This window comes from Leucopleurus acutus (assembly GCF_964270905.1).
Source record: "Leucopleurus acutus genome assembly, chromosome: 1".
NCBI classification, from domain to species: Eukaryota; Metazoa; Chordata; class Mammalia; order Artiodactyla; family Delphinidae; genus Leucopleurus; species Leucopleurus acutus.
This window is the reverse complement of record NC_139142.1, coordinates 472,366-607,171: the sequence shown is the minus strand read 5'-3', so window position 1 is coordinate 607,171 and position 134,806 is coordinate 472,366. Positions and strand designations below refer to the sequence as shown.

General features: G+C 61.7%; 4 protein-coding genes and 1 long non-coding RNA gene across 8 annotated transcripts; 3 read left to right on the top strand and 2 right to left on the bottom strand.

Moving 5' to 3' along the window:
* Nucleotides 1–38,969: 38,969 nt before the first annotated feature.
* On the bottom strand, nt 38,970–42,265 carry LOC309957582. Of its 4 annotated transcripts, XR_014325978.1 has the most exons (4): nt 42,050–42,160; nt 41,409–41,480; nt 40,766–40,939; nt 38,970–39,313 (listed from the first exon to the last, which is right to left on the bottom strand). It is a non-coding gene; the product is annotated as an uncharacterized lncRNA (long non-coding RNA). The 4 variants fall into 4 exon arrangements; XR_014325977.1 differs by lacking the exons at nt 41,409–41,480; nt 42,050–42,160 and adding an exon at nt 42,179–42,265; XR_014325979.1 differs by lacking the exon at nt 41,409–41,480.
* A 561-nt stretch (nt 42,266–42,826) lies between these two features.
* CEP170B (centrosomal protein 170B) lies at nt 42,827–67,105 on the top strand. The gene is made up of 19 exons (XM_082832871.1): nt 42,827–42,865; nt 45,787–45,918; nt 52,767–52,856; nt 54,238–54,316; nt 55,082–55,140; nt 56,186–56,324; nt 56,990–57,094; nt 57,242–57,724; nt 57,967–58,691; nt 58,773–58,949; nt 59,374–59,464; nt 59,616–61,334; nt 62,576–62,819; nt 65,185–65,344; nt 65,578–65,721; nt 65,836–65,924; nt 66,371–66,464; nt 66,597–66,648; nt 66,800–67,105. The coding sequence occupies exons 2-19, from the start codon at nt 45,814–45,816 to the stop codon at nt 67,021–67,023; spliced, it is 4,779 nt and encodes a 1,592-aa protein (XP_082688997.1). The 5' UTR covers nt 42,827–42,865; nt 45,787–45,813; the 3' UTR covers nt 67,024–67,105.
* Nucleotides 67,106–75,553: 8,448 nt separating this feature from the next.
* PLD4 (phospholipase D family member 4) lies at nt 75,554–82,947 on the top strand (the record flags this gene model as incomplete). Its single annotated transcript, XM_082863996.1, is given in 11 exon segments — nt 75,554–75,650; nt 75,653–75,726; nt 78,109–78,305; nt 78,997–79,180; nt 79,350–79,470; nt 79,909–80,036; nt 80,888–81,088; nt 81,756–81,895; nt 82,060–82,225; nt 82,300–82,396; nt 82,745–82,947. Coding segments are annotated over 11 exon segments (1,608 nt in total).
* A 6,270-nt stretch (nt 82,948–89,217) lies between these two features.
* AHNAK2 (AHNAK nucleoprotein 2) lies at nt 89,218–119,893 on the bottom strand (the record flags this gene model as incomplete). Its single annotated transcript, XM_082836696.1, has 8 exons — nt 89,218–89,270; nt 89,612–101,546; nt 101,675–101,859; nt 102,285–102,435; nt 103,383–103,466; nt 104,231–104,329; nt 104,453–104,511; nt 119,839–119,893. The coding sequence occupies 8 exons, from the start codon at nt 119,891–119,893 to the stop codon at nt 89,218–89,220; spliced, it is 12,621 nt and encodes a 4,206-aa protein (XP_082692822.1).
* A 6,970-nt stretch (nt 119,894–126,863) lies between these two features.
* CLBA1 (clathrin binding box of aftiphilin containing 1) lies at nt 126,864–132,414 on the top strand (the record flags this gene model as incomplete). The annotated part of the gene is given in 6 exon segments (XM_082855943.1): nt 126,864–126,902; nt 126,904–127,398; nt 128,545–128,690; nt 130,042–130,171; nt 131,168–131,272; nt 132,215–132,414. Coding segments are annotated over 6 exon segments (1,080 nt in total). The 3' UTR covers nt 132,380–132,414.
* Between the last annotated feature and the right edge of the window lie 2,392 nt (nt 132,415–134,806).

Genomic DNA, 134,806 nt, shown 5'->3' with positions numbered 1-134,806 from the left:
GAGGTCAGAGTTCAAGTTTAAGTGATCTTCTCGGCCCCTGACAACACTTGATGTCGTATTTATTTGTTTGCCTGGTCTGGAGTGAGAAGACCATTGGCCTTTGCAGCAGGTGGACAGGCGGGGACCGTCTCCCTGCAAGCCCTCGGCTCTCCTGGTGTGTGGGCAACTGGCCTGCAGACCAGAGAGAGAGCTGGGGGAAGGGGACCTCCGCTTCTGACTGTCCTGCCCCCCCCACCTCTGGAAGGGCTGGTGGGACCTCACGCTTGGCGTGATGTGCTTCATGATCGGATTTCCGTGTGTGTGTGTGTGTGTGTGTGTGTGTGAGTGTGAGTCTGCCTGTGTGGGCACCTGTGTCCAGCAAAGGCGGGGCCTGAGCCGGACCAGCAGCCGCGCACCCACCCCAGCAGGCAGCGGGGAGGTGAGCGTCGGGCCTGGTTTTCCCCAAGGAGTTTCCACCGGGGAAGAAATTTATTTTCCTGGGGCAGGAAGCCTGCCCTGAGTTATCAACACTGGATTCATTGTCTTTTGCAAACAGTTACTGTGAAGTTAACGTACAGAGAAGTGGTCAGTTTTACATTTAGTAGCTGCCGCGGTTCAGATAAAATAGACGTACACACACACACAAGTATATTTAAGACGCTAATCGTGTGCCATCGTGTAGCACAGACGTGTGTAAATGCACTTCGGGTGGAGCCTGCCGTGTGGGGTCCTCCTGGGCGGCCCAGCCTCCCGCCCCTCGGTCACTGCTGTCCTGCCCCTGGGGGGTGGCTCTGGGTGCCCAGAGGACAGTTGTTGATGCTTAGCGTTCCGCGGGAGGTTTTGTGTGCACATGCCCGCCTGCTGTGAAGGTCTGGAAATCAGTGCTGTCTTCCCATGTTCTCATCATCGTCTCAGTGACAGTGGTAATAAAGCCCACCCCAGGTGGAGATGGCCGTGATTATTCCTGGGGACAGGAGTGCGTGTGGGAATTGGGGGCACTGCCGGTCTTGCGGGGGACCCAGGTGGGGGTGGTGGGCAGTCTGGGCGCCCCGTCCCAGATGCTACCTGCTGTGTCTCATGGGTGGAGTGGACTGGGGCAGGGCGTGGACAGGTGACAGACACTCTTTCCCCAGATTTGTACCCCGTTAACCCTGAATTGGGGGAGGGGAGTCCCGGGGAGCAGGGTGCGGCTTGGGACCTGGTGAGAGGCCTCGTGGCTTCTCGCTTGGGGTGACTTCTGAGCACCCGCGGGCCCTGGGACTCAGATCTGAGGCTTCCAGTCCTGTGGTTCTGGGTCTTCCTGTCCCCCTGCATTCAGAGGCAGCCCCAGCTCCCCTGCCCTCTCCCACCCCCCTCCCCTCCCCAAGCCCACCCTGTGCCCTCTCCCCTCCCTCCACACCTCATTTGTACCTCTACCTCCCTCTGGGCGGGATGGGTCCTCACGAGAGGTGGGCAGGCCTGGGAGGGGGCTGTGTGCTTGCTGCCCCCCATCCCCACCCCGTGGAGCCCAGCTTGATGTCGAGAGGGCCGGGGGGTCAGGCTGGCTGGGTGGCTGGGCGGGCCTGGCCCCTTGGTGGTTCCAGGATCCCCGAGCCAGCCCAGCTGGTGCCCGGGCTGATGGGCAGGTGTGTGCGGGTGTTCCAGGGCCCCCCACCCCCCACCCCGCGGCTTCATGGAGGGGCGTGAAGTTGGTGCTTCCCTGAGCCTCCTGGGAGCCGTGCCTCCCTCACCAGGCCCGGGACAGATGGCAGATGGCCTTACGTGTGTCCCAGGCCTAGTCCTGGCCAAACACCCTCCAGGAAGAGCTGAGACAGACCCCAAGGGCAGGGCGGGGGGACCTTGCTTGCCTAGAGGTCCCCAGAAGTTGCCCCGAGCTGAGCTGGTGCCAGAAGGGCTGCTGGTTCTTGGGCCAAGCTTCGAGGCCTCCCCAGTCCTGACCCCAAGTGCCAGGCCTTGCTTCTGGGAGGCTGTACCTGGCACCTTCCCTCCCTGGCCCAGCCTGGCTCCTAGGAGTCTCCCTCCTGGACCTAAGCCACTGTCCTGCCGGGAGGCCCTGTTATGTTCCCAGTTGGGCCCATGACTCAGCCCAGGCCTTCTCAGAGCCCCGTACCAGCCGAGCAGGGGAAGAGGGCAGTCAAAAGGTGCCTGGGCGCAGAGCTGACTAGGGAGGGGCTTCCGGGACCCCTCCGGCCGGCAGCTCTGCCCAGCCGCGTTCGCACTCTGCGCACTGACACGCCCACCCCCGAAGCTGTCGCCCCGCTCCTGGGGTGGGGGGAGGGCATCCAGCCTGGCCCCTGGGAGGCTCGTGGAGGGGCCCGCTGGCCCGCAGTCCCGAAGCCAGGCCCTCTTTGCACAAACTTCGGGAACACCGGCGGTGCTGGACGCGGCCCCCGGTACGGAGGAGCCCACGGAGAGTGCAGAGGGTCGGACTCCGGGGCAAGAGGGGCTCCCCAAGTCCCCCTGGCAGGGTGAGCGCTCAGGACGCTCCAGGTGGACGCGGAGATGGGTGCTCCAGGCCGAGGGCCGCCGCTGCAGGGGCGTCGGAGCGAGGGGTCGTGTGCGAGCGGACGCAGGGCTGTGACGGCCAGGGCGCTCCGGGGAAGCCACCGGCTTTGAGGCAGGGAGAGGCCAGGGCAGCTCGGGCCAGCCTCAGGCCTCCCTCCCCAGTTTCCTCCGTCCCGCGCAGGGGGCTCAGCCAGCTGCCCGCTCCCCCCACACCTGGTCTCGCCCCTCCCTGGGTTCATCCCCGCTGCTGAGGGAGGTTCATCCTCAGACAGCCGAGGACAGACGCACAGGCTTCGGACACGGCTCCAGCCCTGCTTCCCAGCTTCTGCTGGGCCCCTGGCACTCCTCTTCCCACCTCAGCCGCGTGGTTCCTTTCTCAACGCCCGACCCTGCATGGCCATTGTCATTGTCAGGGTCACTATACCTCCCCTCCCGCTCCTCCCCTACGTCCACCGTCACCTCCACCACTGCCTTTGTGGCGGGTCCCCACGGAAACTGACCCCTCATCTAGGCCAGTTTCCAAGCTGAGGGCCCGGTGCTCGATATCTGCAAGCCGAGAAGTGGCGGAGACGGTGACGTCCTCCCAGTGGCGCTGCGGCATCTGCGCCCCGCTTCCTGCGCCCTCAAGTTCCAGGACCTTCTCAGTCGCCTCCCCCTCCCCCCCACCCCCCCACCCCCCTCTCAGAAAGGAAGATGTCTGTGCCTTCCCCACCCGACGCAGGCCACCTGGCCTCCCAGCACCAGCACGGAGAGAAGCCCTCCTCGGTCCCTGTCCCCGGGTCCCTTCCTCTCCCCCCCTCCGTGTCCTCACTTGTAGAACAGGCACCGAGGCGTGGCAGACAGCTGCTGAGGGGAGCCTGGGGCACCGTCCGATGGGCACACGGGCAACGTTGCTGCTGACAATGCCACCCAGGGCAGAGGGTGGAGGGCTTGGCCACAGCGCCCCACGGAGCAGGCAAGCCAGTCCCTGGAGTGCTGGCCAGGCTGGGTCGTCGTAGTGTGATGGGAGGGCAGTTGGAGGAGCGTCGCCATTGGGCCCCAGGCCTCCTGGGCCACCCCGCATGCTCCCCCCGCAGCTGTCCCTGCCCGGCCCCCGGAGGGCTCTGGAGGCGGGGGCAACGTGGACCGAGGAGTCCAGGACAGCTGGCAGGAGGGCGGGGGCCGGGCAGGGGCCGTTCAGAGAGGAAACCGGCTGGGCTGACAGTGTCCAGGCCCCCTGACCCCGGCTCCGGCCAGGCTAGCGGGTAGCCCCGCAGAGAAGTCAGTGACCTGAGGGATCTCGTGAAATCCGGGGGCAGGGCCTCGCCTCCCTGAGTTGGACCCAGATGGGTTTGTTTTCACCAATTTGAACAGAAATCTGTGTAAAGAGAAACCTGTTCCCTTGCCTCCTTGAGCAGACAGCTGAGGCCTTGAAAGTTAGGTTCTGGACCCAACTCCATTCTGTGTGGGGTGTGTGTGTGTGTGTGTGTGTGTGTGTGTGTGTGTGTGTGTTGGGGGTGTGTGTGTGGGGTGTGTGTGTGTGTGTGTGTGTGTGTGTGTGTGTGTGTTGGGGGGGTGTGTGGGGGGGGTGTGTGTGTGTGTGTGTGTGTGTTGGGGGGGGTGTTCGCACTCCTCCAGCAAGCAATTCTCTAACACCGGCTGGGCGTCCTGCAATTCAACTCCATTCCGACACTATCTATCCAGGTAACGCTCGGACCCCACAGCTAAGGGTTCAGCCCTACCAGACCGCCCACCCACCTGAGACACCAGCTCGTCACCTGTGCTTCTAACCCTCGGGCTATAGAGCAGAGGTTCCCACGACCCCTCGCTGGGTTTGATTAATTTGCTAGGGCGGCTCCAGAACTCAAGAAAAGCTTACTCACTAGATCACCGGCTTATTATAAAATATAACTCAGGGAGAGCCAGACGGAAGAGGCGCCGGGACGAGGTGTGGGGAAAGGTGTGAGCCTCCAGGCTCCCCCTGAATGAGCCACTCTCCCCTGTTCTCCACGGGCTCACCAGCCAGGAAGCCCTTCTGGGGTATCGTGGAGGCTGCATGTGTGGGCATGATTGATGAAAACATTGGCTATCGATTTTTTTTTTATATTTATTTATTTGGTTGCACCAGGTCTTAGTTGCAGCTCGCAGGCTCCTTAGTTGTGGCATGCATTTGGGATCTAGTTCCCTGACCAGAGGTCTCACCCGAGCCCGCCCCCTGCGTTGGGAGCGTAGAGTCTTACCCACTGCGCCACCAGGGAAGTCCCTGGCCATTGACCGTTGATTCCACCTCCAGCCCCTCTCCCCTCCCCAGAGGTCAGGGATGGGGGGTGGGGTGGGTGGGACTGACAGCTCCACCCCTGTCATCACGTGGCTGGTTCTCCTGGCAACCAGTCCCCACCCTCAGGTGCTTCCAAAGTCACCTCATTCACACAACAGAAGACACCTTGGCGACTCTCTTCACTTAGGAAATGCCGAGGGTTTGAGGGGCTCTGTGCCAGAAACAGGGACGAAGACCAAATATGTATTTCTTTTTTTTTTTCTGGCTGCGCTCGCTGCGTGGCTTGGGGGGTCTTAGTTCCCCAACCAGGGATTGAACCCGGGCCCTCGGCAGTGAAAGTGCAGAGTCCTAACAACTGGACAGCCAGGGAATTCCCTGTATTTCTTATTATAAATCATAATATCACAGCTTGTCATTGGTTTCTTCACTGGTGGTGCTAGTTTGCTAGGGCTGCTGTCACACAGCACCACAGGCAGGGGCTTAGACAACAGGCATCACTGTCTGATACCCTGGAGGCTGGAATCCCAGATCCTGGAGGTGCAGGGCTGGCTTCTCCCGAGGCCTGGCTCCGTGCCGTGTAGACGCCGTCTTCTCCGTGTCCTCACATGGTCGTCCCTCTGTGCGTGTCTCTGACCTCATCTCTTCCTCTTATAAGGTCGTGAGTCAGACTGGATTAGGGCCCACCCTAGTGACCCCAGTTTAACTTGATTACCTTTGTAAAGCCCCCATCTCCAAATGCAGTTACGTTCTGAGGTCCCGGGGGTCAGGGCTTCTACATGTGAAGTTGGGGGACAAAGTCCAACCCGCACCTTGGTGTTTCAGGAGGGCATGGAGGCCGGAGGACCCTGGCCTAGGAGCCGGGAGGCCCAGATCCCAGCCTGGCTCTGCCCAGATCCAGACGAGTCACTGCAGTTTTTTGTCAGTGACATTTGTTGATGTTTCCATTTTTGCCCTCCAACCCATGGGCTGTGGGCCGCCCGGCACTCAGAGCCACAGCTCTGGGGACATCGCGCTCCTCAAGAGCCTGCAGGCCCGACACCAGTCTGCCCACACCCCCTCCAGGGGCCGCCATCGCCCCCGTTCCATCGCAGGGCAGACTCCTCCTCCCCAGGGCGGCCCCTTGCCCGGTCCCACCTGAGCACCCCGCGCAGACTCTGCTTTCCTTCAGGGGGCACGGACAAGCCTTTTCTCCCATCGGCCCCCACCAGCCGGGCCAGGAAGGGAAGCACATGTGTCCCCATCGCCCTTCACAAGACCCCAGCCCTCTGGAGGCTCGTGCCATCCTTGCCCCTCTGGGACCTCTGCCTGTCTCCCCTCCGCCATCTCCCTCTCCAGTTGCCAAGGCCTCTGAGATTCAACCCTGTGCAGGCAACGCAGTGCCTTCCCTGCCCTGGGCTCCCAGGCCTATTCCATCGCCCCCCAGGCCCCTCCTGGCTCTGTCACCGCCAGCAACAGCATCTGCTCTGGGATCTGAACCTCAGACTCCCTTGCTCCCCGCTGAGCTGATCAAGCTTCTCAGTAATAACTCTTCGGCCTCATGGTTGTGAACCCCCTGACCTTGCCATCTTCTCACCACGTCTCCCGCCCTGCCCCCCTCTTTACTCACTCCCCCTGCCCAGACCTTGAGTCACTGGCCCTCTTTTTCTGTCAGACTCCTGGGCAAAACCAGAACCTGGACGGCTGTAAACATTCCCTTCGCTGTGGAGTCCAGGGAAAAGGCAGGCCTGATGGCTCTGCCTGACCTCCTTCATAACGGTATCGTAACAGAGAGACATGCAGATGAATCTCACAGCGTCTGCGATGCTGGCGGACCACGGCTGGACTGCCGCCCACCCACACAGACGACAGTCAGAAATGCTGGACAGAAATATATGTTTTAAATAACACCTTGAAGGCACTGGAGAGCGAGTGAAGCAGGCAGAAACTGGACAGGAGCCCATCCTTGAAAAACAGAAGCTGCAACCAGCCAGACGTGTGCGTTTGTAGCCGCAGGGTCTAGACACGTCCCAAGGGAAGTTACACACATAAATGGCTGAGAGGCACGTGGAAGAGTGTGAAATAAAACCACAGCGAGCCGTCACCACACGTCCATCCCGAAACTCAACGACCGACACCACCAAGCATGGGTGGGGGACTTGGAGCCTCCGGAATGCTCCCACACTGCGTGCAAAAGGGATCGCGTTTCTCACCAAGGTCAGCTCTGCTCCGGGGCGCAGCCCAGGAGAACTGACACCCGTGAGCACAAAGGGACCCGACTCCAATGTTCACAGTGGCTTTTCCCTATTACCTGGAAACGAGAAACAGCCCAAATGTCTGTGAATGTGATGGCAGCACACTCACACCACGGCATAGAACGGACCCGAAGGGGACCAGCGAGTAAGGCACAACGTGGGTGAACGTCACCGTTCGGAGGGGAGAAGGCGGCCGGCCACGCACACTGACGGCAGGAAGCTTGAGGGCAGGAACAGCTGTCCAAGGGGGTCTGGGCGGAGGGGAAGGACGGACTGGGCAGGATGTAAGCAACCTTCTGGGGTGACGGACACTTCTAGAGCTTATTGGGGGTGTGCTGTGCAGGTGTAGCGTTTGTCAAGAGATACAATTAAGCTTTGTGCATTTCAACGCATGTACTGTCAAGACTAAAACAGTTGCAGGAGGACAAGAGCAGGTGAAGGTCTAGACACAACTAGAATGGCAGAAAGAGGGTGGTCGCTGAAACTGGTTGACGGGTACAGGGAGTTTATTGTACTTAAAAGACACTTGTGTATTTGAAACTTTCCGTAATACGTTTATTTTCAAATTTTTAAATTTATTTTATTTTTGGCTGCCTTGGGTCTTCGTTGCTGTGTGCGAGCTTTCTCTAGTTGCGGTGAGCGGGGGCTACTCTTCCTTGTGGTGCACGGGCTTCTCATTGCGGTGGCTTCTCTTGTGGAGCACGGGCTCTAGGTGTGCAGGCTTCAGTAGTTGCAGCATGCGGGCTCAGTAGTTGTGGCTCGCGGGCTCTAGAGCGCAGGCTCAGTAGTTGTGGCGCACAGGCTTAGCTGCTCCGTGGCATGTGGTATCTTCCCGGACCAGGGCTTGAAACCGTGTCCCCTGCATTGGCAGGCGGATTCTTAACCACTGCGCCACCAGGGGAGTCCCCCGTAATACATGTTCAGAGTAAAAAAAAATACACAGATACATTTTGCATCCGCCTGCCGAAGATAACAGCCTGGTACCACCCTTTCTTGGGGAGGCTGTGGGCATGACAGGCAGGGTGCAGGCTGGCACGTGTCTGATGTGGAGGGCGACTTGACAACTACTGTCCACGTCACAATGGCAATGAATGCTTGGACCCAGAAGTTCTAGGAAGCTGTCCTACAGACAGGCTCACATATGTGCCGACGACTTATGTATAAGAGTATTTATCCGAGCGCTGTTCAATGTAGCAAAACGCTGGAAACGCTTACATGTCCCGGGGCAGGGGACTTCTTGTGTGTATTCTCCATTGTTTCTTTTGTAAATACAGGCAAATATTCTTTGTCGCCCCCAAAGGTGGCGTACTATGTATGCTGTTCTGCACGTTGCTTTTGTTTTCTTTTCTCACTTAAAAAAGGACCATAGAGACCTTCCCGGGTCAGCACACAAAAATTTCCTTGACCCTTTTATTTGTCAGTGGCTGCTCGGTGCCCCCTGGTGGGGCTGTACTATTGTATTATTTGGTCGCCTAGAGATGGACACCTGGGTGGTCTCCATGCTTTCGGTGTCACAGCAGTGCTTCGGCGGCTCATAACCTTGACCGTGCACCCTTCTGCACAGGGGGTATTCGGAGTACACTCCCAGTAGGTGAAAGCACCTATGGTCCCATCAGGGGCCAAACTGCCTCCGTGGAGGTCGCACCTACCTTCACCCCCTGCACCTGCTTCCCTACCACCTTGCCAGCCCAGTGTGGTCTCAAACTTTGGGATTTAAAAATATCTGACAGGTGAAAAGCAGCCTCTTGGACTCGTTTTATTTGCGTGTCTCTTGTTACGTGTGAGGTTCCCTGCTTTCCTGTGCTCAGCCCTCTGCCCACGTTCCCACAGGCATTTCTACCCCAAGGCTAAGGAATTCACCCGGTCCTTTCTAGCATTTCTACGGTTTCCCTTCTTTTACATTTATATCTTTGATCAATATTTTCGTTTTAACGGGTACATGCTCAAGCTGAGGGTCTAACTTTCTCACTCTTCACACGAGCAACACTTTACTGCAGTGTCCACCTTCCCCTTCGCTGACTGGAGAGCGGCCCCGCCACAAATCCCCACGCGCGTCCAGGTCTGGCCCCTCCCGCTGCTCTCCCACCCCACAGTCCCCGCAGCCGAGCTCCAGGGCTGGACTGAATGGGCCTCATCACGTGTTCTGATATCTGGCGGGGCGAGCGGCTCCAATCTCTCTTTTTTTCTGTTTTTTTGGGGGAGGGGGCTATTTTTGCCTGTTCATTTCCCACTGAACTCTCAAGTCAGCTCATCTAGTTCAGGGAGAAGAGCTGCTGTTTATTCTGTAATCCTCTCCAAGCAGCTTCTCTCCCAACACACCACCGAAACTCCAGGTCACCAGGTCAGAGGCCCTGCTGTCATTGTGCCCTGTACCAATTTCTCAGCAGCACGTGGCTCAGCTGACCACCCCCCTCAAACCCTCCTCCACAGCATCTCCCAGTTTTCTCTCTACCTCCCTGGCTGCTCTCCACCCCGTCCCCTCTCTGTACGTGCTGGCTCTCCTCAGCAGCCCTCCTAGGCACCACCCCTGGCCCCGCCACGGTTAGTGCCCCCTCCCTAGGGAATCTCATCCTTTCCCATCCTGCGGGAGGCCATGTCTTGCTGGGGCCTCCTAAACTGACGCTGCCTGTCACGAGCTCCCCTCTGAGCCCAGTCACGTATGCAACACCCACACAACTCCTGAGTGCCTTCCAGGAACACAAAGTGAAACCTGTACTTCCCCCCACAAACCCACTCTTCACCCGGCTGCCCCCATTCGGTAAATGAGGGCATCAGCGAGCCTGCTGTTCAGGCTGAGAGCCTGGATGTCACCCCTGGGTACCTCCTCCGCCTCACTCCCCCCGGCCCAGGCGAGTTCTGAAGCCTGTCCGCAGAACAGAGGTCCAATCTCTCTCCTCCACTGCCAACACCCTACTCCAAGCACAAACATCCGCCACACACTCCCCCCCGTGGCTTAGAATCCCCCGCTGGTTCCTCACCGCACTGGCAAAGACATTCTATCTCCTTCCTCCCCGAGTGACCAAGCCCCTGCCCTCCCTCTGACCTCATTTCCCAGCATCGTCCGGAGCCTTTCCTCTCTGAGGCCTGGCGTCACAGCCCAGGCCCAGGTCCTAAGCGTGCTGGGTGCTTTCCTGCCACGCTGGGTTTTTTTCTGGCGGGGATGGCTGTCCTAGCAGCGGCTCACGGGTGGCCGGGGTGGGGGCTGGGGTCCGCGGTCTGGGATCCAGGGTCCGAGGACTGGGATTCGGGACCGGGGGTCTGGGGTCCAGGGTCTGGGATCCGGGGTCCGGGGGCTGGGGCTCGAGGGCCCGCGGACCCCGCTCCTTCTCGCCCCCCAGGTCCCACGTTACCCGCTGCCTCCTCACTATTACGAACGACCTGCCTGTCCTCTGGTGCCACCTGCGGAGGTTCGAGAGGGGACAACTCGCCACGCCCCCCTCCCCGAGTTGACCCTGCAGCCAGACGGGTGGCGACGAAAGGCGGGCGGCTGGAGAAGCCGCCCTGACAAGTCCAAATGAGAACAGCAGGGAGCAGCCGGGGCGGGCGGGGCGGGCAGTGGGCCTGGCGGGCCCCGGGAAGCAGCGATCGGGCGCCCCCGCCCGCAGCTCGCCCGGAAGTGACAGGCGCAGGCCGCGCATGCTCGCTCCCTCCCCCGGCGCGCTCGCGCGTCACGTGGGACGGCGCGCGAGTCGCACCGGGAAGTTCCCCCGGAAACGCGAGCCGCTGGGCGGCGGGTTCCGGCCGGCGGCAGTGGGCGGTGGGTAACGTGTTGTTCATGGCCCGTCCACGGCGCTGTGCGCTGCGGTGTGTGGTCTGAGCGCCACCGTCCGCTGGGCTCCCGCCGTGCCCGGCACGTCCTGCAAGCTAAGTGTGGGCGGCTGCAGGAGTGAAGGCTCAGTCGTTCGCTGACCGACTGACCGGGTGGTGGCCGGCCTTGTCCGGCCTGTCCATCAGTGTCCGGCACGGTCACTTCATGTTGGAGGCGTGAATAAGGGGCATGGTAGATGGGTCATCCCTACGCACGCTGCGGCCATCCCGTGGGACAGCAGGACAGCAAGGGACAGGCCAATGCCTGTCCTGGGTGACTGGAGGAGAGACCGAAAGCCTACCCACGGATGGGATCTGCTGAGTCTAGGGCTTTGTTCAGGCCTCGCACCCCCTGTTGAGCCCTCCTGCTTCCCGTGTGCAGCTCCAACCCTACAGATGAATAGCGACCGTGTGGTCCTGCTGGTCCTTGCTCAGCCCTGGGGCACAGGGGCAGGGCAGCTCTGTTCTGACTCTCAGCAAGGCAGTCTGCATTTCTTACTTCCAAGTCCAAGTCTCCAAATGGGAACCCTTCCACGGCCTGACTGGGCCCGGCTTTGGGGAGACATCTTGGTTTTGTCCCCAGCTGGGCTCACCGAGAGCTCACCAGGGCGGTTGGGTGATGGAACCAGCTTGCAGGAAGCTGCGGTGGAGCGTGGATTTCTCTCCAGGAGGCAAAAGAATGTTAGAGGCCGCAATGGGATGGAGGGGAATTCTGACCCATCTCCAAAGCCTGAGATAAGTGAGCTCTAGGAGAAGAACCCCCACTACTTTAGACGGCTATAGTGCAAGTGGTATCCCCATTGGAGAGCTTGGTTTTGTACAAATCTAGGAATTCTTCAAAACTTTCCATTTCCCTAATCTTACCTCTGACAGTAAACAACTTGCTACAGAGGACATCCCTGGCATGAACTCCTACTCCATGCCCACTTCTAACTTCCGGTTGGTTTCTATGCCTCCTGTCTCCTCCAAGTCTCTCAAGTAAATTTAAGCAGATGTCCCTCATTTCCTTAAAACCATTGTTAACTCTAGGTGGATGGATGGATGGTTGGCTATGTTAACCAAAAACAAAATAGCCAGTTATCTTTACCAGAAAAACAAATTTATTCTGGAGCAGTAAAGAATTGAAATTCAGGACTTGCGACTATGGCAAACCACACGAAAGTCTGGCAAGGCAAAGGAGAGGACACTCTTTTCTAGAGAAGGGGAAGTTGAGATGGGCTGTTAGAAAAAAAAAAAAGTCTGTTGGAGGAAACTGGGAGATCAGAGTATGGTGGGTTTTCATTGGCCAGATTGTGGCTGTCTCTCATTGGCTGAGCTGTTGCCAGGCAAGGAGAAAAATCTTCCTTCCTCTGCTAGTGGTAAAGCAGTGTCACTTCCTGCTGGGGATGAAGGTACCGCTCTTCCTGTCCGAATCTGTGTTGATGTGGTACATGTATTGAGTAGTACCTGTGTGTGAGCTCCTCTTTCTGGCCTCCTGATTCCATTTGAGTGAGGCTTCCCATTATTAATTTTCACAGATACATGGATGGATCGTGGGATGAATGGGTGGCTAGTATATCAGTTAGAAGCACTTTTAACTTCAAGTAGCAGAGATTATGACAAGTGCAGTGGTTTGAACCAATAGGGGTTTATTTTTCTCCCATAACAAGAATCCTGGAGACAGGAAAGTCTGCGTTAGTTCAGCAGCCCAGTCATGTCAGACCAGCATCTCTGCAATCATACCAGGCTTCCTTTGTGCTCACAGAGGGTTGCCACAACTCCAGACACCGCATCCATGTCCCAGGCTGGACAAAGAGGGGAAAGGATAGTGAAAGGGATGTCTATCTCTTTTATCATGGAAACAAAATTCCGCTTCCGGCGGTGACATCTCACCGGCCAGAACTGTGTCCCATGACCAGCGCTACTGCAGGACAGCTGGGGGAGGGGGCACTAAGCTTTTCCGGTGTCTATAGTGGAAGAGAGAAGGGGAGAAGAGCGTGGAGTTATGACTGTGGCGGACGTCTGGCATTGCGACCGCCCAGCATATTTTGAATATCCTCTCTGCAGTTTGGTAGTTCCCACATCGTGAATTCTTTCTCTCCCACTTAGAATCCAGAAGGATTTCGTTGGTCAGTCTTCCCTCACCACTAGGGGCAGATGTCTGACTTGACCTGGGAGAGGGCGGCTGCACCAGGACCCCAGTGGGCTGCTGGGGCGACCGTTTTGCTGGACTGGTCCCAGCAAAGGCAGCTTATTTCTGGGGCGGGGGGTGGTGTCAGCTTCTTGCTGCTGCCGACACAGCAGCTCTGGGTGTGGTGGAGGCAGCAGAGCCTGAACCCAGACCAGTCCTGGCAGGGGTTTTGGGTACTGTTCCTGGAAGCTTAGCTAGATCCTCGAGCCCTCTCACAGCCCCTTATAAATCCGTATCTGCTTAAACAAGCTAGAGTGAATTCCTCTATCCACAACTGTTATGGGGTGGATTGTGTCTCCCCAGACGCTACGCTGAAGTCCCAACCCCCGGTACCTGCGAATGGGACCTTATTTGGAAATAGGGCCTTTACAGATGTAGTCAAGTTACGAAGACGTTACTAGGGTGGGCCTCAATCCGATATGCTGGTGTCCTTATAAGATGAGGGAAATTTGGACACAGACCCCAGGGGAGAAGGCCATGTGACGGCAGAGGCAGACGTGGAGGGGCTGCGGCTTCGAGCCCTGGAAGGCCAGGCTGACAGCGGCCCCAGCAGCTGCAGGAGGCGGGGAGGACGCTCCCCTAGAGCCTTCAGAGGGAGCACGGCGCTGCCCACACCTTGACGTTGGACTTCTGGCCTTCAGCAGAGAGAATAAACTGCTGTTAAGCCCCCGATTTGTGGTGCCTTGTTACAGCAGCCCCAGGACACGCATACAGCAGGTGAGGACCCCAGCCCATCGTCCGAGCAACAGTGACCGGGTGAGTGGAGCGGGGGCCGCGGATGGACGTGTAACCAGGTATGAGTGGTGGCGTCTGCTGTTAGCGGTGAGGCCCCCACACCCTGAGGAGAGCTGGAGCAGCTGACCCAGACTCCCCTCCCTGCGCTTTCAAAACAAGTTCTGCTGAGAGCTGCCACCCAGGGCCGCCGGCCTCCTGCCACGTGCCCCCACCCCTGACCTGTCCTGCCTGAGCCCGGAGAAGACGGGGTAGGGGGGGAGCCGCACAGCGTCCAGGCAGAGGCAGCGCCCCTGCTTCCCATCAGCCCTGGAGCAAGGCGAGGGCCTGGCGAGGGCTCCACGGTCCAAAGTGCCCGCACGACAGACGGGCATCTCGCTCCAGCGGTGGAGTCCTCCGGCACCCACCCCGTCGGAGCAGAGCCAGCCGCAGGGGCTGGGTTTACCCTCCCTGAAGGCGGGCCGCACTCCGGGACACAGTGCCCACTCCCCGGAGTATTTCTGAGAGCGAGAGGCCCCTTAGAGCAGAGGGCACCCAACGGGTGGGAGGTGGGCCTGGCCACGGGAGGCCCCGGGGGCCGCAGAAAACAGCTCACTCTGCAGGTTCAGATGCAGAGGTGGCAGTCCGGGTGCGGTTCATAGGGGTGCAGGGCGGGGTGGGGGGCCCCTCTGTGGAGGGGCCGGAGAAGCTGGGCTGCTGTGCTCTGAGGGCAGTGGGCTTCCAGCCTCAGGGGCCTCACCCCCACCAGCCCTTCCACGGCTTTGGGAGGGACCCCAGAAATGCATTCTCATTGTCACATGTTTTTGAAAATTTGTAAAAGCTGTATAAAAAATGAATCTAAGTATATATGAAAGATATATATGTGTGTGTGTGTACGTATAGATATATACATTATATATTATGTATATCTATATGCGCTTGGGCTGCCAAAACAAAGTACCACAGACTAGGTGGTTTAAACAACAGAAATCCGTTGTCTCCCTGTTCCAGAGGCTGCAAGGCTGAGCTCAAGGGGTCAGCAGCACGGCGTCTCCTGAGGCCTCTCTCCATGGCGTGCAGACGGCCGTCTCCTCCCTGGGTCCTCACGTGGTCATCCCTCTGTGTGTGTCTGTGTCCTCACCTCCTCCTCCTATAAGGACACCAGTCTTGGGACTTTTCTGGCCATCCAGTCGTTAGGACTCCGCGTTTTCACTGCTGAGGGCCCGGGTTCCATCCCTGGTTGGGAAACTAAGACCCCACAAGGCACGCGGTGTGGCCAAAAGAAAAAAAATAAAGGAGACCAGTCAGACTGGAGTAGGGCCCCCCTTCGTGACCCCACTTTAACTTGATTACCTGTGTAAAGACCCTATCTCCACATGCAGTCACATTCAGAGGTGCTCAGAGTTCGGGCTCCAGCAATGAATGTTTTAAATCTGGGGGACACACAATTCAGCCCATAGCTATGACTGGATCTTTATATATATATTAAAAAGACTTTTTTTCTTAAAGAAGAGCTCAGAAACGTGTGCTCGTCAGGCCCAGTCCCACTGGCCACACCCGCAGGAATCCAGCGGCCAGGGAGCCAGGCGGGCAGCGGGTGGCACGCGGCGGTCAGGGGGCGGGCGGGAGGGACAGAGCCCCAGCAAGGCCCAGCCCTGTGTGGCCATTCCCGCCCCTTGCCGGGCTGAAGTCCCCCCACCAAGCAGGAGGAAGCGAAGTCACCAGGCAAGGCCAGCGAGGCCACGCGCGCAACTGAACCCTCAGCTGAGCGCTGGCCTCCACTGCCGGCTCCTTGGGAAGTGGGGGGAGAGGGCGTCAAAAGAAACAGCAGATTAACCGTAAAGCCTGCGTCCCGCCAGGCTCGGCCCTAAGGTTTGCTGAGTGCAGGACCAGGCACAGATGGGAGGTCCCACCGTGTGTGCGCTCGCCTTGTCCCAACCTGCACCTAGAAGTGTGAGGTCAGGCTGTCGGCGGGCTGGTTCCTTCGGAGGCTGCGTGGGAAGCTGTCCCGGTCGTCCTCTGAGCTTCTGGCGGTCGTGGCGTCTTTGGTTTTCCTTGACTCGTGGAAGCACCACCCTGGTCTCTGCCGCAGTCCTCACGTGGCTCCTCCCTGTGCGTGTCTTGATCTGATGTCCCCTTTTGTGAGGACACAGTCACGTGGGATGAGGGCCGCCTGCTCTAGTACGACGTTGTCTTAACCCACCTCGTCTGCAGGGACCCTATTCCCAAGCAAGGCAACATGCTGAGGTGCCGGGGTCAGCACGGCAGCCTATGAACTGGGGGCACGATTCTCCCCATCGCAGCCTCTTTCCTCTCCGCCAGGTGCCACATGCTTCTCTCTCGCTGCCAGCACTTAGCCGGCTGGGGTTTTCACCAGATGGTGGGACCCGAACCCTCGTTCACGAAGCTCCGGGTCCTCAGTGGTTCTCTCCGGGTCCCACAGTTTTTACGGCCCTTTACCACCACCCGGGAGGCTGTCATGTGGCCCCCGAGGCCCTGGGTCCCTGACACGGGGCTCTGTCCCACCCCACGTCTCCCTGGCAATGAGGACTGACCCCCTGGCTGGCACACTAGCCCCTTCACCAGCCGCTGGTCCCACAGCAGGAGGACGCCAGCGGCCCCGGGCAGTCTCTGCTCCACGTGCAGGAACAGTCCACGTTCCCTGGACGACTGGGGACCGGGACCCCCAGTCCTGTGGATCCCGCGTGGCCGGGACGGAAGGAGAAGATCCTCTGCTAGATTATTAGACGTCACAGTGAGAGGTCGTGCTGCCTCTACCCCGTGGTTCCCAGACACGTCATGCGTTGGTCCCTGTTGTGAGACTGTACCCCGTCCTGCTGGACGCATCTCAGCATCACTGGGGCCCCAGGAGGCCAGGCCACCTGTGTCGGGTGAGGGGCGTGGGACAAGCCCAGAGAAGTTCGTGGACACGAGGCCACTGCCACATGTCCTTGCTCTGAAATGAATCCCTTGATTAGAAGTACCGTTTGTAGAATGCAAGTGTCAGTCCATTCGGGCTGTAACAAGGTGCTAGCGACTGCGTGGCTTACAGAGAACAGGAACTGATGTCTCGCGGTTCAAGGCTGGAAGTCCCACATCAAGGTGCTGGCAGGGGACAACCTGCCTCCTGGTTCACGACTTCCTGTTGTGTCTTCTTGCTGTCTTGCTGTGCCCTCAAGTGGTGGGCGGAGCCGGGGGCCCTGCGGGAGCTCTCTTATGAGGGCACTAATCCCACTCCTGGGGGCTCCGCCCTCCAGACCTAATCACCTCTCTAATGCATCACCTTGGGGGTGAGATTTCAACATCTGGATGTGGGGGGCACAGGTGTTCAGTCCTCCTCACCAGGATAGCAAGTGAGGCATCCTGCAAATCCGCGATGGCAGCACTCGGGGGAGCTGTCCAGGGGGGAACACACAATCCTGGGACACGACCAGCCCCGACCCCTCCCCCTGCTTCCAGGAAGCTAGGCGGCCCCTGGGGATGGAGCCACGTCAGTGGCTCAGACCCTCTCTCTGCTGCTGAGACGGGCACCTGGCAGTGAGGGCCGCTGGAGGGGCATGGCGGGGCATGGCGGGGGCCGGCCGGATGTGGGGGCTGTGGCCACCGTGCCTGCCGCCCTGAGCCCGCTGTGCGAGGGGGACGAGGTGACCGGCACCGCAGAAGGGGCCATTCTGTTGACCTGATCTTCGAGCGTCTCCGGGGCAGGGGATGCTCCTGGGGGCGTTTCCACAGAACACGGGTGGCGTCAGGCTCTGCCCATTTCACGTGGTCCCTTAGAACACCTCTCGCCGACCCTCCGCGCCGCCTGCCACCCCACTCGTGAACCCCACCTCGTGAACCAGGGCAGTCGTGCCCCAGGCTGTCCTTGTGACCTGTCTGGTAATGGCTTCACCACTGTCCTCCAGGGCCTCCCTGGGGGCTGCAGCGCTGTGAGGACAGCTGCCCGCTCAGACCCCATGCCAGTTCGTTCCCATCTTCTCTCTTCTGTTAACCCGTCAGTTGGGCACCGCGTGAGGCCACAAACACACCCTGAGGGCGGAGGCTGAGCAGCGGCCTCAGCGTCTCAGGACGCGCAGCCGTCTCGGGATGCGCAGCCGTCTCGGGAGGCGCAGCGTCTCGGGAGGCGCAGCCGTCTCGGGAGGTGCAGCGTCTCAGGAGGTACAGCGTCTCGGGAGGTGCAGCGTCTCGGGAGGCACAGCCGTATCAGGCAAACACTCTTGCCTTCTGGATCTGGGGGGCCTGGGCTCACGTCCACTGTCTTCAGTTAAGGATGGGCACGCTGCGAGGCATGCTCAATTTTCCATTTGTGTGGAGGGACGGTCAGCGAGGGCAGCGCGGCAGTCACCCCAGGGCCCGCGGTCTCATCTCCCAGGCCCAGCAGCTCACCAGGAGCCTCTCCCACGGAGAGCTATGAGCTGAAGGGAGCACGACCTCGCTCCAGACATCTCGGGGTCTTCCCTGTGATTCTCCTGTTAGAGCCGCCAGAGGTTCCCCACAGAGCTCCACCTTCTGTGGGCCCCTCAGCAGCACTAACCCCAAAGGAGTCGTAAGCCCCAGATGGCAGGACAGCCTGGACCATGCCTGGCCCCACGCGAGAGCTCTTTCCCGCTCTGAGCCCCACCCAAACCTGGAAGCCCACGTGTCACTCAGTAAACACGTTGGGGAAACATATCCAAACAGGGTACGTGCTGCCTCCCAAATCCAAAATGACTCACCACGGGACTTCCCAGGCCGTCCAGTGGTTAGGACTCCGCGCTTCCTCTGCAGGGGCACGGGTTCCATCCCTGGTCGGAGAACTAAGATCCTGAAGCCGCCAGGCGCGCTGGCCAAGCACGGCGCCCCGTTTTTCGAGGTGAGTGGCACAAATGATAGCTACTCATCTTTCACTTTGCAGGGAGGGCTGGCCACCACGCTCCAGATCACCAGACCCTGGAAACATCACCACCTGTACTTCCACGAGGCTCACCTCCCACCCTCTGACACACGTCTTCCCAAGGCATCTGGTGTGCTTACCGCTTCCTAATACTGGATCCAGTTAGGGTTATACAGTCAGTGCAGGGGCACAGGGCAAGGTATCAATTGTGGCACGTCAGTGTGACCCAGTTCCCCGGGAGCCACGCCGGGACAGGTGCGGGGGGTGGGGGGACGGTGCCATGAGGAGACCGGCAGGGTTCACTGATACCCCTGCCAAGTGAAAGCAGACGGCTTCTGATTTTCTAGGCTAGTCGGGATTGAGGGGAAAGCAAAACAGAACACCAGACAGGTCACTAGCCGCGTGCTGGGTGCAAAGGGTGCAGTGGTTTGCTCCATGAAGACACAACATCTGGAAAAGCTGCAGATGTCGCCACCTGATTAAAATGATCACAATATCCCGTGGTTCTTCACGCCCAACCTGCAGATGCAGAGGGGGAATAAACGCACCGAATGGGATGTGTGTTAGCTTGTGGTGATCAGGGGCTTCAAATAGCCCACGTTTATTCTCTCACGGTTCTGGTGGGCAGACGTCTAACATCAAGGCGTCGGCAGGGCTGTATTCTTTCCGCAGCCTCTGAGGGAAGATCCGTCCCCTTGTCTTTTCCAGCTTCTCGAGGCACCTGCGTCCTCTGGCTCAAGGCTGTTTTTCCACCCTCAAGGTACCGCCTAACCCCTGGTCCCTTTAACTCTGATCCCCCCTCCTTTTTTTTTTTTTTTGCGGTACGCGGGCCTCTCACTGTTGTGGCCTCTCCCGTTGCGGAGCACAGGCTCCGGACGCGCAGGCTCAGCAGTCATGGCTCACGGGCCCAGCTGCTCCGCGGCACGTGGGATCCTCCCGGACCGGGGCACGAACCCGCGTCCCCTGCATCGGCAGGCGGACTCCCAGCCACTGCGCCGCCAGGGAAGCCCCTGTCCTCCCTGTTGTAAGGACCCTTGTGATCGCTACGGATCACCTGGGTGACCCAGAAGCATCTCCCCATTTTAAGATCCTTGCACTAATCACCGCCGCAAAGTCCCTTTTACCACGTAAGGTTCCATATCCTCAGGTTCCAGGGGTTCAGAGGTTGGGACATGGACCCCTTTGGGGGACCATTATTCAAAGAATCACCGCCCCTGTATTTTTCAAGACTTTCACGGTGACATTCCTTTCATTCCCCTCCGGGATATACTGTGGGTTTGCGTCACAGTTTTGGCGAGGTTGGCGTGCAGCCTTGGATGTTCTGCTTGGCCCTTTCTATCCGCGGAATAATAAAAAATGTATTTGGTCTTTGTCCCCGTTCCGGGCCCAGAGCTCCTAAAACCCTTGGAATTTCCTGAGTGATAGAGTGTCTTTTATTCTTCATAAGGAGCCATTTTTGATAACACCTGGATTAATGCTAATGAGACGATTTGGGTTGAGGCCCCTAGGTGGCTTCAGGATGGGGCCGGTCACCAAAAAGGCCCAGCCAGTGGCAGAGGGTTGGAACGCTCAGCCCCACCCACTGACCTCCTGGGAAGGGGGAGGGGCGCTTCAGATTAAGCTCTATGAAAACTCTCCAACAACAAGATGCGATGGACTTCTGGGTTGGGAACACATCCAGGTGCCGGGAGGGTGGCGCACCCCAGTTCCATGGGAATGGGAACTCCCGTGCCCAAGACGCTTCTGGACCGCAGCCTTTGGACCTCTGCATCTGGCTTTTCTCCTGTATCCTTTACAATAAACTGGTAAATGTACGCAAGCATTTCCCTGAGGTTTGTGAGCCGTTCTACAAATTATTGAACCTGAGGAGGGCATCATGGGACCCCCGACTTACAGCCTTGGAGTCAGAAGCACAGGTGACAGCGTGGACTTGCGACTGGCACGGTAAGGGGCAGCCCTGTGGGACTGAGCCCTCAACCTGTGGGATCTGTGCTATTTCCAGGCAGATAGTTTCAGAATTGAGTTGAACTGTAGGACACCCAGTGGGTGTCCGCTGAGAACTGGAAGGGTGCTTGGTGTGGGAAACCCCCACACCTGGGGTCCAGAGTGTTGTGAGAAGAAATGAGTTTCCCTTAAACTAGTTTCTTAGCTCTTATCCCATAGGTCAGGGAGCCAATATGGAAATGACTCCCGTGCCATGTCTGTCTAAGTCCGATACATCCAGGAGCGGGGAAGTGACCGGGACGGTCCACGGCCCACTGGCCTCACTATGAGATGGACTTGGGTCAAACTTTTTCTATCACTCGAACTTCCTAAGCCTCCCCTCTGACGTGGTGGCACTTGGAGGCCCAAGGGACGAGTTCAGAGCCAGTATGTGGCCACTCCCAGAGGATGTGGCTGTTCTCCTTCCCCAGCTCACGTGCCCACGGTCCTCTGGGACAGGCCTCCCACGTGAGCACCCACAGGGCCCCACACGGTCTCGCATTCCACCCTCCCTGGCCTCACCCCTTTGGTCTCATCCTTTCATGGACAGAATGATTCCGGAGTGCCTGCCGATGTGAATTAGGGAGCTCTGGTAATTCACTTGGTGTCCCGTTAGCTCCTCCTGGACCACATCTGCAGTGGTCCCCTGGGGTGTGCTGGGACGGCAGGGACAGTGGTGAGGCAGGGAAGTAGGTGACTGTCCACCCCAGGGACGTTATTGAGGGATGGTCAGGAGGCCAGGCCCGTTTCTGCAGAAAGGCAGCTGCATCTTACCCACCTCTGGCAATGACCTGCGTAACTGAGGTCACTGCAGGCATGGAGTCTCGGCGCCCCGTGGCCCCTTCATGGGAGCCCGCGCTTTCACCAGTCCCGAGATCCATTTGGAAGGTCTCTTTCCTGGAGACACTCCTGTAACCAGCACTGGTTCCAGGATCAGTCAGGAAGCTCTCTTCATCCCAGACCGTTTGAATGCAGAAACGTTACAAAAGGTGCTACTTATGGAGTTGTGGGCGCACCTTGGGAAGCAAAGCGGAGGTGGTGAGAGGCACTGGAGCCTCTCAAAGTCAGGAAACCGTCACCACCTTTCGAGCCGAAAGGATAAGGGTAGCAGCTAACGTTTCCAGAGCCCACAAGGAGCTGGGCCCATGGAGGAGGGCTGCCCAGGGGCTGTTGTCATGGAGGGGCGTGGCTGCTGCCGGAGACCTGGCACTAACGCTGGGCAGAAGCTCAGAGAGATTACCTAAACTACCAAAGAATTCCCTCCCAGGTCACTTGCTCGTGTCCCCTCGGGCTGAACCCGCCAGAAGCCGGCTGGTGTGGGAGCCCGCATTGGTGCAGTCCACAGGGGCCAGCCTCCCAGGGCACAGAGCAGGGTAGAGGCTCCAGTGAGGGGTGAAAGGGAGGCCAGGAAATGAGACACCCAGGCGGTCAGCTGGCTGGGGGCTGCCACCTTGGAGAAGGGCCTGGAGCCAGGGACTGCTGCTGGGGCCCATGGGACACACAGCTGCCCTCTGGGGGCTCAGCAACGGGGGGGTCCGGCTGAAGCTGACTACTGCCCCAGGACAACCACAAATGATCCGCCACTACTGCGGAGACATCAAGCTGTAGGGATAACAAAGGCCGGGCAGGGGCAAGAGCAGAGATGTGTCCCCGCTGCGACGGCCCTTGCTGCCCGCCACACCTCCTCGCCCCCAAACAAGACGGGCCAGAAGCCAGGAGAGGGAGGGAAAGGCCTGCTCCGGAGGCAGATCCATCGCGCTTCTCCTCGGCCCGGGTTCTAGAGCAGGTGAGCTGACCACCCCCCCACCCCCCCCACCCCCACCCCCCCACCCCCCCCACCCCCGCCAACTCAGGTCCGGTGAGTCACGGGTGTGGCCAGCAGTGAGGGATTAGGGAGGGGAGCGGGGCTGAAACTGGGTATGAGATGGGTATTTTAAACTAACCGGGATGTTTTGATGCCCGAATGTTGTGGACCCTGCCTGAGCCTGAGATGTGATTATGGGAGGGAAAGGGGGGATTGGACAGAGCACAGGGACTGACAGAGACAGCTCATTACACCCTAATGACTGAGACGCCTCAGAAGAACTGACACAGGTGGATGTTTGGGATGGATGGATGGACAGGAAGAGGACTGGGTGGATACAGGTGGATGTTTGGGATGGATGGATGGACAGGAAGGTGACTGGGTGGATACAGGTGGATGTTTGGGATGGATGGATGGACAGGAAGGTGACTGGGTGGGTGCAGGATCACCAGGGATGTTGCCTGGGAGCTCTGGGAGGTTCAGAAACCTGGATCACATCCTCCAGTGGATTACTTTGCTACCCTGTCTGCTCCCCGCTACCCTCTGCTCATGCCTGACTCAGTGACCTGTCGATGGGCTGAGAAGGCAGGAGGGGGGCAGCTTTCTCCTGGGCCAGGTTGGGGGCAGAGGTGAGGCACAGATAAGAAAGAGGTGCAGGTATACTTTGGGGCATGGTCGGGGCTCTCCTGGGGAAGCTCACCTGGGGACTCCAGGGGACTCTAGAAGGCCCCCAGGGCCCTTCTGGGTGGGAGTCACGAAGGCAGGTCGCAGGATCCCGTGGCCCAATAAGCAGATAGAAAAGTAAATATTTGGGGTGCCAGCTTGGCATATTGGTGGGAGGTGCAGGGCTGGCTGGCTGACCCGGGACGTTTGAGCAGAGGCGGGAAAGATACAGGCAGAGATTGTTGGTGTGTTGCGGGTGCAGCAAGGAGGCCAATGTGTCTGGAGCTGAGGGGGGACAGGGAAGGGCACAGAGGCCTCGCCACCATTGTAGGGATTTCGATTTTTACGTTGAGTGGGAGCCTCTGGAGGGTTCAATCCGCTGGATTCTGACTGCATCAACTGCTGTGTGGACAGCACACAGGGCAAAGACGGAAGGAGCAGGGGACAGTGAGGGGGCCGCTGCGATAGAGCAGGACAGCAGTACAGGGGGGATGCTGGAGGGAGGGCTGGGCGCGGGGGTCAGCGGCGAGGCTGGAGGATCTCGGTTCTTACGCTCAGGCCAAGGCGGGCACCGCCCCGAGGGCTCACTCAGCCAAGCCCTGCAGGGTAAACTGAGGGCTTTAAAGTTTCCAAATGAGGGCTCCTGAGCGAAAGATTTGGTCTATTTGGGAAGTTGTGAGGACTGCGAAAGTTGGGCGTCCCAAGTCATCCTCAGGCCACAGGGTGGCCAACCCTGCGCTCTTGCTCTGCGCAGAGGAGCGCCAGCCTGGAACCAGGTGTCTGCAGGGAGAGGCCCCTTTCCTGCGGCGCTCAGGCGCCCTCAAGCATCCCGGACGGAGGGCTCTCAGCATCGGGGGGCGCTGTCAGCATCCGCGGCGCTTCTAGAGGCAGAGCCGCCTGGTTCCCGCAACCAGCGCGCCACCTGGCGGCGTCGCTCCGCCATAGCACCCCGCGCGGGCCTCCCCTCTTTCCCTGCCGCTAACGCGCTTCTCCGCGGAAACCCCTAACCCGCGGCTTTCGGAGCGCAGAACTGTGAGCAAACGCGGCCCTTTGAACACAGCTGACGCCGGTGGAATCTGGGTTCCCGCCCCGCGGGGAGCGGAGGGTCGCAGGATCCGGGGGTGGAGACCCGGAGCGCCCGTCGTCCACCCGCGCTGGGCCAGAGGGGTGGGAGAGGGCGGCGAGGGTCCGCGGGGGCGGGGGGCGCTCACGCCGGGGGAGCTGGAAGGCTGCGCCCAGTTCTCCGGGAAGGGGCGGGGCCGGGGCCGGGGGCCGCACCTGCCAAGACGCCGGCAGCCCGGACGCTCGGTCCCGCCTCACCCGGGCGCAGCAGCAGTCCTGGGGCTGCAGGTGACCAGAGAGGAGCGGGGTGAACGGGGGCTAAACTGTGTGGGGGGGGTCCTAGGAGAAATGGGGGAGCACAGGGGATTTAAGCAGGCGCGACCCGGTCGGGTTTGCGCGCGGGAGGGCTGCTCTGTGCACTCAGCGGAGAATGGTTGGGAGAGTTGAGGCGGGGGCTGTCCTGGACGCCCCCACGAGTGCTGAAGGCCTCGGCGGCCGGTGGAGGGAGGGAGGAAGGGAGGGTGCCCGGGGCTGGGTAGCAGCTGGACGGAGAAGGATAGAGGCACCGGGGGCACTTCAGCTCTGGCGCTTCGATGGAACCCGAGGGGCAGAGAGAGGCCTGGGTGGTGGTGCCCAGGGTTTGGGAGCCAGCACGGGCCTGTGGTGAATCCTCGGGCCGGCCGCCCACCCCAGCCCGCCGGTGGGTGGAGGCAGGGCTGGAGGAGCGCCAGGGGAGAGCTAGCCCTGGACCAGGTGCGGGTGGGGACCCGGCAACGGTCTCGTGTGCCGGGGGAGGGGGCGGGGTGATGTCCTCAAGGCAGCTCCGGTGCCCACACCCAGCCTGCCCTGTGCCCCTTCCTCCTCTTCTGCCCGCCGGGAGCCCGGGCAGCCCGGGGCTGAGGCCTGGTGGTGTGGGGACACACCAGCGCCCCGGGCTCCCCCATCTGCTCGATTCTCTCCGAAGCCATCACCAAAGCCGCTCCCTCTGGGGTCTCTGGACCCGCCTGCGCCTCCGCGTGCCCCAGGCCCTGTCTCGGGTGGTCCCAGGTGCGGTGGGAATCCCTCGTGGGGGGGAACTGCCCGCAGCTTCTCGCGGGGTCGGGTCCTCCGAGAGGGGGCGGGGGGAGGGGGCGTGGCGCGGTGGCCTGGACGGCGGGGGCGGGGACCGCGCGGATCACTACACCCTACGCGCAGGAGCGAGCGGGCTGGGGACTCAGGGAGGCCGGAGGAGAGTTCAGGGATCCAGGGCCCCGATGAGTTCGGAGAGAAAGAGGGATGGCCGGGTAGGTGAGCGGGGTCAGGGGAGGCAGAGAGGGTGACCCGGCCCCAGTGGCCGCAGGACTAGGGCAGCGTCCCCGGGTGCCCAACGCCGCCGCCTCCTCCATCGTTTTGCTTGGCCCCTCCCGGAGTCCCTCCCGGCCTCGGCCGCTCCCAGGATAAAGTGTTCATGTTGGTTAAAAAAATAGTTTAATCTTGTTTCCTGTGTGATTTGCAAACTTACATGAGTAGCAACGTGCTAAAAAGCATGCTGTTTCTTTCTTCATGTAACGCATTTTTATTGCGGTATCCCGTACACGCAGTACCCGCCCAAATCTTAAGTGGACAGTTATATAATTTTTACTTGTGTAGACATCCCTGTAAACAACCGCGTTCTCCGTGCCCCCACTGGACACCCCTGTGCCCACTCAGCGCGGCCCAAGGGGACCACTTCTCTGGCCTTCACACCACACCAGCTTTGCCTTTTTTTGAACTTCCTCTAAGTGGACTCAGGGTACATCCTCTTCTGCATCCAACTTTTTTTTGTTTTCACTCAATAACATGTCCGTGAGATTCATCCACGATGTACGAGGAACGGTAGTTGGTTTTTCATGGTTCAGCAGCTGATGGCCCATGTACTGACATTTGGATTTCTCCAGTTTGGGGTTATTAGGAATAAAGCCACTCTGATGGTTCTGGCACATTCTTTTGGTGGATACAAACATGTGCTTATTGTGCTTTTTTTTTTTTAACTTACTCATTTTTACTGCAAATCTCTCCATTTTTATTCATTCACTCATGAACATTTTCTTGAGAAAGTTTACAATGCAAGTTTCACTAATATGACCATGGAAAGAGGAGGTCATAACACAAAATCCTGGGTCTCCAGAAGCTCACAGCCTAATAGGCAAAACAGACTGGAGAGAAACAAGTGTCCTGACCTCCCAGGGATTGGAAATGCAAACAGTATTCCACTTAAAAATGCGATCTGGTTCTCATAAGGTTTGGGAAATAGACTTTCAAACAGCGCACCCTCCAATATTCTAGGTATGCAACGCGAGGCGCACACAGCTTGAGACTGTATTCCTGATCGTCTGAGTCATTTCGATGAGCTCCTCATAGAAACCAAATTATATCTATTTTCCTTAAACTCCATAATTTCCTTATCAACCTTCCTCACATGTTTTGGAAAAAACTTGCAGGCCTTCCGCTTGCTTAAAACTGATTTGTCAGTTAGATGGAGACTTTCCTGTGCTTTGATCACAGTTCAGTGTAGGATCTCATGTTTGCATTGAAAGACCATTTCCAGTGGATGCTTCCTTCACACTTCTTAACCACAGCCATTCTGTCACTTATTCTTTCGTGAGCTTGCGATTCTCACAGCTGGAGTCCCTTATGCTTCTACCTTACCTGCCACGTCGGTGTATTTCTCTAGTCCCCCATTTTAAGAGCCCCCCGTAAACGGAGGCATCTTTCCTCAAATGTCGACTCACTTTGCTGCTTAGTCTTCGTCTCTTTTCCCTTTGAGACGTGATCTTTATCTGGATACGGGTTCCAATAAGGTGCTAAAGTAATTTCCAAGCTTTCTGTGTTTTAAGAGGTAACTCTACCCTAACTCTTCTTCTTACCACATCTTTATTTTGTTGTATGCGTTGGCCAAAACGTTCGTTCGGGTTTTTCCATTACATGTTACGGAAAAAAACCAAACGAACGTTTTGGCCAACCCAATAGTTCTAATTTCCTGTTGACGGACCATAGTTTCGATTTGAAAATTTTCCCTTTCGTAGGTTACTCTTTGTTTTTAATATTTATTTATTTATTTGGCTGCACCAGGTCTTAGTTTCGTCACGCGGGATCTTCCTTGAAGCACGCGGGATCTTTAGTTGCGGCACGCGGGATATAGTTCCCTGACCAGGGATCGAACCCGGGTCCCCTGCATTGGGAGCATCCTTTTGCTGTTATTATGTTTTATTCCTTTATTTTTTGTTGACATATAATTCAGTATAATTTACAATGACAGGCGCAGATCTCTTGAAAAACGCCTGTAGAATATTGGCTATAACACAATGTCTGTGACGCCTCTTTTCAGTCTCTTTTCTTTTTAAGAACTTTGAACTGAGATATAATTCACAGACCATAAAATTCACCCATTTAAAGTGTATATAATTCAGTGGTTTTCAGTATATTCAGAGCTGTGCGAGCATCACCCACCACCAAGACCTAATTCCAGAACATTCCCCCTCTGCGCCTATGAAGCATTGCTCGTTGGCCATTTGTGTGTCTTCACTGGAAAAATGTCTATTCAGATCCTCCGCTCATGTTTTAATTAGGTTTCTTGTCATTTTATTATTGCTGAGTTGTAAGAGTTCTTTATATATTCTGGTTATTAGACTTACCAGATATAAGATTTGCAGATATTTTCTTTCATTTTTTGGGTTGTCTTTTAACTTTCTTGAGAGCGTCCTTTGAAGCACAGAAGTTTTAAATTTTTTGAAAAATTAAATTTATCTATTTTTTCTTTTGTGGCTTGTGCTTTTGGTGTCCTATTTAAGAAAACTCTGGCTAATAATCTAAGGTCATGGATATTCATCTCTATGTTTTCTTCTTAGAGATTTATAGCTCTAGCTCTTACATTTAGGTCTTTGATGCATTCTGATTTAATTTTTGTGTACGGTGTACGGTAAGGGTCCAACCTCATTCATTTGCATGTAGATATCCAAACTTCCCAGCACCATTTGTTGAAAAGACTGTCCTTTCCCCCAGTTAAAGGGTCTGGACACCTTTGCGAAAAATCACTTGACCATATATGTGAGGGTTTGTTTCTTGGCTCTCTGTACTCTTCCATTGGTGTATATATCTGTCCTATGCCAGTACCATACTGTTTTAATTACTGTAGCTTTGTGGTAAGTTTCAAAATCAGGAAGTGTGGGTCCTCCAACTTTATTCTTTTTCAAGACTGTTTTGGCTATTTGGGGCCCCTTGCAATTCCATATAAATTTGAGAATTGGCTTTTCTACTTCTACGGGAAAAGGCCGTTGGACTTTTCACAGAGATTGTGCTGAATCTGTAGATCCCTTTGGGCAATGTTGACATCTTAACAATGTTGAGTCTTCCTGTCCATGAACACGGGATGTCTTCCCATTTATTTCATTTTTCTTTAATTTCTTTCAGCAGTGCTTTGTCGTTTTCAGCATACATGGCTTTCACCAAGTAGGTTAGGTTTATTCCTAAGTATTTAATTCTTTTAGATGTTATCTTAGATGGAACTGTTTCTTAACTTCCTTTTATCTCCGGAATTATCTGTGGTCTTAGGTACTTTCCACTACCTAACATTTTAAGTATATATATTTGCTTGTCTTCTGTCTCCTTTACAAGAATAAACTTCCATAAGGGCTAGAGTTTGGACTTGTTTGTTGCCATGCTAGCTTAACAGTGTCAGGCCCATAGTTCAGTACGTAACTGTTGAGAGCATTAATAATGACAACCATTTACCTATATCGGCATTCACTTCCTTTACCGTAGCTTTTTTCTTGTGCCACGACAAAGAGTGCTGCACTGGATAGCTGTGAACATATATTTCCTGCAATGGAGGTTTTATTTTTATGGCAGAAATTCTCCATCAGGGGATTGATGTCCACTTGTCTTTTTAATCGTATCTGCAGTTTTCAGACTGCTTTCCAAGGTGTTGTAATGATTCTCATTTCTGCCATCAGCATACAAGGGTCCCTGATCCCTTTACTCCCAGGACCACTAGGCCTGTTTTCAGTGTCTGGCAGCCTGAGGGTGGAGCTCTGTGTCACTGGTGCTTTAATTGGCATTTCCCTGATGGCTCATGACTTTGAACGTCTCCTCCTGTTTCTCAACAGATTGTCAATGAATTGCTCTTCTGTGAATTGCTTATTTATATCCTTTGTCCATCTTTCTACTGGTTCCTAAAAATCTTTTTCTTGTCAATTTCCAACAGCCTTCAGTCTGTTATAGGTATTCATCATTTGTCCGTCATCTGCTTTACAAATATGTATTTTTCCAAATTTATCATTTTTATATTGTTTGTTTATGGCTGCTTTTTCCACACAAAATTTAATATTCCTACAAAGTCAAATATATCTACCTTTCTCATATAGCTTTAGGGTACCTGGATTGAGGTAAGGTGTTCTTCTTGACACTAGATTACATGTGTGCTGATTACATATGTGTTTTTTCCAGTTCTTTTGGCTTCTGCATTTATTACTTAATCAATCTGGCTCTAACGTTGACACACTATGTAAATTTTTCTTACAGATGGTTATCTATTGTGCCAGCACATGGTTAGTAGATAACCCATCCTTTCCCACTGAATTTACCTTCCTCTTCTGTCATGAATGAAATTCTGCTGGAAAACAGTGACTATTTCTAGCATTTCTGTTCTGGTGCATGGGTCTATTTATTTATTCCTAGATCAATACCGTATTTAATCGGATTAGTAGCTTTAGAGGTTGGCCTCATATTTGGGATGGCAGACCCTCCCTTGCTCTTTTTCAGTCTTTTCTTGCCTGTTATTGGGCATTTATTCTTACATACAAATTTTAAGATTATTTGAGCCATTGAAAGGACCTTCTTGGGCTCTGCATGTGCTCCTTTCTTTTGTTCAGGTCTTGCTTTATGTCGCTCTGTAAGATTTTATAGCTTTCTTCATATAGACACTGTGCCCTCCTTAGTGGGCTTCTTAAGGCTGTGTGTGTGTTTGTTTTGTCACTGTAGGGAATGGAATAGATTCCTCATTTCTAGAGGCTCATTATCGGAATAGAAAAAGTGATGGATTATTCTATATTCTTCTCTTCCTGACTGTTCACCAGATTATTTTATTCACTCCAGTAGTTTTTACTAGAGCCTCTTAGATTGTCCGGTGTTCAGGCATATCCTCCTCAACAAGAGGGGGCTTTTCACTCTTCTTTTTCATTGCTTATGCTAATCCTCCCACCTCCATCTATATTCATAAGTGGGGTGGCTATCTTTTTGTACCATCTGTCCTCAGCTGCGGGGGAGGGGTCCCGCCTTTCCCTGTGGAATGGAATAGAGTCAGCGCTCAGGCTGTCTGTTCTCTGAAGGCGAGCGAGCAGAGGTCTGCTCTTCCTGCAGCCCCGCTCAGCCCCCAGCTGTCACCGCCCGGCCTGGGTTCCTGCAGGACGAACCAGCTGCCCCCGCCAGCTCCCGGGCGGCCCTCCCCGCTCATCACAGGAGGCCTTGATGGCCGGTTCCTGCCCACCTGGAGCCAGGGGTCCTTTCGCTGGTGGCTCCTCTCAGCCTGGGGTGTAACTGTGAGACCCCAACTTGTAGGTCTGGGGGCCGAGGGGGAGCCCAGAGCCTGCCGCCCACCCCGGGGCGGGGCATGGAGGAGACAGGCCAGCCCCTCTGCTGGGCGCGTCGCCCATGCTGTCACGCGTCAGGGTCACAGAGACTTCCTGGCTGGCCCGCGTAAGCGGGGGTGGTGTGCGCTGCTCTCAGGGGCCGGCACAGGGTAGCGCTCAGTCCTTGAGGGGTCCCTCCCTCCCGCCTGGGGCCAGTGCTGACTCTCGACACCCCAGGCCCCAGGGCCCCTCCTACCGAGTCTGGGCTCCCTCTTCCGACACCTGCACTCTCTGCACGGACGCCCTTCGCTGCCCTTCCCATCCCCGAAAAGGAAATGGGGCTGAGCGCAGCCCTGCCACCTCGTCCCAGCGGCCTCCATCCTCTCCTCCCCCGCTCCCCGTGGACCAACACCTTCCCGCTTCCTCTGGCCCGTGCTCTTCCCCAGGTGTGGCGAGGGGCAGGTGGCAGACTGGGGATGGGGGGGGGTGTCTCATGTACTTGACACCCTGGCAGGCGCAGCTGAGCTTGGACCGGTTTCAGGGTCCTGGGCTCAGGTCCTCCGGCCCCGAGGAGTTCTGCAGGAACACAGCAGCCACCAGCTTAGCAGAGAGCTTCCCGGCCGCCTCGTGACTCCCCTGCCCTCTCCTGCCCGCGGTGACCCCAGGGCCTCTCGGGGTGGCAGGACACTACCTGTCCGCGTGCCGGCCCCCTGCCCCCTCCCCGCAGGCTAGTCCAGGGCCTGCCCCTGCAGAGCAGAGCCCCTTCTCCACGAGCACCTGCTACTGAAAAGGAGAAGTGGGTTGGCTTTGAGACTAGGGTCTTGGTTGGGGATCTGGTCACTCGGAAGGGACAGAGGGACCATCTCCCCAGGTCCCTCCACTGCGTGCGGAGGTGTCTCAAAGTCCGGTTCTGCCACCTTCTCCCAACTTGGAAAAGAGCACACGTTTAAAACCTTCTTGGGCTTCCCTGGTGGCGCAGTGGTTAAGAATCTGCCTGCCAATTCAGGGGACATGGGTTCAAGCCCCGGTCCAGGAAGATCCCACATAACGCGGAGCAAATAAGCCCGTGCGCCACAACTACTGAGCTTGCGCTCTAGAGCCCGCGAGCCACAACTACTGAGCCCACATGCTGCAAATACTGAAGCCCATGCACCTAGAGCCCGTGCTCCGCAACAAGAGAAGCCACGACAATGAGAAGCCATGCACCGCAACGAAGAGTAGCCCCCGCTTGCCATAACTAGAGAAAGCCCACGCGCCGCAACGGAGACCCAACGCAGCCAAAAATAAATAAATAAATAAACCCTTCTCATCTGTCTCCACTTCCTGGCCAGGCTCCCACACCTTGCCCCTGGAACGGGGCCTACCAGCTCCCCTCGACGCTCAGTGGTTCCAGGCCCTTGCCCCGGGCCGTGGCTGTGCTGCCACATTCTCCTTGGCCTCCAGTCTCAGCATCACCCACAAATCAGCAAGCTTCCCCACGGAGGAAAGCGGCCGAGAACGACAGCTCGTCTCAAGGTGATTCCCTCGGTCAGGGTCTCCAGCCCCTCAAGTCCCGGCTGCCTCGGTTGCTCGCCGATGTCTTCAAACAGCTGTTTGGTTTTTAATGTTTATGTATTTATTTGGCTGCGCCAGGTCTTAGTTGCAGCATGCGGGATCTAGTTCCCTGACCAGGGTCGAACCCTGTTCCCCTGCTTTGGGAGCATGGAGTCTTAACCCCCGGGCCACCAGGGAAGTCCCCATCTGTGTATTTTTTAAAATCAATTAATTATCTGTTTTTGGCTGCGTTGGCTCTTCTCTGCTGCGCGCGGGCTTTCTCTAGTTGTGGCGAGTGGGGGCTGCTCTTCGATGCGGTGCGCGGGCTTCTCATCGCGGTGGCTTCTCTTTGTTGCGGAGCACGGGCTCTAGGTGCACGGGCTCAGTAGTTGTGGCGCACGGGCTTAGTTGCTCCGCAGCATGTGGGATCTTCCCGGACCGGGGCTCGAACCCGTGTCCCCTGAATTGGCAGGCTGATTCTTAACCACTGCGTCACCAGGGAAGTCCCCCCAGCTATGTATTTTTAAATATGGCTTTTAGAGTCGCTTTTGGTACAAGGTTTTGTCTGATGTTTGCTATCTGTCATATCTGGAAGCACGATTAAACATTAAGTGGTCTTATAAACTATAATGAGTGCTATGGACTTGCTTGGTACGTGGTGAAAATAATCTACTTGATTTACTTGACGTAAGAAATTATCAAAATTGCGTGTGTGTGTGTGTGTGTGTGTGCGCGTGTGTGTGGCCGCGCCATGTGGCATGCAGGATCTTAGTTCCCCGACCAGGGATCGAACCATGCCCCGCCCCCAACATTGGGAGCACGGAGTCTTAACCACTGGACCACCAGGGAAGTCCCTGTGTGTTTTAAATTTTATAACAGTAATAAGAGAAATCAAGTTGCATTTATTTTAGTAAGAACTATATTAAGAAAGGAAACATATCAAGATAGAGTATTTATTTATCTTTTCTTTTCCTGCTCATGAAACTTCACCTGAGAGCACAAGAATCTTAAGCCCGTGTGATTCCCCGGGCGAGTGGTTTCTGCATGGGAATCTTACACCTAACTCAGCCCTAGTCCCATTCCAGAACAGTCTGAAAGCCGCTTATGTACCACAAAGGGAAGCAGCGTGCTAGCCACATGCAGAGTCTTGTTCTGATACCTGGGAGTTCGTTCGTCTGGCCTTTCCTGCCTCAGGGAGGCTGCAACCACTTATCTTTACTTGGAAGAATTCTGGTTTCTGCTTATTTGATCTGGGTCCGGTTTGAGACCATAAGATCTTGCTGCGTTTTAATACTTTCTGTTTGAGCCATGGAACTAGGAGAAACGAGTCTGCACAGCGTTATGTGTTTGGGGTGCAACAAACATTGATGGGCATCATGATATGGGCTGAAATTGTAAAGCAAGGTACCTGGCTTGGAGCAACAAGCGGACAGGGCCGTGGGCGCTGCCAGGGGACAGAGCAGATGCCAGGCGCCGGCCAGTGCGCACATGGGACTCCAAGGTAGGTTGTGCGTAACGACGTCTATAAATGCTGATGTAATGCAGTTCAAAAAATACGTTGATTTTTATTAAAATTTTACAACTGTACAAAGAGCACATGTACGTGACTTACAATACACAAAGGAAGTAAATGTCGAGAGTTAAAAAAATAATATAAATCTGAGACATGAAGCAAAAAATTCCATTCTGTGCATCAAAATAAAAAGGCATTTGCTTAATAAGAAGGGGCATTTCAATATATTAAGAAGTCTTCGGTTAGGGCTATCACAGAAGATTTTTTGTGCCACGATTCATTAAAGACCAGATTCAGTCTCACTGACTACAGAGGCACCATGGCGTTACCTCGGCAGCCCCGCAGGCTGCCACACGCATGTGCACGTGGCACCACGTTGGAGGGTTGTACACCGAATCCATTCTTATTAGCTGTTCAACAAATCACCCGTGGATGTTACCATTCACCTTCCAACGGGGAGACCTCACCTCCAGCCACTGTCTTCCTCCAGTGACCCTCAGTGGCCTGGAGTTCTAGTGGCAGTTTTCACTGTCCTACTTCAGATGCAGGAGGAGAAGCCAAGTGGCCACGAGGAAGGCCACCAGGCTGTCTGAGTGCCGCCCTCTCGAGCATCCTGACCTGTCGGGAGCCTGATTTCTTCTGCTGCTTCCTGAGGTAACACTCGGAGATCCACAGGCAGGTCTCAGCCCTGGGAAGGATGGCCGATAAGATGGCAGCACCTGCCAACCACCACCCCATTGGGAGAAGAGCTTCGAGAGGGTCACATCTGCTACTACAGTGGCAGCGGTCACCATTGTCACCAGTGCCACCGCTCACCAGCGGTGGGTGGCACAGGGCATTTGCAAGAATTAACATCTGACAGAAAATTGCCAAACGAGTCTGTCGCAACAGGAAGGGAGGGGAAGGGATGCCGCCCACCGTTCCTCCGACATGTTCACGGTGCCTCCACTCACATCTAACTCACGTCTAACGTCTAACAGTGATGCTCCTAGTTCGAGGTCAAAGGCTCTGGAGGAACAGCACGTCTTGCAGATGTCGATGTGCTCTTTGCCTTCCGTCCTAGCATGTGTCCTCAGCATGTCCTGAGGTGTGTGGGCTGATGGAATGGACGACACCCAGATTCTCAAAAGCTCAGCCCCAGCGGGGTTCTCCAGGTCTCTGGCACATGCTTCATCCTGGAGGAGGGCTAATGGAGCCTATGTCCAATGTCACCATCCCTAGAGAGAAGGGACCTCATCGGTGGTTTCCAGGTGGTCATGCTTGGTGGGGGGATGGGTACCACATTTTTATTTAAAAAAATAAATATCACCAAAATGGACTTTTCTTTCATAGATGTAGTGATTACTAATATTCCAAGAACAGTTTGGAGAAAGCCAATCTGAACATGTTATGCTACACAGATGGCTGGGCTGCAATGAACACAGCATTCAACCCAAAGTAGCTTAAGAGACAATGAGGGCTTGTTGTCTGTCTGACTTAATAAGAATGAGGTGTTTATTCTGGGTCCAGTTCAGCAGCAAAGGCAGGGATCTGGACCGGCTTTGCTGCCCAGGTCCTGGTCTTCTCCTCTTGCTCATATCATGGCTGCTGGAGCTCCAAGCATCACACCTCAGCCAGCAAAGGCGGTGAGCAGATGGCTCACTGTGTCTCACAGTCTTACCTCACCTCATCTCTTCAATGGGAGGAACAGCATTCCCAGAAGCACCCTTCTCCACTCCCTGGCCGACAGCAGAAGTCACCTCACTTGGGCAAAAACTGGGCCTGTGCCCACACCCAGCTTTGCGTCTGGCGCATCTTCCCTGAGATCAAGAGCTCTGCACTAATGGCTGAAAGCACCTGGTTCTGTTGGAAGGAACAGGGCGGGAGGCTTTGGAGTGGGTGCCCTCAGGATTGCCGTGGTGGAAGGAGGGCTGAGGCGGTGCTGCAGATGTGAGCAAAGCTATTCCTTGTTCCCTGGGGGATCCCTGAGAAAGGGTCACCCCGAGTCGGGAGGAGGTGACTCCTGCAGCCCTTCTTCACCCGCCTTGTCCGTCACGGGAGCTGCAGGGTTATGGGGGTGTGTGTGTGCGGGGGGAGTATAAGAGCCTGGACCCGTAGCAGAGGTGGACTCTGCCCTCCAGCCTGAGGGCGCGAGAGAGGACACCCACAGCAGAGGAGCACAACGCTCACAGCACGTGGCCAGGATGTGAATGGAGGAGGGGGGCAAGGGGGGCACGAATGGGGGGAGGGGAGCAAATGGGGGAGGGGGCATACCTAGGGGAGGGGGCATGAATGGAGGAGGGAGAGAATGGGGGCATGAAGCCGGCGGGGTGTGTGGGGTGTGGCCACTGCCCTGCCCACCCTTGGGTTCCCTTTGAGGGGTGACTTCTGCGTGGGGTGCAGGCCGACACTGTGTCCTTCAAGAGGGAGGCTCAGGGGTTATGGGGATATAGCCTGGCAGCCCCTCCCACCTGCCCTCAGGTTTAGGGGTGCAGGGGCCAACGACTGTCCTGCCACAGTCCAGCACCCGCTGCTCCCATGCCAGGCCCCAGCAGGACTTGTGCCCCCCATCCCCTGGCCTGGAGCCTGACCCTTCAGCTGCGGGGCTCAGCTGGGCCGAATAATGAAACACGGACAAGTGCGGCCCAGGCTTTAGGACTGCCCCCCTGCCATTCGCGGATAATTAGGATAATTACCTCAGCCCTGAGGCTGAGCCCAGAGGACAGGGACAGTGGCCAGGGGTCCTCCCACCTCCGCTGGGCCACCTGCCTCCCCCCTCTGAGCGGGACCCTGCCCCAGCTGCCTGGCCCAGACCAGCCCCGCAGGACTCTCCCCGGTGTGGCAGGGCCCAGGCCTGCAGGCGATCCCTGTCGTGTCCTGGGCCGGGCAGCTCCAACAGGCCTGGGCAGCCATGCAGCAGACACACAAGTGGGAAGCCGGCCCCTCAGGAAGGCCCAGCTCCTGGCTGCAGCTGACCTTGGTGTCTGGTCAGCAAGGCCGGACAGACAATCGGGATGGGAAGAACGGGCCCTGCGCCTGACTCTGGGAAGGTGCAGGGGCTGGGCCCATCACCTCTGCGTCAGCACTGAGGTTTCTTTCTCCCACTAGCAGCAAATGCACGTGAAACCAGGGACTAAATGCAAAAATCCAAAGGCAAAGGGACAGCCGGGGTTCCACGGTTCTCGACCACAGAGGACAGGGCCACTAGGCTGGCAGATGCTCAGGTTATGTGAGTTCAACCAGAGAACCTCGGCGAAGTCCTGGCGAGCGGGGTACGGGGTTGAGGAGGAGGCCAGAGGAACGTGGGCCAGGCCACCGAGTCCAGTGGCTTCAAAGGGCAGCAAGGCCCTAGGGCTGGGGACCGGATGGGAGGGGGATGGGAGGCCTGCTTTTATCTTTTCTCTGCATCCCCTGGCTCCACTCCCACCCCCCAGGGGGTCTGCAGCTCTACCTCAAGCCCCAGGCACCAACTCGGTGCCCCGCCCCGCCCAGCCCTGGAGCCAAGTATCCCCAGGATATGCTGGCCGCTCCGCTCCCTCGCCTCTTTCTGCACGGGGACCCTGCCCCCTCCTGACTATTCCCTACAGAAAACAGCAAATCTCGTCATTGTTAATACAGCTTCCTCGTTTAAAAAATTCGGGCCAAGGGTGGAAATGAGGTCTCCCCAACCCCAGTTCCCGCGTGCAGGGGCCACCCCGCGACCAGACAGTGCAGAGGAGGGAGAGGGGGCTGCGGGTTCTCTGAGAACACTGAGGAGCTGGTGCTGTGCCCCCCAGGGAGCCACCGAGTGGTGCCCACAGCTGCACGGCATCTGGTGTCCCTCAGCGGTGCCCTTGGACGGACCGAGGCCGAGCCGTTTCGAGCTCTGCTTTAGGTGCAAAGCAGCGATGAAAATCTCGACTAGGCCTGGTGCACATGCGCGAGTATTCCTGCAGGACAGATCCTGGGAAGCAGACAGGCTGGCTGGACGAGGGCTTTTGTAAGGTGATGGGCACTGTCGCCCCACCTCCAACCTCAGACTCACACCCTAGCTCCCGTCTCCCTACCACTCCCCTCCCGTCCCTCTTCGAAACCTCCAAAGTTTGAAGGTCACGTGCATTTGCATTTCTCTGCTCATGGGTGAAGTTAAGCATCTTTCAGCTAACAGCCATGTGGGTTTCCTTCTGCATGCGTCTGGGCTGCTTGCCCAACTTCCAGTGAGACGCTCGGCCCCCATCCTTACTAATTCACAGGCCTGCTCTGCTGGGGAGTTGGCCCTTCCGTTGAGGTATGAGTTAGCAACAAGCTTTTCCCAGTTTGCGGCACATCCTAGGACTTAAAAGGTTATATCTATGCAAAATGTTGCAATTTGTAATTTACTTAAATTTATCAAAAAATTTTTTATGACCTCTGCTTCTATCATGCTGGGAAAAGCTTTCCTCATGGTGAGACTATTTAACTGTCTCCAGTCTCCTGTGTTTTCCTCAAATGCTTTTGTGGGTTTGTTGTCGGCATTTGTATTTCTGGTCCATGTGGAATTTACTTTGGAGTGAGATAGGAGTCCAATGTCATGTTTCCTTCCGATGGCTGCTCAGCTGTCCCAACACCCTTTATTAAAGAACGCCCTTTTCCTCGCAGATTTTAAATGCCAAATAATAGTATGCTAAATGATCACACGGACCTCTGATCTGTGTGTTCAGTCAACCACCTATAACAGAATGTTCTGGTCGGCTCTGTGACAGATTCTACCCTCTGGCAGGACTGGCGCCTTCTTTTTTAGAATTATACAGGCTATTGTTTTTGGGTTTTTGTTTTTGTTTTTGTTTTTTTGTGATACGCGGGCTTCTCACTGTTGTGGCCTCTCCTGTTGCGGAGCACAGGCTCCGGACGCGCAGGCTCAGCGGCCATGGCTCATGGGCCCAGCCGCTCCGCGGCATGTGGGATCTTCCCGGACCGGGGCACGAACCCGCGTCCCCCTGCATCGGCAGGTGGACGCTCAACCACTGCGCCACCAGGGAAGCCCAGGCTATTGTTTTTGGTTTTTTTCTTTACTTTTTAAAATTGTGGGGGCTTCCCTGGTGGTGCAGTGGTTAAGATCCGCCTGCCAATGCAGGGGACACGGGTTCGATCCCTGGTCCGGGAAGATCCCACATGCCGTAGAGCAACTAAGCCCACAAGCCGCAACTACTGAAGCCCGCACGCCTAAATCCTATGCTCCACAACAAGAGAAGCCATGCCAATGAGAAGCCCATGTGCAGCAACGAAAGCCCAGTGCAGCCAAAAATAAATAAATAAAAATAATCTATAAAATTGTGGTAAAACACATAAAAAACATAAAATTTACCTTCTATCAAGAAATGTGAGCTTTCTTTTTTTAATGTTTATTTATTTATGTTTGGTTGCCTTGGATCTTTGTTGCTGCGTGCAGGCTTTCTCTAGTTGTGGCGAGCGGGGGCTACTCTTTGTTGTGGTGTGTGGGCTTCTCTCATTGTGGTGGCTTCTCTTGTTGTGGAGCATGGGCTCTAGGCGCGTGGGCTTCAGTTGTGGCACGCGGGCTTCAGTAGTTGTGGCACGCGGGCTTAGTCGCTCCGCACATGTGGGATCTTCCCGGACCAGGGCTTGAACCTGTGTCCCCTGAATTGGCGGGCAGATTCTCAACCACTGCGCCACCACGGAAGTCCTAAAATTTACCATTGCAAGCATTTTTAAAGGTACAGTTCAGTGGCACTAAGTACATTCATGTCATCATACAACCATCATCACCACCCACTCCCTGAACTATTTTTTTAAATAAATTTATTTATTTTTTACTTATTTATTTATTTTTGGCTGCCTTGGCTCTTTGTTGCTGCACGCAGGCTTTCTCTAGTTGTGGTGAGCAGGGGCTACTTTTTGTCGTCATGCGCGGGCTTCCTACTGCAGAGGCTTCTCTTGTTGTGGAGCATGGGCTCTAGGCGCGTGGGCTTCAGTAGCTGTGGCACGCAGGCTCAGTGGTTGTGGCTCGCGGGCTCTAGAGCTCAGGCTCAGTAGTTGTGGTGCACGGGCTTAGCTGCTCCGTGGCATGTGGGATCTTCCCAGACCAGGGCTCGAACCCGTGTCCCCTGCATTGGCGGGCGGATTCTTAACCACTGCGCCACCAGGGAAGTCCCCTGAACTTTTTCTCATCTTCCTAAATCTGAAACTGTCTCCATTAAACACTCACTCCCCATCCCCTAGCCCCTGGCAACCAACATCCTTTCTATCTCTAAGAATTGCATTACTCTAGGGACCTCGTAGAAGTGGAATCATAAAGAATTTGCTTTTTTGAGACTGGCTTAATTCACTTGGCACAATGTCCTAAAGGCTCATCCATGTTCTTTCCTGTTTAAGGCTGAATAATATTCCATTGTAAGGATGGACCACATTTCGCTTATCCATTTATCCACTGAAGGACATTTGGGGTGCAGCCGCCTTTTGGCTATTGTAAAAAACGTTGCTATGAACACAGGTGTATGAATATCTATTCGAGTCCCTGCTTTCAATTCTTTTGGGCATATATTCAGAAGTGGAATGGCTGGATTGTATGGTAGTTCTATTTTTAATTTTTTGAGGAACTGCCGTACTGTTTGCCATGGAGGCTGCACCATTTTACATTCCCACCAATAATGCATCGGGTTCAGTTCTCCACAGACATTCTCACCAACACTGATTATTATTATTATTTGTTGATAGTCGTCATGCTAACAGGTGTGAAGTGGCGCCTCACTGTGGTTTGGACTGGCATCTCTTTAATGACTAATGATGTTGAGCATCTTTCCACGTGCTTGTTGACCACTTGGTTATCTTCTTTGGAGACATGTCTGTTCAAGTACTTGCAGGCTAATTATTCTTGCACCTTTATTTTCCTCATGGATTTCAGGATAGGTTCACATAGTTATAAAAAAAAAAAATCCTGTAGCTACTCTTACAAGTTGCATTCAATGCAACCTTGGGGAGACTGTGGCCTCACCCCTCCTTGGGTTTCCTTTCCAGTCCTCACTGTGGATTCCTGGCTAGTCTACCTTGTTCTTTCTACCCCCTCCCTCTGGCTCCAAGTATCACCCACACCTGATGAGGCCTCCAGCTGCCCCTAGCTCTGTCCCGAACAGCTCACCTGAGTGTCCCCAGGTCTCTCCATCGTTCCGCATCAAACTCTCAACAGCTGACCCCTGCACACCTGCTCTCCTGGCCTGTTCACCTGTTTCCCAGTGACAGTAGGGGGTCCAGGTGACCACTGGGTGCCGTCTTTGCCTCCTCTCTCTTCCTTGACTTGGAGGAAGTCAGCGTCCTGGCAGGAGAAAGGTGCAAAGAGAGAAAAGGACTTTTATAAAAGGTCCATTTACCAAGGTGCAGGCAAGGGGTAGGCGAAACCAACAGGGTGGTGAAGACCCGGGTAGGGGCTGGCCTCAGAGCCCTAAGAGGGTAGAAAGGGCCTCAGGGTAGGGACTGGGGCCTGAGGGAGAGGACCTCAGGGAGAGGAGAGGTCTGTGCCCAGCCGGGAGGGAGCTGGGGAAATTCCCCAACCTCTGGGCTGGCTTCCAAACTCACCCGGAAGCCAGGGGAGAGTGGGGGATGGGGCCACCGATGCGGCCCAGAGCGCAGGCCATGGGGACGGAGGAAGGTGGGTCTGGGGGGCAAACCGGGAAGGCCCAGCCCACTTCTCTGCCCCCACCTCTTCCATTCCAGGACTAGGATTGGACACCTGACCATTCCCCACCCCCCACTCCTGTTCTTCTTCCTTCCATGCCCTTTGGCACCTGGAGCTCTCTGAAAGCCTCATGTGAGCAGGTCTCAGCCAGCAGCAAACGCTCCTTGGGCGCCACGTTGTCCTTGGGACGAAGTCCAAGCTCCTTGATCACCTGGCTACAGGTCCCTCCCCTGGCCTGCCCCTCCCCCCACTACCCCAACCCCTAGCAGTCCGCGCTCCCAACTCAGGTTCTTCCGGTGCGTCCCGCACAGGTGGCGCCGCCCACCGTCCGGCACACTCCCTGCACCCTCATAGCTCTTCCCTCTGTAGGTGGGTTTCCACCTACGTAGTGGGTATGGGGCTCCCCTCTGTACTCGAGGGTGCTGGACCCCCTCCGCACTCCAACCCCCAGGCCTGGCTCTGTCGGGGGCTGGTGACCATGGGTTGGTGCTCCCGGTGTAGGGCACCGTGAACGCTCAGAAGCGCCAGCCGCCCAGGCCACAAAGCCCAGACTCCCCGGCACACGCCTCCTCAACCCCAGCTCCCAGGACTTCCCTGGCTTCGCTGCGCACCTCCTCCCTCGGTCAAGGCCAGTCCCCACCAGTAAAGCAGGAATGCCTGCAGGGCAAACCCCCACCTAGGCGTCTCCCACAGCGCCCCTGCCCGCAGCGTTAAGCCCTTTCCCCCTCTCGCGCTCGGGACACCGGATACCTCTATTGTAGCGCCCAGCGCGGAGCGAGCAGCGCGTGAGAACTCACTCCGCGACCCACGCCCCGCCCTCGGGCAGGGCCCGGCCCGCAGTCAGCAGAGGGTAGGACTGCGTCGACGCCCACGACCCACCTCACCCAGCCCGGCCGAAATCCCGGGGTTGGGGCGCGTGGAGCACGAGAGGGCGGGCGCGGGCCTCTGGGGCTCACCACACCTCCTTCGCCCTCCACCCCTCATTTGGGCGGGCGGGGCCAAAGGTTAGGGCCCAGGGGTGCGGTTCGAGTTTCGGGCTCCCGGAGCTTGGTTAAGCGTTAACCGCGGGCTCAGAGCCAAGACGCGGGGCTGCTGCGGCCACCGGGTTGCGCCCGGCACGCAGGGGCGGGTCCCCAAGCCGAGGCGGTACGAAGACCGTGAGGGGAGGGGTCTGGGGACAGACTTGTGGGGGCGAGTGGGGGAGGGGGCTGGGCCCGGTCGGAGGGGGTCGGAGGGGTGGGCGCGGGGGCGGGGCCCGTTGAGCCGCCGGGGGCGGGAGCCGCGCTCACCTGGCGCTCCGGGCCCGCCCTAACCTGGATTTCCGGGGGGCGGGGCGGGGCGGGGGCGGGGCCTGGCATGGGCGGGGCGGGGCGCCCGCAGACGTCAAGGACCCGCCGCGCGAGGCCGGGCCGCCGCTCTGCCCGTGGGCTCGCCGGGCTGCCGCGAGCGTGCGGGCCGCGCCGGGCATGTCCTAGGCGGCGGCCCCGCCCAGCGCTCGGCCGGCCGGGCGGGAGGGCCGGGGCCGAGCCGGGGCCGAGCCGGGGCCGAGTCGGGACCAAGCTGCAGGTAAGACGCGCCGCTCTGCGCCCGCGGCGGCCGGGCCTCCCTGCTCCCGCACCTGCGCGCCGACGGGGCCGCGCGGGCAGCGGGCAGGGGGCGGGCGAGCGGAGCCCGGTGGGCCGGACAAAGGCGCGGGGGTGGGGGCTGCCGGCGCACCTGGCCAGGTCGGTCTTCGCCCCCGCGGAGGCGGCCCAGGTCTGCGTCAGGCCGGGAGGGACCGCCGGGCGCGCGTCTACGCGGCCTGGAGAGGGGGGCGCTGGCCCGGGCGCCGGGGTCCCCGCCCAGGCACCGGCTGGGCCCTGGCCGCCCCCGGCGAGCGCTGATTCAGGAGAAGGCGTCGCTCCCTCCCCCTGCGGGCCCGGCACTCCCGCCTGGCCTCCTCCCGGCCTGGTCTCCCCTCCCGCGGTCCCTCCCTCCGTCTTCCTCCACCTCCCTCTCTCCTCATTTCCCTTTGCCGCCGCCGCCTCTCCGCTGTCCCGGCCTCAGTTCAGTCTGCGCTTTCCAGCCGCCCGCCGCCGCTCTCTGCCCCTCCCGGCCCCTGCCCCTGGGCGACTCCACCTCCTCCCCTCCCCTCCAGGCGGGTGGTCCTTCTGGGGGGACAAGTTTGGGGTGTTTAGTATTCTCCCTCCTAGCAACGATGGCCAGCCTAGCCCTGAACCGGCCGCAGGCAGCTTGGGAGCGTCCACGACTCCAGGCCTGGGCCTTTTCGAGATGGGCTGGCAGCAGCAGGGGCGGCCTGGCTCCGCCACAGCCGCATAACCCGGCTCTGGGGGGTTGGCCTCCCTTTGCCATAAGCAGAGGCTGTGGCCTCCTCTGGGTGGGGTTCCCTTGCCGACTGCCCGTCACGACCTGGTGGCAGGTGATGGCAGAGTGTGGGAGCTGGGCTGGGCTGGGGGCTGGGTGGGGACTCTCCTGGAGAGAGCTCTGTCATCTCCTCCGGCTGTGCTGATGAGGCCTCCGTAGGCTGCAGGGGCTCGGGAGTCCCCGCCCCTTCGGCTTCCAGAGCTTTGCCCCTCTGGCTGGACCCAGAGGAAGGGCAGGGGCTCCGGGATGAGGGGCTCTGGCCGGCTGGGGCTGTGTTCTGGGTGGATTTTTCGACATCTTCCCACCTGCTTGCCCGAGGTGACATGCGGGTTTGCCGTGGGTTAGATGGTCACTTGGGCCTTCACCGATGGGTGGGGCCTGGTTTGAGACCTGGCTCGTAGGAGCCTCAGGCTAGGCTCTGGGTGTGGGTGTCGCAGGGACGGGGCCTGGGACTGCTCCCTAGGTCCTCTGCTCCCGCCAGGTGCCAGCACCATCTTCTCTCTCCCTCGTTATTGTCTCATGGCTTACCTAGCCTCCTGCTTGACCTGCCATCTGTTCTGCACACTGTGAGTCCGGTCATGGACCCAGGACCTCCAGGGCTGGCCTCACGGGTGTGTGACACACGCTCTTGCGTGGGCCCCGCACTCAGACCCTGCACTGGGTTGAGCATTCTGCTCTCGCTGTTTTGAAATCCTTCATAACTTTGGAACAGGCCTACTGCATTTGCATTCTGCACTTAGGGATGCAGCATGTCCTGGGCCCTCCAGGGCCTCCCCCTTCGCTCCCGGACAAGCCACAGAACTCCCGGGAGCACGCGGCCCAGCGTCTTGGCCCTGCCTGTTCCCGCTGCCTGGAGCACGGCCCCCAGATGTTCACATGCCTGCATCCGCCCGCTCCCAGTTGAGCCTTCCCTGACCGCCCTCCGTAGATGGACCCCTCGCGGCTGCGCTGCTGTCCCCACCCCTATTTCTCTCTGTGTCACTCGCACCTTCTCACAAGCGGTTTCCCTTCTTGCTGCCCACCTCCCTGGCTGGAGGGAAGCCCCGTGATGCAGGGACAGTGTGTGTCTCTCAGAGCCCAGGACACCACCTGGCGCACGGCAGTGCTCAGGACACGTTTTACCCACTGTGTGTGTGCGCGCGCGCACGCGTGTGTGAGCTTCCACAGGAGAGCGGCCAGGGCACTTGTAGGCGGTGCTCCGGGTGTGTGTGTAAGCTGTGTGCACATGTGTGGGGCGCAGGTGTGTCTGCACATTCTGGTACCTGTGCCCCTGAGACACGGCTCTGGGCAATTGGCATCTGTGTGAGAGCACGTGCACACTGGCTGCGTGGGGCCTCAGGCTGCCCCAGGGTCTGGTCTCGGGTGACATCGGCCCTTGTCGTCACTCAGGCTGTCCCCACTGTGCCCCTCAGGCACCCTGATACTCCCCTGTCCGTCCTGACCATATCAGCCCCCAGGATCTCAGGCACCAAAGCACCACCTCCCTCCTGGGCACTGGAGGGACTGCCTGCTGCCCTGACCACCTGGTGCTGTCCTGGCCTGGGGGCGTCTGCAGGGCAGTCACAGTGACTGCCAAGGGACGTTCAACCCCCTCTCAGTGGCAGGCGTATTGATGGCTCAGGGCTCCGGTCTCCAGCCATCTCCTCCTTGCCCCCTGCCTGGGCCCACCCCAGAGTCTCCAGCAGGGGAGGCAGAGGCTCTGGTTCAGAGTCTGTGTCCTGGGTGTGGGCCTAGCCTGTGGGGACCCTGAAGGGCCACGCTGAGTCCCACCTGGGAGCAGCTCCTGCAGGTCACGGGGACACACGTGGGTCCACACGCAGGCAGTGTGGCTAGCGCCCCATGCACCCAATCTCTGGCACCCAGAGAGAGAGAGAGAAGAGGCTATGTGTGGACCTAGAGTGTAAGGGAGGACTGGGCGACCTTAGCCTGGGAGGGGTCCACAGGGGACAGGCACACTCGGTGAGGGGCTGGCCTGGAGCCCAGCATTTCTGGAAGCGGCCACTGCGGTGGTGCCGTGAAGGTGCTTGAACCTCATCGGGGCAGGATCTGTGCCGGTCTTTGGGGTGTCCAGGGGCCCGGGCCCAGGCAGGGGAGCCCTGCTCTGATGACCCCTCACCCCCCAGGGCCTGACAGGCCTCGCCAGTGCCAAGATGAGCGCCACCTCCTGGTTCCTGGTGAGCGGCAGCGGCACTCGCCACCGGCTCCCCCGAGAGCTCATCTTCGTGGGGCGAGATGAGTGTGAGCTCATGCTGCAGGTGAGTGTGGGCACCTGGGCTGGGGCGGGACCCCTGGGGAGGAGGCCGCCCTGGACCCACAGCGGGGCACTCGTGGGTGAGGGTCCCTGCCTCTGCGTATTGGACCGTTTCTGATGGGAAGGTGCTACCGGATTCTGAAGGTGTCGGGGCCCACCTTGGGAAGGTGCCCGAAAGCAGACCCGTCCACATCCTTGTCCGGGGGCCCCAACAGGACCGTGAATCAGGGGGCCACAGTGTCAGCTCTGACCATCAGAGCTGTCCAGTGGAAGGCTGGTGCCCTGGGCTGGGGGCTGGGGGCCTTTCTCAGGCTCGAGAAGCTGGCAGGGCCCTAAGAGCCGGGACACCAGGCACTCGGCAATTTCTCTCTGGCCCTGAGTTTGAGTTGAGCCAACCTTGGCTTCCACGGGGTGCATGGGTCCGGCTCCTAGGAATGAGGAGGGGAGGGGGCGGGGGACTTGACCCTGTAGGGCCCACAGGGGTTCCCCACCCTCGTGGGGTGATTGAGTCGGGTTCCCTGCAGCCCTGACCCCTCCCCAGCGTGGCACCTGCGTCCCCGTCCCCAAGCCCTCCAAGCTCCATGCTCCCACTGTGGGACTCTCAGGAGGTGTCCTAGGTGGGCTGCACTGCCCGGTCCAACCAAGCGGCCCACTTGGGTGCAGGGTGAGACCCCTCCCCTGTTCCATGCGCAGCCCTGGCTGCTGCCGCCCACTCACTCCCTGGGATGCATGGGGTTTGGGCTGCAGCCGGGGTCCCAACCATGTGCATGTCCACTTGGGCAGCAAATGAAGGCCTGTCCATGTCCAGACACCCTGACTTCCCGCAAACGTCCTCTAATTTGCCTGACTCCAGACGCAGCAGGACCCGCCCTTGCTTGTTGGGTCTTTTCAGGATCTTTGATCTGGAGCAGTCTCCCTTTTTGTCTTTGCTTCTTGCCTTGGAAGTCGGTGGGTCTGTGCAGGGCTGGGTGAATGCTTCCTGTAAAGGGCTGGGTATACATCTGAGGCCTTGCGGGCCACACGCCTCCATCACAGCCACTCAGCTTTGCTATTGTTGGGGAGACAAACGGGCGCGCCAGTCAAACTTTGTGTCTGTTGATATGTCAATTTCATATCATTTTCACCTGTCATGAAAGAGGGTTTTTTTTTTTTTTTTTTTGACCATGTAAAGTGTAAAGACTGTTCTCAGGCCACATAAAGCAAGCAGAGGCCGTAGGTCGCCCCCCCCGGCCTCCCGGGGTGGCCGATGCGGGGGTCTTGATGTGGCCGGTGGCTCCGTGATGGTGTCACGTGACATGACCTCTGTCGTCTGTCCATTGGTGAGAGATCCACAGGGGCCACCACGTTCGGCCCTGAGCCCTGGCGGGCAGTTGTGTGTGCCCTGCTGTGGCTGTGCGGCTTGTCGATGGCCCTGCCCTTCCCGGGGCGGCTGGGAGGGCCTCTCGTAGGAGGCGGCACTTGACGGGAGCCTGTGAGCGCTGGGGCCCCGCGTGCTTGCCCTCCCCCGCCCGCCAGCTCTGTGCCCTGCACCAGGCCCTCACCCTGCCCGCTTCTCTCCCCAGGGGGTGGGCAGGGTGCGCAGTGTGAGTCTGGGGTCCAGTTCCTAGTTTCTGGGCCGATCAGTGTGGAGCCCTGAGCAGGGTGGAGGGAGGGGGGATCCTCAGCCCTCCATGCTGGGCTGGCCCTGGCCTGGGTGCACCTGCGCTTCTGCCTCAGGCTGTCTGGGCAGCGTGGCTGTGTCTCCACCACACGGGGAAACTTAGGCTCAGGGAGGTCACGTAGCTGTGGGAATGCCGCCCCCTCCCAACACCTCCCCCTCCAGCCCACCTGCCCCATGCTCAGGACGCCCATCCTCTTGCTGTGCTGTCCTGCCAGCCCCCTTCACCCCGTACTCTCCTGTGGAGCCCCTGCTAGGGAGTTCCTCACCTGCACACCACGGCCTCAGTCCCCACGCCACCGCCCGGATGGCCACTGCACACGCCGTGCCCCCCGCCCCCCCACAGCTTCTCCCTAGGATGGCAGCTCCAGGCTCCCGGGCCTCTTGGCGCCTGCCTGGCGGCCCCTGCAGCTTTCCCACTTGGCCTGGGCTCTGGGTGTACGTGACCCCTCCCTGGAGGTCCTGTCCATACCCACAGCCTCGGTTTCCACCTCTGCTCACGTGATGCAAATGGTGTCTGTCACCGTGCTGTCCCCAGTCTCGCGCGTCATCAGCTCCTGGGCACCTCAGAGGCAGCCCGAGCCTGGTGCCGAACAAACCCCCTTCTCCGACCCCGCCAGGTGTTCAGGGGCAAACCCCGACCTTCCCTCTCCCTTCCTCATGCCTCAGGCATCCCTGGGTGCAGGGATAGGTACCCCCGGCCACTAGGCCTCCTGGGGGCCACAGCCTCTCCCCACCTGCCTGGCTTTCCGAGATCGTCCACGCCCGCCCCGTCCCCACCCTCTCCCTGCCACGTGCTCCCGGAGCACCCTGGCCTGCCCTCTGTGTGTCCTTGTGTCCATTCCCACATTTGTCACTCGATGGTCACCGGCCCCACGCTGGAGCCTGGGGTCTCCATTCCAGGGCTGGGCCGCCCACAAACACATAAGCAGGAGCCAGGTGGCCCCCCAGGAGCCAAACCCAAAGGCGGCACCGGGTTTGGGATGGGGTGGGGGGCTCTGGGGCCGACTGGACATGGCGACGTTGTGCTGAGAGCTGGGGAGTGGGAGGGGCGGTGCTGGCGGGGGGGGGGGGGCCCTCTGCCCGGCGGGGAGGGTGAGGCAGTGCGGCGCGAGGAGACGTGGCTGGGGAACAGGGGCCGTCCAGGAGGCTGCACCACAACCCAGGCAGGAGCGCCCACGTGTGGATCTGGGGGGGGGGGCACTGTGTCCCAGAGGCAGAGTCGCCAGCCTGGCCTCGTGCCGCCACGCTCTCCCACCGGGCCGCCCACTCGCCAGGGGTCCTGGCCCCCAGGGCGAGCCTGGCACAAGCTGGGCCAGTGAGGACGTGAGCGGGGACATGGGCCCAGGTCTGCCTGGCGCCCGAGCCCAGGCTGCCTGCTGTGGCTCCTGCCCCTGTGTCCCTGGGCTCTGGTGCAGGGCGTGTGTGTGTGTGTACATGTGTGGATGTGCGCGGGCGAGTACCTGTGCGTCGGCACACGTCTGTGCACACGTGTGCGCACACAAACACGTATGCGCACAGGCGCATGTGTGCACATGTGTGTGGGTGTTGTACATGTCTGTGTGTGTGTGAGAGAGAGAGCCTGTGCGTGTTTGTGGCAAGGTGTCTTCTCTGCCTTCGCCTGGCTTGCCACGTGGGAGGGGTGACAGCTGGGATTCATCTGCACACATCCTTACCCAGAAACCACGGCCCAGAGACCCAGCTCGGGATCCCCCTGCACACACACAGGTCGTGGGCGCTGTGGCCCCGCTGGGGTGGCGCTGGGTGTGAGCTGGCAGGAGGGTGTGCCCGAGCCTGGGGTTTGGGCCGCTGCCCGATGCTGGGCGGGGCTTTCGCTCCTGGAGGGCAGATGCTGGGCGGGGCTTTCGCTCCTGGAGGGCGTCAGACCCAAGTTTTGGAAGCACATCTTTGCTCCGCTTTAAAGTGACTACAGACAATTAGGTCCTTTTCCAAAAGTCCGTGTGTTTGGAGCCTCTTACAGCTATTTTACGCGTCTGCGCCCCATCCGCTCCACTTGCCACGTGGCCTGCTTTGTGTCCTTCTAAGTCTTGAGTCCTGCCTGGGCCAAGGGGCCACCTCCCCCTCTGGCGTGGGCTTCCAGCCTCTGGGCACCTGGGCTTGGGCCGAGAGGGAGGGCGGGAGGGAGGGCGGGCTCTGGCTGCGGGACCCTTCCTGCCTGTGCCCAGGGCTCCTGGCTCTCGGCAGTCTGGGGAGGGGGTGGGGCAGCCCAGGCTCTGGGTACAAGCGTCGGGGAGCCTGGGGCTGAGCGGGGTGGGGGGGGGCGAGGTAGGGGGGTGTCTTGCCGGGAAAGGGAAGGTGGGCACCGGGAGAGCGTGGCCCAGGAGAGGGCATGGCACCTGCAGGGGCAAAGTGTCTGGCCAGCAGGCAGGCCGGGGCAGAGCGGCGAGAGGGAGGGCTGGGGAGGGCTGCGGGGATGCAGGCGGGGGGCAGATTGAGGGGTGCCGCTGCCTGGGGCTGAGGGGGTGTGGCCAGAGCAGCCGGGGCCGTTCGGGGCTTGGTCAGTGACCTTCCCCAGGGAGGCTGAAGGGCCAGGCGGGCAGGGAGGAGGAATTGGGTTTGGCCAGGCTGGGCTTGAGTTGGAGGTCTGAAACTTGGAGAGGGAGAGAAGATGTTCAGGCCGGAAAGGTCAGCCCAGAAGCCCCTCTAGGGGCCACACCTTGGCAAAGGTAGTGGCCAAGCCTGAGGCACAGAGCACCCTCCTGCTGTCAGCCACCACGTCTGCCTCAAGCCGAGAAGAGCCCCCGTCCCGCCACGTCCCGGTGTGCAGCCACCAGCAGCCCCTCTCAGGCCTGCGGTCCCCGGGAGCCCGATACCCGGCCACGTGGAGGGCAGAGTCCGGCCCCAGTGGCATCCAGGTGTTGGGCAGGGCTGAGGCGGGCAGGTGGCTGGGCACGGAGGGGGCGCAGCCCCTCAGTGAGCCCCAGGCCTCCCAGCTGCCAGGCTGGACTCTAAGGAATGCCTGACCCACGGGGCCACCCAGAGGGGCAGCTCCCTGGCCTGCGGTGGGGCGAGCCCGAGCACGCAGGCCCCTGGGACACCTGCTGATCCTTGTCTAGGCCGCCCGGGTCCCGGGGCCTGGGGCAGCTCTGCCAGCACCTGCAGCCGGGAGACCGAGGCCCAGAGGAGGGCGTGTGGGCCCCCCCAGCGTGCCCTGCCCCCACCCTGCCTGGGCCAGGACAGTGGGAAGGGCTGGCTCGGGGCCCAGCGGGAGAGTCCAGTGGAGGAGGTGGTGCCCACGTCCGGGGCACAGGCTGCGGCCAGGGTGGCCCGGAGCTGTCTAGCTGTGGGTGCCGACTTTGAGGAATTCGGGACGGGGAAAGAGATGAGGCCGGGGGCGCGGGGCAGGGGGTCTCAAGGTCAGACTCGCCTCGCCAGAGACCCGTTGCTTTGGGAGGCAGGTGAGTTGGCGCTGGAGCCCCGCCAGGATCAGCCCTGGGGACTTCCCGGGGAGGGAGGCCCGTGCTTCCCCTGGCTCACGGGGGTGGTGCTGGGGCAGGCGGCTCCGGGCTGGCCTCTGCGTCCAGGAGGCCCCGGCTGGCCCCGCAGACTCTGCGCCCGCCTTGAAGCCTCCCCTGCACCCCTGCTCCCTTCTGGAGTACCCAGGGTCCGTGGCAGCATGAGGAGTGGGCCGGGCCCCTGCTGCTGCAGCATCACTGTGCATGAAGCCAGCCACCTCAGGCCTCTGAGCCCAGGAGAGGCTGGAGCCCTCACAGGCCTGCCTGCTGCAGTCTCCTTGCCAGGCCCTGCCCTGGCACCTCGCCAGAGCCCATGTCCACCCCACCCCACCCTGCTGTGCGCTCCTGTCTCTGGGTGAGGGAGGCCCAGGCCTGGGAGCTCCAGTCCTTGGGGGAGGGTATTGGGCCCCACCCCCCGGAAACTGGCCATTTCTGGATGGTGCCAGGGGTGCTGGGTAGGTGGAGAGAATCAGAGGAAGTGGCTCCATGGAGGTGGCCTCTGGCTGGGGGAGGGGTCTGGGCACTCACCTGTGAGAACTGAGAAGGTGGTGGCGGGTGGTGACGCAGGGACTCAGGTGCTGGCTCACCCTCCCAAGGGCCGGGCCATCCTGTCCCAGGCGGTGGGGAGCGAGTGTGTGGGTCCCGTCGTTCCCGTGACATGCTCTGGAAGTGGGGGTCCTGGGTGTCTCGTGGGAGCCCTGCCGGGCAGGTACTGTCATCTGCCCAGGGCTGGGCCCCAGCACCCCACGGTTGGCCGGTCCTGCCGGTGTTTCCTGGGGCTGCCCCAGGCCTGGGCTCCTCAGGTGGTGGGGGAGGGACGCAGCTGCCACCCAGACCCACGGGGCCTCCAGCAGTGAGGTGTGGGCAGTGGGCTGGGCGGTGGTGATGCGCTCTGTGTCAGGACTGCCCGCCCCCTGGCTGGGCAAGGTGTCTCGTGCTGGCGGTGCCTGGTGCAGCAGAATGCGACCCTGTGGCCCTGTCCCTGCTTCTCTGTCCCTGGAGTGGAGGGGCTGTGGCCTCCAGCTGGACTGTGTGAGGGAGCTGGGTGACTGTCCTTGGGGAGGGCTCCTGGGTCGGCTGGTGGCCAGGGCAGAGCTACCTGCATGTGTTCACGTGCGTGTGGCATCTGGATGGCAGGGTGTGCTCAGGACGTGAGCCCTGTGCATGCGAACAGAAGGCAGTGGGGTCTGAGGCACGTCACGCGTGTGTGCGCGTGTCCGTCACTCCGAGAGGTGTGCGCTGTGGGCTAGGCTGGTGGGGGGAGGGGTCAGCCCTCTGATCCTGCCGCCCCCGTCCAGCCTGGCCTGCCCTTGGGAGTGAACAGCGTGTCCCAGATCTTCCGAGCATTCCCAGCCCCTCCCACGCTGACCCAGGAGCAGTGGCTGGGATGGCAGGGGGGCACTGGCCTCCTGGTGCCGTGGAGGGCTGGTCACAACGGGAGGGGCCCGGGAGGCAGGCTGGGGCAGGGGGAACCCCGCGGCCTGCTCCGTGGCCAGGATGGCTGGCCGGGTCAGGCCTGGGTGGGCCTTCTGGGGCACACACGCTTGAGGTGTGGAGGCGTGGGTGGGACCTCATGGGCTGCGTGGCCAGGGGCCTGGTGGTGGTATTGTGGTCGGGTGGGGGAGGGTTGGAGAGTGGGGAGCAGGGCCTCCTGGGGTGCCTCCACCTCCTGGGCCGCCTGGCCCGGTCGGCCACCCGAGAGTTTGTGTGTCTCCCCAGTCCCGCAGTGTGGACAAGCAGCACGCTGTCATCAACTACGACCGAGACAGGGACGAGCACTGGGTCAAGGACCTGGGCAGCCTCAATGGGGTGAGTGCAGGGCCTTTGTGCTGGCCCCACCCCTCTTCCCAGCCCAGTTCCACCCACACCCTGGCTCCACCCCATATTGTGGCCCCACCCCCTGCTCCTCTCCAGGACCCGCCCCCTGTGCTGGCCCCACCCCTCCATGACCCCTCCCATGGTGCTGGCACCACCCCCTCATGGCCACACCCCTCTGCGTTGGTTCCCCACTCCGGCTGGGCCCCCTCATGGCTCCACCCCCTCCATGGCCCTCCCCCTGTGACGACCCACCCCCGTTCATGACCCCTCCCTCAGTGCTGGCGCTGCCCCAGCTCCATCCTCACCCTGGGTCTGCCCCCTCATCACTGCCCCACGCCTCTGCTTTGTCCCCACCTGGCTCCCACCAGGACCTCCTGCTCTGGCGGCCTCCTTGGGAGGGCTCCCACTGGGTAGGGCCTCTGGGAGGTGGGGCTGCCTGCTGGGTGAGGAGGGAAGTGAGCCCTCTGGTGGGCAGGGGAGGCAATGGGACCTCCTGCAGGCTGGGAAATGGGGCTCCTGTGACGGATGGGGCTGTGCTGGGGTACCCTGTCCTAAGGGGTATATGTGAGCTCTTCTGTGAGTTGGGGGCAGCAGGGACAAGGAGGTGACCAAGAGGAAGTTCCTGGCTGCAGGAGCAGAGAGGGGTTCAGGTGGAGGCAGGGCGGGAGGGACAGGGCGGGGCTCTCTCCAGGGTCCAACACCTGTCTGGGTGCCTTGTTCTTTCTGTGTTTGGTCTCCTGGCCTGGGAGGCTGTTTCAGTAAGAAAACAAACGACCAGCCTCCACCCCCTTATACCAGCTGAGGAGGGCCCCTCCCCCCTCTCCCCCAGCCTGTGAAGTCTGATGCCCTGCGTCCTGAGCTGGGGGGTCCCACAGCAGCCTCAGGCTGGCTCTGCCTCGGCCCTGTGAGCACACCAGCAAGTGCTGGCTGCCACCCCCCAGTCCCCCTCAGAGTGCCCCCAGCCGAGGGTCTCAGGCTCTGCTGGGGTCTCTGCCCCCTCAGCCCCTCCTCCCTCGGCACACCGTCTGACCGGCCTTGCCCCGGGGCCACCCTGTGGGAGTGCCTCGCCGCTCCGGGGGGCTCTGTGTGGATGAGAGAAGGGGCCGGACACAGGGGTGTCCGTGGGTTCTGCGTTTGAGGGGCTGTGTCAGGGTCCCTGGGTGCTGGGTGGGGTCTGGCGCCTCGGCCCCCTCGGCCGGTCCTCCTGCGGCCGTCTGTCCTGTGGTCCCGTTGGGGTGTGCGGCTGGTGCCCCGTGCTGGGAGGCGGTGCCGGGCCCCGAGCAGCACAGGGGGGCCTGGCGGCCGCTTCTGGGGCCTCCAGAGTCGCCGCCCGCCCGCCCCGGCTCATCTCCGCCACCTGCCTACTCCGCAGACATTCGTGAACGACGTGCGCATCCCAGACCAGAAGTACGTTACGCTGAAGCTCAACGACGTCATCCGATTCGGCTACGATATCCTTCCGGGGGCGCTCACCCCTCCTGGCCTCCCCCTCTGTCCCCAGGGCCTCAGTCGCCCTGTTATGCTGGAAGTGGGTGGGGGCCTCAGGGGGTTAGAGACAGGAGGGTGAAGCCCGGGCTAGGCTCCGCCCTGAACTCCAGCCCCTGCCGCCGCCTGCCCCCCAGCCAAGGCCCCAGCCACGGACACCTTCTGCCCACGCTCGGGGCTGAGCTCACACAGAGCCCGAGGAATGGGAAACCTTTCCCGGGACCCGGAGTCCTGGTGTTTCTGGGGGCCGCCCAGGCGTGGCTTTCTGTGCTCAGGACGTGGGTGAGTGGGGGCCATGCCTCCGCCCTGGGCACACCCACTGGCGGGTGTGGACCCAGCGGCTGGCTCAGGCCCTCCGCACCCTGAAGCCTCAGGAGGCCGGGGGCTGAGGGGTGGTCTGGGACGGGCACTGGAGCTGGATGCAGGCGGCATGGCCTCTGGGGCCCCGCTGGGCTCCTGGGCTGAAAGTGGGGTGGAGAGCATCCCCGCAGACCTAAGGTACGTGTGTGCGGTGGCCTGGAGCAGCCTCTGTCCTGTCCCCTGACCGGGGACAACACGGCCTGCGGGCTGTCCCTGCAGTGTGGACGCATGGCCAGTGCACACGCGTCGGGGGAAGTTTGCAGGCATCTGCACCAGCGCTCCGCCAGCCCGCCTTCCCTCTTCATCCACCGCGCCTGGGCCCGAGGGCCCCACCCCCTTCCTGCATCCTGTTCTCCTTAACGCGCTGTCACATTCCAACATGTACGTGCTGGAGCGGGTGCAGCACCGCGTCCCTGAGGAGGCGCTCAGGGTCAGTACTGGTGCTTGGCCTGGGGCCCCTGCATCCCTGTGTCCCCACAGCCCTCCGCTTCCCACTGCCCATCTCCCCCAGGCCTCTGGGCCGCTGTGCGTCAGCCTGGTTTGGCCTGCCCTGCCGGATGGCCCAGTCGGGCAGGTGGGGAAGATAGTCATGCGACCCGCCCCACCCCACCCCCAGCTGATGCAGTCACAGATGGCGGGTGTGGCTGGAGCCCCAGAGGAGACTGCTTTGCCCAGCAGGAGGGGCTGGGTGGGAGGGAGGGCCCGGGCCCCCCCAGCATCTTGGGTACCGGGAGGACCCTGATCGGGCTACCATGGGTGGAGGTGGCCAGGAGCAGGCCGGAGGCTAGCAGGGAGGCAGCCTTTGGGGACAGCCTCGTGGGAGGTCCTGGGTGAGGGGCACCCTCGAGCACCCTTCCTTCAGCTGGGGCTCGAAGGTCCCAGTGTCGGTCACGGCAGGTGGAGCCTCTCCTTTCCCCTTGCTCCGTTGTGCAGGCGTCATGGAGCAGACTCAGGGGACCCTGCCCAGAGCCGCACCCAAGAGCCCCATGGCGGGGGGTTGGGGGGGAGGCTTAGTCCCATTTTCCAAAGTAACCATGGGTAGCACAGGGAGCGTGGGTGGCCTGCCTAGAGTCACACAGCCAGTGAGGGGCCGGGCCGATGACCACCGAGCTCAGCCAGGTGGGGCCCGGCACGCGCACGCACACGCGCACGCACGGACAGGCTGCTGCTCCCCACCTCCCACTGCTCCTGAGGGCTGTCCCACCCCCTCTCTGGAGGGGCCTGTGGGTGGCAGTCTCCCCTCTGACGGCTGCTGTCCACTCCCTCCTGGAAGCTTGTGGCCCTGAGGATGCCCCCAGCCTTGGGTGCGGCCCCCCAGCTTCAAGCCTCGTGACACGGGCAGGCCTTAGGCTGTCTGCTCCGCGGGGGTTGTGAGGGGGACCGCATGCCACTGTGGGGCAGAGGAGAGGCCACGCAGGTGCCCTGGACGGGGGCGTCCTCCCGAGGACGCTCCTCACCCCAGCCGCTGCCCACAGCACGAGAAGTACACCAGCCAGCTGCAGGTGAGCGTCAAGAGCCCGGTGCCCAAGACGGGCGAGGCTGTGCCGGAGCAGGCGCCTTACTGCGAGGCCGTGAACCCCAGGCCAGAGAGGGGGGACCGGAGACCGGGGCCAGGTAGGATGGTGTGCAGAGGGGTGCGGGAGGGACAGGGGTGTGCACACAGACCTTGGTCCACCTCACCCAGGAGCTGACCTTTCACCCCTGCACCCCGACGTACACACGTTCCCCTCCCCGCACAGCCCCCCAGCATGTGTGCCTGCACTCCTGCACCCCTGTAGCCACACTCACCGTGCGCTCCTGCACCCCTGTAGAAACAGCCACCTGCCCCACGTGGTTCAGTCAGAGCGCAGTGTCTCTCAGCCCCAGGTCACCTATTAGTGACCCGAACCGTTTACAGGCCCTGGGGGAGAGGCCAGCCCTGGGTGGGGCTCGCTGCTGTCCTCCCGCCCCTCTGTCGGGCAGGCCCTAGGGGCAGAGGGCCCAGGCCGGGCTCAAGGGATTGCCTGCCCCAGGGCCGCAGTGCTAAGGACAGTGCAACCCCAGGGACGAGCCTCCCTGGAACAGCCGCCCCATGGGGAGCTTGTCACTGCCGTTGTCACCCACCAGGGTTGCAGAAATGGGGCTGAGGGTGGCTGGCCAAGGTTCTGGGCAGCTGCAGACCCGAGCTGGGAGGTGGTGCCGGGGCCCCCTGCAGACCCCAGCATCTTCCCCAGCTCCGGATCTCCGCCTCTGTCTGTGCTGGGGCCACAGGGACCCAGGCTCCAACTCTTCCTCTGCAGAGGCGGCGGCCTACCGCACACCCCTGTACGGGCAGCCCTCCTGGTGGGGTGAGGACGATGGTAGCAGCCCGCCCGAGGAGCGGCGCCAGGATGAGCCCGACACGGGTAAGTCCTGGAGGGCAGCCTGCTCTGGAGGTGCCCTCGGCGGGGCCGTGGGCAGGGAGACATGGCGCCCATGGTCCTCGCGGAGGTGGGTGGGGCGAGGGAGCCACCGTGAGCACGTGCCTGGCCTGAGCACGTGTTCCCCCACAGAGCGGCCCAAGGAGCTGGCTCAGCGGGACAGTGACCTCGTGGGGACGACGGCCGCCTTCCGGGCCCCCGCGGAGCCGCAGGGCTACTCGTTCCGGCGGGAGCCCAGCTACTTCGAGATCCCCACCAAGGAGGTCCCCCCGTCGCGGGCCCCAGAGGTGCCGGCACACGAGGCGCCTACCAGGGATGCGGAGGCGGGCGGGGGTGGGGTGGCCCCCGTGGTGCAGAGCCACGCGTGCTTCACCATCGAGTTTGACGACTGCAGCCCCGGCAAGGTCAAGATCAAGGACCACGTCACCAAGTTCTCCCTTCGCCAGCGCCGGCCCCCTGGCAAGGAGCCCACAGCCATCGAGGTGGTCTCTGCGGAGACCAAGGTGGCCGACTGGCTGGTGCAGAGCGACCCCAGCCTGCTGCACCGGGCCGGCCCCGCCGATGACCGGCACAGCACCAAAAGCGACCTGCCGGTGCACACGCGCACCCTGAAGGGTGAGTGCACGGCTGCCCGCCCTCGCCTCGGTGGCCTCGTCTCCCGGGTCCATTTACATTGCCCGAGAGCCGCCTGCCCTGTTGGGGGCCGTCCGGCCTGGTCCTGTTGCTTCTCTGGGCCATGTGGGCTGGGTCCATGGTGGGGCAGTGTGTCCCCGACCACACGACGGCGGTGGTTGTGTGTCGACCCCCGGGCGTCTCCTTTCCCTCGGCCTCACGCGTCTGGCCCCCGCCCCCTCCAGGCCACAAGCACGAGGACGGCACACAGAGCGACTCGGAGGACCCCATGGCCCAGGCGGCCGGGGCAGCTGGGGTCCCCTCGGAGGCTGGCGGGGAGCAGGTGCGGCTACAGAGGCAGCTCAGGCGGGACCCCCAGGAGCTGCTGCACGGCCAGCAGGCGTTCGTCATCGAATTCTTCGACGAGGACACACCCCGCAAGAAGCGTTCCCAGTCCTTCACGCACACGCCGCCCGGGGACCCCAGGCCCGACAGGCGCCGCGGCCCCGGGCCGACCGACAGGGACCGCCCGGCCGCCCCCGCCCCGGCCTCGGCCCGGGGGGCGGGCGGCAGCTCGGGGCCGCAGCGGGCTGGCTCTCTCAAGCGGGAGAAGGCAGAGGAGCGGCTAGGCGGCCCCTCGCCCGCCGCCCGGGCCCCGGCTCGCCCTTTCGGCAGCGTGGGGCGCCGCTCCCGCCTGGCCCAGGACTTCATGGCCCAGTGCCTGCGGGACGGCTCCCCGGCTGCCCGGTCAGGCCCCGAGAAGACGCCCCCGACACCGCCCGCCCCCCCGCTACCCCGTGGGGCCAGCCCCGCGGCCCCCTCGCCGCCGCCACCACCCCCTGCTGACCCCCAAGTGACAAAGGCACGCAAGCAGGAGGAGGACGACAGCCTCAGTGACGCGGGGACCTACACCATCGACACGGAGGCGCAGGACCGGGAGGTGGAGGAGGCCCGCCGGATGATCGACCAGGTGGGCATGCTGCAGCCGGAGCCCGGGAGGCCGGCCTCGGGCGCGGGCTCTGACCTGCTGCCCGGCTGTCCCTCCCGGCAGGTCTTTGGGGTACGGGAGTCCCCTGAGCTCTCCATGGCGTCCTCGGCCGCCTTCCGTCCAGTTATCAGAGGGGACAGAGACGAGTCCGGTGACGGAGTGGCCCAGCGGATGGCCTTGCTGCAGGAGTTTGCCTCCCGGCCAGTAGGCGGGGTCGGAACCCCCCCGGTGGAGCTCCAGGTGTGTGGGACTGAGCCCAGACACGTCCCTGGAGAGGGACTGGGCGGGGAGAGGACAGCATCTGGGCCGGGGCCCCGGTCACTGCGTCCTGTATGCACTCGAAGGCTCTGGTCCTGCCCGAGCTGTGGGCTCCAGGTCCTGGCGCCCACCTGTGCAGAGGGTCGGGGGTGCCTGCGTGTATGTGCCCACGGGCGGGGCCCGGCTGAGTCTTGGGGGGGCAGGGACCGCTGACCTCCAAGCCACTGAGCCGGGCTGAGACGTGGGTAGTTACGCAAGCCAGGTGAGGCCACGGGGGTCCTCTGGCTGCTTCTGTTGGGGGGCAGGTGTAGGGGCGGGCTGCCTCGCTCCCTCCTGCCCCCAGCACCTCCCCGTGGGGCTCCTGTCTCTCCCTGCCGCGGACACGCTCCTGCCCTCCTCTCCGTAGGGCCTCCCAGTACCGGGCTCCCCCGGGGGTCAGAAGTGGGTGTCCCGCTGGGCCAGTCTGGCCGACAGCTACTCGGACCCCGGCCTGTCAGGTAAGTGGCCCCAGTGCCGCAGCAGGGAGGGGGCAGCCCGAGGTCACCGACTAGGCAGACACGAGCACAGGCCACTGTGCCCGGGGGAGGGCCAGCTCCTCGTGTGGGCCCGCGGGCAGCGCTCACTCGAACCAGCCCCCTTGTCTTCCAGATGACGGCCCCGGGCGCAGAGCCAGAGAGCTGGAGGGGGCCCTGCCTGTGCGCCAGCGACGACTGCTCCCACAGCTGCCCAGCGACAGGGCGGACAGCCCTGCCGGCCCCGAGGCCACCAGGAGGAGCGGGCCGGGGCCGCCGGAGCTGGGCAGCGAGCAGGCCGGCCTCGTGGGACAGGAAGACCTGGAGCCCGACAGCCTCAGTGATGCCAGTGGGTCGGACGGAGGCCGGGGCCCTGAGCCAGGCGGGGGCCTGCAGGAAGAAAGACGCGGGAGCCCCCAGGAGGGACCGGCGTGGACAAGGGACCGGCGCTCACCGAGGGCCCCTGGGGAGCCGGCCCCCACCTCATTCTTCGCTGGGGACCAGAACGGGGAGGTGGCCTTCCCCAGGAAAGCGACTGTGGCTCCAGGGCAGGTGGAGGGCCCGGGGCGGGCAGCGCAGCCCAGCCCCCCGACACGGGACAGCGTGTACGTCAGCACCAGTGGGAGGATGGTCATCCAGCTGCGGACAGGGCAGCCCCCGGAGCCTGAGGGCCCCGCCCCGGCCCCCACCAAGGAGGCCCCGGCGTTCGTCCGGCAGGAGAGCTTCACCAAGGAGCCGGCCAGCGGCCCCGCAGCTCCTGGCCAGCTGCCGTACATTAGCACCCACCCCCTCCTGCAGGACCTGGCCGCGGCCCGGGCCTCACGCATGGACCTGCACCCTCAGGACACCCACCTGATCCTGAAGGAGACAGAGACGGCGCTGGCCGCCCTGGAGGCCAGACTGCTCTCCAAGTCCATGGAGGAGCCGGAGGGTGAGCTGGGCGGCGCCCCTGGGCCTCCAGAGGACTCCCTGTCCGGGGACTCCGACGTGGACACGGCCAGCACCGTCAGTCTCCTCAGCGGCAAGAATGGGCCCAGCCCGCAGCCCTCGGGGCTGCAGAAGGAGAAGCCGCCGTCCCCGCCGGCAGCGCAGGACGTGGGGGGTGTCGGCCTGAGCAGCGCCCGCGAGCGTCTCTCAGAGAAGCAGCGTCGCCCGCCGGGCCCAGCGGACGCGGGCCGCGGGGAGCCGGCAAGGCGCCTGGCCGCACGGCGTGGCCACGGGCCCCAAGCGTCCCTGGACTGGCCCGATGAGGAACGAGGCTCCAGCCTTGCCCACCTGCCCGGTGTGGACACGGTCACTTCTGACCACGAGACCTCCGGGGCCATGGGGGCAGGGCGGCGGGGGCCTCGCCGGAAACCCACGGCCCCACCGCCGTCCCCTGCTGCCCGGGAAGAGCAGAGCCGCGGCTCAGCCGGCCTCCAGAAGGTGCAGCAGGCGCTGACCCGCTCCAACAGCTTGTCCGCCCCACGGCCCACGCGGGCCTCCCGGCTGAGGCGGGCCCGGCTGGGGGATGCCTCGGACACAGAGGCCGCAGATGGCGAACGGGGGCCCCCGGCCAATCCCGAGCTGGCGGGGCAGCCGGCTGCCGAGCAGGCCAAGAAGCTGTCACGCCTGGACATCCTGGCGATGCCCCGGAAGCGGGCCGGCTCCTTCACAGGGCCCAGCGACTCGGAGGCGGCCCCCACCCGCGCCGGCTTCTCCGGCCGCAGCGTCGAGTTATACTGCGCCGGCCGCAAGCCCGCCGTGGCCGAGGCTCGGGCCACGGCCAGGAAGGCCGCCAACGCCACCACGCCCCCCCGCCAGCCCTTCAGCAGGGCCCGCCCGGGCAGCGCCCGGTACTCCTCACCCAGTGAGTGTGGGGAGCGGGCGGGCGGCCCTGGGTCCGGTCGGCACGCGCGGTGTGTCTGCAGGTCTCTGTGCGTCGGCCTTGCACCAGCTACGGGGCCCCCAGTGCTGGCCCTGGAGGAGCCCCTTTTCCCGTCGGCGGGTGTTTCTTCCTCTGACACACACACATACACGTGCACCCGGCTGTGCACGGGTGGCGGGCCTCCCGCAGCCCCCAGGCGGTCCTGGTGTGAACGCAGAAAACCCCGACCATCTCCAGGCTGCAGGGACTACCCCGACTCGCAAGCAGGCCTGGGTGACTGCAGACGGGGGGCTGGGCCTGCCCCTCCCTGGAGTTGCGGCCCCCGTGTGTGCAGCAGGGAGGGACGGCTGCCGTGGCACCGGAGCCAGCTCCTGCCGGGGTGGATGTGGGCATCCCTGCAGCCAGGCTCGCCCTGCGTGGGGACTGACCCATCCGCTGAATGAATTGGTTTAAGGTGTCAGCACTGCTGGTCCAGCCCCGTGCTGCTGCTTCCACACCTGCCCCAACCCCGACCCCTCCCGCACCCACGGCCTTGGAGTTCGGGCCCCTCCCTGCCTGCCAGGTCTTCAGGGGGCCAAGGTGGCATCTGCCCCATGGCCGAGGGGTGAGGGCCACACCTGCTTGGTGGGAACCTGCTGCCCCACCCTTCCTTGTACTGTGCACGTTTGCGGCCGCCACAGGGGCTCAGCGCAGCGGTGGGCGAGCAGTCGGGGCTGAGGCGGGCAGGTGCAGGGAGGGGCTGCGGCGGCTGAGCTGGGTTCTGACCACGGGCTGTGCGGCCACACGTACGGTCCAGCCCAGGGCCGTGGCTGATCCACGTGCAGTGGTTTACCCCCACCCGGCGTGTCTGCAGACACCAATTCCCAGTTCCCTCACCCTAACCCTAACCAAGGGCGCTGGTTCTGCCTGATGGGCACAGACCCCTCCCCCAGAACGTGGCCCCTGCCACCGCCAACCAGGCACGACCCTGAGCTGCTCCACGAGGGCCCGTGGACACGCCAGGCTGCCCGTCTGTGCGCGTGCTTCTGGGCTGGCAGTGACCTTGCAGTCCCCGGAGCCCAGCAGCTGCTGGCTCTTCAGCCAAAGGGCGTCTGAGTGCGGGGGTGCCGGCCGCAGCACAGCTCATCCTGCAGCACCGGGCCCTTGCCTGGAGGGGCCTCGGGGCTGCCGCAGGTGCTGACGGCCGCTCTGTTCTGTTCTTCCTTTTGGAACCAATTCACTCACCCGAGACGTGCGTCGCCGGCAGCAGGGCTCGGATTGCACATCCACATCCGAGGAGGAGTATGGCTCCCACCACGGCTCCCCCAAACACGCCCGCCCCCATGCCTCAACAGCCACGCAGACCCCACGGGCTGGCAGCTCTGGCCGGGCCCGACCCCGGGCCCCTGGCCTCCGGGACACAGACGACGAGGAAGAAGAGCCCGACCCTTATGGTTTCATTGTGCAGACAGCCGAGATCGCTGAGATTGCCAGGTGAGTGGTGACAGGTGACGGCACGAGCTGCTGATCCGCAGGGTGCCTCCCCTTGGGACTGGGCTGGGGGTTCAGTTCCTAAAGGGCTTGAGAAATGCTTGTCGGGGATGGATAGGTGGGTGGATGGACGGATGATGGGTGGGTGGATGGATCGATGATGGACGGTTGGGTGGATGGATAGATGATGGACGCTTGGGTGGATAGATCGATGATGGACGGTTGGGTGGATGGGTAGATGATGGACGGTTGGGTGGATAGATCGATGATGGACGGTTGGGTGGGTGGGTAGTTGGATGGGCAGTGGGTGGTTGGATAGATGATGAACGGTTGGGTGGATAGATCGATGATGGACGGTTGGGTGGGTGGGTAGATGATGGACGGTTGGGTGGATGGATGATGGACGGTTGGGTGCGTGATGAATGGATAGATGGGCGGGCAGTTGCATGGGTAGCGGGTGGCTGGATGGATGGATGCAGATCTGCCCAGAAGGGTGGGGGAACCTCTGGTACAGGAAGGTCTTCACCAAGGTTTTTATTAAAGATGAGTTCCTTCATGCAGTCATTCAGTGGAAGGATCGCCTCCAGGTCAGGCGTTGAAAAGGATGGTGTGGAGGTGGCAGGGAAGGAGAGTGGGCTTTCGCTGAGTGGTGGTCGGTGCTGTGATGGCTCTGCAGGCTTGTGAGAGGGCAGGAGTGAGCGGCTGGGGCTGGTGAGTGGTGAGTGCGGAGGTGGCAGGGAAGGAGAGTGGGCTTTCGCTGGGTGGTGGTCGGTGCTGTGATGGCTCTGCAGGCTTGTGAGAGGGCAGGAGGTGAGCGGCTGGGGCTGGTGAGTGGTGAGTGTTGGTGCCAAGGATGCTGAGCTTGCGCCGGTGAGGCACCTGGAGGGAGGTGAGCGGGGGCAGTGGCTCCTAGGACAGTGGCCCACGTGGGGGATGGAGGTGTGGGCGTCACCAGCATGAAGACGGTGACCAAGGCTGTGGGCGGTGTGAGGGCGTGGAGAGCATGAAGAGAAGAGGGCTGGGGCAGGGCTCTCGGGACACCTGGAGGGTGGTTGGAGGGAAGTTGCCTGTGCAGAGTGATGCTTGGGAGGGGGCCGAGGGGCCGGCCCAGGAGACAGGGTGTGGGGTTCTGGAGGGGGCGCCGCACCTGGCTGAGGGGAAGGGGGCGGAGGTGGAAGGAGAGAGGAAGGGGAAATGGGGGCCCCAGGGGGCTTCCCGAGTGGGCGAGCTTGAACACACCAGCCTGCAGGCTGCGGAGGACAGAGGGAGCGGAGGGCGGGGCTGGCTGGGGGCAGGGGCACAGGTCACCAGCAGTTCAAAGGGGGTCCTTCTGTGTTTTTGATGTCGGAAGGGTGGGACCAAGTCGGGGACCCCTATCTTGATGGGGCCTGGGGCAGCCCTTGGTGGGAGGCAGAGGCCAGCCGGGGAAATTTCTCCAGCTGTGCCCAGCGCCTGTCGGGAGGGGCTGTAGCTGCCGCGAAGAGTGGACGGGTACGAGGGCCGGCTGGGGGGGCGCCCTGAGCAGAGCTGGGACAGCTGTGTGCGGAGACCTGGTCCTTGGTCCTTGGTCGGTCCTGGGGTCCCGTCCCTGGAGTGACAGCAGGCGTCGAGGGCTGAGGGAACCAGAGGCCGGAGCCCGTCCCCCTGCCCCGAGCCTGGCCAAGGGCTGGAGTAGCGCAGAGCGCGCCGGCCGTGGGGCTGAGGTGCTCCGAGGGCGGGCGACGGAGGCTTTCGGCTCCAGCCCTGGGGCTTCACGGGCAGTCTGCGGCAGGGAGCTGCTCCCCAGCTGGCCTGTGTCCTTTCCTGGGTGGCCCGGGAGCCTCTCAGGGAAGTGTGTGTTACCATCGGCAGGGCGGAGGGGACGGAGGCCTGGGCTGTCTCTGGGGCTGCAGGCTTGGCCTGCCTGCCCTGTGGAGAGTCCCTGGCCTCTGGGCCTGCTTGGCTCTGACCCTTGTCAGTGACTCTGCCTCCGTCTCCCTGCCTGTGGAGCGGGGCTCATGTGGCCCTGGTGGCCAGGAGCCTGTGGGTGTATCTGCCCATCCCTTCTCCCGGGGCCCCGCCCCAGCCCCCCCATCTTCAGGGGGTCGGGCGCTGAGGCGCCCAGTGGGAGTCCCCCTGGCACTGCTGCTGGTGGCTGGTTGGGTGTAGTTTGGGCCAGGCTGGAGGCTGTGTACCTCTGGCCCTGCTCCTGACCCAGTGGCTGCCTCCTGGGAGGGACTCCCACCCCACCTGGGCGGGGGGGAGGGGGGTTTCTGCCTGTGGGGGGGGTGACGTCGTGTCCCGTCTGGCTCCTGTCCCCACACTTCCCTGCACTGAGGCCGGGCCCAGGAGGACCCCGCAGGACCTGTCTTCCCTCCTGCCGCTGCAGGCTGAGCCAGACGCTGGTGAAGGACGTGGCCACCCTGGCCCGCGAGATCCACGATGTGGCCGGAGACGGTGACTCGCCGGGCTGCCCGGGGCCTGCCCACAGCCCCTCTCGCGCCAGTGTGCCCGGCACCCCCGCCTCCACCATCTCCGCCCGCGAGGAGGTGAGCCTGCCCTCGGCAGCCCCTTGCACGCCCAGGTGGGGGGCCGTGGCTGTGAGCCCTCCCCGGGGCCGCACCCCGTGCCCAGCACCGCCCCCCACCAGCCACCCTGAGAGTGCGGGCCCGGTACCTGCTCCACGAGGGCGGGGTGCCCAGGGACCCTGAGCGGCCGGGCGGCGTCTGCTCTGTCCACTGCCCGCCCCATGGGCCACGCCCCTGCTCCCCCACCTCTGCAGCTGGTGCAGCGCATCCCCGAGGCCAGCCTCAACTTCCAGAAGGTGCCGCCCAGCACCCCGCGCTCTCAGGACCTGGACCAGAACATGAACGACCGCTGCGAGGACCCGCTGGCCGGCAAGACGCGGCCTCGGAACCGCGAGGAGGCAGGCGCCCCTCCCCTCGGAGAGCTCGCTCTGGGCTCTGGGCCGCGTCAGGGCATGGAGGGCACAGGGCTTCCTGGGGCGTCCAGGCGCCGGGCTGATGCCAGGTCCTCGCAGGTGATCTTCGATAACCTGATGCTGAACCCCGTGTCGCAGCTGTCCCAGGCCATCCGTGAGAACACGGAGCACCTCGCTGAGAAGATGAAGTGAGTCAGCCCGCGTGCCGCTGGCCAGTGAGAGCCCCTGGGACGGGCCGGGGAGCCACCGCTGCCTAGCGGACACCCAGCCTGAGGCCCTGACACGGGTACAGACGTGTGCCTGTGTGCCAGGACTGTGCCACGTGTGCATGCATGCACGCACGCACGTGCGGTTTGGCAACCAGACCCTGGGCCTGGGAGGGCCAGAGCCCCCAGGATGACCCGCCCCTCCCTCCCTGCCCCCTCCTTCCTCCCAGCCTTCCCCACATTAGGCCCAGAGACAGGACACTGGGACCGGCCTGCCCAGGTCCTGCTCCAGGCCTGTTTCCCCGTGTGCCCAGGAGGGGCTGGCATGGACCTCCCCGTGGCTGGTGGCGTGGCTGGGGAGGCTGCCATGCCTGGGTCTCTTGGTCACTGTCCTCTGCCTGTTCCCACCCCCCCCCCTCGGGGTGCAGGATCCTCTTTCAGAACACAGGGCGAGCCTGGGAAGACCTGGAGGCCAGGATCAACGCGGAGAACGAGGTGCCCATCCTGAAGACGTCCAACAAGGTGAGGGGCCCCTCTGCGCCCCCGGCCCGCTTGGCTGCGGGGAGACCGGGGGGAGCTGCCCGAGCCCGGGACCCCAGGGAGAGGCGAGCGCTGGGGTCCGGCTCCAGCGGCCTCTTTCCCGCCTGCCCCCAGGAAATCACCTCCATCCTGAAGGAACTGAGGCGAGTGCAGAAGCAGCTGGAAGGTGGGTGTGGCCGTGCGGGGCACTGGGAGGGCCGTCGGGGGCCTTGAGGAGCCTGGCCCACACCCACAGCTAACCGGCCGGGAGGCCCCCGGCTGGGCACGGGAGGCAGGGCAGGACTCTCCGGCCGGCCTGACCCTCCCCACCCCCCCAGTCATCAACGCCATCGTGGACCCCAGTGGGAACCTGGACCTGCTGACCGGAAACCGGGGTTCTGCGGGCTCGGCCCAGCTCGGGAGAGGCCGGCCGGCCTCCCAGAGTCTGTCCTCACCCCCGTCGGCCCTGCTGGCGAGGAGCTTCCCGCAGCGGGCAAACTGCGGGACCCCCGGCCTCCCGGACCCCTCCTTCCTCCCCGACACGGAGCAGTTCCTGATCTAGGTGTTGGGGCTGGGCAGCCTCCCCACACCCTGGGCCTGGACAGTTCACCACAAAGACCCCCACACGTGCCATAACCCCGTGGGTGCCCAGGCCCCCTCCTCAGCTCCCAGCGCCCCCCCGCCCCACTGGCCTCCTGGCCCAGCTCCCGCTGCGGCCGATGCCAAGGGCCAGTGTCCGGGCGTGTGCCCAGCCTCCTCTCCATCGCTGTTACTTTGTCGTTAGCTTTCAAGGAAGGAGTAGTTTGTGCCACTGCAGCAGCCTCCCCGGCCCGGGGGGTCCCGCTCTGCCTCGTGGGCTGGGGGCACGTGCGTACCCGCCCTGTTCCTCTGTGCTGGCTGGGACCAGGTTGGGGGAGAGGACTGGGCGATGCGGTCTTTCAGTGCCAAACACAGAGCAGGGCGGTGGGGAGACGCCTCGTGACGCCCCGGGACTTGAGGCGGCAGAGTGCGGGCTGGGCGGGGCGATGGCAGCTCCCAGGCGCCCCAGAGTCCGGTGGCCCGGGGCGGGCACGCAGCCTGTGGAAACATTTGTGGCAGGAACCCCACTGCTTCGAGCCTTTGGTGCCAACACAACTGCCAAACTCACCGAGCGCATGGGCCGGCGCCGTGCACACAGGCACGAGCACTCGTCAGGCACGCCTGCGCTCACACAGCCCGGGCTCAGCCCCCCACGCGGCACGTCCAGGGAGGGAGGCGGGCCCGGCACCCGCTTCCGGTGGTTCTGGGCCAGAGGGAGGGGAACGATTAACCAAAGTGACCAAACACCGGGCTTCAGAAGCCCCCTGGACGACGTCCCCTCCCCGCTCCCCCCCCCCCGCTGTCCTGCGGGCTCTGTGGGCATTAATTGGGTGCCTCCCGGGCCTCTGTGCTCCAGGTCCTGTGGGGGGGGGGGTAGGGGCAGCCCCCCAGGAACAGTTTGATTTCTCAGGATTCTTTCAGCTGGGAACGTGCCAGGCGAGCAGAGCCCAGCCCCCTCCCGGGGGCTGATGTTTCCGCAGCCTCGAAGCCAAAGAGCCCACTGGCTGCGGCGGGTGGGGCTGGGGCGCCCCCGCCCTGCCTGGCACCTGCGCTGATATCGATCGCGGGGCAGGACCGACTGCGGGGGCCGGGGTCACAGCGGGCGCGGCTCTGGGGCCGCGGTGGGTGACGCGTGTGTCCGTGTTTACATTTAGCTGACGTGGAGCCCACGCCCCGGCCCTGTGCCCCTCCCCGGTGTGTACGTGTGTGAGTGGCAGTGGGGTCCGTGGCCGGCCCCGTCCGCGGGCCTGCCGTGTGCACACGGAGGGGGTGCTGGTCCTGGTACCCCGCCCCGCGCGCTCCGCTCAGCTGCCCACAGCCTGTCCCCCGGAAACGAGCAGTGGCCGTCCGTCCAGCACACTCCCATCCGCACCCCCCGCGGTCGTCGCCGCACAGTTGTTTTCTTCACAAATTCACGCTCCGCCCTCCAGCCTCCGCCCTGGGATTGGTGACTCGTTTGTCAGGCTTCTTGGAGGCGCCTCCGTGCACCTTGTCCTCAGGTGGTCTATGGATGTCTTTCAGAAAATGGTTATTTTATATGATTTGTCATGGAATTTGTTCTAATAAATCATTCTTCTGTCACGTGGCAACATGCCGGCGTTTGTCGCCTTGGCCTCATTTCTCCAGTGGTGGTGTTTGGTGCGGGGAGGGGGCTCCCTGCCACCCCCGGGTGCTCAGCCCAGGGGTCTCCCTTCCTGGGCTGGAAAATCCCATTTGACCCCCAAGACCGGCACGGTGCGATGCAGACATGCTGCCACCAGGGGGAGACCTAGGCAAGAAAGCAAAGCAGGGAACTTTCCGGAGGTTTGCTCCACAAAGAGAGAAAAGTTATTTTATTCAAGCCGGTCAGTGATGCAGGGTCCAAGAGCGCCCTGTAAAATAGGCCATCCCGTGTGCACGCAGCGCAGGAGGGGCGCTGGCGCTGTGTGCTGGGGCCCAGCTGCTCCCAACTCCTTCTCCCTTTTTATGGCTTCAGAGGGGTCTGAGGCCTCACCCGCTCTGGGGTGACATCACACCACCCAGTGCCTCCAGCCCAGGGGCGATACCGTCCCCCACCTCCTGCTACAGGGAGGACCCAGAAGCAAGAGGGACAGGCAGCAGGAGCAAGCGGCCCACCCCGGAGCCGCTCGCAGGTCACTTGTACCCAAGCAGCTCCCCTCGCCTGCCCTGTCCTTGCACACATCGTAAACCCCAGAGTCAGCTGTCAGTTCTTGTTGTTTTCTTTTTTTTGCGGTACGCGGGCCTCTCACTGCTGTGGCCTCTCCCGTTGCGGAGCACAGGCTCTGGACGCGCAGGCTCAGCGGCCGTGGCTCACGGGCCCAGCCGCTCCGCGGCATGTGGGATCTTCCCGGACCGGGGCACGAACCCGCGTCCCCTGCATCGGCAGGCGGACTCTCGACCACTGCGCCACCAGGGAGGCCCTGGGCTGTCAGTTTTAAAGTCCATTTGCCTTTCCCTGCATGTACCTTTGGTATTCTACTTTGCCTCCTGGATTTCCATGTTTCCTTCCTTGATCATTTTCCGAAAGACCTCCACTGAGTTTGTTTTTAGTGGAGGTTTGCTGTGATGAGATGAACGCCAACGATCATACTCAGCTGGATTTGGCCCAAGGCTGTAGTTTGATGACCTCTGGCCCAGGCCACAGGTCCACCCAAGCTGGGAGTGCTACGCAAATCTGGGACACCTGTAGGGGCTACACTCTCTGTGTCAGGATAGAAAGGCAAAAATCCACCTGTCTTCGAACTTTTTAAAAAAAATTTATTTAATTTATTTATTGTTTTTGGCTGCATTGGGTGTTCGTTGCTGCGCGCGGGCTTTTTCTAGTTGCGGAGAGCGGGGGCTACTCTTCATTGCGGTGCACAGGCTTCTCACTGTGGTGGCTTCTCTTGTGGCAGAGCACAGGTTCTAGGCACGTGGGCTTCAGTAGTTGCAGCACGCGGGCTCAGTAGTTGTGGCTTGTGGGCTCTAGGAGCGCGGGCTTCAGTAGTTGTGGTGCACGGGCTTAGTTGCCCCGCAGCATATGGGATCTTCCGAGACCAGGGCTCGAACCTGTGTCCCCTGCATTGGCAGGCGGGTTCTTAACCACTGCACCACCAGGGAAGTAAGTCCCTGCCTTCAAACTTGAAGAAACCTGTCTGTCTCTGCTCCAGCTTTGGATGGAAAAAAAAAAAAACCCAACAAAAACCCCCCAAAACTCTCTTGTGTAAAGGATACCGAACAGAAAGCCTTAGGCCCTGCCTGGTGTACGTGGAAGATAGTGGGACATGGGTTAGACACACGTAAGTGAAGGAGAAACGCAGCGCCCCGTCCTGTAGGGCCCCACAGACTTGCACAGAGGCAAGCTCGGCGGGTACTGATGGGCCGGCTGCGCTAGGAAAAGAGGTCAGGGAGGGTGTCAGCCACACTTTACTATCTGTAAGTTGATGCTTTATCACCCACCTGAGGGCCTGTTAGCCATCGCTAAGCACATGAAGACTCGCCTGGGGTACCTGGAGTCCTCACAGCCTCAAGCTATACGCCCGGCACACTCCCAGCAGCTTCTGGGGTGGGGTGCCCTTCAAACATAACCGGCCCATCCTCAGCCTGCCTGCCCTGCCTCACCCCCCCTTCCCGCAGAAACCGCAACGAAGGCACTTCCTCCCGGTTCGCCCCCTGCCTTGCGACCGGCCCAGCACTGCCCTGGGTGCCCTGTGGGGCAAGCTGTCCTCTCCCCGTGGAGCTGGAGCATAGGTGCAAACTACCAGGTATAAAGTGAGTAAGTTACAAAAATGTGATGTACAGCACAGGGAATTACATTATAATAACTTTATATGGAGTGTGATCTATATAGATGCGGAATCACTGTGTTGCACACCTAAAATTAATACAACATTGTAAGTCAGCTACACCTCAGCGGAAAAAAAACCAGGGAGACAGACCAGATCCCTGAAGATCTCTATGCCGTCAGTGGGGGACGGAGCAGATGCCATCTGGGAGCTCCCACCGCAAGGCCTCCTGGCTGGGTAAAGACTCGTATTAAGAGTTTCTGGGTCCAGGACTCAATGTCAGCTTGTTCTTTCATTAATCCAACTTGGAACCGTTGCGCCAGCATCTTCCAAACCTACAGAAAGAAAGAAGAGCCGTGAACGCCACCCACATGTGTCTCTTCTCAGTTTCCTTTGTGTCACGTGGGCCTGGGGCTCAAATTTATGTATACAGCCCCAGATGGGTGAAGAACCTCCAGGATGAGTGATGTACACAGAGTGGTTCTGGGTTGGTCGCCATCCCGGGTTCCCACAAAAGCAAATGCAAATCACGTCTGGAGAAAGGCCTCTTCAGCCCAGGACCCTCCACGGCCCCACAGTACGTCTAGCCCAGGATGAATTCCTGGTCAAAGGTCATAAAACACACCATGAGCGACACTAGAATGAAATAACAAATAAAATTGTATTGGAACTTCCCTGGCAGTCCAGTGGTTAAGACTCCGTGCTTCCAATGCAGGGGTCATGGGTCTGATCCCTGGTAGGGGAACTAAGATCCCACATGCCGTGCAGATTGGCCAAAAAAAACCCAAAAAAGGATTAGAAAAGAGCAAAAGAATATAAACTATAGCCAGAGCTGGAAAGGCATCACACTGAGAAAGATAATGACTCAGAAGAAAGCTTTGTAAAAAGCTCAATAAGAGAATTAAATAACGGGTTAGACGCAGCTAAAATAAGAATAAGTCAGCGGGGACTTCCCTGGTGGCGCAGGGGTTAAGAATCCACCTGCCAATGCAGAGGACACGGGTTCAAGTCCTGGTCCAGGAAGATCCCACATGCCACGGAACAGCTAAGCCTGTGCACCACAATTACTGAGCTCGCGTGCCACAACTACTGAAGCCCGTGTGCCTACAGCCCATGCTCCGCAACAAGAGAAGCCACCGCAATGAGAAGCCCGCGCACCACAACGAAGAGTAGCCCCCACTCACCGCAACTAGAGAAAGCCCGCCTGCATCAACGAAGACCCAACACAGCCAAATATAAATAAATAAACTTATAAGAAAAGAAAAGAATAAGTCAGTGATGAGAAAGACGAGAGGAAGTTATCCAAATGCAATGCACAGGAACGTGGAAGTAGAAGCTATGAGATGGGTTGATGGCAGAGAGGACTGAGTGACAAAGTGGAACATATCTACTTGGTGTTCCTGACAAGGGAAAGGGAAGAGCAGGGGAGAGGACGTATTCACAGAAAGAACAGAGAGGAATTTTCCAGAACTGGGAAAGACATGTGCTGTGGGTTGAATTGTGTCCACCAAAACGATGTTAAAGTCCTAACACCCAGGACCTGCGAATGTGACCTTATTTGGAAATGGGGTCTTTACAGATGATCAAATTAAGATGAGGTCACTGTGATGGACCCTAATCCAACATGACTGGTGTCCTTAGAAAAAGGGAAATGTGGACACAGAAACAGATGTGTACAGAGGGAAGATGACGTGAAGACACAGGGGAAACGCCATAGACAGGCCAGGGAACCCCAGGGGCCACCAGAAATTAGGGGAGAGCCTGGACCAGACTCTCCCTCCTGGCCTCAGAAGGAACCAACCCTGCCGACACATTGATTTGGGTCTCCTAGACTTCAGAACTGGGAGACAGTGAATTTCTGCTGTTTAAGCTGCCCAGTCTGTGATACTTTGCTACCACAGCCCTAGCAAACTAATACAACATGTATCCACGGCTACAGGAAGCATAATGTATGCCAGGACAAAAGGAAGAAAAGGAAACTACACCTAGTTACATCATGGTAACAGACATCGACAACGAGAATCCGCTAAACACAAGCAGAGCAAAGGAGTCCTTGCAAAGGAGTGACAGCAGGTCTCCCAACGATGATGGAACCCGAAAGACTTTGGGGTTCCAGACAAAATGACTGTCAGTTAAGAATTCTGTACCTAGAAAAGTCCTTTCAGTAATGAAGGAGAATTAGAGACATTTTCATGTTACTAAAAACTGAGCATTTGTCAACACGCTCCCAGTTCATGGAAAATAATGGGCAACTGAGAATTTTATCCCCAGCTGAACGATTAGTCAAGTCTGTCGACGAAAATTCAAGGAACTATCAAGTTAAGAAGAAAAAAGCGAACTTCATTCAAGCCAACTGAGGATTCTCACTGGGGAAGCAGATCCTCAGAAGCTCTGAGGACGGTCCTGCTTGCTAGGAGTGGAAGACACAGTCACGCACATTTTCGAGACAAAGGATCCTACGTCAGAATGACATGCGGCGTTTTCCATAAAGGTCACCAAGGAGGCACAGCCCAGGGAAGCACGTACAAAGTGGGCAGCGGGTCACCGTGACCCTACAGAGCTGGGAAGGAACGCTATTCTTTAAGAAGTTGCACTGCCAGCGTCAGAAAAAAGGAAAAATCAATCTCTACAGGGGGGCAGGCAGGCCCACCTGTGAGGACCTCTGGCTAAGGTGTGACGCAGATGCACCTGGCACACTAGGGAGGGAGGAGGCCCAAACAAACACAGAGAGAGAACTTTACGTTTAATTTTTTCTTGTCCTGCCTTAAAATATAAATTTTATATAAAGTCCATTCTAAAAGATTATTTCAGGAAGAAGGACGGTGATCACAGAGGGAAGCTCTGAAATAAAAGAAGGAATGATGAGTAGATAAATCCATAAAAGTAAGTAATTCTTAAACACACCCTGAGTGGATAAAATAATTATAAGATGCAAAATTTGTTGGGGGGGGTTCTTTTTGTTTTGTTTTGTTTTGTTTGGCTGTGCCGCACGGCTTGTGGGATCTCAGTTCCCTGACCATGGATGGAACCCGGGCCATGGCAGTGAAAGCCCAGAATCCTAACCAGTAGGCCACCAGGGAACTCCCTTTGGGGTTTTAAAATAATAATAATAATAGTATTACAAGCTGGAATTTAGAAAAAAAATGACAACAGCAGAATATAAGGAGGAGATCACTGGAGTTGAAGTATTCAGACGTCCTCACATAGTTCAGGAAGAGGGAACGATGTTTCCTATGTATATATCTTCTCATGTCTGTGGGGCGAAATGTTAAAGCTAAGCTGAGTCGTGTGGAAACACACCACCTCCTAACACCGGTGGATCAGCACAACCAAAGCGTAGTTACTGCTGATGCGAAGTCTGCTGCCGATCGAGCCCGAGGAGCTCTCCCATCGGGGCTGCACGGTCAGAGCCCCGAACAGACAGGAGGGAAGAGTGGTGCTTCCTACACCCGGGATTAAAGGCTTCAGAAGAGAACTGACGTAACGCCCTTTCACTCACAAGGCATCAGTCAGGACCTGTTTGGTGACCTGCCGGACCACAGGGTGGCCAGAGCAAAGAGTCCTCCCCTGCGTCTGTGTGAGTTTCCATCACAAAGCATCATCCTCCAAAGCCTAGAATGAAGGGAACAGGAGAAAATGGAATAAGAAAAACAATCCAGAGGGCTTCCCTGGTGGTGCAGTGGTTGAGAGTCCACCTGCCGATGCAGGGGACACGGGTTCGAGCCCTGGTCTGGGAGGATCCCACATGCCGCGGAGCAACTAAGCCCGTGCGCCACAACTACTGAGCCTGCGCTCTAGAGCCCGCGAGCCACAACTACTGAGCCCACGCGCCACAACGACTGAAGCCCGTGTGCCGAGAGCCTGTGCTCCACAATGAAGAGTAGGCCCCTGCTTGCCACAACTAGGGAAAGCCCGTGTGTAGCAACAAAGGCACAACGCAGCCAGAAATTTAAAAATAAATAAATTTATATTTTTAAAAAAAAGGAAGGAATGTAGAGAGCAGCCGAAGGGAGGAAAAGAAAACCAAATCCAAAACAAAAGCAAAGAGAAGGGCTTTTCTAAAGGCCGCTGTCTGCGGGGGCGGGGGGCAGGGGGCATGGGGTGGGCAGGCGGTGAAAGGGTCCTGTATTCAGAGAGTCCTGGTCGGCGGGGTGGTGGCGGGATGGGGCAGGCGGGGGCAGAAATCCTTGCTGGGGACCCAGGCTGAGCACCAGCGAACTATAGCCAGGCCTGCCTTTGCAGGCAGCCCAGGAAGCCACCGACCTGCGTTCTCCCGGATGGGGGTCCTAGCTGCCTCCATTTCCCAACCTCCCTTGCAGCTAGATGCAGCCATGTGACTAAGTTCTGAATCATGAGACATAAATGGAAGTGCCCTGTGGGACCTCCAGGATGGTTCCTCTGGGATATCCCTTATGCTCTGCTAGGAACATGAGGTGATGGCTGAGCTCCAGCAGCAATTATGGGGCCATGAGGCTGCCAGTCAACCCTAGGGACTGGGAGCTGAGAGCTGGAGGGGCCTGGCTCCAGATGGCTGTGGAGCCAACACCATCCCTAGGCTGCCAGCCCCAGAATCTGGTCAGTGTGATGGACAAAAACAACGTTCAAGCCCTGGTCCCTCAGTTAAGTGTCTCGGCACCAAAACTAACTCAGATGTATAAGCCTGTGACTTGGGGTTGGGGGGTGGGGAGGGATTTTCTCTGGATGTGAACGTTTTCAGCCCCACCCCCTGGCTGGCCCACCCACCTCCAGATGTCTGTCAAGGGCGTGGAGGGAGGTACTCAGGAAGAAAAGCAAGTGGCCAGAAGGGGAAGCAGCAGGCTGCAGAGAGGAGGCAGGTGGGACCTGATCGGGCGCTCGCTGGCGAGCTGAGGGCCTGCGTCTGTGGCAAAGCCAAGATGAACGCCAAGGCAGGACCCCCGGAGGTAAGTGCCGGTGAGGCCAGAGGGGAGAGCCAGGCCAAAGGTCCTGAGACGGGGACTTTGGTCCACTGCCCCCTGGCCCCGTGCTGCCAGCAGCCCTGGGCCCAAAGGGTCATCAAGTCTCCAGCTAGGCCTGCAGTGCACCCATTCCTCTGCCAGTCTGTGCAGCCAGGACCACCAGGGCCTCGGGGTCTCCTAGAGAGCTCAGAGCAGGCCCTCCCTCTGCCCCAGCCTGGGCTGGGCAGCTGTGCCACATGCCCTGCGCGGCAGGAAGTCCCACCCCTTCACCCATGCCTGCAGGGTCCCACAGCTGCCCAGCACAGGGCTGGGGGGAGCTCAGAGCTGTCCCATGGGAGTCTCCAGCCCGTCACGGCCCTGAGATGCCAGCGCTAGTGGGTCATCCTCTCCCAACAGCCAGCCCCACCCCTGGACACGCAGGGTCCCCAGGGCTGCAGCTGCCCAGAGCCTCCTTGGACGGCTGACCTCCCCAGGCCCCGTTGGTTCCCAAGGGGATGGGTGGCCCGGCAGGTGCCTCGGCCGTGCTCCGAGTCCCCGATGGGGGCCGTGGGGGCAGGGCTGCTGCGCCCCAACCTTCCTGTCTGCCTGGGGCCCCGGGCGGTGCAGCAGAGGCGCATCTGTCCAAGGATGCCCTGGGGCCCCGCCCAGGACCACACCCCAATTGCCTCTCCTGAGGGTCAGTGAAGGGGCCTGGGGCCTGTTCACTGTGAAGGCCTGATGCGGCCCCCAGCCCTCCCCAGGCAGGCAGGGGAGGGGCAGGCCCCCGAGCGCTCCTCTGCGGCGTGCGGGTGGGGAAGCACCCTGACTCCCCTCTATGGGGGCTCCTGGCAGGGAGGGGCGCCGGGCTCGGGACTCTGCCTGAGTCCCCCTCTCTCACTCTGCTTTCTGGGGCCCCGCCTCCCAGTAATGGTTCTGGCTCAGGGCAGACGCAGCCCCCCAGGCCCAGCTCCTATGGCCGCCCCTTCCCCACACTGCGGCGGGCCAGCGTGTCCTGTGGAAGGACACCTGCTCCCTGGGCCCCAGCGCATGGCCAAGCTGCACTCATGCAGGCAGCACAGCCCAGGCCCCGGGCCGAGGGACCACTTCCCCATCAAGGCCAGGAGGGAGGGCTGCACCCACCCCTCGCGGATGCCTCGGAGGTTGGCTGGCCGGGTGGGGCGGGGCGGGGGGGTCCCTGTCGCTGCGCATGGGCCCCTCTCTGCCCTTCGGGGGGGCCGCGCTGAGCTCGGGAGCGTCCCACCCGTGGTGGCGTTTGAGGCTGCTTTGGGGAGGGGCCCAACCCCAGCCGGGGCCCAGCCGGCCTGGCTTCCAGCTCCTCGTGGGAGTGACCACTCTGAGGGGACAAGACGCGTCCTCCATCCCCAGCGGGCTGCAGAGTCCTGCTGCACCGGGAGAGCCCTGCTGGCAGCATCAAGGCGTCCCGACTCAGCCCCCAGCCCCGTGAACAGCAACACTCTCTCTGTGACGGGTCTCCCCAGCCAGGACAAGGGCTGCTGCCTGGCGCCCAGGAGGGGCTGCAAGGGGCCAGGACGGGGGCGCCCAGCCCGGGAAGGGAAGCAGCTATTTACCGGCCAGCCTTGAGAGGGCCGGGCTGGAAAGCAGAAGTGGCATCAGACTCGTTGAGGTTGTAACTGAAACAAGGAACTGAGATTCAGACACACACATGCCCGCCGAGAGGGGGTCCGAGAGGGAGAGCAGCGGGTCACGTGTGTCCCGGGAACAGACCGGGGCGCACACACACACGCACGCACACATGCACGCGCACTAGTGATGGGCACGGCACTCGCCAGCTTCAGGCCAGGCTGTGCTGAGGGCGTGACCGTGGGCAGGAGTGGGTGGCTGTAGGGTCCCCACGAGGTGGTGGCCCCTGTGCCCAGCTGCCCAGACACTGTGGAGCCACTGCAGCCGGGCCTGGAGCTGTGGGTGATGCCAGGTCGCCCCAAGCAGGTGTGGATGCCTATGCAGACCACATTGGTGGCCCCCGCGTGGCCCCGATCCACGCCAGCCCGCAGCCCACGGGACAGGGAGGCACGCCCCGTGGGACTTGGGGGCCTGAGGGAGAGGCTCAGCAGCCTCACAGGACCCCTGGACAGAACTAGCCACGGGGGAAGCGGGCACCCTGACTGGAGGGCTGCCCGGCACCTGCCACGTGCCCTGTCTCGGGGGACCTAGGAAGATGGCCAGTGACCATGCGGCCCCGGGCTGCGCCCCGGCGGTGGGCTCGGGCCTGCGTGGCCCCGTCCTCGCCAGCCCCGCCCAGCGGCAGCAGAGACGGTCTGTCTCAGCGCTGGAGAGGCCATCAGGCCCACCCGGAAGAGCACGGCCACGCCCCGGGGACCCCGTGGTGACGCCCTCCTCCGGTTGCAGGTGCGGGGGGCTCTGGCCCTGCTGTGTCTGAGCGCGGTGACCCTCACCTACGTGCTGTGGCAAGTGCTCTCTCCCTCCACCTGGGGCCACGTGCACCCCGAGGAAGGGCCCACCACGTCTCGGGGCCTTGGCTCCAGCTTGGCCTGGGCACCCCTGGGAGGGGAGGCCCGGCGGCATCAGCAGAACGACTCCTGCCGGTGAGTGAGCCTGTGAGGTCTGCAGGGTGGCCACTGCCTGCCTTCCCCCTGGGGCTCCCCAGCGGGATGAGCATCGCCCTCTGCCACCTCCTGTTGGAAGAGGCAGGTTCCGGGGAGGGTGGGCTGTGAGGCAGGGGGAGTGGTCGGGGGAGGGGGAGAAGCCGGGAACTGTATGGGCCGGAGTGGGGGCGGGGGCGGGGACGACTTGGGGCGCTCTTTGCAGCAAACGCAGGCTGCCACCCAGAGACTCCGACAAGGCCGCTAGCCCCGGTCCTACCTGGGGTGGAGTCGCAGCCCCCGCCCCTCCCGCCCCGCTGGGGGGTCCTGGAATCCCAGCACACCCCCAGCATACCCCCAACCCCCACTGGCCCAGCCCTCCCTTCTGGGTCAGCCTGGGCGTCTCCAAGGGCCTCCACAGCTGCAGGAGCCCAGACCCAACACCTCTGCCGAGCTCCGCAAGCGGCAGCCCTGAGCAGACAGCACCTGGGCTTGGGGTGGGCCTGGGCCCCAACTTCCCTGCTCTCAGGGCCCCCACTCAGGCCCCTCCCTGGGGTGCTCCTGGGTGTCAGGCCTGCCCTGCCCAGTCTGGCCTGCAGCGCCCTCCCTGCACCCTCAGCCTGGACGGGATGGAACAGGTGATGTGAGGCTGGCTGGTGGCTCCTGCGCTCACACCTGCCACCTCCCTCCGCAGGCTTGTCCTCGTGGAAAGCATCCCCCAGGACCTGCCGCCTGCACCAGGCAGCCCGTCTGCCCAGCCCCTGGCCCAGGCCTGGCTGCAGCTGCTGGACGCCGCCCGGGAGAGTGTCCACGTGGCCTCCTTCTACTGGTCCCTCACGGGGCCCGACACTGGGGTCAATGACTCTTCTTCCCGGCTGGTGCGCCACCCCTCCCCTGACTCGGAGGCTGCGGGCTGTCCAGGGGCCAGGCACACAGCAAGCCCGGCGGGCAGCACATCTGTGGGCGGTCAGAGGCGGCCTCCTGGGGAAGTCTGGGCCCTTTCTGGTGGGATGGGGGTGGCCTCTCACCGCTGGCCTGCTCTTTCAGGGAGAGGCCCTTCTGCAGAAGCTGCAGCAGCTGCTGGACAGAAACGTTTCCCTGGCTGTGGCCACCAGCACCCCGACACTGGTCCAGAACTCCACCGACCTGCAGGTCCTGGTGGCCCGAGGTAGGTTCCTGCCGTCCTGGGCCTGGGGACAGGCGAGAGCAGTGGGGCCGCCCGGTAGGGGGAGGCCGGGAGCCCAGCGCCGCAAGCGCCTTCAAGTGGGCTTCCCCGGGGGCTGGTTCCAGGGAGCCGGACGTGTCATTTCCCAGGGGGCAGAGCACAGGGTGGTCTCCGGGCCTTGCTGAGCCCAGCCGCTTCAACCTGTGGGTGGTGGCTTGGCTGGGAGCCAGAGGCAGCAGGGACAATCCTCACAGAGCCGGGCTGCCTGGAGGGACCGAGGCTGGTCAATGCCTCAGTTTTCCCAACTGTAAAATGGGAATAACAGCATCAACTGAGTAGGACTGCTGTGAGGAGAAAGGAATCCACCCAACTGCAAAGAAAGAGCTGAGAATCTGGCTCAGCACGAAGTGGGTTCACCGCACCGTCCTGCACCCTCGTCAGGTGCCCAGGTGCGACACGTGCCCATGGGAAGGCTCACCGGTGGCGTTTTGCACTCCAAGTTCTGGGTCGTGGATGGGCGGCACGTCTATGTGGGCAGCGCCAACATGGACTGGCGATCGCTGACACAGGTGAGTCCCTGAGCCCCGAGAGGGGAGACCCCATGTTCCCATGTGGGCAGCCACCCTGGGGGAAGTGGCCATGTCTGTAACATCGCTGTGGTAGAAGCACCCGCAGACGGGTTACGGGATTCTAACGGCACTGAGCTCCTGCTGCGGGAGGTCATTTAACCGCCCGGGAAGATGCTCGCGGCACCTTATCCGGGAACCCATGCAGACAAAGCGCGACCCCTTCTAGGAAAAGCGATGCTCTGGCCGTGAGTCCAAACGGCGACAGCAGCTGTCGCTTAGCAGTGGAGAGGGATTTTGTTTTCTTTCTTCTCTGTGCATTTATGCGTTTTCTATTGTCTTTTGGTAATAAACACGTATTGCCCTTGGAATACAATGTTGAGGAGAACAGGGACCCGCAGGGCACCCCACCCCATGGCTTCCCCCGCGCACCCCACCCCATCGTCCCCCCAGCGCAGTCCACCCCATGGCTCCCCCCGCGCACCCCACCCCACGGCTCCCCCAGAGCACCCCACCCCACGGCCCCTCCAGCGCACCCCACCCCACGGCTCCCCCAGCGCAGCCCACCCCACGGCCCCCCCAGCGCACCCCACCCCACGGCCCCCCCCAGCGCACCCCACCCCACGGCCCCCCAGCGCACCCCACCCCACGGCCCCCCCCGCGCACCCCACCCCACGGCTCCCCCCACGCACCCCACCCCACGGCCCCCCCGCGCACCCCACCCCACGCCCCCCCCCCCGCGCACCACCTACTACGGGTTCTCGCGGGCGATGGCTGCACCTGCCCGGCACCCCCGGCCCAGGGGGTCCACACGGCCCCAGGGCCCTCCCGCAGCGCTGCCCCGGTGCCTGCAGGTGAAGGAGCTCGGGGCCATCATCTACAACTGCAGCCGCCTGGCCCAGGACCTGGAGAAGACCTTCCGGACCTACTGGGTGCTGGGGGTGCCGAAGGCTGTCCTCCCCAGACCCTGGCCGCGGAACTTCTCCTCCCACATCAACCGCTTCCAGCCCCTCCGGGACTACTTTGATGGGGTGCCCACCACTGCCTACTTCTCGGTAAGAGTGGTCGGGGGGCCGACTGGAGCCCCTGCTCTCCTGGCTGGCCAGAGGCACAGGGAGCCCCGCCCACCCTGGGCCTGCCCTGCAGACAGCCCAGAGTCTGCTAGGTCCTCGGGGCCACGGCTCCGGGACCCGGCGCCATGGATGGCGGAGGGGCAGGCCCCTCCCAGGAGAGGACGCGGTCATCGTCATCCACGGGAGACAGGCCACCTGAGTGCTTGTGGGGGTCGTCCTGTGGCCCTGGGGGCCCAGAGCACACTGTTGGATGGGGTCTGACTCAGGACCTGGGGGGGCGGGGAGGACCCGTGCATCAGGGAATTCTGTCACTCTGGGGGGAGGAGAGGGGGACTGAGGGGCGGGCGGTCATGCCCACCAGCCACGGCCCCCCCTCAGGGTACATGGCAGCTACCCCAGTGCTGGGCTACAGTGGAGACCCTGCCTCGGAGGCAGGGACGCTTCCCCAGATGTGGGGACCCAGGCTGAGCCGCGCAGGGGGCTTCCTCCGGAGTCAGGCCAGCCCGGGGCCCCTGTTTAGACCCGACGTCTTGTCTTCCTCCTGGTTCCCAGTGCTGGAGGGTGGGTGCACCGCGGCATCACGGGTCCAGGAACCCAGTGGCTCAGAACCGGGTGGGCAGTGCCCTCAGGGACCTCTCTGCCCACACAGGCATCGCCGCCCGCACTCTGCCCCAGCGGCCGCACCTGGGACCTGGACGCGCTGCTGGCGGTGATAGGGGGCGCCCGGGAGTTCATCTATGCCTCAGTGATGGAGTATTTCCCCACGACACGCTTCAGCCACCCCGCCAGGTAGGCCAGGAGGGAGCCGGGTGGCCCCGGACAGGGGAGGCCCCTCTGCCTGTGGGCAGCTCCTGGCCTGTCTCCTCGCCCACCAGGACCCCTGCCCACTCGGGGTGTGTGCGCAGGGCCCGGTTGACCTGAGGACCCTGACCCTCCCCCTCACCCCTCCCCAGGTACTGGCCGGTGCTGGACACGGCGCTGCGGGTGGCGGCCGTCAGCAGGGGCGTGCGCGTGCGCCTGCTGGTCAGCTGCTGGCTCAACACGGACCCCAGCATGTTCCCCTACCTGCGGTCCCTGCACGCCCTCAGCAACCCCGCAGCCAACGTGTTCGTGGACGTGGTGAGGACCCACCCCCTGGCCGGGCCGGGAAGTAGCCTCCCTGTTGGCTGACACACCCTCTCTGTTCCCCCAAGAAAGTCTTCATTGTGCCCGTGAGGAACCACTCCAACATCCCCTTCAGCAGGGTGAACCACAGCAAGTTCATGGTCACGGAGAAGGCGGCCTACATAGGTGAGCAGGGGGGAGGGCTGCGGGCAGCGGCTCAGGACCCCTGAGTCCTCGTGGGCTGCCGAGCGAGCGGACACCAGCAGAGGGCACACAGGCCTGCGGTGGCCAGGCCGGGTGCTGAAGAGGGCGCTGTTCTTCTGTCCAGCGTGGACCCTGGGCGGGGACCTGCTAAAGGGTTCAGGCCCTCCCCCATGGAGGCAGGTGGGGACTCCTGGCACCGAGCCCCCCGAGCACTGAGAGACTGCAGGGCTGGAGTCGGACCACGGCAGGGTGGCCGCTGGGGCCATCGGGCTGGGCCAGACAGCAGAGGACCCCCCGTGCGGCCCAGTAACCCAGCGTCTCCGCCCACAGGCACTTCCAACTGGTCCGAAGATTACTTCAGCAGCACCTCGGGTGTGGGCCTGGTGGTCAGCCAGAGGGCCTCCAGCGCCCAGCCAGGGGCGGCCACCGTGCAGGGGCAGCTGCGGCAACTGTTTGAGCGAGACTGGAGCTCCCGCTACGCTGTAGGCCTGGACGGACAGGCCCAGGGCCAGGACTGTGTTTGGCAGGGCTGACGTCCAGTTCTTTCTGGCTGCGGAGCCCCACTGCTCCCGACCAGGCCTCCCTGCCTGGCCCCCAGTCTGGACCCCGAGCAGCTCCATCCGCACAAGCCCTGGTCAGGGGCAGGACTGCCCAATGCAGGGCAGGCGCAAACTGTTTGCTCTCCAAATCTAGCCCCTCTTAAACCCCCACCTCCTCCACGGAGCCCTCCAGGATGCCCTCCCTGGCTCCCACAGAGCCGCAATTCCTGCCCACACACGCAGCCTTTACAATACTGTGTGCCTTCCTGTTTCTTCTGTGAGTCCTGGGTCAGGCTGCGTCCCACCTTCTCAGCCCCAGGCTGGAGTTCAGCCTCTACCCACCTGGGAGGCGCCTGTGTCCACGAGGCCACATTGAGGCGGGGCTGGGCTTCCGCCATGCTAGCCCCTGACTCTCCCCAGCGTCCAGCCTCCCGCCCACAGGAACCCAGGGACAGAGCAGGGGGCGGGGCTGGCGCCTGGGGTGGGCCCAGGCCTGATGGGGGCGGGGCTGGCGCCTGGGGCGGGCCCAGGCCTGATGGGGGCGGGGCTGGCGCCTGGGGCGGGCCCAGGCCTGATGGGGGCGGGGCTGGCACCTGGGGCGGGCCCAGGCCTGATGGGGGCGGGGCTGGCGCCTGGGGTGGTGGGCCCAGGCCTGTAGAGGGCAAGCTGCTCGTGGCACCCAGTCCTGGTGTGTAAGGGGCCAGGAACCGGGCGGTAGAGTTGTGGAGTGGAGAGGACCTGGGTTTGAGCTGGGGGGAGGGTGACGCCAGCCGGGATGGGGTTTGGGTGCAGCCCCATTGGAGCTCACCCTCTCCTGGGCCTCGCCCAGCACCTGCCCTGCAGAGGCAGGAGCTGAATCCTGGTCTGACAACTCTGTTCTGGCCCTTCTGCTAGGAATGCTGGGTCAGAAGCCTGTCTCGGCCCTGGCCTCGCCACCTTCTGGTTTCTGACCTCGGCTTCAGAGCCCACCTGCCCTCGCAGAGGCCCCCAGTGCACCCGAGGCTAGAGTTGGGGGCTGGCTCAATGTCCAGGAGACCCTGGCCGCTGAGGGAGCTGAGCGAGCGGACCCCAGGCCCACCCCGGGCCGCTGCTCCCTAGTTCCCGCGTCATCTCGGCCCCAGGGAGGCCTGACTGGGTCCTCGTCTGCGAGGAAGATCCCCAAACCCAGCCCGTCTCCCTGCCCAGACCCGCGGGGATGTGGAGAGAGCGCCATGGCTCCGCGCGGCCTGAGACGCGCCCAGGGCCCCTGGGTGCTGGTCTGTGCGTGAGCTCCCCTGGCGGCACGCCACTCCCACCGCTAGCGTGCTGCAGGCCAGCGCCCCAGGAGCAGCAGACCCCAGGCCCGCTGCTCCCTAGGCTGATGGGCCGTGGTCCAGGAGGGCTCTGTGCGCCAGGCTGTGGCGGGGCAACAGGGTGAAAGGCCACAGCCAGCGCAAGCCCCCTTCACACACGGTGGGTCTGGTGGCCACACCTCAGCGGCAGCCTCAGAGGCCTCCAAGGCAGACCCCCGTCACAGGAGGCCCGGGGATGAGGCGCAAGAGGCCCGGGGACCCCTTCTGGGGTGTGGGAGACAGACCCTGCCTCCTGGGGCCCTGGAACCCAGGCCCTTGTGTGACCCCTCCCTCGAGGGAGGGCACCGGCTGCCTCGCCTGCGACAGGTAGAACGCGCAGAGGCAGTTATGTCACGTGAGGTGGCAACAGCATCTTGCCGGGGCTGAGCCTTGCTGTGAGGAAGGAGACGCCCGTGAGCCGTCCTGTGGAGAGGCCCGCAGGGCAGCCTCCAGCCTCCAGCCTCCCGCCAGCAAGAAACAGGGCCCTCAGCCACCCAACCTGCACCCCGCAGCCTCGTGGGTGTGGGAGGTGGCTCCTTCCCCAGCTGAGTCTGGGGGCGAGGCGGCCTGGCCAGTGCCTCGACGGCGGCCTCGTAGGACCCGGCTGAGCTGCGCTGGGGCTCCTGGCGCAGAGTCGGGGGGTCGCAGGTGTGTGTTGTTTCAAGGCACTCGCTTGTGGCGATGCTGCCACACAGGGCAGGTGGCTCACAGTCACACGGAACAGAGGCCACACGGAAGGTGGAAGGGCCCGTGCTGTCAGTGGCTCCCCACAGGCTGATAGCCGCCTGCTCAAGGCTACGATATCTCACGCCTTGACTCTGGGCTCAGAGAGGAACGAAACCCACGGAGCCAGGCAGACCCCACCGCAGTGTTCCCAGGGGGCTGTGCGCCCCACGTCGGTCTGACGGGCAGGGCGAGGCTGGGGCTGGGAGAGGCTCCTGCAGCCTCCTTGACTGCGGGACCCAGTCCCCACTGAGCTTTCCCTCCCCCGCCCCACCGTCCAAAGGGTTCTACATCCCCTACCTTGGGGGACCTTCCCAGCCGGCCACGGGAGATGGGACTTCCCATGGTGGCCAGGGGGAAGGACCCAGCCTCCCAGGCTCTCTCAGGGCAGCATGGGGAGGGGGTTGGGGGGAGTAGCCTCGGGGGCAGCAGGATGCCCTCTGGGCCCAGCGTCCCCCCAACCCGCCCCCGCCCAGCCCTGCTCTTTTTCCTGTAGCCGCAGCCACGAGGGCAGCGGCTCCTCTCCACGCAGAAGGGAGGTGGGATAGGCTCCAGCTCCCACTCCGAGTGCCTCGTGCCCACGGGCCCCTGAGGGGCGTCCGAAGGCAGCCGGGAGGAGGTCTGACCCCTGGAAGTTCATAGGAAACTCCTCCAACTTGTTCCGAATCTGCTTCCCGTGGGCTGCTTGGGGTGGAGGGCCACCACGACAAAGGAAGCCTCTGAGATGGGCCCCCACCGCGGCCGAGGACCCAGCTCCCCATCCCCGGCCCCCGAGGCCAAGGGCCCCCGTGTGCTGTCCCTGCTGTGCCCACCACCCACGCCTTGCACTGCCTCCCTGGCCACACTGTGGACTCCTGGACCCTCGCCTGCTTCCTCTTGGTCTCTCGCAGCCGCTGGCTCAGAGGAGGGTCTGGACAGACAAACGGATGAGTGAGCCGCCCCTGACTCTGCTTTCCCGAGCAGCCTAGGAGCGTTTAGGACGGAGCGCGTGGGGGAGCGCAGGGATGGACTCCAACCAGAACAAACACCTCACAGTCAGCACTGGGGAAGCAGCACTGGATTTATTGCCCGTCCTGGGTCCCAGGAGCAGCCAGACAGGTCCCGTCTGCAGCCTGGCCGCAGCGGGTACACCGAGGGGCTGGGCACGCGGGGGGGGGGTGCCACGGGCAAGCGGACGCCCACAGACCATCCCGTGGGAACTCACGGCTGTCTGAACGACCTCTGCTGGCTCGCCCGCCCCCAGCCCAGGGCGCGTGCATTTGCCGCGCTGGTGGCCAGGCATCCAACAGCGGAGTGAGCTGGTGGCAAGCGAGCGGGGAGGGGGGTCTCCTGGAATACGCCGGACTCTGCCCGAAAGAGTGAATCGACCTTCACCAGGAGGCAGCAGCAGGACAGGAGTTGAACCCCAAACGACTTCTGCGCCCACGGCCGTCACAGCCCCTTCTCCAAGCAGCAGTTGTGTTCTCGAGGGCCTCGTGGGCAGGGGTCTCGAGTACCATGTGTCTAACCAAGACCGTCAGGGGCACAGGACCCCGCGTGGGGCTGGGGTCTCGTGGGGCGTCCGGGTGCCGCCTCTGCTGCCGAGGCTCTGGGAGGCCGGCGTGTTTGGGGTCCCACTTCGGGGGGGCTGTGTGAGGGCGGGGCCCCGCCGCTCTCGGGCACCTCTGCTTCGCTCTCGGTGCTGTGGATCAAGGTGGACACGCGCGTCCTCACGGTGGGAGCTTCGCGGGGCCTCCTTTCGTCCGTCCGTCTGTCCTCACTCTGTGGTGGGCCCGGGTGCAGGTGCATCCCGCCCTCTGGGTCCTGCTCCAGCAGGACCAGCCCCGTCCTTGCCGTGGACGTGGCCATCGCTCTGGCGCCCGCAGTCTCCGCCGGCCCCCTGGCCCCCTCGCCCTCTGGAGAGAAGCTTTCTGGGGCATCAAAGAACGTGACCGCTTGTTCTTGGGCGTTTTGCTCTGCCAGAGCTGCCTCGTCTTCAGAGCTTTCGCTTTTCTTGGTGGGAGAGGAGGAGAGCCCTAATGTGGGGAATCGAAACCAGCCCGCCCTCTGGGGCTTCCTAGGGAGCTCTGCCTCGGGCCGTGCCCCAGGCTGTGTCTGGAGGGCAGCCGCCGCGCGGGCCTCGCCTTTGGAATCAGCGCGCGGCTCTTCGGCAGAGGAAGAAAAGCCAATGTTCGGAAGCCAAAACCTGAACAGACCAGACCTTCTACCTCCTGGTTTCTCTCCTGGAGCCGAGCCTTCCTCTGCCCGGGAGGTAGCTGCCTCCCCGCCGGCTTCTTTAGGGGGAAGTGCGAGAACTTCTGCACCCTCGGCCTTGTCGCAGCAGCTGTCGGCACCCTGGCGGCCAGAGTGCACTTTGGGCGTGAACGTTGGCTGTCCAGGCACATCGACACTGGGCGAGATCCCTTCAGACGGTCCTCCGGTGTCTGGCTGCAGACCTCCAGAGGCGGGCTCTGCTCCCGGGGCGGCTTGTTGGGAAGCCTCCTGCAGGCCGTCCCTCAGCCGGGAGTCTCGGACACTCACCCGCATGCGGGGCTCCGGCACCTTCACCTTTAGCAATGAGAATCCGTAAGAAGCCGTTTGGATCTCAGACGCGGGGATCTCCAACTGCCGCACGACCTGGGTGGAAATAGCCTCGGGTCCCGAGAGGTCAGCCAACTCTGCCGTCGCCCTGCTGTGGACGGCGACCTCGGGGCCCTCTCCCTGCGCACGCTGAACGTGCACTCTGACCTCGGAAATGGGGGAAGCTTCCGGGGAGAAGCCAAGGGCCACGGGCTGCCCCTCGGGGGTCCCAGCACCTGCCCTCAGGATGCTGGCGCCCCAGACTCCTGGGCTTCCCTCGTGCAGGGCGTGGGCAAGGCTGCTCCCCGGGCACTGCACTTCTGTCACGGCGGGGATAAAGACGTCGGCCTCGGAGCTGGGGTCAGGAAAGGCGAACCTTGGCACGCTTAACCTGGGCAGTCTGACAGTTACCACGGAGCCTTCCCAGGGCTGACCCATGTTAACGACAGAAACCTGGGACGGCCCGTCGGTCCTGGACGCCTTCAGTTTAATGGGGCCTTCAGGCTGGGAGGGCCATTCCTCTGCCCGCCCCTGCCCCGCAGCAAGGCCCGGTCCTGCAGGCCCAGCAGGAGGGGCCTGGGTTCCTGAAAGCCTGCCGCTAGGCATCTGAAGAGGGAGGGAGCCTTCGCCTGGACGGACCCTGGCCTCGGAAGGGGAAAGGCCTGCAGCGGGCGTCCCTGCAGGAGAGAGGTGCGGCTCTGAGCGTTTGTCCTCAGGACTTCTCTTTAGGACGTCTGCGTCTGCGTGGGACGCGAGCTCCGCTGCTGCCTCGTCTGCCCCTGCCTCTGGGGGCTGCAGGGACATAGCTTCTTCCACCTCTGACCCAGGAACCCCCTGACCCTTGACTGGAGCTGGGCTTTCTCCTTCCCTCAGTGTGCTGGCAGCAGGCGTGGGCACTGGCGCCCCCCAAGCCCCAGCCGCCCCCCGCTCCCTGGCGGGGTGCCGGAGGCTGGGCAGGCGGAGCGCGGGCATCCTGAACCAGCTCCCCTGCGAGGCCGCGCTCTCCACCGCGGGAGCGTCCACATCTGCTGGGCTGCAGGACGGCTGCTGGGGGTCTCCTACTGAGGGGGCCGTCGCCTCGCCGAGAGGCTGGCTTGCCGGGCTGTCCCGGAGCCCGTGCCCTTGGCTGCTGTGTCCCGGAGACGGAGGGCCACCAGCTGACGAGCTCACCCCCACCTTGGCCTTGCTGGGTCTGAGGTCGGGTCTGACAAAGTCCAAAAGGGGAGCGTGGGCCTGTGGCAGACGGGGGTCCACGTCCGCTCCTTCTGGAGCGCCACCCCCCGCCGGGGGCCTAGAGCGTGGAGCAGCGGGGTCTCCGCGTGGCAGGCTGGGCCCTCCCTCTGGGGTGAGCCCTGTGAGAGGTGCGTGTTCCAGCGCAGCACAGCCAGGCGACCCCACGCCACTCTCCTCTCCGTCCTTCTCCGGAAGCGCATCCACAGCCACCTCCACTGCAGACACACGACACCCAGGGGGCACGCCCTTGTGACCCGTGTCCACAGCCACGCCGATCTCTGCGTCGTCCAGGCTGCATTCAGGGTCCTCTGGGGGCACCACCCCCTTCTCTGGGGACCAGCTGAATGACGGAAGCTTGATCCACGGCATTTTTAAGGGACTATCTTTCCCTCCACGTTCAGTGTCTTTAGCTGGGCTCTCACCTGCAGCCACTGCCGACGGCCACGCGCTGCGCGGCACAGCTGTGGAGCCCTGGCCCCGGGCAGGGCCAGTAGTGGAGGGGGAGGGGGCGCAATGCCCGGCACCGGCCCCCACCTCTGCACCGGCTGCTTCTGGGACAGAAAACCCAAACTTCGGTGGATGAAACTTAGGAAAACTCACCCGACCGTATGACGCAAGAAACATGGGGTCCACAGGGCCTGCGGGACTGTCAGTCTGGGATGCTGCAACTCTCTCCTGGGTTGGAAGACTGGCAGAACTTTCTGAGCTGGGAAGATAGGCATCGTTCTGGGAACAAGGGGCCGCTTCCAGAGGGAGCCCCGGGGAGACAGCGGCTCCAGGGAGAGTCACCTGGTATTTTGTGAGTACCTCACCCTTGGCGTCCTTCAGGTCCAGTTTGGGCCCCTCAATGTCCACCTTGGGCACCTTGATGCTGGGCTTCTCCAATTTGGGCAGGTGGCCTTTGAGCGCAATTCCCAGCGCCACTTCCCTGGGCTCTGCTCTGAGAAGGTGGCCCTCTGGGAGCTTCACGCCCACCTTGGCACCCTTGACCTCCAGCTCGGGGGAGGGCAGCTCGATGCTGAGGGCACTGGTCTTCACGTCGGCCTGCACCGAGGACAGGGTCACCTGGGCCTGGACATTGGGTACGGACTCTTCCAAGGCAGCTTCGACGGACTTGCTGGGAGCCGACACCCTGAAGGACGGCATCTTGAACTTGGGCATTTTGAACTTGCTGTCTCTGGCGGCCACCTCCTTGTCCCCAAGGGACACGTGACTCTCCAACTTGGTTCCCGCAGCCTGGGTGTCCACCTCCACGCTGGGCAGTAACACCTCCACGTTGGGGGTAGTCACCTCGCCCTTGGCGTCCTGCCGGTCCAGTTTGGGCCCCTTGATGTCCACCTGGGGGGCCTTGAGGTCCACCTTGGGCACCTTGATGCTGGGTCCAGGCACCTTAGGCAGGTGGTCCTTAAGCCCGATTCCCGCCACTGCTTCCTTGGGCTCCACTTTGGGAAGGTGGTCCTCCGGGATCTTCAGGCCCACCTCGGCGGCCTTGACCTCCAGCTTGGAGGAGGGCAGCTCGATGCTGAGGTCACTGGTCTTGACGTCGGCCTGCACCGAGGGCAGGGTCACCTTGGCCTGGGCCTTGGGCACGGACACCTCCATGGCGGCCTTGACAGACTTGCTGGGCGCTGACACCCCAACGGATGGCATCTTGAACTTGGGCATTTTGAACTTGCTGTCTCTGGCGGCCACCTCCTTGTCCCCAAGGGACACATCGCCCGCCAGCATGATGTCCGCGGCCTTGGTGTCCACCTCCACGCTGGGCAGCGACACCTCCATGTCGGGGGTCGTCACCTCGCCTTTGGCGTCCTTCAGGTCTAGTTTGGGCCCCTTGATGTCCACCTCGGGCACCTTGATGCTGGGCATCTGCACCTTCGGCAGGTGGCCCTTGAGTCCGATTTCCGCCACTGCTTCCTTGATCTCTGCTTCGGGAAGGTGGCCCTCCGGGAGTTTCACGCCCACCTCGGCAGCCTTGACCTCCAGCTTGGAGGAGGGCAGCTCGATGCTAAGGTCACTGGTCTTGACATCGGCCTGCACCGAGGGCAGGGTCACTTTGGCCTGGGCCTTGGGCACGGACACCTCCATGGCGGCCTGGACGGACTTGCTGGGCGCTGACACCCCAAAGGACGGCATCTTGAACTTGGGCATTTTGAACTTGCTGTCTCTGGCGGCCACCTCCTTGTCCCCAAGGGACACGTCGCCCTCCAGCTTGGTGCCCGCGGCCTGGCTGTCCACCTCCACGCTGGGCAGCGACACCTCCATGTCAGGTGTCGTCACCTCGCCTTTGGCATCCTTCAGGTCCAGTTTGGGCCCCTTGATGTCCACCTCGGGCACCTTGATGCTGGGCATCTGCACCTTGGACAGGTGGCCCTTGAGTCCGATTCCCGCTGCCGCTTCCTTGGGCTCCGCTTCGGGAAGGTGGACCTCCGGGAGCTTCAGGCCCACCTCGGTGGCCTTGACCTCCAGCTCGGCGGAAGGCAGCTCGATGCTGAGGTCACTGGTCTTGACGTCGCCCTGCACCGAGGGCAGGGTCACCTCGGCCTGAGTCTTGAGCCCAGACCCCTCCAAGGAGGCTTCGACAGACTTGCTGGGCGCTGACACCCCGAAGGATGGCATTTTGAACTTGGGCATTTTGAACTTGCTGTCTGTGACGGCCACCTCCTTGTCCCCAAGGGACACATCGCCCGCCAGCTTGCTGTCCGCGACCTGGCTGTCCACCTCCACGCTGGGGAGTGACACCTCCACGTCGGGGGTCGTCACCTCGCCCTTGGCGTCCTGCAATTCCGGTTTAGGCCCCTTGATGTCCACCTGGGGGGCCTTGATGTCCACTTTGGGCACCTTGATGCTGGGCATCTGCAACTTGGACAGGTGGCCCTTGAGTCCGATTCCCGCCACTGCTTCCTTGGGCTCCACTTCGGGAAGGTGGCCCTCTGGGAGTTTCACACCCACCTTGGCAGCCTTGACCTCCAGCTCGGTGGAGGGCTGCTCGATGCTAAGGATACTGGTCTTGACGTCGGCCTGCACCGAGGGCAGGGTCACTTCGGCCTGGGCCTTGGGCACGGACACCTCCATGGCGGCCTGGACGGACTTGCTGGGCGCTGACACCCCGAAGGACGGCATCTTGAACTTGGGCATTTTGAACTTGCTATCTCTGGCGGCCACCTCCTTGTCCCCAAGGGACACATCGCCCGCCAGCATGATGTCCGCGGCCTTGGTGTCCACCTCCACGTTGGGCAGCGACACCTCCATGTCAGGGGTCGTCACCTCGCCTTTTGCGCCCTTCAGGTCCAGTTTGGGCCCCTTGATGTCCACCTGGGGGCCCTTGATGTCCACCTTGGGCACCTTGATGCTGGGCATCTGCACCTTGGACAGGTGGCCCTTGAGTCCAATTCCCGCCACTGCTTCCTTGGGCTCCACTTCGGGAAGGTGGCCCTCCGGGAGCTTTACACCCACCTCGTTGGCCTTGACATCCAGTTCGGCGGAGAGCTGCTCGATGCTAAGATCACTGGTCTTGACGTCGGCCTGCACCGAGGGCAGGGTCACCTCAGCCTGGTCCTTGGGGCCAGACCCGTCCAAGGAGGCTTCGACGGACTTGCTGGGTGCTGAAACCCCGAAGGACGGCATCTTGAACTTGGGCATTTTGAACTTGCTGTCTCTGGTGGCCACCTCCTTGTCCCCAAGGGACATGTCGCCCTCCAGCTTGGTGCCCGCGGCCTGGGTGTCCACCTCCACGCTGGGCAGTGACACCTCCACATAGGGGGTCGTCACCTCGCCCTTGGCGTCCTTCAGGTCCAGTTTGGGCCCCTTGATGTCCACCTTGGGCACCTTGATGCTGGGCATCTGCACCTTGGACAGGTGGCCCTTGAGTCCGATTCCCGCTGCCGCTTCCTTGGGCTCCGCTTCGGGAAGGTGGTCCTCCGGGAGCTTCAGGCCCACCTCGGCGGCCTTGACCTCCAGCTCGGCGGAAGGCAGCTCGATGCTGAGGTCACTGGTCTTGACGTCGCCCTGCACCGAGGGCAGGGTCACCTCGGCCTGAGTCTTGAGCCCAGACCCCTCCAAGGAGGCTTCGACAGACTTGCTGGGTGCTGACACCCCGAAGGATGGCATTTTGAACTTGGGCATTTTGAACTTGCTGTCTGTGATGGCCACCTCCTTGTCCCCAAGGGACACATCGCCCGCCAGCTTGCTGTCCGCGACCTGGCTGTCCACCTCCACGCTGGGGAGTGACACCTCCACATCGGGGGTCGTCACCTCGCCCTTGGTGTCCTGCAATTCCGGTTTAGGCCCCTTGATGTCCACCTGGGGGGCCCTGATGTCCACTTTGGGCACCTTGATGCTGGGCATCTGCAACTTGGACAGGTGGCCCGTGAGTCCGATTCCCGCCACTGCTTCCTTGGGCTCCACTTTGGGAAGGTGGCCCTCTGGGAGTTTCACACCCACCTCGGCAGCCTTGACATCCAGCTCGGTGGAGGGCAGCTCGATGCTAAGGACACTGGTCTTGACGTCGGCCTGCACCGAGGGCAGGGTCACTTCGGCCTGGGCCTTGGGCACGGACACCTCCATGGCGGCCTGGACGGACTTGCTGGGCGCTGACACCCCGAAGGACGGCATCTTGAACTTGGGCATTTTGAACTTGCTGTCTCTGGCGGCCACCTCCTTGTCCCCAAGGGACACATCGCCCGCCAGCATGATGTCCGCAGCCTGGCTATCCACCTCCACGCTGGGCAGAGACACCTCCACATCAGGGACCATCACCTCGCTCTTGGCGTCCTTCAGGTCCAGTTTGGGCCCCTTGATGTCCACCTTGGGCACCTTGATGCTGGGCATCTGCACCTTGGACAGGTGGCCCTTGAGTCCAATTTCAGCTGCTGCTTCCTTGGGCTCCGCTTCGGGAAGGTGGCCCTCCGGGAGCTTCAGGCCCACCTCAGCGGCCTTGACCTCCGTCTTGGAGGAGGGCAGCTCGATGCTGAGGTCACTGGTCTTGACGTTGGCCTGCATCAAGGGCACGGTCACTTCGGCCTGGGCCTTGGGCACGGACACCTCCACGGTGGCCTGGACGGACTTGCTGGGCGCTGACACCCCAAAGGATGGCATCTTGAACTTGGGCATTTTGAACTTCCTCTCTCTGGCGGCCACCTCCTTGTCCCCCAGGGACACATCGCCTTCCAGCTTGCTGTCAGCGACCTGTGTGTCCACCTCCACGCTGGGCAGCGACACCTCCATGTCGGGGGTTGTCACCTCGCCCTTGGCATCCTTCAGGTCCAGTTTGGGCCCCTTGATGTCCACCTGGGGGCCCTTGATGTCCACCTCGGGCACCTTGATGCTGGGCATCTGCACCTTGGGCAGGTGGCCCTTGAGTCCGATTCCCGCTGCCGCTTCCTTGATCTCTGCTTCGGGAAGGTGGTCCTCCGGGAGTTTCACGCCCACCTCGGCAGCCTTGACATCCAGCTCGGTGGAGGGCAGCTCGATGCTAACACTGTTCTTGACGTCAGCCTGCATTGAAGGCAGGGTCACTTTGGCCTGGGCCTTGGGCACAGACACCTCCATGGCGGCCTGGACGGACTTGCTGGGCGCTGACGCCCCGAAGGACGGCATCTTGAACTTGGGCATTTTGAACTTGCTATCTCTGGCGGCCACCTCCTTGTCCACAAGGGACACATCGCCCGCGAGCATGATGCCCGCGGCCTTGGTGTCCATCTCCACGCTGGGCAGCGACACCTCCATGTCGGGGGTCATCACCTCGCCCTTGGTGTCCTGCAGGTCCAGTTTGAGCTCCTTGAGGTCCACCTTGGGCACCTTGATGCTGGGCATCTGCACCTTGGACAGGTGGCCCTTGAGTCCGACTTCAGCTGCCGCTTCTGTGAATTCCGCTTCTGGAAGGTGGCCCTCTGGGAGCTTCAGGCCCACCTCGGCGGCCTTGACCTCCAGCTTGGAGGAGGGCAGCTCGATGCTGAGGTCACTGGTCTTGACGTCGGCCTGCACCGAGGGCCGGGTCACCTTGGCCTGGGCCTTGGGCACGGACACCTCCACGGTGGCCTTGACAGACTTGCTGGGCGCTGACACCCCAATGGATGGCATCTTGAACTTGGGCATTTTGAACTTGCTGTCTCTGGCGGCCACCTCCTTGTCCCCAAGGGACACATCGCCCGCGAGCATGATGCCCGCGGCCTTGGTGTCCACCTCCACGCTGGGCAGCGACACCTCCACGTCAGGGACCGTCACCTCACCCTTGGCGTCCTTCAGGTCCAGTTTGGGCCCCTTGATGTCCACCTCGGGCACCTTGATGCTGGGCATCTGCACCTTGGACAGGTGGCCCTTGAGTCCGATTCCCGCTGCCGCTTCCTTGGGCTCCGCTTCGGGAAGGTGGACCTCCGGGAGCTTCAGGCCCACCTCGGTGGCCTTGACCTCCAGCTCGGCGGAAGGCAGCTCGATGCTGAGGTCACTGGTCTTGACGTCGCCCTGCACCGAGGGCAGGGTCACCTCGGCCTGAGTCTTGAGCCCAGACCCCTCCAAGGAGGCTTCGACAGACTTGCTGGGCGCTGACACCCCGAAGGATGGCATTTTGAACTTGGGCATTTTGAACTTGCTGTCTGTGACGGCCACCTCCTTGTCCCCAAGGGACACATCGCCCGCCAGCTTGCTGTCCGCGACCTGGCTGTCCACCTCCACGCTGGGGAGTGACACCTCCACATCGGGGGTCGTCACCTCGCCCTTGGAGTCCTGCAATTCCGGTTTAGGCCCCTTGATGTCCACCTGGGGGGCCTTGATGTCCACTTTGGGCACCTTGATGCTGGGCATCTGCAACTTGGACAGGTGGCCCGTGAGTCCGATTCCCGCCACTGCTTCCTTGGGCTCCACTTTGGGAAGGTGGCCCTCTGGGAGTTTCACACCCACCTCGGCAGCCTTGACATCCAGCTCGGTGGAGGGCAGCTCGATGCTAAGGACACTGGTCTTGACGTCGGCCTGCACCGAGGGCAGGGTCACTTCGGCCTGGGCCTTGGGCACGGACACCTCCATGGCGGCCTGGACGGACTTGCTGGGCGCTGACACCCCGAAGGACGGCATCTTGAACTTGGGCATTTTGAACTTGCTGTCTCTGGCGGCCACCTCCTTGTCCCCAAGGGACACATCGCCCGCCAGCATGATGTCCACAGCCTGGCTATCCACCTCCACGCTGGGCAGAGACACCTCCACATCAGGGACCATCACCTCGCTCTTGGCGTCCTTCAGGTCCAGTTTGGGCCCCTTGATGTCCACCTTGGGCACCTTGATGCTGGGCATCTGCACCTTGGACAGGTGGCCCTTGAGTCCAATTTCAGCTGCTGCTTCCTTGGGCTCCGCTTCGGGAAGGTGGCCCTCCGGGAGCTTCAGGCCCACCTCAGCGGCCTTGACCTCCGTCTTGGAGGAGGGCAGCTCGATGCTGAGGTCACTGGTCTTGACGTTGGCCTGCATCAAGGGCACGGTCACTTCGGCCTGGGCCTTGGGCACGGACACCTCCACGGTGGTCTGGACGGACTTGCTGGGCGCTGACACCCCAAAGGATGGCATCTTGAACTTGGGCATTTTGAACTTCCTCTCTCTGGCGGCCACCTCCTTGTCCCCCAGGGACACATCGCCTTCCAGCTTGCTGTCAGCGACCTGTGTGTCCACCTCCACGCTGGGCAGCGACACCTCCATGTCGGGGGTTGTCACCTCGCCCTTGGCATCCTTCAGGTCCAGTTTGGGCCCCTTGATGTCCACCTGGGGGCCCTTGATGTCCACCTCGGGCACCTTGATGCTGGGCATCTGCACCTTGGGCAGGTGGCCCTTGAGTCCGATTCCCGCTGCCGCTTCCTTGATCTCTGCTTCGGGAAGGTGGTCCTCCGGAAGTTTCACGCCCACCTCGGCAGCCTTGACATCCAGCTCGGTGGAGGGCAGCTCGATGCTAACACTGTTCTTGACGTCAGCCTGCATTGAAGGCAGGGTCACTTTGGCCTGGGCCTTGGGCACAGACACCTCCATGGCGGCCTGGACGGACTTGCTGGGCGCTGACGCCCCGAAGGACGGCATCTTGAACTTGGGCATTTTGAACTTGCTATCTCTGGCGGCCACCTCCTTGTCCACAAGGGACACATCGCCCGCGAGCATGATGCCCGCGGCCTTGGTGTCCATCTCCACGCTGGGCAGCGACACCTCCATGTCGGGGGTCATCACCTCGCCCTTGGTGTCCTGCAGGTCCAGTTTGAGCTCCTTGAGGTCCACCTTGGGCACCTTGATGCTGGGCATCTGCACCTTGGACAGGTGGCCCTTGAGTCCGACTTCAGCTGCCGCTTCTGTGAATTCCGCTTCTGGAAGGTGGCCCTCTGGGAGCTTCAGGCCCACCTCGGCGGCCTTGACCTCCAGCTTGGAGGAGGGCAGCTCGATGCTGAGGTCACTGGTCTTGACGTCGGCCTGCACCGAGGGCCGGGTCACCTTGGCCTGGGCCTTGGGCACGGACACCTCCACGGTGGCCTTGACAGACTTGCTGGGCGCTGACACCCCAATGGATGGCATCTTGAACTTGGGCATTTTGAACTTGCTGTCTCTGGCGGCCACCTCCTTGTCCCCAAGGGACACATCGCCCGCGAGCATGATGCCCGCGGCCTTGGTGTCCACCTCCACGCTGGGCAGCGACACCTCCACGTCAGGGACCGTCACCTCACCCTTGGCGTCCTTCAGGTCCAGTTTGGGCCCCTTGATGTCCACCTCGGGCACCTTGATGCTGGGCATCTGCACCTTGGACAGGTGGCCCTTGAGTCCGATTCCCGCTGCCGCTTCCTTGGGCTCCGCTTCGGGAAGGTGGACCTCCGGGAGCTTCAGGCCCACCTCGGTGGCCTTGACCTCCAGCTCGGCGGAAGGCAGCTCGATGCTGAGGTCACTGGTCTTGACGTCACCCTGCACCGAGGGCAGGGTCACCTCGGCCTGAGTCTTGAGCCCAGACCCCTCCAAGGAGGCTTCGACAGACTTGCTGGGCGCTGACACCCCGAAGGATGGCATTTTGAACTTGGGCATTTTGAACTTGCTGTCTGTGACGGCCACCTCCTTGTCCCCAAGGGACACATCGCCCGCCAGCTTGCTGTCCGCGACCTGGCTGTCCACCTCCACGCTGGGGAGTGACACCTCCACGTCGGGGGTCGTCACCTCGCCCTTGGCGTCCTGCAATTCCAGTTTAGGCCCCTTGATGTCCACCTGGGGGGCCTTGATGTCCACTTTGGGCACCTTGATGCTGGGCATCTGCAACTTGGACAGGTGGCCCTTGAGTCCGATTCCCGCCACTGCTTCCTTGGGCTCCACTTCGGGAAGGTGGCCCTCCGGGAGTTTCACACCCACCTTGGCAGCCTTGACCTCCAGCTCGGTGGAGGGCTGCTCGATGCTAAGGATACTGGTCTTGACGTCGGCCTGCACCGAGGGCAGGGTCACTTCGGCCTGGGCCTTGGGCATGGACACCTCCATGGCGGCCTGGACGGACTTGCTGGGCGCTGACACCCCGAAGGACGGCATCTTGAACTTGGGCATTTTGAACTTGCTATCTCTGGCGGCCACCTCCTTGTCCCCAAGGGACACATCGCCCGCCAGCATGATGTCCGCGGCCTTGGTGTCCACCTCCACGTTGGGCAGCGACACCTCCATGTCAGGGGTCGTCACCTCGCCTTTTGCGCCCTTCAGGTCCAGTTTGGGCCCCTTGATGTCCACCTGGGGGCCCTTGATGTCCACCTTGGGCACCTTGATGCTGGGCATCTGCACCTTGGACAGGTGGCCCTTGAGTCCAATTCCCGCCACTGCTTCCTTGGGCTCCACTTCGGGAAGGTGGCCCTCCGGGAGCTTTACACCCACCTCGTTGGCCTTGACATCCAGTTCGGCGGAGAGCTGCTCGATGCTAAGATCACTGGTCTTGACGTCGGCCTGCACCGAGGGCAGGGTCACCTCAGCCTGGTCCTTGGGGCCAGACCCGTCCAAGGAGGCTTCGACGGACTTGCTGGGTGCTGAAACCCCGAAGGACGGCATCTTGAACTTGGGCATTTTGAACTTGCTGTCTCTGGTGGCCACCTCCTTGTCCCCAAGGGACACGTCGCCCTCCAGCTTGGTGCCCGCGGCCTGGGTGTCCACCTCCACGCTGGGCAGTGACACCTCCACATAGGGGGTCGTCACCTCGCCCTTGATGTCCTTCAGGTCCAGTTTGGGCCCCTTGATGTCCACCTTGGGCACCTTGATGCTGGGCATCTGCACCTTGGACAGGTGGCCCTTGAGTCCAATTTCAGCTGCTGCTTCCGTGGGCTCCGCTTCAGGAAGGTGGCCCTCCGGGAGCTTCAGGCCCACCTCGGCGGCCTTGACCTCCAGTTTGGAGGAGGGCAGCTCGATGCTGAGGTCACTGGTCTTGACGTCGGCCTGCACCGAGGGCCGGGTCACCTTGGCCTGGGCCTTGGGCACGGACACCTCCACGGTGGCCTTGACAGACTTGCTGGGCGCTGACACCCCAACGGATGGCATCTTGAACTTGGGCATTTTGAACTTGCTGGCTCTGGCGGCCACCTCCTTGTCCCCAAGGGACACATCACCCGCGAGCATGATGCCCGCGGCCTTGGTGTCCACCTCCACGCTGGGCAGCGACACCTCCATGTCGGGGGTCGTCACCTCGCCTTTGGCGTCCTTCAGGTCTAGTTTGGGCCCCTTGATGTCCACCTGGGGGCCCTTGATGTCCACCTTGGGCACCTTGATGCTGGACATCTGCACCTTGGGCAGGTGGCCCTTGAGTCCGATTCCCGCTGCCGCTTCCTTGGGCTCCGCTTCGGGAAGGTGGTCCTCCGGGAGCTTCAGGCCCACCTCGGCGGCCTTGACATCCAGCTCGGTGGAAGGCAGCTCGATGCTGAGGTCACTGGTCTTGACGTCGCCCTGCACCGAGGGCAGGGTCACCTCGGCCTGAGTCTTGAGCCCAGACACCTCCAAGGAGGCTTCAATGGACTTGCTGGGCGCTGACACCCCGAAGGATGGCATCTTGAACTTGGGTATTTTGAACTTGCTGTCTGTGACGGCCACCTCCTTGTCCCCAAGGGACACATCGCCCGCCAACTTGCTGTCCGCGACCTGGCTGTCCACCTCCACGCTGGGCAGTGACACCTCCACGTCGGGGGTCGTCACCTCGCCCTTGGCGTCCTGCAATTCCAGTTTAGGCCCCTTGATGTCCACCTGGGGGGCCTTGATGTCCACTTTGGGCACCTTGATGCTGGGCATCTGCACCTTGGGCAGGTGGCCCTTGAGTCCGATTCCCGCTGCTGCTTCCTTGGGCTCCGCTTCGGGAAGCTGGCCCTCCGGGAGCTTCACGCCCACTTCAGTGGCCTTGACCTCCAGCTCGGCGGAGAGCGGCTCAATCGTAAGGTCACTGGTCTTGACGTCGGCCTGCACCGAGGGCAGGGTCACTTCAGCCTGGGCCTTGGGCACGGACACCTCCACGGCGGCCTGGACGGACTTGCTGGGCGCTGACACCCTGAAGGATGGCATCTTGAACCTGGGCGTTTGGAACTTGCTGCCTCGCTCTGGCCTGCCTGTGCCTGTCGCGCCCGTCCCTGGCGCCTCTCCCGTGGCGCTGCTCTCCTTCTCCGTCTCTGTTTCCTGGAGTTGTGTCGCTTTGTCTCCTTTTGCCTCCTTCGCTGGCGGCCACCCAAAGGAGGGCAGCTTGAACCTTAGCATTTTCATCTTCCCCTCCTTTTCGTCCGTGCGCGGGCCCCCGCCCTTGCTGTCCTCGTCTCTCTTCTGGGCTGCATCTTCCTCCGTTGCTCCTCCCTCTTGCGCTGGCGGACGGACTGGGGGTTGTCTGGGCCTGTGCTTTTCTGCTTCCCCTGCATCCTCCCCCTTGGCCTCCGTGCCTTCAGCAGAGACCCTTCTCTGCCGTGGTCCCTGCTGGAGAGCTGTTGCGGCTCCTTCTTTCTCGAGCACTTTTTCTTTGTAAAGTCCAAACTTGGGTGTCTTTAAAGTGGGTATGCGGACATGGAATTCTGGTTGGTGGTTTTGGTGGATGCCTTGGTCTGCTGAGTCTTGCAGAGACAGCCTGGCAATGCCGACCTCCAGCGCCTGCGTGCCTTCCCCGGCCCCCTCCCTGCTCTGTCCTGGCGCTGGGCCCAGCCCGGCTTTTCCCTGGGGCACAGTGTCCCCCTTGTCCTTGGCCTCTTCTGTCTTTCTTCGGGGTCTGGGTGCTGGGCTGGCCCCTTCCCTGGGGGCTCCCTCAGTGGGGAGGCCGGGCTCCGTGGGGGGCTCGGCGGCCTCTGGCACCCCTGCCGTCCCGTCCTCTCTCCCGCCATGGACGGCAGCCCTGGAGGCCTCTCGCCCGGAATCCCGGGGCCCTGTCTCCACCAGGACCCCAGCCTGGACTGTCCCCCCGTGGGCTCCCCTGCCCGACAGCCCCTTCCCTGAGCCCACCCGGAATCTCAGGTTCGGGAAGCTTTTCTTCCGCTGCCTGCCTGGCCCTGCTTCCGGGAGCTGGGCCTCCGTGTCTGTGCTCGTGGGGGACAGGTCAGGCACGTCCCCTCGCTCGCTGGCCTCCGAGGAGCTGTGCGACCTCCGGGGCCCTGGCCCACGCTTGCTCTTCAGCGCTTGGAATTTGGGCCAGGAGAGCCGCTCCCTCTGGGGCTGCCTGCCTCTGCCCTCCCTGGGCTTGGAGATGAGCCTCTCCTGGTCTCCATCCTCCTGCCGCGTCTCCGTGGGGGTCTCCGTGCGCCCTTCGGCGATATCCTGGTCCTGAAACAGGGAGAGAGCACCTTTTGGGCCCCCGTACAGGGAGTCGAAGGCAGGGGCTCCGGGGACGGGAGGGGGCAGTGGGGGTCCCCTCCCAGCCTCAGCCTGGGCACCCGGCCATGCAAGCTCACCTGCTTCTTGCTGCCCCTCGAGCCACGCGGAGCGCCGCCGGAAGCTCCCTCCTCGTCCTCCCGGGCGGGAAGCTGCCGCCTGACTGTGAACTGAACCTTGTACGGCTCTGAGTACTGGAGGATTTTGAGAGCGTCTTCGTATTTAATGTCGTCAAAGAATATGGTTGTGCTGAGCAGCTGATCCCCTAGACGAAGACAGAGCGGTCCCCGCACCTCAGTGCCCCGGACCTCGTCGGGCCTCACGGGAGGGGTCCACAGGGCTGCGTGACCGAGGAGGCGACCCTGCTCAGGCTGCCCGGCCCCTTCCTTCTCTTGAGCCCCGGGTGGGAAGGAGCCCCCATTTCCAAGCAGAAAACCTGTCAGAGCGAGTGGCCCCAGCCCGGACACGGCTAGGCAGTCTCTAGGGACTCATCTGAGTCCACTGTGGCCCGTCCCCCTCAGGCCCCACCCGATCCTGACGGGACCACGGGACGTGGGGATGGGGGACCACGGGGACGTGGGGATGGGGGACCACGGGGACGTGGGGATGGGGGACCACGGGACGTGGGGATGGGGGACCACGGGACGTGGGGATGGGGGACCACGGGGACGTGGGGTGGGGCCGTGGCACCTTCTCTCAGGCTGAAGAGCTTGGCAGCTGAGGACTCCTTCAGCACCTGCTTGACAAAGATCCCCTGGTCCCCGCCGCCCGTGACAATGTAGCCACTGGCTCCGGCCTCCACCTTGGTCTTCAGGGTCCCCTCTGTCGCCTCCTGCGTGGACTAGAAGCACATCGGGCCCCAGTGAGCATACGCCTGCCCCACAGTGGGCATGGCTGCTGGGAGGCTGCCTCCCCTGAGGCCAGGGACCCCAGAGTCCTCCGTCATTGGGCAGCTGAGCCCGGGCACAGGGTCCAGGCTCTGGGGGAAGCCGGCTGCCGCCGTCTCAGCTGGGAGCAGCCTCCCCTGTCCCCGACCCCACCTGCCAGGACTCAGGCGCAGCCCGGCCCCGACCACCCGGGCCCAGCAGGGCTCGGCAAGCAGCGGGGAGGGTCTTCTGCCTGCACGTGGCCAAAGCGCTCCTTCATCAGCTCCTGGCTCACCGCCACCCTCACTCCAAAGCACTCCTTCATCAGCTCCTGGCTCACCACCGCCCTCACTCCAAAGCGTTCCTTCATCCGCTCCTGGCTCACCGCCGCCCTCACGCCGAGCACCAGTTACATACGAGGCAGCTGGTGCTCAGACCGAGGAGGGCCATAAACGCTGAGGAAAAGACCGGAAGCGGCAGGGCCAGCCTGGCCTCGGACACGACAGCTCCTCTGGGTCTGGGAGAGAGTTAGGATTGCTGGGGCCGCCAGTGACAGCAGGCAGCACACCCTCCTGGCTGGGAACCTACAGAGCCCAGCCCTTCCGTGGCCCTGGACGCAGCAGGCAGCAGCCGTACCCACTGTACAGCTGAGAACACTGAGGTCCGTGCGCCCGGGTCCATCTGGTCAGCAGGCTGGGCCCTTCACCATGAGAGTAGAGGGGTCTGGGGGCAGGCCTGGACCAGTGTTCTGGAGCCCCTACCCACCCCCGGGCCTGATGAGGGAGGTGGCACGCCCGTCCGCAGGGCACAGGGCCACACTGCCAGCTTTCCGGCTCCTCGCCTTCTCGCTCTGGCCCTGGCTTCCCCCGCCGGAGCCCGTGTGGACGGGCCGCCCCCCCACATCGGCTCCTGGCACACCCACCTCCAGACGGCTCATCCTGGAAAGCGTCTGCGAGTCCCCCGAATCCCGCTTCCACCAGGACCTCCGCCTCCTTGGCGTGTCTTCCTGCAGCAGCGACAGACAGCGGGTCACCAACCTGCCCCAGCCCAGGGGACGGGAGGGACTCGGGGAGGCCCCAGCTCAGGGGCTAGATCCCCCAGAGTGTGCTGTGTGCAGGGGGAGCTGAGTTCCTCCAGGGGGAAGGTGACTCTGGGCCTTTATGATTCCCACAGGGCCCAGCCCCCGTGTCCGCAAGTAGAGGGGGCAAAAAAGAAACAGTACAAGAAGGAGGCCTTTGGGACTTCCCTGGCGGTCCAGTGGTTAGGACTCCGTGCTTCCACTGCAGGGGGCACGGGTTCGATCCCTGGTCAGGGAACTAAGATCCCACATGCCGCCGCACGGCACGGCCAAAAGAAGTAAGTACATAAACAATTCTGAAGAAAGAATGAGGCCTTCAGTAAACACGCCTGGTCCATGCCTTCCCCCAGTGTCTCCAGGGGTGGCCGCGGGACCCTGTCTGTGTCTCCTCGTCAGAGGGGGCACGTGTGTGCACATATCCTGTGCCCCGTCGCGCGCAGGAGCACGAGGTCTGTTCCCCACGCACACACACGTGTGCCGTCTCAAGTGCGTCCTGGCCAGCTGATGGGAGGGCTCCGAGGAGGACCGAGGAGTCAGAGAGGACAGCCGAGCGGACGCCGCTGTGGCAGGGCAGTGCGGCTGCACAGGGGCGAGCGTGAGCTGCCCACACGGGGGATGCAGGAGGCGTGGTCACCTGTGGCCGCACACCTGAGCCTTCCCCGAGCCTCTGGCTGTCTGTGGAGCAGGCTTACCGGGAGTCCGAAGCTGGCGCCCTCAGTCACGTACTCGTAGACGGGCGAGGACCCCTGTGGCCGGGGCCGAATGATCTCATCCACAGACCCTTCCGTCACCTGGCAGGAGGAGAGAATCAGGTCACCCTCAGCCACTTGGGCTCTGCTCAAGTCCAGGAAAGGAGGGGGTGGGGGCTGGGGTGGGGGCTAGAGTGGGGCACATCCTCCCTGGACCTCACTTACGGACTGGTCCTCCGCGGTTTCTGCATCTGGCTCTTCAGGCTGCAACTGCCGGCCAGACGCTGCAAAGGGAAAGGATGAGTCAGTGGAGGCTTGCAGGTGGGCAGAGCAGAGGGTGGAGCTGGGGGTAGGGGCCCAGGAGAGGCTGTGTACCACAGAGGTGGTGTAACCCTGGACCCTGGGTCTGGGAGCACATGCAGGGGTCAGGGGAGGACACACAGCCCCTGAGCCAGGGAGGGTGTGAGATCAGGTGTGATGGCAGTGAGCCAGGACAGACAAAGTAGATGGCTTCACAGAGTTAGTCACAGAAAGTTACTAAACAAACACACAAACAAAGCAATAACTACCACCCTGACGGGGAGGGTCAGGATCCAGAGTTACTATAATGTCCAGCATTCAACAGAAAACTACATGACATGTAAAGAGTCAAGCAGGTAGGATCCACACTGAGGAACAGAGCAGTTAATGGAAACAATCTTCGAATGTCCACAGCTGTTGAATTTGGCACAGACTCCAAAGCAACATTCATAAATTTATTCAAAACAGTGAAGGAGACCATGTTTAAAGAATTAATGAAAAATATGATGACAATGGCCCAATGAAGAAAGAATGTCATAAAGAAACAGAAATTATATTAAGAAAAAAAAAAGCCAAATGGAAACTCTGAAGTTGAAAGTTTCCTAGAGGGGCTCAATAGCAAGGCTGAGATGCCAGTGGAAGGAAGCAAAAAACTTGTAGGTTAGGGGAATTCCCTGGCAGTCCAATGGTTAGGACTCGGTACTTTCACTGCCAGGGCGCAGGTTCAATCCCTGGTTGGGGAACTAAGATCCCTCAAGACACACAGTGTGGCCAGAAAAAACAAAAAATGACCAAACCAAACAAAAAACTTGTAGATTGATAGAAATTAACCAATTTGAAGAACAAGGGGAAAAGGATTGAAGGAAAATGAATAGAGCCTCAGAGATCTGTGAGATGACATTAAGAACACCAATATATGTGTAGTTGAAGTCTCAGAAGGAAACGAGAGAGAGAGAGAGAGAGAGAGAGAGGCAGAAAAAAATGTTTGAAAGAATAATGGCTAAAAACAATCTATGGATCTCAGAAGCTCAACAAACCCCAGTAGGATAAACACAAAGGGATCCAGACCTGGACAATCACATCAAAATGTTCAAGGGAAAGAGAAAAATTTGAAAGCAACAAGAGAGAAGTGGCCCATCACATTTACCAGTACAGTAATACAATTACTAGTCAACACCACGGAAGCTAGAAAAAAGCGGAACAGTATATTCAAATTGCTGAAAGAAAAACTTTGTTCACCATGAATTCTACATCTAGCAAACTGTCCTTCAAAAATAAAGGCAAAATAGGGACTTCCCTGGTGGCACAGTGGTTAAGAATCCGCCTGTCAGTGCAGGGGACATGGGTTCAAGCCCTGGCCCAGGAAGATCCCACATGCCACAGAGCAACTAAGCCCATGTGCCACAACTACTGAGCTTGCACTCTAGAACCCGTGAGCCACAACTACTGAAGCCCGCGCGCCTAGTGCCCGTGCTCCACAACAAGAGAAGCCACCGCAATGAGAAGCTCATGCACCGCAATGAAGAGAGTGCCCCACTCACCACAACTAGAGAAAGCCCGTGCGCAGCAATGAAGACCCAATGCAGCCAAAAATAAATAAATTTATTTTTAAAAAAAGATGAAAAAGATGTGTAGCTAGTAAGTCAGTAGTGGAAATGAAATGCAATACTAAAAATACACGTTGTTTTATACATATATATAATGTATATAAATAATTTACATTAATATATAAATTTAATATATAATTAATTATATATAACGTATACATCTATATTCATTTATAGATACAAAATTTATATGTAATATATGTTATTAAGTAATTATATACCTGTGTATATATTTAATTAATTCTAAAACAAGACAAGGAACGAGGGAAAGAGGAGCAAAGGATGGATGGAATAAAATAGAAAGCAATTAGCAAGATGGTAGGATTTAAACCAGCCATTTTGACAATACATTAAATATAAAAGGACTTAAAATTCCAATCAAAAAGGTAGAGATTATCAGATTAAATTTAAAAAGCAAGACCTGACTACATGCTATCTAGGAGAAATGGACTATAAATAAAAAGAAGTTAAAAGAAAAGGAAATAAAAAATACATACAGGGCAAAACTACTCATTTCACAATAATAAAGGGCACAATTCATAAAAAAAATAATAACAAACCTAAGTCTGTATATACCTAGTAACAGAGGCTAAAAGCACTGAAGTGAAAGCTAGCAAAAATGAAAGGACAAAAAAGACAAATCCACAATTACAGTAGAGATTGTAACATTCCTCTCAGTAATCGATAACCTTACAAAACAGAATAGGTAAGAGCACTGATCCACCCATCAACCAATGAGGCCACGGCGGAGATCACTCCTCCTGACAAGAGCAGAGACACATTCGTCTTAAGTGCACATGGGACATTCACCAAGATAGATCATAGGCTAGCTCATTTAATTGTCTCAGTAAATTTAAAATAATTAAGACCATTTCAAATCAGCTAGGTATTCTCTCTGACTCTCAACGGAATCAAGACGGTACAGTATAACCACTGTGAAAACGAATAGGAAGTCCAGAATGGTCCCACACTTTGTAAGATCAGTTAACTTTTGACAAAGCAGCCAAGTTATTTCAATAGAAAAATAATAGTCTTTTCAGCAATGGTGCTGGGACAAGTGGATATTTATTTGGGGAAAAAAACCCTAGACCCTTACAACATAGCACATGTAAAAATTAACTCAAAATGAATCATAGAGCTAAATGTAAAACTTAAAACTATAAAACTTCTAGAAGAAAACACAGGAGAAATTCTTCACCACCTTGGGGGAGGCAGTGTTTTCTTAGGCAGGATACAAAAGGTGTGAATCATAAAAGAAAATCTGATCAATCATATTTCATCATAATTAAATACTTCTAGTCTTGAAAGACATTCTTTAGAAAATGAAAAGGCAAATTCAATATATCCGACAAAGAACTTGCATCCAGAAGAATTTCTGCAAATCAATAGAAAAAGACAAAAAATTAAAAAAACCTCAATTAAAAGTGGGCAAAAGATTTAAACAGACACTTCACAAAAGAAGATGTACCAGTAAGCACGGAAAAGATGGTCAACTTCTTTAGTCGTCAGGGAAATGCAAATTATTAATAAAACCAATGGCACAAAACAAAGGTCCCGGAACCAGAGTCATACAGATACAGCACTGTGGGAAAGTAATGATCTTTTCAGTCAGCAGTGTGGGGTCCACTGGAAATTCACAGGGAATAATATTGATATCGACCCCTAGGTCAGCCCCAGGAAGTATTAATTCCATGTGGATTGCAGATCCAAAGTTTAACGATACAGTTTCCAGAAGATAAACCAAAATGACACTGAGGATAGGGAAACAATTCTTAACCAGGACACAGAGAGCACTAGCCTTAAAGGAAACAACTGATTAATTGTTAAAATTATTAAATTAGGGACTTCCCTGGTGGCACAGTGGTTAAGAATCCAATGCAGGGGACACGGGTTCAACCCCTGGTCGGGAAGTAAGATCCCACATGATGTGCAGCACCGCCAAAAAAAACAGTAGAACGAAAAAGACTTGGGAGTCTCTGTCCGATGAACTGCGTCCACAGACAGTGTGGGTGAATTTCACAAACTTAGTGCTGCAATAGAGCTAGACATAAAGAGCTCAAACAGAACCCGCTGCACGCAGTTCACAGGTGCACTGGTGTTGGAAGTCCTTTGGGAGGGGCAGACCAGCGGGGGAGAGGCCTCTGGTGAGGATAAGGGGTACTGGTTACACCAGTGTGTCCACTTTGGGAAAATGCATCCAGCTACACACATATGATTTGTACCTTTCCCAAAAAATGTTTAAATTCTACATAAAATTGAAATGAGGAAATTATAAACTTTATGCCAATAAATCTGAACATGTAGAGGAATTGGACATATTCCTAGAGAAATAACTGCGAGCACCGCACAAGGAGAAACAGGCTACGTAAATAGTCCTGTGATGATTCAACAACAAAAGCCCTTCCTTAAAACCGGTCCACAAGCACCTCCGGGCCCAGCGCCCCCAGAATTGTACTCAGTATTCCAGGAGAAGCAGCCCAGGATCTCACACTAGGTCTGGCCCTGGGCTCAGCCACACCGTCTGTGTCTGTGACTGCATTGCTGCTGAGGAGGGGACACGGGTGCCCACTCCCAACCCGCCGCAGCCAGCAGGGCTCAGAGCCGGAGGGAATCCCTGTCCCACGGGCCGGGCAGCCGGCATGGGCACCAGGCACGTCCCAGCCCCCATGGAACACACGGGGGAAGCCCAGTCCTGGCGGGAGTGCAGGTTTGGCTGCTACCCTCTGGCCAATTTGCTGTGTGACCCTGAGCAAGCCTGTCCCTTCTCTGAGCCCTGATTTCCCCATGGATGTCAGAGGGCTACTCTGCCCACCCAGGAGCCCAGAGGGACCGCAGGGAGTGGGAGGTGGGCGGAGAGGAGGTTGTGGAGGAGGCGGAGGGGCGCGGGGGGGGGAGCGCGGCGGGGAGGGGGGAGCGAGTCCCAGGCTGATTCAGGCCCCGCCCCCGGGAGCAGTGGCGATCAAAGCCTGTCCCCCACCGAGCCCGCTGCCCTGCGCGGAAGCCAAGGGCAACGGCAGCTGACCCCACTCTCTCCGGCCGCAGTTCCCCTTCCAGTTCTGCCGAGACCCTCACCCCCAGCCGCAAAGTGGGCGCGCTGTGGGTGAGCAACGAGGAATCTGAGGCTGGGGGAGGGGAAGCCACTGGCCCGAGGGGGCTCAGCCCGCGGGGCTGCGCGGGGACTAGACGCGGCGGGCGGAGTCCAGGGTGGCCGCGCTCCCACCCCGGCCATCCCGGGACCGGTCATTGCGGGGCTGCCTCTCTCGCCCTGTGACCGGCTGGGGGTGTCGGAGGGTCCCCACCGGCCTGGGCTCGGGGCTGGGGCAGCCGGCAGAGCGGCGGGGAGGTCTGCGGAGCTGCGCGGACGCGCCCAGAAAGGCAGCCCGGCCTCCCCTGAGCCCCACAGCCGTCTCTGAGTCACAGCAAGACGAGGCCCGGACCGCCCTCCGCGCGGGGCAGGCAGGCGTGTCCCTGGGGGCGAGGGCGGCGGTCCGCCCAGACCTGGGAAGGCTCTGGACCGCGGCTGCTGGAGGAGGGGACCCCGAGCGGCTGTGCGGTCGGGCCAGCCAGCGGGGCCTTGGGCTGGGCGCTGTGTGTCAGGGGCGGTGCGGTGGAAGGCCCCGAATTCGGGCGGGGACACCCGGGCCCTGAGAAGCCGTACCCCCAGATCCGCTCCAGGGCAGGGGTGAGGAAAGGTGTGAACAGCCGGGAACCTGGGGACGGGGGAGGCTCAGCCAGCCCTGCTCCAGCTGGACCACCGCCCCTGCCTCTGGGCCCCCACCCGGCCCAGTCCTGCCCTCCCAGCCACCCGCTTGGGTGCAAGAGCCCTACACCCAAGGTAGGAACAGAAAGCGGGGCTCAGGGAGGCGGGGACAGGCCTCGCCCACGTCAGACCGCTGGGAAGATGCCCGGTGGGTCCCTCTGCACCCTTAGGACAGAGCCCCAGGCTGGCTGGAGCCTGGCCGAGATGCACAAACAGGAAGGAGGAAATCCTGCCTGCCACAGGGCAAGGCCGCCAGCAGTCCTGCGAGCCTCAGACATGCCCCTGGGGAGGGAAAAGGAGGCACTCAAGCACCCCCCACAGCACTGGCCTGAGAGTCCCCATGTCCTGAGGGCCCCACCCCCTGAGTGCAAGGGAGGTGTCCTAACAGCCTGCCTGGCCTGGCCTTGGCCCCACAGATAGCCCAGACCCAGCAGTCGCCTCGAATAATGACTAATAAAATAAGGTCACCAAAGCCCCACTTTACAGAGAAGGATGTGGAGGTGACATGCTGGCGCCTGGTACGTCGCCAAATGCCCTTCCCCCCGTCCTCGAGGCTCAAGGCCCTGCTGTGGCCCCAGCACCCTGGTTGGGCTACGTGTCCATCCAGCCCCTCACCCTAACTCTTCCATGGCCTCAAACACTACCTACCGGGGGCCTTGGGTGCGGGGCGTGGTTGGCACCACGCCAGCTGAAAAGCTTCGCTCCCGGGAATTGTAATATTCTGGGGTGGGACCTCCAGGAAGTGAGTCTACGGAGGGGGCAGAGCCGAGGAGATGTGCGATGCTGGCTGAGGGGGACCTGGTGGAGGGGGTGCAGAAAGGGGGCATTTGCCTGGATGACTTCCCCATACTCACCTTGCCCTTTGGGCCCCGGACTGAGTTGGGGCCTCTCCCGCCAGCCCCCAGCCAACTGGGGCTTCTTAGGGGGCCCAGAGCAGGGCCACTCGTGGGTGTGGCAGTTTTGCTTAAACAGAACCCAAGTTTGCATCCAAACTGGCCGCTGCCAGGGCCCAGCTCCAGCCTCCAAGTGGGGCCGGGCGTGGGCGCAAGTTGGTGTGTCACGAGGGCAGCGGTGGGGCTGGGGGACTGTGAGAGTGGGGGGGAGGAGAGCTGCGAGCAAAGGAGGGCCCTAGATAGTGGCCTGACTGTCCAGCCTTGGGTGCGTGTGCGCGTGTGTGTTTATGAGCACGAGGGCGTCTGCTCACGGGGTGTTCGTGCTTGTGCTGGGTGTGTGTGTGAACGTGCACAGCCTCAGCTGAGGCCCCCAGCCGGCCCAGGGAGCCGAGAGGGTGGGAGCGCCGGATGTAGGCTCCCTCCTCGGGGGATGCTGGTGCCCACAGAGGCGCACGGGACGCTCGGCCTCACCCCATCCTGGAACCCCACGAGGAAAGTGCCGAGCTCGGCTGACTTGTCATGAGACCGTCAGACTTTCTGAAGCAACACCCACGGGCAGCCGAGGGCCCGCCCCGCCTCCCCAGCATTTCTCAAGATAAGCCTGCTGCACTGGGGGGCATCCCAGCCTCCTGCTCTGCCTCCAAGGCTTCGGGAAGGCCCAGGAACCAGCCTCGGCCTGCCCGGGCCTGGGGGCCAGCACTCCTCACCCACCCCGCGGCCACTGCCACTGCAGCCGCAGCAGCAACCAGGTTTTCCCATCGCCCTCTCCGGCCTGTCAGTCTGCCTGGCCCGCCAACATCGGCAGCCTCCCCAGTCTGCACCACTGCTGCCTGGGCCCCAGACCTTCGGAGCTGAGCTCCAGAGCAGGCTCTGCCCCGACCTCTGTCCTTTCCACATGCAGTTTCCTCCGCTTGGCCACCCTGTCATCATCTCTGGCCACTGCCTGGTCCCTGGTCCCTAGAACAGTCTCACAAACGTTCAGAGCCCGGCCCCCAGTAGGTGAACGCTAGTGCTGGGCACAGGTGGGCAGAGGAAGGGAAGGTGAGTCCCGCCCAGCCTGAGGACGCAGCGGGGTCTCGAGGGCTGGGAGGGGCAGCAGGTGGGCCCGGCGCTTCTCCTCCTGCACCTGGAGACACCGAGACCTGAAGCAGGCCCGCCAGTCCACCACCTCCCTGGGCCCGGCAGCCGAAAGGAGCATCCCCACCTCCTGTCCACCCCAACAGGACCAGCGGGCCCGAGTCTCTTTCTCTCTGGGCTGAAAGGCCAGCACCTAGATGCCCAGCATGGTGTGACCCTGTGACAGGGCAGCCCACCACCACGGGCACCCCCCCCGCCCACCTGGCACCTGCAGCTAAGCGTGTCTGAAGCGCCCTCCCGCCACCCCCCAGGGCTCCCAGTGCACCAAACGGCCATCTTCTGAGGACCCCCTGCAGGCCACACGGTCCAGCCTTGGGGATCTGCCTGTCCTGGGACTGAAATGGCCATGCTGGTGCCCTTGGGCACCCTCCAACATCGGCTGGAGCTGAAGCAGGGCAGAGTCAGGGAGATGCCCGGCCCGGCTCTGCCACCCCCCACCCCTGTGCCCCCACCCTCCACCTGCTGGGTGGTGAGGTGATCAGGTGCCCCAGGGCTAAACCCAGGAAGGCAGGGGACAGGGGGCGCAGGGTGGGCACAGAAGACAGCGCAGCCACTTACCGAGCCCGACGTCCTCCCAACTTGCCCAGAGGTGAAGGTCCCAGGTTTGCAGCTCCCTCTGGCCATCCTCCCCACTCCTCGCCTCCACAGCCCCTCCCTCCACCGCCCCGCCCACAGGCCCCTTCTCTGCGGTGCCAAGAGCCCGCCAAGCCCCCTTCGCCCTACCAGAGGGACTGGGCGGGTCCCCTTACAGGCCCCCACAGCTGGGCCAGGCCCCCGCCCCTCCCCCAGAGCGCCCCCCCAGGCCGAGCAGCTGACTGGGGGAGGAGACACCGCCCAGCTCGGGGTGTGTGAGTCACTACACGGCCCCGGCCCAGTCTAGTCCTGCTGTGTGGACAGACTCAGATGTCACACAGGACCGTTCCGGCAGGCTGTGCACGAGCCTGGGACAGAGGCTGAGGGCTGTCGGGCTGGGGGTACAGGGGAGGGGTGTGGAGGCATAGCCCAAGGCGGGGACGGAGGCCCTTCCAGGAGGGAGCCAGGATGGGCACAGGCTACTGCTGCCTCTGGAACCTCAGTGCTGCACGGCCCCCCAGGCTCTGCTGAGACCACTGCCCAGGGCACAGCCAGCCCCTTCCACAGCCAAGGCCACAAAGGCCAGAGCGGGGCCAGACCAAGCCCACCCACGGCCTGGGCCAGTGGCCTTGGGGAAGGTGGCCTTGGCCACTGCCCCCCTGCCCATGCCCTTCGAGGGTGGGTCCCCGGAACCAGCAGTTTTAACCACCCCCTCCCCAGTCGTTGGATATAAGTAGCAGCTAAGGAACACGTGCCGAAGACCGCCCCCAGACCCCACCTGCCGGGCCTGCCCCGCTCCCCAGACCCCACCCGCCAGGCCTGCCCCCTCCTGTCACCTCACCCTTCTACCCCCAGGCCTCCCAGCTCCTGCCCTGGGGGACCCCTGAGGGGGGCGGGAGAACGCGGATTCTGGCTCCAAGGCCCCTCCCAGCTCCAGGAGCCCAGGCAGGCCCGGCAGGCCTATCTGCAGATCTGCTGCTGGTCCGGGGGCTGCCCCGCCCTGCGCCTCACAGCCCCGTGGGGTGGGGCCCAGCTGGCTGCGGGCACCTGCATCCCACAAGCAGGTCGGAGCAGGCCGGCACAGCTGAGGGGCCCAGGCTGGGGTTCAAGGGTGGCGATGGGTCAGCCCGAACCTGCACCTACACCCCCACCAGACACACCAGGCCTGCAACGGTGGCCGCAGAGCTGAGGGCTCCTTGCTGAGGGCAACAGGCACCGGAAGCAGCTGCCGGGAGGCCGGGCCCCACCAGGACAGGGGAAGCCCGGAGCGACCTGAGGTGGGGTGACAGCAGGGGAAGGCCCCCGGCCGCTCGGAGGGCTCCCGGGTAGGCGGAGGGCTCCACCAGCTCGAGGCCAGTTCCCGGCACTGCTGGGAACACTGGGTGAGAGGCCTGAAGGAGGAAAAGCTCCCAGGGCCCCCCGGCCTGTCCCCCCGAAAACCTAACGGCCATAAAAGACTCTAGTCACACTGAGACAGGAAACCGGCCGGGCCTGCTGGCCAGTGACCTCACCTACCCCACCGGCCCACTCAGTTCTCACCTGGGAATTCTTTGTTTACTGCTTGACACCCCACCAGACTGTTACCGACACCCCCAAACGCCCCGCCCCCGGGCAGGGCCGGGCCTGCTGACTCAGCTGGGGGGGGGGTAGACGCTGGCACGGAGCAGGGTCACCCCGCCTCGCCTCGTCCCCTCTGAGCCTGGGCACTCCGTCACAGTGAAGCCGTCCCCCATCCTCCTGAACCCTCTGCCACCTCCCCTGCGGCCACCCGCCGGGCCCTGGACCATTGTGACAGCCTCGGCCGGGCTCCGTCTCTTGCGGCCAGGCACCCCCACCCACTGGCTGGAGGAGGCCTCGGCCACACTCTCCCCCACACCCTATGCGCTGACCCCGCCCCCCACAAGCCCTCTCCAGACTCCAGCATCCACCCGCCCGGCTCAGACCCTGGACTCGCTCCCTCAGGAGGCCAGCGCCAGCAGCCCTTGCCGTGCTGTGCGGGGGCAGCTCCAGGGCGATGGGAAGTGGCTGGGAAGGGAAGGAGTCAGCTGCTGGCACGGGGCTCTGGGTCAGGACCACTGTGACCCGGTAGCGGCGAGAGTCAGGGGGCCACTCCTCACCCCGCCCCTGGGCTGGTGTCAGTCCTGCAGGGTGTACCTGGCTCCCCAGCGGATAAGGGCTCTGGGTGAGGAGGCCCTGTCCACCCACCTTGGCTCCCGGGGACCCCACCTGCCGGGCCCCTGGCTCCAGGCAGGTGCCGGGCCAGCTGAAGGGACGCTGGCCGGGGCAGCTGCTGCGCTGCCACACCTCCCGGCCTGGATGCGGGCTGCCCAGCACGTGTCCGCCGACCCCCGCTGCACCAGCAGCCGCAGCTCAGAGCCGCCAGGACTCCGGGCCCTTGGGTCACTGTGGGAAAGGGTGGGGCGGGGCCAGGGGCGGCTGATGGTGAATCCGCCGGCGAGGAGGTCAGGGCAAGCGTGGCATTCTCAGGGCATGTGTCACGGAGCAGCCCGCAGGTGCTGCCACCCAGGAGCAAGGCCTGCCGGGGCGGGGGTGCGGGGGGAGCCGCCTGGAGGGGTCCTGCATTCAGGTGCCTGGTGGGAGGCCACCCTCTTCCCGCCTGGAAGGGTCTGGCAGCACTGGCAGCTATTGGGAAACAAGGGCACCAGCCAGGGGCGGGGCCCCCAGAGCCCAGTATGGGCAGCCCACGGTTTGACCCCCACCCTGGGGTGGGCAGCCAGCGGAGGCTTGAGCCCCAAGCAAAGTAGCCTTGGCCTGGCCCAGCGGGGCCTCGCCTCCGGGGCCTCCAGCCCACGCAGACACCGGCACCGGGGTGGACCCTCCAGGGACAACGGGGCTGAGCGAGCCTGTCACCGCACTGTTGTGACAGGGAGGCCCAAATAAGGACCCCACCCCGGGTTTCCTGGCCCGCTCCTTTCTGAGCCTCGGCCATCCTCTCGGCAGTGGACACCCACGTCCGGTGCTGTGTCCGGGCAGGAGCCCATCTTGGACCTTCCCGGGACTCCTGGCAGTTCAACCAGCTAAGAAGGTGGAAAGCCCGCCTCTGCTGGCGGCTGGGAGCCACAGCTCCGCCTACCGCTCCAGCAGCAGCCCTGGGCGCGACGCGCCGGCGAGTCTCTACGGCCAAGCTCTCTGGGGAGGGGCCCAACGCCGCCCCTCACCCTCGGGTACACACACTGGGTCCTCCGGCTCCCCGCAGGGCAGGAACCAGGTGAGCAGTGGGCACGGTGGGACGCCACCTCCCACCCTGCCCTGGCCCCTCAGGCCTCCTGGGCCCAGCTCCATCTTTCCATTTTAGAAAGTGCTTCTGACTATTAAATATTTATCCCAGCGAGGTGGACCTTTAGCGCCCAGCCGCCCGTGCCTCCAAAAAAAGAAAAAGGGAAACCTGAGGAAGAGGCCAGGCGGGCAGGCAGGGCCTGCAGGTGCCCCTGAAGGCGCCCGGTGTGACCGGACCCGGCCAGAAGGGGCAGCTGCCCTTAGAATGGGGAGGGGCTCAGGGGAGCGTGGCCAGCTCTCGTGTGTGTGCAGCTGAGGCTCCCCGTCCACCCTCCCCACCCTCAGCCTCAGCTCCTCGATGCCCCTCCTCCGCCCTGCTGGGCCTTATCCCTTCCCATGGGACCTGCCCTGAAACCCTCTGAGGCGCCCCGGTGCCCTTGGAACATAGCCCTCCCGCCTAACAGCACGGTCCCTACACCTCTCCACCCTTAACCCCACCCCCATCCCCAGACCCACCCTGTTAAGCTACGTGCTGCTCCCCAGTCAACATTCTCTCCAGGCCTCTTGCACACGATGCCGCATCAGGCAGCCCTTCCTCCTGGAAGCCCTCCCTGACTTCCCTGTGCACCGAGGTGGCACTGATGGCAGAAGCCCCACCTGTCTCACCTTTGATGAATGAACACTGGTGAATCCCTGCTCCCCAATGTGTGAACATCTAAGGCCCAGAGCCCCTGGGATGCACAGATGGACGGGTGGGTGGACAGGCAACCCCGCTTCGCATCAGCCCTAGGCGTAGGGTCTGCCTCCTCCTGCCCCTGTCCAGGCAGAGGGCCAAGCTGGGGAAATCTGGGCTTTTCACCTCTGAAATGGGTGGCGGGGGCCCCCAGATGGCCCATGCCCCACCCCACCTCCCTGGGGTTCTCCTTGCTGGGACCTCCACTTCCCCACCCCCAGGCAAAGCAGCCCCAGTCTGAACCTGAAACACAGCCTTTCAGCAAAGGCAGTCACAAGAGAAGATAGAGAGAGGGTTGGAGTCTGAAGGAGAGCAATCCAGGGGGCTTCCTGGAAGAGGCAGCTCCTGGCTGGGCCCAGGATGGAAGACTGGCCAGAGGGAGAGAAGGCCATGGCCTTCACAAGGGCAAGGCCATGATGAGCCCCAGGTGGAGTGGGCGCACAGTGGGAGGCAGGTGGTTTGGGGCACTGGACCCTCCTATCCACTCCTGGGCTCCACCCTGCTTCCTGAGGCTGGATCTAGGCTATCCAGAGCGTTTCTCCACAAAGAGAAGAAGTGGGGGTGCTGTCAGGAACCCGTATGCTATCACCAGCGGCGGCTTTCAGAATCGTCCTCATTGAAGTGTCAGGAGGGTTGGTACTCCTGCCCAGGATGGCCTCTGAGGCCTCTTCTCTGTGCCCGGCCTTGTGGGCCCCCTGCCTGGTGGGGCAGGGCAGCATCAGAGCGTGTGGCATGGCTGCTCTGACCCCTGTGGAGGCCAGAGAGGCTCCGCTTTGGTTCGGGGCTCTGCCTCACTGCTCTGAAACTCAGTGTCCCTGTCTGCAAAATGGGGACACAGCCCTCTGCCAGTGTGGACAACCCAGGCAAGGCCACCAGTATGGACTGCTCGCTGGAGCCACCCCTTGGCCTCCCTGGCTACACAGCTCTGCCTCTCTGCCCCGCCTGGGCCGTGAGGAGCCATGGCCACTCCTGGTCATAGATTCGAGATCCAGCCCATAGCCCAGAGTCCAGGCCTGCGCAGAGGCCACCGGCCCTGTTCAGAAGGGTGAGGCCACCACAGGGGATGCCCGACATTGCACTGCTTTCGGGAAAGGCCCCAGTGTTGCCGTGGCCCCCTGCCAGGGAGAGACCACCCAGATACGCCTCATGGTGTCATCTGCTCCTGGGGCTCTCTGACCCTTGTGGGGGCTTCTCAGGATGGGTGTGGGAGGGGCCTCAGGCCAAGCCAGGGGATTGAAGGTGCAGGGCAGAGGCCCAGCCTGGGAGTTGGGGGCTCCCTATCAGTAGTCTAGCTGCCTAAGACCCAGCTCTGCCTCGGGAAGGAACCAGCTGCCCCTGGGATAGGAAAGGGGGGCCCATTCCAGGTGGAGGTCGCCTGGGAAGGCAGTAGTGGGGTGGGGGTGCGCGGGTGCTACTCAGACTGGCCAGGCACAGGGAGGCTAGGCGGATCCTGTGCTGGTGTGTTCCCAGCACAGCCACCAGGGGGCAGCCTCCGAATGCAGGCTGGACCAGACATGGCTCCCTCCCCCGGGCCCCTGTCTGGGGCACCGACAGGATGTGGGAGGGGTCTTCAGAGGACCTGGAGGGACTGGTCCAGGAGGGCAGGTGTGGGCTGGGCAGAAACACGAGGGGCGGGGAGGGACGGGGAGGGCCTGCCCATCTCTGGCCTGCTAGGAGGGAACTGCAGCTGGAAAATGCCTGGACTGAATCCCCATGGCTCTGTATTAGGAATGCATGTTCCCTGGCCCCCTCAGAAGGATGGGGATAGCCTGGGAATCTGCATGCTGGACACAACCCCCCAGGGCCAGGTCTCCTGCCAACGCCCATGAAAGCCACTGACCTTGTTCCCTAAGAGGGGATGGTTTTGCAGGCTGGACACAAGGAGGAACGGCCCCAGAGGCCAGAGAACCACATGTCAGAGTAAGAATGAGGGCCTCAGCTGGGGAGGTGCTCCCAGCACAGGCCTCTGCAAGGCAGGAGGGTGGATAACATGGCCCGAGACCCTGCAGCTTGGGAGTCTCCAGGCGGCCAGTAAGTGAGGAGAAGGCCATTGTGGGATGCGAGGCAGAGCAACGGCCCCAAGTCCTTTGGGCCCCGCTCCTCTCCCTGTGACGCGGCAGATTCCCAGGGATGTGGGCCAGGCCCGCCACAGTCAGGAGGAGGGGGCTAGGGACCCATCATTCTCCCGTTGGCTGTCCAGGGAGAATCGGGGTGCCTTGGGTTCCCACCTGGGCAAGGGAGGCCGAAACAGGAGGTCAGCTGAGCTTCAGTGCTAACCAGATTAATGGGCAACAGGAGGGACCATGGGGGCTCCTGCTGCAGCTGAAGGGGAGCCCCACCCCCTCTGCATCAGCAGTGCCATCATCATCGATCTCCGCTTTCCCCAGGGAGTGGGGATCCACCTGTGCTAATGCAGTGTGGCCCCAGCCCCCTTGCTGGCAGCTGGCCAGGTGTCCTGGGTGTGGCCAGGCTGCGGCATTACTGACCCTGGGCTGGAAAGACTGTCCCTGCCCCACCCCACCCTGTCCTCCACGATGCTGAGACACCCAGACCCTGGAACCAGGCCCAGTGCAGGGACAGACAGATGACAGACAGAGCACCTGGTTCTCATTCTGCGGCCAGAGGTGCAGAGGGAGGGGTCCTGCCCCATGGGCAACCCCCACCTACCCTTGCTCAGAACTGGGGGACCCTGTGGCCTGAGCTCTGACCCCACTCAGGCCCCTCACCAAGCCCCAGACCTCAGCCACCACCTAGCCAGTGAGCCAGCACACAGCAGCCACACGCTGGACCCAGCCCAGCCCAGCCTAGCAGTCCTGGACCAAAGCCAGCAACCCTAACTCCTGGTCCAGCCAGACTGCTCTCCCCAAAAGCGGATCAGAGGGCAGTCCTGGCGGCAGGTTCCCACCGCCTGCTGACCCACGGCAGTCATGCCCCACTTACACGTGCGGCCCGCCCCAGGCGGCTGCCTCTAGGGACAGCACACGTCCCAGAGGGCTACAGCAGGGGTACAGTTGACAGAGAGAGAGAGAGACAGACAGTGAGTTACAGAGAGAGAGGCGAGGAGTGACAGGGTGGTAGAGGCGCGTCAGCGACCCAGAGAAACAAAGTGAGCGGCAGGGATGGAGAGGGGTGGGAGGCCAAGGGACAGGGACAGGTAAGAGACGAGACGCAGGAGGAGGGAGGCACAGACCCGAGCAGCCCCCGAGGCGCAGAAACGCGCTCGAGACCGCGGGCCGGTCCCGGAGGCTCCCCCACCCTGGCCGGCGCCGCAGCCCACCCGCAACGCTCGCCCCAGGACCCGCCCGGCGCGCGCCCCGCGCGGAGCCCACCCGCCCCGAGGGGAGCGGGCTGCAGGCGGGGAGGAGGCGCACCGCTGCCGGGGGCTTCGGGCCAGGTGGGCAGCATCATGTGGAAGCAGTCGCACATCTTGGCGGCCGGGCGGTGCTGGCCGGCGGCGGCCCGTCGCGTCCAGTCGCAGATCCCGGCTCCGCCGCGCGGGCGGCCAGGGTGCGGGCGAGCGCAGCGCTCTGCCTCGGCTACCCTGCGATGCCGCTGGCTGCAGGCCGCGGACTGCGGGCAGAGCCGGCGCCCCCAACCCCGCCGCCGCCAGGACCCCGCCCGGGCCAGCCCAGCCCGAGCCCAGCCACTGCGGAGCGAGCGCGGGCGGAGCCGCCGGCCTCATTCAGCCCATTGGCTGCTGCCCTCCAGGCCACGCCCCCTAGGGGCCACGCCACGCCCCTTTCCAGCCGGGAGCCGGCTTGACCCAGGCCCCGCCCACTAAGGCCCAGCCTCTCAGTCCGGACCCCGCCAACGTCCCACCTCCAGTCCGATCACCGGCACAGGCTCCGCGGCAGGCCCGCCCCGCCACTAGATTGGCCCCGCCCCGCGCCCCAACAGAGTCCTGAGTGTTGACTTTGGACGCCTGCCCGGGGGGGTGGGGTCGGGGATGGGGGGCCCGGGGGCGGTCCCCGGACGCCGCGCCAAGACTCCCGGACTTGACCTGCGCGCCGCAGTCTTGCCTTCCAGTCCGGAAACAAGACATTTCAGTCACAAGCTGGGGAGAAGGGCACCCTGGGCGAGGGCGTAGGGGCAGCGGAGCCCAGGGAGGCCACAGCATGTGATCTGACTCCACTAGCCCGGCCCTGGGGGCTCCTGGTCTGGAGGTGTGCGCAGCGGGGTAGCATGGTGCCACGGTGGGGGTGGGTAGGGAGGGGTCCTGGAAGGCTCCGGGCAGACAGTCTAAGCTCGGACTTCAGGAGTAGGGAACAGTGTTCTGGACCGAAGCAACGCAGTAGTGTGTGTGCAGAGGACAGACGGAGTAAGAGAGCCGAAGCTGGTTCACACCGCGGAAAGTTAGGCTCAGTGGGGTTGGGGGCAGGGGGCAGCAGGGCTGACTACCAGGTGGCTGGGGGATGTCCCTAGGGGCACAGTGCTGGAGGTCAGGAGCCCCGCAAGAGGGTGGGGGCTGGACCGGGCAGGGTTGTGATGAGGGAGAAGGGTCCTGGATGTTCCGGAAGCTGGCAGAGGGGACTTGGAAGACCACTGGGGAGGTTTAGGGGCCACCCTGGGCTCCAGCTTGGGTGTCGTGCAGACGTGTGCAACGGGGCACGTCTGGGGGTGTGGGCAGGGAGTGGGGATGCCTGGGAGAGCTCTGTTTCCAAGGAAGTAGGGGGTTACCTGAGGCCCAGCCTGGCGTAGACCTGAGGAAGGGCCCCTTGGGGAGTGCGGGTCCTGCTGGGGTGGGGGTGAAGAGCCGGGGCCAGCACATTCCTGGGGGCTGCCCTGAAACGGTGCCGGTAGAGCTGGGGCAGATGAAACACACACAGTCAACTTTTCCTGGGGCAGAAAGGGGCCAGGCTGAAACAGGAGGACCACACAGACACACAGACTTGACACAGACACAGAAACACACATAGACACACACATGACACAGACACACAAACGCTTGTAGATGAGATGTCACACACTGACACCAATACACAGATACAGGTCTACTTGGATATGTCCCCATGCACTCAGAGACAGGCACACACACGCACGCGCGCGCACACACACACAAGTGCTTGGGAACACGCTCATACACGTGCACCCACTCAGGCCCACGTGCCGGGATGTGCACAACAGGACGCAGACCCACACAGGTGCACACACAGAGCACACTACTTATTCCTGGGCTCACTCAGGGATCGCACAGCTGGCAGGGCCCAGGTGAGCCTGCCCAGCGGGACGACTCATGCCTGGCAGTTCCCGTTAGCTGGCCTGCAGCCAGGCGGTCTTCCAGCAAACGGTCAGACAGACACACACATCACTGCCGGGAAGAGGCCCTGGCAGCCTCCCGTCTCTCGAGCCCATGGCATGACGGGCACAGCCCTGTCCTTTAGGTGGGGACATCAGGGCTTGGGTCTCACCCCTCCTGCCCTGGTGTCTTCTCTCAGGCCAGGCAGCATTGCCCTGGGGCCCGAGACCCTGCCCTACTCGGTCCGGATGGGAATCAGTTACTTGTGGGCACAGGGAGAGAGCTGTATGTGTCCCTGGGTGTGTCTGGCGTCTGCTCGGGCCTGTCGGGGGTCTCAGCCTGCCTGTCCTGTGTGTGTGTGACTCTGGCCTTGTGGGCCTGGGAACAAGGGGCAGTCTGTGCAGTCAGCACAAGCTCTCTGGGCCCCTGCCCAATTAGGCATGTGAACTTGGATAAGTCGTGTGGCTCCCGGGCCCCGTTCAGCTGAAGCGGCCTCACCCTGTGTGGCATATATCCTGATTTTCCAGCATGGTGCACACAGGGCTGCGGTGGCTCCTGACAGCTCTGTGGGGAGGCGGAGGGGAGGCCAGGGGGCTGCCCCACCTAAACAGAGGCCACTGAGGGAGAGTGGAGGTGGGCACCGCTGGCCCCTCTGAGGACAGTCCCTGGGCAATTGGGTGCTCCCTGGGAATCCAGGCCAGCCGGGGCCTGGGGGAGGCTGAGGCAGGGACCCTCCCTGGGGCCACTTCTGCCTTGGGCTTGGTAAGGGCTGGGTGGGCTTACATTTTCCTGCTGGGGCCGAGTTCACTCTGCAGCCAGGGAGTGGACTCAGCACTAGCTCAGGGCCCCAGATCCAGGATGAGGGTAGGCAGGGACACCCCCGCCCCGGCCAAGGGGTTGCCCCTTCCCCTCTCTTGTGTCCCCTGAGGCAGAGGGTTGGCCTCACCCACTGTGCACACCCCTATGTACCACCGGGGGCCCTGTAGGCCCATTTCACCTCTGGAAGGGTGTGGTCCCTCAGGCAGTATACCCCACAGATGGCGGACTGCAGCTGTGTAGAGGGAGACTGCCCAGGAGTCAGCCCCCAGGCCAGCCAGGCTGGGCCCTGCCTCCTCCTACCAGTCCCTCCTCCCACCCGTGGGGGCCTTGGAACCCCGGCCTGGCCCCAGGGTCACAGCGCCTGATGGGGAGAAGGCTGCCCGGGTGGGACCTGCGCGGCCCATCTGTGCCTGAGCCCTGCCCTCCCTACCGCCCAGCTGAAGCCTGGCCGGGCGCCTGCCGCAGAGCCCTGCGCGGCCAGGAGCTCCTGCCGTCGCGCCCCACTCCAGCCCGTCCTGAGGTCCCCCTCTGGGGGCAGATGCCCTGCTGGCGGAGGCCACAGCAGCTGGGCAGGGCTCAGCAATAGCTGCCCCTCAAGAAGCATGGAGGCGCGGGCTGCCTCACAGCCACCGTGGCACACACAAGGCCCTGCACCATTTCTGAGGGGCGGCCCTGGGGGCGGCCCTGGGGGCCGCGAGCGGCCCGCGCGCTCGCCCTCACTTGCTCAGCCCCCTCCCTAGGAGCACCAGGCCCCGAGGCTGGCGCCACACCCCAGCCCGGGCCTCCGACTGGGTACGCAGGTGCTGTGGCTGGCAATGCAGTGCACTGCTGGGGCCAGGGCGAGGGGCCGGGGCTGCTGGCTGGCGTAGCTCCCTAGGCCCCCACTCCTCAGCAGAGCCCCAGGCCTGCCCCACCCACCTGGCTGGCTGCCCTCCGTGCCGCTCCGGGCAGGCAGGGATGCCCAGAGCATCAATGATTGACGCCTCCTTGCAGCAGCCACGGCAGCATAAGCAAAAATAGCTCTGCCACTGTCCCTGCCCCAGCCCAGCCCAGCCGGAGGGGCACACAGGGTGGTGGGGGCGCCTGGGTCGCCCTCCACTGCCATCTGCCCTCCCACCCAGTCCTCTGCACAGAGGCGGGGGAAGGGCTCCAGGTCTGCTGCCCCCGGCCGCTAACTGCCTCACTCTCCCCCAAGCTGAGTGCCCACTCCAGGCCTGGGGACGGGCGTCCTCCTTGACTCACTCTAAGGACTCAGGGCTGAGGAGCGGACCAGCTAGGTGCTCCCTGGAGTGAGCGGCCCTCCCCATGGCTCATCAGGTGATGTGCAGAGTTGCTAGGATACCGTGGGGCTCCAGGCGGAGCGGCAGCCGGCCCCTTCTTCCTGAAGCTGTGTCAGGGGAGGCTTGGTGGGGCAATGGCAGAGGAGAAGCTGCCCACACCACCGTTCAGCAGGGCTGGGGCGCCGGGCTGGACCGAGGTGTTGACAGACGAGCAGCCTGGGAGGGCCACATGGGCTCTCTCTTCACCACACTGTGCCCAGCCCGCACAGCACCTCGGGAGTCGTGGCTTGTGTCCCCTGCACCCCCACTTTAATAGGGACCTGCCCCCTCTGGCCAGTCTCCCCCAGCACGTGAAGCCTTTCAAACTTCAACAGTTGCCTGCCCTGCCCAGCCACCTGGAGGCCCGGCCCTTGGCTTCCGCCCCACGTCATGCCCAGAGCCCCCAGACGCCGGCCTGAGGAGCCAGGGGCCACCTGTCAGCTCCTTGGGCTTCCCCCACCCACTCCTGCATCCAGGGCACGACACCCAATGTCGGGGTCACCTCTGCTGCCTCCTCTGAGTCTTTGTTCCCCCAACGCAGCACCTCCTTAGAGGCGTAGCCAGGGGTCAGCCAGGTGTAACCACACTCACACTCACACACACACACACACACACAGAGGCAGTGGCTTAAACCAACTCTCATTTATTCCCTTACGGTTCCGGTGTCGCAGGGCTGCATTCCTCCCGGGGGTCTGTTTCAGGACAGGTCGTGTCCTGGCCTTCTTCAGCTTCCGAGGCCACCTGCGCTCCTTGGTTGGTGGCCCTGCATCACTCTGACCTCTGCTTCCGTCCCACCGTCTTCTCTCTCAGACTCTGACCCTCCCGCCTCCCTCTTGTAAGGACCCTTGTGATGACATCGAACTCAATGGCGTAACCCGGGACCCTCTTCCCATCGTGAGAGGCGTAACTTGGTCATGTCTGTAGAGTCCCTACAGGTTCTGGGGATCAGCAGGGGCTCCTGCAGGAGGCTTTATCCAGCTACCACACCACATAATGCAGAGCAACCCACCCGCAGGCCTGTGTCGTGTCGGTCACCTCATTCTGTCCCCCGAGGGTCACAGTGCCATCCTCACTCTTCACTGAGGTCCAGACAGCGCGTGGGGAGCTGCCGAGGGTCTGGAGAGCAGGCTCCAGCCCCAGCAACACTTCTTACTCAGGCCTTCGTGCCTGGCCGTCAGTTTCCTCACCGGGACATGAAGACAACAGCCCTCCTACCCCTCTCCAGTCCCTGGACTGTAAGAATGGCAAGGACAGCGAATGAGGGGGTCCGAGCAGTGGGTGGACAGCACAGGACCGATCTCCCTGGGTGACATCGAGGCAGGAGAGAGCCGGTGTCTGGTCACCTTCCTGCAGGGTCACCCCAGTGACTGCCCAGCACTGGGCAGTCTGACTGCATTGCTCCAACACTGCATTGCTGGCCGTTGTGCCCCTCGGGAAGCAGGGGATGGGGCAGATGGCTAAGGTCCGGGGTTCAGAGAACGATCTCATCTGGTAATTTTTAAAATTGAAATTTTCGGTAGCTTAGCTGCGAAGGACCACTGAGAGAGCAGGTGATTCATGCAAAGCGGACAGGGCCCAGGGAGGCCCCCAGGAGGTCCCAGGGTGGAGAAATCTGAGCACGAAGGTAGTCTGGGGCACCGCGTGTGGTTCAGGGCTTCAGCCGGGGGCCTGATGGCCGCATCTGCGGAGGGCTGATCTAGGCAGATGGGGAAAGGCCAGGAGTGCCTGGGAAACGAGCTAGCAGGAGGGCAGGGCTAGCCCACGAGCGGCCCTTGCCCTGGGGCATGTGGCAGCAGGAGGGGCTGGTGGTCCATGGCTCAGACTGGCCCTGCCTTGCCTTGGGGCTGGCTGGTGACCAGGCCGAGAATCAGGGCACTACATGGGACCCGAGAGGGAGGGGGTCGCGCCCCCGCTCCTGCCCGCCAGGAGGCCCACGCTTGGAAGTACTAGCTTCTGGGATTCAGGGTTTGACAAGACAGATGGCACAGCTACACACATCCCCACTGAGGCGGGGCAGGGGCACGAGAGGGCATCCAGGGCGGCCCGGGTCGGAGGGCTGCAGCTGGCCGCCCGGGCTGGGGGGATGGACGTTGGCGGCAGCACGCGCCTGCTCACTCCCGGCCGCGGGGCGTGTAGGGCGCCCGCGCCACGTTGGGTGGCAGCACGAGGAGTCGTCTAATTAACCAGAGGCTTTTCGCGGGGCGGCTGAAGGGCGCGGGGGTGACGGGTCCCGCCCAGGCCGGGCACAACCGGAGAGTCCGCTCCCTACGCTCACAGAACTTCGCCGGCGCGGGGGCGGGGCCTGGCGCTGCCACGCCCCGCGCGGCGCCGGCGCACTGACGCCAGGGCTGCAGACGACGGAAGCTGGACAGTCGCGCGTCGTTGCCGGGCAACTGTCCAGCGCAGGCCGAGGAGACCCCCCGCAGCCTGCTGCGCCCGCGGGCGGAGGCGGAGACTTGGCCGAGGTGGGTGCTGGCCCGAGCCGGACGCCGGGGCCCCAGCGCGCTCCAAGTCCGCCCCTCAGGAGCCGTAGGCCAGGCCCGATCGTGGTCCTCAGCGGCCACCTCGGACCCCCGCCCGCCCCGCGAGGGGACTACCCGAGCCCCCAACCCAACTCTCGGGGACCCCCGGGCGCCGCCCTCCCTCGGGCGCCCGGACACTCCCCGGCTCTGCCAGACTGGGCCTCGCAGACCCCTGCCCACGGCGGCCGAGGCAGGACCCCGCAGTTCGTCCACCCTCCCAGGCAGTGCTGACCCCCAGCACCTGGTTGGTCTCTAGGACACGCCCCTGTGCTGGACCGTTCGCCCAGACGCGTGGAGGAAGAAGCCGGGCAGCGGCTCCGCTCACTTTTGCCTGGGTGACCAGGCTGTGTATGCGGTCTGTGTCCGTTCCGCAGCGACAGTGGACCCACACCAGCCCATCCGTACTCCCGAGGGAGCCGCCGGCAGCTGCTGGGCGGCGGGCGAGCAGGCAACCCCGTCGGCCCTGTCCAGCCCCGGGCAGCTCCCGCACAGCGGTGTGGATGTCTCCTGAGCGTCTTCCCATCGCGTCTATGCGGGCTTGGCGGCACCAACATGCAAGGCCAGCGGGAGCTGGGGGGAGCACCTGGCCACGTGCCCCCTCTCTGCGCGTTTCTGAGTGACCTCGCAGAGCAAGCAGGCGGGGTTTCCTTCTGCCGGGTTTCTGAATACAGCGGTGCAGGCTCGGCACCTGGGACACAGGGCGGTGACGCTGTGGGGTGGGCGAGTCCCCGCTCCCTCCTTCCCCCGCCCGATGGGGATGGGGAAGCCAGGATCTCTGGGCGCAGCGGAGAGGGCTTGTCTGCCTCCGCCAGGGGTCCAGACCTAGGGGAACACAGCGGTGCCTGGGGAGAGTTTGAAGGCTTTCGGGAATCCTCAGCCAGGTCTGAACAATTCTCTCAGTCCTTTGAGCTCCCGGAGAGGCCCACAGAACCTCAGCCGACGAGAACCATTTCTGCCCAAAAGGAGCCTGGTTCTCACCAGTCTCACCAGGGTGGATCTGGGGTGACAGGAACCAGCGCCATCACACCTTCTGAGGTATTTCTAAAGTATTCGTCTTTGCCATGTTGCACAGGAAGTGTTTCCTGTGCTTTGGTGGGCTGGCCAGGGAGGGGGTCTGCTTCTCTCCGGGCTTCATCCCACCCCCACCTTCCTTTCCCTCCACCTTCCTAAGGGGAGCGTCTGCCCACTCTCCATCAACCAGGCTGTGTTTTCCTGGCCCGTTTAGGGCACGTGGTGAAAGAGCATTTCTTTCATCTGAGTTGTCAATCTACTTATTTAGAAAACCTCACGAAGAGTCACATTTCAGTGTGCATGCACTGACCGGGCACTGGGGGTGGCCTGGAGAGCCCAGGACTCACCCCCTTGCTCCGTCCACCTTCCTGCCCTGACCTCCAGGGTTTCCCTTTACTGTGACTGCCTCTCATCTTCCTCTTTCTCTGCCTTCTCTTCCCAAATGGTTTACCCCAAACACCAAAAGTGAAACAGAGAAGGGAGGAAAGGATTTGCTGGTTCTAAGGATGGTCCGTTTGTTTTCTAAACCAGGACCTCTGACAAGATCCACTCTTCGTACATACAGTTAGCTCTGCTTTAATGCTTGTTTTGAAGACAGGACTGTCTTCCAATGCGATTACTGTATCAGGGAACAATTGAAGCATAATGTGAACTTTGCAGGAAACCCCAGGTGAATGCAGAAAACCACACCTGCTGAACTGAGGCCCATGTGAATATGCACCATGCACACGCCCACCTCTCCCAGCCACCTCGGTCTACCAACACCCACCCTGACATCAGACAACCCACCTTCCAGCACTTCACACTAATTCACAACCTGCAAACCTCTTTTCCGGGAAGGGCCATGTTTATTGTAACAGGAATGGATTTCTCAACCAATTAACACGTGGGAAACAGTGCTCACATTTTCATTGTGCGCATATCTTTTTTCCATGTGTCACTGATGAAGTTTATGACTATTGTGCCCTAATCACACTTTTCCACACACACTGGTTTCCATTGCACGATGCACAGTGCAGTGATTTGCAAGAACGAACATGTCATGTTTCAGTAGCAGCAACGGTATATAATCATTTACAAATTTCATTTGTACCGAAATTATATATTTGGAATAAGGTGACATGATGTGTGTATTTCTCCTAATTTTGGTATGTTTTTCTTGTTTTTCAGCCTATTGTCAGCTATGAGAAGATTTTTAGGTTCGCTTTTCAAGAAGTACCAGTCCCACAGGCAACTGAAGATGTTTCCACCTTAGACCATTTCTTAGAAACAAGCAATGAAGAAAAACTTGGCCTTGAATCTGTGCATAAACTGTGGTAATGAACTTGGATTGGCGCTCACATGTCTTCTGGCAGCTTTGCATTTATGCCTTTGGTTGATATGGTGGACGCATGGGGTCTTCTGTTTTTACCTCTATAGAGGGCTTCGTCCCTCCCGAGGTTCCACCACCTGTGGTCCAAGGGTCGAAGGACCGGGTGGCACAGGTGCAGCAGCTCCTCCTTTTGGAGCCATGTCCAGCCTTCCCCCCCCCCCCCCCACCAGCTCACCCGGAGCAAAGTGGGCCAGGGAGTGCCAGCTCCTCGGGTCTTGGTGAGAGTGCTGGGGGTGAGGGAGGGGCCAGTGGGCTTGGGTGGCGGGCACAGGGGCTCCTGGGGGACTGGATCGAGTGACCCCTTAGTGCCCTGGAGACACCCCAGTGCCCTGGAGACATTCTAGGCCCACCGCAGGGTCAGCCCACCGGTGCTCCTGGGGCTGCCAGCAAGGCTGACACTCCCAGTAAAGGTCCCTAAGGGAGATCACAGAGGCACTTGTTGTGGACGGCCATTTTCTAAGACACCCTTTCACTGAGCACTGAGCGAAAAACCAGTTTAGCTCGAGTGGATAAAATATAGGCTGAGCAGCCTGGGACCTGCTGGACCCAGGCCCCAGAGGGAGGAGGTGGAGGTGTGTGGGAGCTAGCTTCCCTGGTCCCTGCGCGCTGCCGGGCAGGCGGGCAGGTGGAGACTTTGTCAGACAGCTCTGCAGGTGGGCTCTCCTAGGCTCTGGCCGCGGTCCGAGCTGGGGTCCCAGCCAGCGCCTGCCCAGAGCACTCTCCCCCCACCCCAGCAGAGGCCTGGGGACCAGAGCCAGAGCCTGGATGACCAGGACAGCCCAGGTGGCTGGTGTGCCCTCTGGGCATGCTGCTTCCCCAGGTCGTGGTCCAGGGCAGAAGGCGGGCCGTGTGATCCTGGGGCACCCGCAGGCACAGGTGGTCCTGCGTGTCGGGACCGCGCCGGGCTGGACGCTGTGGTGACACAGAGGGTCAGGGTTACTCTGGGGTGGTCTGGAAGCGACTCGGCACTTGGCGAGTCTGTCCCCCTGTAGCCATTTGCGCGCCTGCCCGTCTCAGTTTCTGGACATCTCTGTGGTACCTGGCGTGGTTCTAGGCACCTGAGATCATCAGGAAACAAGACTGCGGAATATCTGGCCTCCCAGGGCTTCTGCCCTCGGAGGAGACACGAGATGGTGAAATTGGTCATTCAGGCCAGGGCTGTGCTGGGCACTTGCAGGACAGTAGATGCTTGAGTAAACGAGCAAAGTGGCGCGAAGCCGGGGTTCTGTGGTCAGAGTTCTGAAGGGTCTGAAGCCCTTCTGGGCGACTTTGTAATTAATGCCGCTCTTTTCCAGTTCTGAATCCAGAAAACTCTGGAGAGCTCTTCAGAGCACCAGGACCGTGATGACTTCCCGAGGCCTCTGGAGCGAGTCCCGTTGCCGGGAAAGCTTCCTTCTTGTTCTCGGAATAGATGCTGCTCAGAAGGTGAAATGACCTGGGTGGAGGTGGGCTCCTGGGGCGGGCAGGACTGCGAGCACCTCTGCCAGCCACCCTGTGCGCCGCTCCTGGACGGGGCGGGAGGTGGGGCGCGCGGCGCGCACCTGCAGCTGGGACGCTGCCATCTCAGGGCGGGAAGGGTGAGCCAGGGCGCCCTCGTCTGGCTCCGGCAGCTCCTCGGCGGGCCATCAGGCGCCTGGTGAAGGAGGTGCCCTGGCAGCGCGGTGATGTAGTGGTGCACTCTGCCGGGGGCCGCAGGGCGCAGCCACCCCACAGGTGCTGCTGGAGGCGGTGGGCTTGGCGGCCGGGGCTCTGGCGGGGCCGGGTCACTGTGAAGGCCGCGGGCGGGGGGTGCAGGGGAGGTGTGGGGTCTGCCGTCAGGCGGGGCCTGAGGTGGGAGCCAGCCAAGCCGGAGCAGAGCGGTGGCCGGGACGCGCTCAGGAAGGCCACGGCCAGAGGCCACGTGTCTCACCGAGAGCCAACTCACAGCCACTTACACGCCGTAGGGCTCATGAGTCATCAAAGAAACGCAAATTGTAAGGATGGTCGTCTTTCAGGCACCAAGCTGGCGAAGATCTTTTTCCATTTTTTAAGTATTATGGAAATTTTCAAAAGTGGAAAACACAGAAGGGGCTGGCAGGCAGGCCCCGGTGAACACGGGGCACAGGAATGGTGGCCGTGGCCACACTGGCCAGGAGGGGGCCTGCGGGGCTGGACAGTGATCCGGCTGGTGAGTCTCTGTGGGAGGAAAACAGTGGGGGGAGGGGGGGAGGAGAGGCGGCGAGGACCTCGGTTGAGAAGGGCACCGCGGTCCTTGGCCTGAGGGCCGCGTGAGCCGGGGTGGGCGGCTGGCAGCCCCCAGCGGAGCCCGAGTCGGGGCCACGTTGCCATTTTACAGGGAGACGTGCCGGAGGGCCCAGGTGAAAAAGAGAAAACGACCTTTTAATCTGCCTTCCTTCTGCTGACACTGGTTTACTTCCTCAGAGCCCTTCGGAGGGCCCGGGACGCACTCTGGGAGACCCTGGCCTCCACGAGCCTGAAGAGCTCGGCTTCCGCCTGCACCGCTGCAGAGCCCTGATCCAGACCAAGGTGAGAGCCCGGGACGCCTGGGGCCTGGGTCTCGGGTTCCAGTCGCTTCTATCCTTTAACTCTCATGGGCTCGTAAGAGTCAGAGGGGCGGCGGGCGGCCTCCGTCCTGGGGCTCCTCTGGAGGAAAAGCCTCTTCCGGGAACAGGGTCTCCCGCCCACCCTGGGACCACGTGTCGGGAGGGGTGCGCCGTTAGCAGCCCAGCTCCCGCGGGGCGCGAGCTCAGCCTGGAGAGGCGCGTCCCCACCCCCGCGCCCCAGGACCCCGTGCTGCCCCGGATGTGGAGCTGGCTCTGAGCGCCCCCCTCCCCCAGGGAGAAGGCGGGGCGGCACAGGGTGGAGTGCGGGGTGCCACGCAGGGGGCGCCGAGGCCAAGGGCCTGATCCGGAGCTGGGGCGGCAGGAGGGCGTGGAGGGAGCGGCGCGCGGAGACGGGGCTCTCGGCGGGAGCCGGCTCCGGCGTGAGTTGGCGCCGCCCGGCTGGCGGGAGAGGGGCACAGGGGCCACCCCTCTGCCCTGTGAAACCGCGGGGCAGGAGGCGGAACCTTCTAGAGGCACGTGGCTGGGACCGTCTTAGAGCAGCAAGACAGAAACGTCCCCAGCAGGCCCCCCACCCCGGGCAGCCCCTGCGGCGACCGCGGCCGCGGCAGCAGCGGTTCGTTGGGAATGTCCCTGGGGCCACCGGCCGGGTGGGAGGAGGACGAGGAGGGCGACAGGGGCCCGGGGCCCAGCGTGCCCTCCTCACGGTGCAGTCCCGTTTGCTCCGGGAGAAGCTGTGGCTTCTGTCCCCGCGCGCCTCTGCGGTGGCAGCGCGTGGGGAGGGGCGCAAGGTGAGGGTAAGGAGACGCCGCCAGAGACGGGCGAGGGCCCCGGGCAGGCGCGGGCGGCCGGGGGCGTCTCTGGGGGCGCGCGTGCTCTCCCCGACCTGTCCCTCCTTTCTTGCCAGTTCCCAGGGACGCCGGGCGGCAGACAGGGCAGCCTGATCACGTACAGCCTCTTCCTCAAGACCCCCATACACGGAAATGGGCAATACATCACAATTCCAAGGAAAAAGAAGATTTTCAGTCCTCGCAACCTAAAAATGGCATTGTTTAACAGTGACGTTTGCTAAAGCGGGAGGACTTTGTGTCTTGATGAGGGATTTTACGGTTTCTTACCGGTTTGGTTTGGTACTGGAAACCAGAGCTATTTCGTGGAGGGGTGTCCTGTATCAGGGCTGACGCTTTGATGGGGGGTGTGTCCCTCGGCAGAGCCAGTCACCAGGAAGGGGGCACCCGGGTCCCCAGGAGCCCAACCCCAGCCTGGCTCCAGGGACCCTCCCCTGGGAAGGTGTTGCCAGCCGCTGGGGGCACCTGTGAGGGACCCCAGGCCTGGCTGCCTGAGCCATGCTGCCTGGGACCCCAAGGTGGCTTCACATGTGGCTGGAACTGTCACTGGGAGCAGCCGTTCAGGGACCCGGTAGGCCCTGCGTGCGTTGCTGCCACACTGGCCCCTGGCCTGGGTGTCCACGTGGCAGGGCACGCGCAGGGGTAGGTGCTGTTTCCACAAAGCGAGTGTGCTCGCCTGCCCGGTGCCTGGGTGCGTATCCAGTGGTGATGTCTGCCTGCGGGCAGGCGAGCCATCCTGTATCAGCTGAGGGAACCTCTTATGACCGCAGAGCCCAGCAGTCGGCACTGCCTTTCGTAAAATTTTATTAAATAACAACAACAGCCTGGGGCTTCCCTGGTGGCGCAGTGGTTGAGAGTCCGCCTGCCGTTGCAGGGGACACGGGTTCGTGCCCCGGTCTGGGAAGATCGCACGTGCCGCGGAGCGGCTGGGCCCGTGAGCCGTGGCCGCTGAGCCTGCGCGTCCGGAGCCTGTGCTCTGCAACGGGAGAGGCCACAACAGCGAGAGGCCCGCGTACCACAAAACAAAGAAACAAACAAACAAAAATAAATATAAATAAATAACAACAGCCTGGACAAGCTGTGTTCTTGCTGAATCACTGGCTCTGTGGGGACCTGGTGCTGGAAACCCCGGCAGGCGGCCCTTCCAGTCCCTCAGGGAGGCCTGGGGATTGAAGGCTGCTGGGGCCCGGCACACGCACGGCAGGACGCCGGCATCACTGTCCCTCCAAGGCCACTGTCGAGTCTGGGACACCACAGCCGGGGGCAGCCTCAGACGCCAACTCCATCGATGGAGGTGTCAGATCCAGACAGAGGCCAAGTGGGGTCACAGTGACCAGCAGATGCCACCTGTCACATGGGAGAAGGAGGCGGCTGGCTGTCACCCACACCCCAGCACCCTCGGCCACTCCACAGACCACCTGTGGATCTGAGGCTTACGTTAAGAGGTAACATTTTGGGGGGCTGTATGTTTGGGAAACCTGCCTAATTTCTCATTTTCAGCCGGAAAGAGGTGGGAGTTTGGAAACTGCTTTCTGCCACGCTGCTTCCGCCAAAGGGGAGCATCCACTCGGGGGTCTCCCAGGACCCCTCCCGCAGAGGTCGCCTGAGCCGTGCCGTCATTTCCTAGCCTTTGGTTAAAGTTAGACGTGACAACCCAAAATACGCCATTGTGCTTCCCCCCCAGATTCAAATTCAGATGCTGTCATTTCACTGTCCTCACAGCTGCCCTCCCTGCCCCCTGGCTGTAAGCCGAGCTCTCCCCTCCCCTCGCTGGCCTGGTGTCCAGCTGGGTCTCCAGCCGCTCCCCACACAAGTCCCAGACTCCACGGGCCCCAAAGCCGAACTGCCCCCCGACCCCCTCTGCTCTTCCGCCACCCACCCGCTCCTCAACCGCTGCTCCCCTCCCCTCACTCCCCGTCTAATCAAACACCACGTCTACCTCTGATTCTGTGTCCTCGTGTCCAGCCCATCTGCTGGAGGAGGGGACTCCTTGAGTTGGGAGACCGGCTGGCACACGGTTAAGTGCTGACTGGTCCCCTGATTCAGATGTATAGGGTGTAAGAGGCGGTCACTCGTACCCTGAGCAGAGCAAGCCCAGTCAGCTACCCAACCATGGTTTAAAATAAACACGGTCGAGACTACAAAGAAATCTAAAATACTCACTGAAATCAGGCAACAGAAGAGGCCCACAGCCGCTCCCATCACCGCAGCGGCGACAGAGGAGACTTTCAGCTCCACGCTGGGCCAGCCAGCAGAGTCCAGTCCTGAGCAGCGGCGGGCAGGTCTGGACCCATCCTCCAGCCTGGGCGTGAGGGGGAGAGCTGCAAGAAATCCCCCCGGAGCAGAAGGCAGCTCTCTCAGAAGTCGGAGGGGGTCGGAGAGCGGAGAGAAAGCCCCTCTGGCGGGCACTCTGGGGTTTCTGCCACCAAGTCGCAATCAGCGTCACAGAGCTGGGTTCAGAGACATAGGCCTGGAGAAAGCTTGGCCACTGTGTATAAAGGAGCCTGGCTTCCTTGAGAAGGAGTCCTGAGTGACCACAGACGGGAGCCCAGAGAGGCCCAGGGACCCCGTGTTGGAGTCTGCCAGCCCACGAACCAGCCACGTGGGGGAGGAAGCAACAGACAGCCAGGAGGACACGTGATAATATTTAT

What these genes read in the sequence shown, in the direction of transcription:
- CEP170B (XM_082832871.1), top strand. Translation starts at nt 45,814, where the DNA reads ATGAGCGCCACCTCCTGGTTCCTGGTGAGCGGCAGCGGCACTCGCCAC. An exon ending in CCCGCCGGATGATCGACCAG is followed by an intron (nt 58,692 to 58,772) that starts GTGGGCATGCTG and finishes CCCTCCCGGCAG; the next exon opens with GTCTTTGGGGTACGGGAGTC. An exon ending in AGTGCAGAAGCAGCTGGAAG is followed by an intron (nt 66,649 to 66,799) that starts GTGGGTGTGGCC and finishes CCACCCCCCCAG; the next exon opens with TCATCAACGCCATCGTGGAC.